Raw genomic sequence first — 144,179 nt, forward strand, 5'->3', positions numbered from 1 at the left:
CTGCCTCCTCTTCCATTTTAGGCCAGTAATAACCTTCCCTAATTAAGGTTCTTACTAGTGATCTTCCACCCGCGTGATTCCCGCAATGACCCTCGTGTATTTCTCTCATTACATACTCTGTTTGTGAAGGTCCAAGGCATCTTGCTAAGGGTCCACCAAACATGTTACGATATAGATTGCCTTATTTTAAGCAGTACCGAGCGACCTGCCTTCGAAGCGCATAAGCCTTTTTCTTGTCATCAGGGACGGTTCCATACTGCAAAAAAGCAACAATTTCGTTCCTCCAATCCTAGGTTAAGTTATTAAAATTTACCTCATTCGCATCAGGATCAAGAACTGAATGAAATAAATGTATCACTGAGGCATTTGCATCGTTTACCACGTCAGCTGCAGATGCGAGATTATCTAGGGCGTCTGCTTCAAGATTTTCGTCCCTGCATATTTGTCTAATCTTCCAATCTTGAAATTGTTTTACCAATTCCCGTACCTTTTCTAAATTCTGCCGCATCCTTGCTTCCCTGGCTGTATAAGTCCCCAGCATTTGATTAACTATGAGTTGTGAATCACTCTTGATTATAATCTGATTTATGCCAAGTTCCCGTTCCAGTTCTAAACCTGCAATCATAGCCTCATATTCTGCCTCATTGTTAGTTATGGAATGACATTTAATAGCTTGTCAAATGGTTTCACCCGTAGGTGGTACCAATACTATTCCCAAACCTGCTCATCTCACGTTAGATGAGCCATTATTGAATAAAGTCCAAGTTCCTGGGTTGGCTCTATTGAACACCTGTAATTCTTTTTCTGCTTCTAACTGTATTCCCTGACTAAAATCAGCCACGAAATCAGCTAATACTTGCGATTTTATAGCAGTTCTAGGTTGGTATGCAATTTCGTATTCACTTAACTCTATTGCCCACTTAGCTAACCTACCTAATAACCCATGCTTATATAGTATGTTACGTAAAAGGTAGGTAGTTACACAACGATAGGATGACATTGAAAGTAAGGTCTTAACTTCCTAGATGCCATGATTAACGCAAATGCAAGTTTTTCTAACTGAGGATACCTCGTTTCTGCATCTAACAAAGATTTACTTACGTAATAGATAGGTGATTGTTTACCTTTCTCTTCTCGGACCAGAACAACACTTACCGCCACCTACGAAACAGCAAGGTATAGGAGTAGCTTTTCCCCAGCCTTTGGTTTTGCCAACAGAGGCGGATTTGATAAGTACATTTTCAAATTTCTAAGTGCTTGTTGACATTCCTCATTCCATTCAAAATGATCCTGCTTTTTAAGAGCTGAGAAGAATTTAAAACACTTCTCTAATGATTTAGAGATGAATCTTCCCAAGGCCGCAATTCTCCCTGTTAATCTTTGAACTTCTTTCTTGTTTGAAAGTATGTTAGGGATTTCTTCAATGGCTTTAATCTGTGCAGGATTTACTTCAATTCCACGGTTAGAAACAAGAAAACCCAAAAACTTGCCTGATGCAACGCCAAATGCACATTTTTCGGGATTTAACTTCATATTATATTTACGCAGAATTGAAAATGTGTCAGACAAGTGTGATATGTGATTTTTTGAGTGCTGAGTTTTAACAAGCATATCATCTATATATACCTCCATTGTCTTTCCTAAATATTCCTGAAACATTTTGGTACCTAACCTCTGGTACGTTGCACCTGCATTCTTTAGACCAAAGGGCATTACTTTATAACAATAAGTCCCCCTGTCTGTTATGAATGAAGTTTTTTCTTCATATGCCGGATCCATTTTAATCTGATTATATACTGAATATGAATCTAAAAAACTTAACAATTCATGACCTGCAGTTGCATCAATCAATTGATCTATGTGTGGTAGGGGAAAAGAATCTTTAGGGCAGGCTTTGTTAAGATCTGTATAATCTACACAAACCCGCCCCTTACCATTTTTCTTTGGAACCACAACAGTATTAGCTAACCAGTTAGGAAACTTTACCTCTCGAATGGAACCAATTTTTAGCAATTTTTGGACTTCTTCTTGAATCACCTGATTCTTGAAAGTTCCCTGCTTTCTTTTCTTTTTCTTCACAGGAGGATATGACAGATCTTCATTTAGTTTATGAGTCATCACCTCCGAAGGTATTCCTGTCATGTCGGAGTGGGACAAAGCGAAGCAGTCCATGTTAGTTTTCAAAAATTCGATTAACTTACCTTTCATTCCTTGGCTAAGATTAGCCCCGACATAGACTTTTTTATCAGGCCACTGAGCAAACAATACGACAAGTTCTAATTCATCTATCGTTGTTTTGATATCTTCATTCTCTTCTGGTTCTTGAATGGTATTAGGCCTTGAGTCTACATCTGTTCGCACTTGTTCAGTTGAGGTCTGTGTTGTGGTATTCTCAACTTCCTTCTGTGATTGCTATTTGCCTTCACTTCTCGTGCTTGGATCTGCAACGGAGTTAATAGCCCTGAATGTATGTTGATCTCCGCGAATTTGACAAATTCCCCATGGCGATGGGAATTTGATAACTTGATGCAAGGTTGAAGGAACAACATCCATTTCATGGATCCATGGTCTCCCCAGAATCATGTTGTAAGCCATCTCCATGTCTACTACCTGGAACTTTGTATCTTTGACGACCCCACTTCAGCAAAAGTGGTGAGTGTTACTTCTTCTTTTGTGACGACACTAGAATTATCGAATCCAGATAGAGTATGCGCCTTTGGTATTACTCCATCTTCAGCTTGCATCTCACGTAGCACTCTTAGTAAAATAATGTTCACGGAACTACCTGAATCAATCAAAACTCGTTTCACATTAGTATCATGCACAATTAAAGATATTACCAGTGCATCGTTATGAGGGATTAATATGCCATCTGTATCTGCATCATTGAATGTAATATTGCCTTCTTCTAGAACATGCCACACCTGTTTCCCTTGGGTAATAGTTATTTTGGAAGTTTTGTTAGCCGCAGTATATGACACACCATTAATGTCTTCACCCCCACTTATAACGTTAACAGTTCTTTTGGGAGAAGGTGGCTTTGGAGGCTCCTAGCTGTTCTTCATGTAAGCTTGCTTGCCTTTCTCGCTGAACAACTCTGTAAGATATCCTTATTTTAATAAATAATCAACTTCACTTTGTAAAAATCTGCAATCTGCTGTTTTATGTCTGTGATCATTATGGAACTCGCACAATGGTCAGGGTTGCGCCTGTTTTGATTGGATCTCATTTCCTTTGGCCATCGAACCTTATCTCCCATGCTTTTCAAAACAGCTACGAGCTCGGAGGTGCTAACGTTGAAGTTGTAACCTCCGAATCTCGCTTTTAAATTTCTATCATCATCCCGTGACTCATAATTGTTTCGCTCGTTCCTAAATCTTGATGAAGAACCTGATTCTCTGTTTCTTGATCTGTGATCGTGCCTTTGATTATCCTGTTTTGACCGTGAGTCTTTCCCCGCAGGTCCCATATAAGGTCCGTACCTATTTTTACCGGATCTTTTTTCATTTTCTGCACGTCTTGAACATATACTTTCTTCTTTTTGAGATCAGGGAATAGTATCTTCCTCAATCCTCAACTTCGTGCTATACCTGTTATAAACACCGTTCCACGTTGTAGCTGGGAATTCTCGAAGGCTTTCCTTTAGTCTCCTCGTAGTTTCCGAGCTTTTTTCATTCAAATTGCTTGTGAAAGCTATAGCTGCCCAGTTATCAGGTACACGTGGCAATATCATTCTTTCGCATTGAAATCTGTCCATGAATTCTCTAAGCAATTCTGAATCTCCTTGCTTAATTTTGAAAATATCCTCCATTCTTTTTTCCACTTTTTGGGCTCTTGAGTGCGCTTTGATGAAAGAATATGCAAGCTCAGCAAAAGAATTTATAGAATTCTCAGGTAAAAAGGAATACCATGTTAGTGCTCCTTTGGTGAGTGTTTCACCAAATTTCTTGACTAATACCGACTCGATCTTCTGCTTAGTCAAATCATTGCCTTTTACGCCCGTTGTGAATGCAGTCACGTGGTCCCGTGGGTCTGTCGTTCCATCATACTTTGGAATATCAGGTATTTTGAACTTTTTTGGAATTGGAGTGGAGCAGGACTCGGCTTCCAAGGTTGTTGCGAATATCTGTCCACGTCTACCCCTTTGATTATGGGCGGCACCCCGGGTATCTACTCTATGAGTTCACTTTGCTCCTTGAGCTGTTTCTGCAAGGTTAGTACTAAATTTTGTAAATCAGAATTAATTACATTACCTGGTTCTCTCTCCTGCGATTTACTGTGGGTTCCACCGCTGCCTGAGTTAACAAGCCCGGAACGAGGGTTTTCTATAGTGTTATTATTTGGAGAAGGTGTGGGTGTTGCAACAGGTAACTGGTTAACAAGCGCTTCAACAGCTTTGTTGACCTGAGCAGTAATTAACTTCTGCAGAGCTTCATCAACAGCTTCAGCATTTTCAAATTGAGCATACTCGTTTATTTGAGATCCATCGGGAGTACCCTCACGAGATTGCCGTGTAGAGTCCTGCAGAGTAGGAACCTGAATGTTAATGTTCTGTGGGCCTCCCTGACTTTGTTGGTTCTCTTGGTTTCCTGGGGTGTTGTCATTGTTATTCGACATGATTGATGTAACAAGAAAGGTCAAGTGAAAAGAAAATAGATTATCAGATTCCCGGTAACAGAACCAATTTGTTTAACCAAAAAATAGAATTTTAGTCAAAGCTAGAATTTAGAAGAACGCGGGTTACTGATAATCAAAAGAATATGTAGAAGAGAATAATTTGGAGAAACCAGAATGTAATCAGGAGAAAAATAAGTGAATCAGAGTATATTTCAATTGTGTCTGTCCTTACAAGTGACTAGATACCTCCCTTTTATAGGGGTCTTGAAGGTATGCGTTTCCTTGAAATCATAATGAGGCTATTATGAATAATTAAAAACATTAAATGCTACGTTACACAATCATTATAATCAATACAAAATCTCTAACGTATCCGGTATTTAATTCTTATCGAATTCCGTATCTGCGCTCTTTATTATGGTCAGATCCATTCCTTTTGATAAATGATCTAAATAGGTACGGGTGCTGAATCCTTCAAATGTCCTCCCGTGCCTCTTCCTTTGCATTTGCTCGTTTCTATTTTTGTCCGTGACTCTTGACTAATTATAATTCTTTGACTATTTAACCAGTCCACGTGTCTCAACATATATAAATTCAATTTTTCCCAATACATTCACATCTTTTTTTTTCCATTGTAATTTAAGTTTTAAACTAGTGTGATGACAATAGTTTTAAAAATATTTCAGTGGTTCTTGCGAGATTTAACTGGTATGGTTGGAGGCGTCTTGTTCACATGTTACCAGGTTTCTTTCATCTTTTTTGGCTTAATTTTCCGGTATCGTATTGATCCTATTGTGTCAAACAATGCATGTCTTGATTCTTTATAAAGACCGAAGCTACAGAAGCACCTCAGTCCTTCGAGGATAAATGATTTCCCATCAGACTTACATTGATGCCAGTTTCTTTTTCCACTTGAAACTATATGCCAGACAAATGCTCCCTTTCATAAAGAAAAGGAAATGATGATCTCTTTCCTATAATAAAGTTACCATGTCAGCATTTATGGATCGAAATCGAACATTTTTTGGGACAGTGATATTTTTGACCTGCCTCCTACTACCAACCCCCTGTTATGATTTTTGAAATATAAGTTGTCACGACCCCGTTCGCTCTCCGTGAACCATCGTGACGGTACCTAGTCTTTACGACTATGTAAGCCTAAATTGCGGAAGATAACCAAAACTTGCAGAAGCAAACAATTTAAAAACAGAAATAAGGCAATAACAGTGTTTAAATGTGCCGCTCGGCATACACCATATATAAATCTCAAAACCAATATCCAAGTCCAAGACCCGGAAACCCACGAATCACAAGTTAAGAAAAAGAAATACTACATAGCTCTAACTCCGGAATTTTGTCTAAAAAGAACAGAAGTACAGAAAGGCTAAATACTAAAAGTAGGAATAGAAAGGGACTTCTCGATCTGCGGACGCGACAGATGTACCTCGAATCTCTAAGCAGTCGCCTCCCTCAAGGATGGTAGGCCTGAGTAGCGGTACCTAGATCTGCACATAAAAAACATGGGCAGAAGAGGCATGAGTACACCACAGCGGTAGTCAGTAAGTGTCATGCCTAACCTCGGTTGGGTAGTGACGAGGAAGGTCAGGGCCCTACTGAGATCAAATAGATAATAAGATGACAGGATAAGATAAGCAGTACAATTGAGAATCTACAGTCAGAATCTATACAGAATGATAAGAGTACAATAACGGAAATAGAGATAAAGGCAAACCACAAGGAAATACCATTCACAGCTAGGATGATAACCGGGGATCTCTTGGTATCCCGAGGATCTCTTGGTATCCTCAATATATGCTAGGGATCTCTTGGTATCCCGAGGATCTCTTGGCATCTCGAGGATCTCTTGGTATCCTCAATATATGCTAGGGATCTCTCCGTATCCTGAAGATCTCTTGATATCCTCAATTATATGTTAGGGATCTCTTAATATCCCGAGGATCTCTTGGTATCCTCAATATATATGCTAGGGATCTCTTGGTATCCTCAATATATGCTAGGGATCTCTCGGTATCCCGAGGATCTCTTGGTATCCTCAATATACGTGCCAGTGATCTCTTGGTATCCCGAGGATCTCTTGGTATCCTCAATATACGTGCCAGGGATCTCTTGGTATCCCGCACCTTAGTCCAGCTCATAAATACGTACAGGGGATATCCCGGGATGTCGTCCAGTAGTCCCAAAGTAAAACACACAACAACAACCAGATCATAAATACGTACAGGGGATCTCCCGGGATGCCGTCCCGTAGTCCTAAACTAAAACACACAGCAACAACCAGATCATATATACGTACAAGAGATCTCCCGGGATGCCGTTCCGTAGTCCCAAAGTAAAACACACAGCAGCAACCAGATCATAAATACGTACAGGGGATCTCCCGGGATGTCGTCCCATAGTCCCAAAGTAAACCACACAACAGCAACACAAGAATACCCAATTAAGCTAAATTTCGTACCAAGTAAACAGTTAATTCAAGCCTAGCATGCTCCACATAATGCAATTAAGGCAGTTTAAGCAAATAGGCAATTAGGTCAACTAAATATGCTTCTCTAAACTAGCAACAGGCTAAATTCACAAGTAGAATAAAACATGAAAAAGAACTCAATTGAAATACTTAAGGAAAAATCAGATTTTCAACAATTAGCTCAAGTACGCGCTCGTCACCTCACGTACAAGGCATTTTAATAATCAAATATATCATATCCCAAGGGGAAGGTCCCTCACACAAGGTTAGACAAGCCACTTACCTCGAACCAGCTCAAAATCAATCCGACACCACTTCTTTGCCACGAGTACTCGACTCCAAATAGCCCAAATCTATTCAATTCAATTGCATAATGTAAATAACACTTCAAGTAACTGATTCTACAATTAAAATCTAAGCTAATACGCAAAATTATGTAAAATGACATAAATGCCCCTCGGGCCCACATCTCGGAATCGGGTGAAATTTACATTTTCAGAAACCTCGTACTCTCACGAGTCTATACATAACAAGAACACTGAAATCGGAGTCCAAATGACCCCTCAAATCCTCATTTAAAGGCCTCTTAAACTCAAGCCCTAATTAACCATTTTCCCAAATTTCTCACCACTAATTAGGTCTTTAATCACATAAAAACAAGTTATGAAGTCAAGGATGTTACCTCCAAGCGATTCCCCTTTGTTTTCCTCAAAAATCTCTCTCAAAAGCTTCCCGGATGAAAATGGTGAAAGAATCCCTCATATTCGCAAAAGCAACTATTTATATGTTCTGCCCAACGATTTCCGCATTTGTGACCCTGGGAAACTACGTCGCATCTGCGACTCTCATTAAATGTCCAGAAATTGCATCTGCGATTACTTGTTCGCAGGTGCAACACCGCTTCTGCGATGACCCTTCCGCATCTGTGGAACCTGAAGGAAAGACTAAATTCCGCTTCTACGGTCCCTTAGTTGCATCTACGGTCCCCAAACCATCTATCAAACCTCGAATTAATCAAGGATTTGAGCCTAAGAACTCCAATTTTCCTCAAAATACGCTTTCGATCAAAAAGTCTATCAAACCTCGTCCGAATGACCTGAAATTTTGCAAACACATCTCAAATGACACAACGGAACTATTGCAACTCTCGGAATTCCATTCCGACCCTCGGATCAAAATCTCACTATCGAACAGGAAACTTCCAAAATTTAACTTTCGGCATTTCAAGACTAAATTATTTACGGACCTTCAAAATACAGTCTGAACATACTCCTAACCCCAAAATCAACCAACGAAGCTAACGGAACCATCAGATTTCCATTCTGAGGCCGTCTTCACTCTGTTACGACTACAGTTAACTTTCCAACACTTAAGCTCTCATTTGGGGATTAAGTGTCCCAAAACGCTTCGAAACTCAAAAGTGAACATCCCGACAAATCACATTAGCAGAAATAAACTTGGGAAAAGTAGTTAACAGGGGATCAGGGCGGTAATTCTTAAGACGACCGGCCGGATCGTCACATAAGTACTTGTTGGAAAGAGACTGTTGCTTTTGCTTTCTTTTTCAGGGTTCTAATTTAGTAATGCCAAAATGTGGCGTTTAGTGGCAGATCTCATGAATGATCTCGGTATGCCCTTTCACATGTATGTTGTGTGCATTATAGTCATTTTTATGCTTTGTATCGAAATTATATGAAAAAAGAACTTTCTTTCTCAATCTTTTGACTGGCAAGTGGCCGCAGTTTAAGATGTTCTCTGAATTGCACTTGGTTTTGGTGATCATAGAAAAAAAAGGCAGAATACATAGACAGACACTTAAACTATCAAAGAAAGTTCACTTGAACACCTCAACTAAGCCATTTTCCACCCAAACGCTTTTACTATACTTTTACTGCACCAGTTTAACACGTCTGACTGACATGGCAAATAATGTGAATATCACTGCATTTGAGTGCGTGAACAACAGAAGTATGCTGACAAAAAACCTATTAACGGTACAATAAACGGTAACATGCCTCCTCTCTCCAATAATATAATTAGACCCTCCTCCCTGTTACCAGCCCTAATTCTTCACCATTCCCTCAAAATCCAGCCCTATTTCTTCAACATTTTCTTGATTTTGTTTAAAATTTCTATTCTTCTCTCCAAATTGTGTTCGAATCTTGGCTTAATAAGCTCTCTATTATGTATCTCAAAGCAAGAATCGATTCATGTCGGTGTGGTCATGAATGTCAATTGAAAACTTCATGGACTCCATCAAATCCTGGAAGGGTGTTCTATGGATGCAAAATTGAAAAGGTAAGTGATAATTAACTACAATTAATTAATTTTTAGTCATGTTATTTTTGGGCTAATTTTAGTTTGAATGAATTTTTTTGAAGGACAAAGGTGGAAGTAATTATTTTAAGTGGGTTGACGACGAGTTTCCTAACCAAGCGAATAGGGTTATTTGGGATTTACTGAACAGGGTCAAAGATTTTGAAGAAGAAAGGGATCGAGCAAGAACAAGGAGGAAGAAATTGGCTTCTATTATAGTAACGATGCTGATTATTTGGATCTGCTGCTGTGTCATCAAGTATTGAAGTTGCTGTGATTTTGCTGGTGGTTGAAGTATTTTGTGGTCAATTTGTAGTGGTGGTAGATATATTTTGGGTGTATCTAGTGTTTTTGGATGTAATTGTGGCATGTGGCCTTACTTCAATGAAATGAAACAACTTCTGCAGTTTTATGCAATTTGTTATGCCTAGGTGAAAAATTTTCTGCAGTTTTTATGTATTGGTTCAACTTTTCAGCAGTTTGATGTTTCCAACTGAATGCATACAAAACTGAATGCATTTGTTTAAACTGAATGCAATTTTTCTGCAGTTTGATGTTACTAGCTAAAGTGTTTAAACATAGGCATTTAAATTGCATTAAACAGAATGCTACCAACGCATTTAAATTGCATTCCAGCTATAGTGTTTTCAACAATTCCAAACAACTAGCAAAATACATGATCTGACCCAAAAAAGATAAAATAATCAATCCAAGTTTGGATACTTAGCAAAATACATAAACTGAAATCCAAAATAGCATAATTCTAACACAACTATAACACAACTATGGCGCTGGAGGGACTGGACTTGCAACTGAAGAGGTAGTTACTGAAGTTCCAGTTTGGCTTCTCTTGTTTGCACTTAGTTGTTGTAGCTGAGAAGTAGTTATAGCATTTCTGCCTTTAAAACTTAAGGCCAGGAGGTTTAAATCCAAGATCGATATTGACTGCACTGGTATCCTTTACAACCTTGGTCCCATATGATACAACTCTTTCACCCGAACTACCTGGCTGAAATTGACATAAAAGGCACATAGATCAGTTTTAACAAATGGTAGTAATAACAAAATGAAGTTGTGAATAGATAGTCCTTACATTAATGATAGTCATTCCAATTGTAGGGTTGGTGTAACATCCAAAACCAACATTTCTTGACCTCTTATGTCCATCAGATGGTGTTGCAGATTCAGCACATCTTCCTCTTGTTCTTTTAACCCCAATAGTAAGTTTTCTAGGAGCAGTTGGGGGAGATGCATTTGGAAATGCACCCCTGCCAAAACTAGTGTTGTTTCCCCTTCCACTGCCACTGGTTGTGCTTGTATTAGCACCCTTTCCCCTTCCTCTGCCATTGGTTGTGATTGTATTAGCACTCTTTTCCCTACCTCTTCCACTTCCGCTATTAGTTTCCTTAGATTCTTGAGTTTCTTAACTTCCTTGGCTTTGTTGAGTTGCTTGAGTAGACTCTCCCATTCCACCCTAAAAATTCCAGAAAGTACATATATAAGTTGGCATTTAAGTGAATAAAAAGGGGGAAAATATTACAACATACCCTTGATTGGAATGTAGACTTGTTATGGCCTCCTTAATGACATTTTGAACATGTCATCTTAACTCCTTTCTTAGAGAGCTTGCCATACTTCTTTTATTAAGCTCATTCTTTGCCTTTCTTCTTTTCTTTTGGAGCCTGCCTGACATTGGTTTTGGTGCAGGAGGCTCAATTACCATGTAATTAGTGTCAGGCCACATCTTCATGTTGGGGATTGGTTCAAGAAAGTATTGGTATGCCTTGAGAAATGTCTCATTTCTATACCAGTGATCCACATAATTGTATGGTTCTTCATCTTGGTGATAGATTGCACATATTGCATGTGCACAAGGGATCCCTCTTAACTGCCAGGATCTACAAGTACATGTTCTTCTCCTCAAGTTCACTATGTATCTGTATTCATACTCATCAACCTCAAACCCATCAGTTCCAAACCACAAAACTTTGCATTTTCTAGACAACTCCTTATTTTCTTCTAGAATCACCCGTGTCATAAGAGATATGTCTGTAATCCAAGTCTCTGCAAGCTGTATCATATCAACATGTCTCCTAACTACTTTATGACTAATGTCCTCTAACATGATAATAATAGACTTGTGCCTAGGTTCTAATATCCAAGAATTAAAGGTCTCACACATATTATTTTCTACAATATCACATTTAGAGTGTTCACGGAAAAAAACTCTACACCAATACTCTTTGTTATACTTCAATAAGCTTTTACATATACCTTTCCAAGCTTTCCCAAAGCAGTCAGTTCTTCTTTCAACTTCACCTCAAAACTAGCCTTAGAACACCTCCAGAATTGCTTTCTCATCTCCTCACCTCTCCACGTTTTTGACCACTTAGACCATATATGCCTAGCACACATTCGATGCTCACAATTTGGTAGTAACTCTTGAATGCTTGGTACCAAACCCTACAAAACAACAATGAATCAAATAGAAAACAGATGGGACAGAATAAAGTAAGCTAAAACAGAATGTAGATAAAACAGAAATCAACAGAAATCAGAAAGCTAAAACAGAAATCAGAAAACTAATGAGAAGCTTTTGACTCATGAAGTCAGAAATCAGAAAGCTAAAACAGAAACAGAAATCAGAAGTAGAAAGATAAAACAGAATAAGATGAAGTAAAGTACCTTTTGCATATCAGACATAACTGTTAATCCAGCTCCATCTCCCAACTCCAAGTCAGCTATTAAGTTGTTTATAAACCAACTCCAAGATGCTTTTGACTCATTGTCTATCACAGCCCATGCAATGGGATATATTTGTTGGTTCCTATTTTTCCCAATAGCTACCAACACTTCACCCTTACATGCTCCTTTTAGAAAACACCCATCAAAACCAATGATCTTCTTGCATCCTTCCAACCAACCTTTCTTCAATGCATCAAAATATACATAGCAAGTACTACCAGGATTGGTTTGTTTAATAATATCAGCATAGTCATATAATCTAGCAAACTCCATCTTTCAATCCCCCATAAACTTCCTAAGCACTATCTGTTTTGCCCTGTAACAGATGGTTCTACCAACATATAAACCCAATTTGTCTCTAACCAATTCTTGTATTTCCCAGATCCTAATATAAGGCTGAGATGTGATCCTATCTATGAATTTGTCAACAATATACTTAGAATTACAAAGCTTATTTTTGTTTATTGGATTGTACTTGTGAATAGGATGATACTTCTTAACTATAAAATTCCCTGAATCCCTGTCAAGACTTGAAAATAACTCCCACTGGCAAATCTTTGATTTACATTTCACCCTCACCCTAGTTGCCTCATTAGGCCTGAGTTTCAGTTGTGCATGGTATTCAATAGCATAGTCAGTCACTGCCTTCCTAAATTGTTTGATATTCTCAAATATCATGCCAAGTTCAAAAATAACCACAACACAATCTGGATCATATCTTAACTTTGTACTCTTCCTTCTACTTGGCAAATCAACACCAATTTCAGCTTCCACATCTAGCTCATCATCAGAATCATCACTACCTATATCAGAACTATCAACATAGTCTTCATCCCCACCTAATTTACTAGCATATTTGTCTGCCTTGTTCTTGCCAATGTCTTCAAAGCCTCTATCTATTTTTCCTTCTCCTAGAGGTACTTCTACATGAACAATTAGTTTTTTCCTTCTTCTAGCATTTAGCTTGGTTCTCTTTTAAATTCCTAACAGCTATTAACTCTTCATCAGCATCACTATCATCTTCTTCTGGTACAATATCAAACTCTGAGTCACTACTACTGTCCAGATCTGAAATAGCACCATCAAAGTATGTAACATCATATTCCCTTACTTCAGTTTCAGTATTAACCTCTTCCCTTACTTTAGTTTCAGCAGCAACATCTTCCCCACTTCACTTTCATCAACAACATTTTTCCCCACTTTACTTTCAGCAACAACCTCTTCCCTTTCTTCTGTTTCAGCAGCAACCTCTTCCCTCACTTCACTTTTATCAACAACATTTTCCCTAATTTCAATTTTAGCAGCAACCTTTTGCCTCTCTTCTGTGTTTGTTTCCCCAGATGCACTATTCACTTCACTTAAACCTATTTCTGGACCACCAATAAGTCTAGTAGGAGGCACATCATCCACTACCTCAGGGTCTAGAACAATATGTTCAATATACAAATGTAACTCGTCTCCATTTTCAAGGTTAGACACAATATTCAATAATTGTGCATCACTATCCACATAGACAAAATTCTTAGTTTTCAGGTCTTGGTAACAGAAGCCACCACTATGGCATATCCCATTTTTTAGTGTAATATAATAGTTCTGGAATAGAAAAATGGTTTTTATCAATATCAGCTATTAACACCTCCTGTTCCCCCACATATTTCGAGTCATGGTCAAGGGTAAAATTACCACCATGGTGAAAATTAACAGCAATAAAGTCTGACATCACTATTTTAATATTCCCTAATTTCTTTAAAAAAAACCTAATTGTGGTCCCAAATCAGTCCCAACTCCCACAGAGGCCCACCACTAAAATGACTACAATACAAACACTAAAAAGACTTACCCTTTCAGCACTTCAATTTTGAAATCAAGCAGCACTTCAACAAGTCAGCACCAACAATATACTGATAATCGTTCTTCAAGCACATATTTGGACAAAATCAAACAAATCGAACAGATATTTACCTATGGCACTATTACCACTCAATATCGAACGAAAACGAAGCAAAATCAATGGACATGCATCGCTTTGGGCGGATTTTACTGGAATCGAATTTGGGACTTAGGACTTTTTTTGATCGTTTGTTGTTTTAGGAATGTGTAAAGAGGGTTATAATTAGGAATAGAGTAAATATGTTTGGTTTTAGCTGGTAAAATAATCTATGTGTCATTGTAAAAAACGTGTCAATTTTTAATTGGTTAGATTATCCATGTTGGAAGCGCGTAATCAAACTCGTCAAAAAATTTTATAAGCTCAGGTCGGACGTGTTAAACTGGTGCAGTAAAAGTATAGTAAAAGTGTTTCGGTGATAAATGGCTTAGTTGAGGTGTTCAAGCGAATTTTCTTTGATAGTTTAAGTGTCTGTCTATGTATTCTGCCTAAAAATTAGTGAAGTTATGGTAGAAAAGATAGTTTGATAGCGAAGATCACATCAAAGTTTATTGAACAGTTTAACGAATTTGAAAGTTAAAAGTTGTATAGAAATTCAATGGTTAAACATTTTGAGACATTCTGAAAAGGAAAGAGTATTATATAAATTGAGACAGAAGAGGTATAGTTATTGTTTGTAATTTAAATGATTTATTAAGTTTTAGAAATACATCAAAATATAATTTTATTATTATGAAAAACATTTTTCTAGAAGGTTAAATGACATTGATTTGTGCTTCTGTTGTCATTCCTGAAACGGATGCAATGACAATAAAATCATTTGTATTTCTTGCAGGAATGTTGATGGATCTTGTGTCTCCTTTATTTTCGTCGGCCTTTGTGTTTGTTGTCTGTTTAGGAAGGTTATCAAGGTCATTCAGTAAGTGAAATATTGCTCTTAGTGGCAATTTCATTCTCTTATCTTCTAAATAAAGTGTAAACTTCTTGTCTGGTTGTGTCTAGTATTCAACTTGTTTGTCTAATGTCTCTTGATTTTTAGGGTTGGGGCTGTTAGCGTGAATTGTCTGATATATCAGATCCTTCACCTTGCCAAAAGTACTAATATGCTTTATAATTTAATGTAAAGATGCTTTCCTTTACTATCTTGATCTGTCGTATCTTGATTTATTACATAGGTGAATCTTTGTTGTAGATATTTAAGATGGAACACAATTTTAAAGAAAGATACTATTATATCTGATCATTCTTACTGCAACTTTTTTAGTACTTTGTTCCAAGAGACACAAAATAGATATAAAGCTTATTTTGGCCTGAAAAATAGTCTCTCACTGCGTGTGGTCATCCAAAATATTTGGAGAGGTGCATCATCTCCTGTTTCACATCAGTATCTTTGTTAAAGTGCCTAAACCATTCAAATTTCACATAAGCATTTGTTCCAAAGGCAATAATTCTTCTCATTCTAGTCCTGTAAGATCAAGAACTTTGACATCTATAAATTTATTGAACTATTTCTTTCACCAAGCTAATGGAAATTAGCATCAGCTCTGATCAGTTTCATTTATCATAGTCATCATGAACGAACTTTTCATCTCCACGTGTGTTTCCAATTACTAAAGATTATAAAATCGTTTTCCTTGTCAGATAAGTAGATTAATTTTATTGACAAGAAGGAACAATCCCGTGTGCAAGAGTTCCATTCTGCTGAAGGATTGCATATAGGTGTTCGTAATACGCAGCGGAAGACAATAACAATCCTAGGCAGATCTTTTTATGTTTAAAATTTATTTACATGTCAATAGATCAGATCTAAGACGTACCTGGTGAAGAGAGTTTCGTTTCAAAATTTCTTCTTTAGTGCGAAGACTCTATGCGTATCCACACCGAGACTGATCCTTGCTATCAACTCTTTGATCAATGAAACCCGCGAACAAATTGAACGAAATATTGTGTTGAAATTTTTCACAAAAATCTCAACTCAATGTTAGAAGAACAAGAAACACTTTTCTTGTAATTGTATTTTCTCTCTTGGCTTGTGTTGCACTCTCACTTTCACAAAGTGGGTTTTCTTCTCAAGAATAAGTGATCCAGCAAATTTTCTCCATCACCCTTTATATAGTAGCATCACCTACAAACCCTTTTCTTATTTGGTTGAGGTAATGATTTACTTAGGGTAAAAGTTTATTCCAAAAATAAACTTTATGGAATTTTTCTAAAAAGAAATCGCAAAATATTCTTAGGAAGTTTGAATCTGCCGAATTTTTGCATGGACTTTCCATGAAGTCCAACGTGAAAGTTGGATTGTAATAATGACAAATCCAATTCAATATTGGATTTTCCTTATAAGTCATTAATTATTATTTTGCTAAAAACAAAGTTCAAATCCCATAACAAAAAGATTTCGTCTTGTAGACGTCTCTTATGGGATTTACAATCCAATTCTAAATTGGATACTTTATTAATATTTATATATCTCCTATATATAAATAAATATCAAGTATGACTACTTAATATATATCATATATATTCAACCAAGAAATAATTTAATTTTCTATTCTAAATAGAAAACTTCAATTTGTTCACAGTATTAATTATATCCTCTGTGCTAGCAAAGAATATAATAATATTTCATTTGGACTAACAGCTAAATGTAATTGAATTATTAAATTCCTTAATTTAATTATCAAATAATAAGTTAATTAATCCTTTAGCAAAGATCAGAACACTCGTTAGTGTGCGACCCCATAGGTTCAATACTAAGCTGGTAGTAAAATATACTAATCAAAGGTGGCGTCTAGAAACACTCCTTAACGACCGGATAATATGAAGTATACAATTTACTCTCAAGAACCAGTAGAAGAATAATGTAGTAATTCCTTCTATCCTTATAGCTCTGGATCACCCTAGGATATGGTTCAACTGTCAAATCCTAGTAGGCGACCAACTATGTGTTCATGTCAAATATAATCGACCATCGAATGACCTAAGAAACTCATTTCTTCTTTCATTCAATTGCCCTGGCCAAGGTCTTAATTTGGTCGTTTATAATTCATGACAACATGGAGATTAAACTCATTACCAAGAGTTGACAGATTCCATCTTGAACAATCATTAATTCTACAAGCATTTAATCATACCCAATATCCTTTCAACTATCGCCCTAGGGCCATAGGTGTCTAGTATCAAAGTACAATAAATAACTTGTCAATTACTATGACGATCTCAAGTCAAAGGAAACTTTTACATCATATTCTTCAAGAGAATATCCTATTGACAGTTTATGGTAATTCTAACCATTAGGAATTATCAAATGAGTCGGTTCAATGATCATATCTCTATATGCATCATCTATCTATGTAATTTAGTTAATGAGATCAACTAATATTTATCACATAAAGACGATTACATAAATATTGATCTTACCGGATTACTAATGTCCAAATTAATAATCCTACGATCAAGAACAAATTTAGATTAAATTATAAGAGACTTTGCTCTCATTATCATGATCTCTATCACGATGACAAATCCCAGAATTTAATCAAGGACCTTATCAAATTAATCAAACAATTAATAACAATGATAAAAGAATATCAAATGCCATATATATTTTATAAAAATATGTTCAAAACATCAAATATGATATTGGATCTAGGACATATCTACTATATCCCTAACAATCTCCCATTTGCACTAGAGCCAATCGCTCTTGTACTTCATTCCCAATTTCCATTTGTGCTTGTCAAACTCCTTTGCGTCAAGAGCTTTAGTGAATGGGCCTGCAGCATTTTCTTTTCCATCAACCTTTTGAATCTCGATGTATCCACGTTCAATGATCTCTCTTATCAAGTGATACCTTCGCAGAACGTGTTTAGACTTTTGGTATGATCTTGGTTCTTTTGCTTGAGCAATGGCTCCAGTATTGTCACACAACAGTGGAACCGCACCTTCTATTGAAGCAACCACACCAAGTTCAGTTAAGAACTTTTTCATCCATACAACTTCCTTAGCAGCTTCACTAGCTGCTATATATTCTGCTTCAGTCACTGAATCAGCTACTGTAGCTTGTTTGGAACTTTTCCAACTCACTGCACCACCATTTAAGGTGAATACATAACCAGAAATAGATTTGCTATCATCTCTATCTGAAGAGAAACTTGCATCAGTATAACTTTCAAGTTTCAACTCAGAATCTCCATAGATGAGGAATTGGTTTTTAGTCCTTCTTAAGTACTTAAGAATGGTCTTCACCACCTTCCAATGTTCCTCACCAGGATTTGTCTGATAGCGGCTAGTCACTCCAAGTGCATAAGCCACATCAGGACGTGTACATGTCATGGTATACATGATAGCTCCCACTACACTAGCGTATGGGATCTTACTCATACATTCTCTCTCTTCAGGTGTTTTAGGACAATCCTCCTACTGAGAGTAATTCCAGTGTCTATCGGTAGATAGCCTCTTTTGGAATTATCCATATTATACCTCTTTAATATGGTATCAATGTACAAAGACTGGGAAAGTCCAAGCAGCTTCCTAGATCTATCTCTATAGATCTTTATTCCTAATATATAAGTTGCTTCTCCCAAGTCTTTCATGGAGAACTGTTCAGATAGCCAAATCTTGGTACTTTGCAATGCCGGTATGTCATTCCCTATGAGCAATATATCATCAACATACAACACTAAGAATATAATTGTGCTCCCACTAACCTTTTTGTACACACAAGGTTCTTCTTCGCATCTAACAAAATTGAACTTTTCAATTGTCTTGTTAAAGCAAATATTCCAACTTCGAGAAGCTTGCTTTAGTCCATAAATGGATCTTTGTAGCTTGCAAATTTTATTATGATTAGACGAAGATGTGAAACCTTCAGGTTGTGTCATGTACACATCCTCTTCTAGCTCACCATTAAGGAAAGCTGTTTTCACATCCATTTTCCATATTTCATAATCATAGTATGTTGCTATAGCAAGCAAAATCCGAATAGATTTGAGCATTGCGACGGGAGAGAAAGTCTCGTCATAGTCAACTCCTACTTTCTGACGATATCCCTTGGCAACAAGACGGGCTTTGTAGGTCTCCACCTTTCCGTCTGCTCCAATCTTTTTCTTAAAAAACCCATTTACAACCTATAGGTTTTATATCCTTTGAAGGTTCAACTAAAGTCCATACTTTATTTTCCTTCATAGATTCCATTTCGGATTCCATGGCCTTTTGCCACTTCTCATAATCAGAACTTTGTATAGCCTCTTCATAGGTCTTAGGGTCATCATCATTATGATCAACCTCATTTGATACATCATCTTGTACCAATAAATTTAATCTAGTTGGTACATGACGTTCTCGTGTAGACCTTCTAAGAGGTACTTGTACAACCTCTTCACCTTGTGCTGGATTTGGTTGTTGTTCAATTTGGTTTGGAACTGGTTCATTAACCTGTTCTTGAACTTTAGTTAGTTCTTGAACTTCAACCGTTGAAGATGGCAACTTCTTTGGCAACTTCAAAACATCCAATAAAGGTTCTTCAACTTGGGTCTCATGATCTTTATATTGTGTTGATTCATTAGTTTCTTGATCTTCATCAAGTTCTATTTCTCCATTATAATTTCCTTCTAAAAGAAATTCCCTTTCCAAAGAGATTGCTCCTCTGGCCACAAACACTTTATGGTCAGAAGGGTGATAGAAATAATATCCCATTGTTTCCTTGGGATACCCAATGAACCTACACTTATCAGATTTTGAGTCAAGTTTATCAGACTGTAGTCTCTTAACATAAGCTGGACAACCCCAAACTTTAATATGTTTAAGGTTAGGCTTACATCTTTTCCATATCTCATATAGTGTTGCAGAGACTGACTTAGTGGAAACTTTATTAAGTAAGTATATTGCTGCTTCCAAAGCATATCCCCATAAATTTATTGGAAGATCAGTGAACCCCATCATAGATCTCACCATATCTAATAAGGTTCGGTTTCTCCTTTCAGACACACCATTGTGTTGTGGTGTTCCTGGAGGTGTCCACTATGAGAGAATCTCATTCTCTTTGAGATATCTGATAAAATATTCACTAAGATATTCTCCACCTCTATCAGACCTTAGTACTTTGATACTTTTACCAGTCTGCTTCTCAACTTCACTACGGAACCTTTTGAACTTTTCAAAAGATTCAGACTTGTGTTTCATAAGATACACAAATCCATATCTTAACATATCATCAGTGAAGGTGATGAAGTAAGAATATCCACCTCTAGCTTGAATTTTCATGGGCCCACAAACATATGTATGAATTAGTCCCAATAATTCAGAAGCTCTTTCTCCACTTCCAGTAAATGGAGATTTGGTCATTTTTCCTTTGAGACAAGATTCACAAGTTGGATATGATTCAAAATCATACTTGTCAAGGTACCCTTCCTTGTACAACTTGTTAATTCTTTTCTCTCCAATATGACCAAGCCTACAATGCCAAAGGTATGTTTGATTTACATGATCATCTCTTTTCCTCTTAAGACTTGAAACATGCATAATCGAATTAGCATTCACATTAGGTAAGACATAAACGTCATGTTGAAGATAGCCATTCACATATAAATTATCACTATAATAAATAGAGCAAATACCATTGCCTATATTTATGCGAAAATCACGTTTGTCTAACATAGAAGCTGAAATTATGTTCGAAACAAATTTAGGAACATAATAACAATCATCCAACATAATTACTTTGCCCGTAGACATTATTAAAGAAATTGATCCTACAGCTACGGCCGCAACTTTTGCACCATTTCCAACTTGTAGATTAACTTCTCCTTTTTTTAGCCTTCTAATTACCTTGAACCCTTGCAACATATTACAGATGTTATAACCACTGCCAGTATCTAATACCCACAGTGAAGAATTAGTAGTAGCTAAAGAAACCTTGAAAACATTTTTCATTAATATCTCACCTTGTTTCTTGTCCTTTAGTGTTGCAAGATACTTCTTGTAGTTTCTCTTCCAATGTCATTTCTTCTTACAGTGAAAACATTCATCATCATATACTGGCTGCAAGATCAAATCTTCAGAAATCTCTTTACCAAGTTTGTACCCCAACTTCTCATGTTCTTCAGTAAGAACGGTCATATGATTGACAAGGGGTCCAACTGGAGAGTTTTCAATGTTCAACTGTGTATCAATCATCTTCTTAAGATATTCAATGATTGCAGTTGGATCCATATTCTGATGTTTCCTCTGGAGTTCAGAACTCATAGAATCGAGAATGATGTGTTTAATAGCAAGGCATTCTTCTAAGTATTTCTGATAAACCTTGGTGCCTTGAACATCATTCTCTGGTGGGATTATCTTTGCAGGCTTATCGATCACATCAATAAGCTTTTCATGCATGAGAACAATTCTCAAATTTCTATACCAGTCATCAAAGTTTGGTCCTACCAATTTGTTGGTCTCAAGTATTTCACACAGTGATATAACAGACATACTGAGAAATCTAAAATATAGAAAAGAAAAGGCAATAATATAAGAACATATTTGCATATATCATAAAGACATGGACTTTTATCTAAATGATATTTCCACTAATTATTTTAAATTATTTACCCTCATTATAGTTTACGAAATCTTTCTTTCTATTAGTGGAGTAAAGGAATCCTTTAACAATATGTATGAGCCCCTTGGAAGTCAAGTCGTTTCTCACATATATTTTAAAGGTAGGTACTCTTACCAATTGTATCCCCATACAATTTCCTTAAATAGCTCTATGTCAAATAGTCCCTTGGTAGTCAGGTCGATCCTATTGGCATAGTTGAGTTCAACCATCATAATAGCAAAGAACTTATTAAATTTTATACTCCCCCGGGTGGTCCAGGCATCTAGTGTAAAATTGAATAATTCTTTCAATCCATACATCTAATGCAATAAATAATTTTAACATATTCTCGAACTATAAGTCTCCTGGTAGTCAGGCCGCTCCTTATAAACAAGAAATAAGTAAAATTATTTACCTTGATGGATAGCTTTATAATAAAATATCTTATGTTTTATTATTTAAGAACCCAAATTTTAGTAAAAGGGAATTGTTACTAAAACAACTTTTAATAACATGAAGATCAAATCTTTTACAACATGCGAATTTAGTTCAAGTTGTCTACATGCTTAGTCCTGGAATGATTTGCATCACATGTAATAAATAATTCAAAATTATGTAACGAATAAGCATGTGACATAAAAACGAAATTCAACATCTTCTAACATGTTTATCTTATATATAACATAAAAATAATTCATGCCAGAAAAGTAGTATTAATTAACATATCATAAACTAATAACAATTAAAAATAACAATAGAATCATGTAACCTATTATAGATTCCCGCCGTATTTAATACAAAATTTCAAATTCAAGTTTTGAACTAGCTCAATAGTTATATGAATACATATTTTATCCACAATAAAATAATATCAACTTTCAAACGATTTGACTATTGTACAATACACATGTATTATGATTTGAACTCTTTAAATATAATATTAAAATATTTCTTAAATAAATTTTAGACACAATAAATCACAGCTCTGATACCACTGAAGGATTGCGTATAGGTCTTCGTAACACGCAGCGGAAGACAATAACAATCCTAGGCAGATCTTTTTATGTTTAAAATTTATTTACATGTCAATAGATCAGATCTAAGACGTACATGGTGAAGAGAGTCTCGTTTCAAAATTTCTTCTTTAGTGCGAAGACTCTATGTGTATCCACACCGAGACTGATCCTTGCTATCAACTCTTTGATCAATGAAACCCGCGAACAAATTGAACGAAATATTGTGTTGAAATTTTTCACAAAAATCTCAACTCAATGTTAGAAGAACAAGAAACACTTTTCTTGTAATTGTATTTTCTCTCTTGGCTTGTGTTGCACTCTCACTTTAACAAAGTGGGTTTTCTTCTCAAGAATAAGTGATCCAGCAAATTTACTCCATCACCCTTTATATAGCATCACCTACAAACCATTTTCCTATTTGATTGAGGTAATGATTTACTTAGGGTAAAAGTTTATTCCAAAAATAAACTTCATGTAATTTTTCTAAAAAGAAATCGGAAAACATTCCTAGAAAGTTTGAATCTGCCGAATTTTTACATGTACTTTCCATGAAGTCCAACGTGAAAGTTGGATTGTAATAATGACAAATCCAATTCAATATTGGATTTTCCTTATAAGTCATTAATTATTATTTTGCTAAAAATAAAGTTCAAATCCCATAACAAAAAGATTTCGTCTTGTAGACGTCTCTTATGGGATTTACAATCCAATTCTAAATTGGATACTTTATTAATATTTATATATCTCCTATATATAAATAAATATCAAGTATGACTACTTAATATATATCATATATATATTCAACCAAGAAATAATTTAATTTTCTATTCTAAATAGAAAACTTCAATTTGTTCACAGTATTAATTATATCCTCTGTGCTAGCAAAGAATATAATAATATTTCATTTGGACTAATAGCTAAATGCATTTGAATAATTAAATTCCTTAATTTAATTATCAAATAATAAGTTAATTAATCCTTTAGCAAAGATCAGAACACTCGTTAGTGTGCGACCCCATAGGTTCAATACTAAGCCGGTAGTAAATTGACCACATCAATATACTAATCAAGGGTGGCGTCTAGCAACACTCCTTAACAACCGGATAATATGAAGTATACAATTTACTCTCAAGAACCAGTAGAAGAATAATGTAGTAATTCCTTCTGTCCTTATAGCTCTGGATCACCCTAGGATATGGTTCAACTGTCAAATCCTAATAGGCGACCAACTATGTGTTCATGTCAAATATAATCGACCATCGAATGACCTAAGAAACTCATTTCTTCTTTCATTCAATTGCCCTGGCCAAGGTCTTAATTTGGTCGTTTATAATTCATGAAAACATGGAGCTTAAACTCATTACCAAGAATTGACAGATTCCATCTTGAACAATCACTAATTCTACAAGCATTTAATCATACCCAATATCCTTTCAACTATCGCCCTAGGGCCATAGGTGTCTAGTATCAAAGTACAATAAATAACTTGTCAATTACTATGACGATCTCAGGTCAAAGGAAACTTTTACATCATATTCTTTAAGAGAATATCCTATTGACAGTTTATGGTAATTCTAACCATTAGGAATTATCAAATGAGTCAGTTCAATGATCATATCTCTATATGCATCATCTATCTATGTAATTTAGTTAATGAGATCAACTAATCTTTATCCCATAAAGACGATTACATAAATATTTATCTAACCGGATTACTAATGTCCAAATTAATAATCCTACGATCAAGAACAAATTTAGATTAAATTATAAGAGACTTTGCTCTCATTATCATGATCTCTATCACATTGACAAATCCCAAAATTTAATCAAGGACCTTATCAAATTACTCAAACAATTAATAACAATGATAAAAGAATATCAAATGCCATATATATTTTATAAAAATATGTTCAAAAACATCAAATATGATATTGGATCTAGGGCATATCTACTATATCCCAAACATCTGCAAACTCGATCCAATCATCTTTATAGGTTGGAGATTCCCTATGAGTGAAACACCAAAAAATTAGCAAGATAACCTACAGCAGCATCACATACTTTCCTTTCCTTCAAGAATTCTTCTATTTTTTTCCCTCCATGTAGTTCACAAATTGCCTGTGGACTCTCTTACCATCCCCTCTTGACTTCCAGCTTCCAAATAATGCTATAACATACCTGGGGTAACGCATCAGATGGAAAATAGATTAAGCATCAAAGTCTGCAGGTTAGTCACAACTTTGTGGTGATTGACAGATGGTCCATGTCCTTTCTCCATCTCTTACACATATTTTTGTTGGTCTTCAATGTTGCAGCAGAAGATTGTAAAATATTATGGAGTTAATCTTCTTAACTAATCTACCTGCTAAATACTTTCAAAGTGTAATTTACTTATTTTCTCCAATGTTATAATGTTCATTATTTTCTTCTTGGCTGCTTTAGTTGTTTGTCCTTCTGACTAGAATATTATGAAATTTCAATTGCAGTAGCTTTCTGGTCTGTAATTAATTCACCCATTTTAGATGTTGGGTAAATTTTGGCAAAGAGTTTTAAGCAGTCTGAAGCATATTTTTAACCTTTCTGGCTGACCTTGAAGCTTTTTCTTTTTATAGAAGATGATTTCTTCTTGTTAATGAGGCCAAACATGCTGAAGTGATAGGACTGACTTTCTAAATATCATCTTTATTTGTTTCGATTTAGCAGGTGTTACTAGTGGAGCCACTAGAACAGCTTTGACACAGCACTTTGCCTTTCAAAACAATGCAGCAAATATAACTGCAAAGGTATTGTGATAGCTATTACAGTGGCTAAAAAATTGCCAAAAATCCACTTACTCAGACTTGGTATCCGTTTTTCCTGTTCTGATAGGAAGGAAGCCAAGAAACTCTTGCTATAATGATTGGGATGGCTTTAGGAATGCTTCTTCCACACATCACAATTGGCCACCCATTTGCAATTTGGATATCCTTTTTGTCTCCTACTATGTTCCATATGTATGGTTAGTTATGCTTTGCTTTCAATTTCCTGTTTCCATGAATTTTATGGTGCAATGCCGAAGCTTTCTTAGTGCAAAATGTACTATCTTGTTGTATCTGGCAGCAAACTATATGGCTGTCCGTAGTCTTTCACTGAATACCCTGAACTTTGAAAGATGCTCCATTGTTTTATCACAATTGTTCAAGACGCCAAGGTGAGTTGAACAATTTAATATTTTCAGTCATAGAATGAATAACTGAATCCATATCCTAGAATATCATTAGAGTAGGAATATTTATGACACTGTGTTGCGATGCTAAAATGCGTTAAATTTTCTGTTGCTTTTATCTTTTGCGATTGAACTATTAATTTAGATCTTTTGTGTGTGCTGAATGTTTCACACGAGTTTTTGACTAGACATGCAGAAAATTATGTAAATCTTGAGCTATATGACGTAAGGTTGCTAATATGGAGGTTTCACACCTTGGTTCAAGTTCTCTCTCCAAAGCAGGTCTCCTCCATGGAGCATGTTCTACCTTCACAACTGACCTGATGGACCCCCAAATACAGTGACTCTCCATACAAGCGAGTACATTTAGGTGTCAGAGTTTCTTCATTTGGCAGCCTTGCTATGTGAGATTTTCACCTTTGTTATTACTAATTCGCACCCATATCTCTTGCTCGTGGTATTAGCAGAGAAGAATATTTGGGTAGTTAAGTAACGACTTGTCTTTTGATCGATAGGGTCAACTTCTTACAAATCTGCTGAATCAACTCACAAAAAAGGTTGATAGACATGTTAAACATTTTTCAAGATAAGTTATTTGACCTAAGAGTTTCACTTATATATACATTCTCTCTTGTCTTTTCAGTGAAGTATTTACTTCAACAAGAAAGGGAAATTATCAACATTGTTACTCATAAGGATTCAGCTGCAGCTGATATATTGCAATCATTCATCCATGAGCTTGTCATGGCAAAACTAGGTGATCAAGGTGGATCCATGTCTTTTGAGAGCCAATCCTGGATGGATAAACACTACGTAGTATTTGTTCTGAAGGTATTTTCCTACATGAAGAGCTTTCGGGGACGAAATTCATGATATATTCACTGCTTTTATAATTAGATCATAGTCAATTAATGTTGCTATTGAGTAGGTTGATCTTATCCATGCTTCTCTTTAATGTGAGATTACAGAATTTTAGCCAAATTATACAGCACCAGCTCCTCTGCTTTGGCCTATCACAGTTGCAGGCCAGTAGTCCTATTATTCTGCATATAGAATAGTTTTTGATGTTTATGTACTGACCAATCAACCTTGTAAAATTGTGTGCAACACAGCACTGCTTGAAATATCTCTATTTTTGGCACAAGATGAAGACTGCTCCTATAGGCACGAGGTATATGTGTATACTCGTACTTATCTGTATCTTGCTATTTCATGTGTGCTTGGTTAATTTTTTACATTCTAGTTTTAGATTTCATCTCGATGGGGTTACTACTATTAAAAGAAATCTGATGTATTTTTTATTGAATAACTAGATCTTGTTTCGTGACTCATACAAGTGTAAGGAGAATATGCTCCAGTATTGCTAATGACTGCTGACATTAATTGCTTTTAAAGTGTTCCCAAATGTGTTCTTCCAAAGCAATAAATGACTTTGAAATAGTCATTAGTTAGCTGGCATAATAAAATAGTCAGTCAAAATGGGCATAAGGCGTATATTATTTGGTTTTTTTTGTTTGGTAGGGTTAGGGAGGGTGAATTGAAGACCATGGACGCAGAGCAACAGAGAGAGTATGGCCACAAGATGGTGAATTTCATTGCTGATTATTACAAGAACAATGAGAACTACTGTTCTCAATCAAGTTCAGGTTTTCACAACCTATTAATTTCGTTTTGTATTTGTTCCGAAAGTATTTTGGTGGAGTTTGTGGAGACTTAGCTAGAAAAAAATTATTCCATTATATTCTAAATGATTTAGTGAAGCTCAATTTTTTAATGAATATATTTTTACTATCTTAGCTGGTTGGTGACCATATCATATATCATTCCACATGATAAAAAATTTATTTAGTTCCATGAGGATTTGAATTTGTAATGTTTGTCACTCTAGTGATTATTTATGAAATTTGTTTTATGTTGTAAGTTATTTGATATAATTATTTCTTTAATCCTACAAATAAAAAATATTCAAATAGAAAAAGAGTTTTCAACAACAAAAATATTGTGGCAGAAATGAACTGCCACTATTTATTTTAAAACACTAATATTATATTGTAGCGGTTATACACCCCACATAACTTTAAAAAAAAATATTTAGATCATATTTTGGGGTTTTATAAACCCCCACATAACTTTTTTTTAAAAAAATATTTAGATCTATTTTGGGGGTTTATAAACCCCCACATAACCTTTTTTTTTCCAAATATTTAGATCATATTTTGGGGGTTTGTAAACCCCCCACAATATTTGTTTTTTGAACCATGCGATCATATTGAGGGAGTTTATAAACCCTCGCAGTATTGTTTTATTGACACATTGAAATCATATTGCGGGGGTTTAAAACTGACACTAATTATCTTTCAAAACCCTCACAAATTAAAAATTCATTTTGTGGCATTTGTCATGGAGGTTTTAAAAATTCGCTGCAATAATGCTCGTGGCAAAAGTAACTGTGGCACTTCTAGAAACCGTCACAATTCTTTTAGTGGGGGTCAAAAACTGTCACAATTTGACCAAAAAACACCCTATAAAGTAGGTATTTTCTTGTAGTGTACATCACTGTGCCTGATAATTGGCTCTGTACCTACTGTGGGAACAACGAGCATTTAAAAGAAAATTGCCAAGTCAGGGTTCAGTCTCTTCAGAAAAACAAAGTTTTTGCTGAAAGAGGACCAGGTGCCACACATAAAAACCGCATGTTACCTGCATGGGCTAGAAGAGAACTTATTCATCCCTTTCCTTATTACAAGGGACCCAAACTTGTTTGGTTCCTAAATCTAACCCTTGATTTCCTTGTCCAGAAAACATTGAAAGGAAGCAGTCAACAATGGTTCATAGATAGTGGATGCTCAAAGCACATGACTGAGAATACCATAGACTTTCTTTCACTAAAAGCCCTACAAGGAGGGAGTGTATCCTTTGGAAATGGAAAAAAGGGGTACATTCTTGGAGTTGGAAAAAATGGAAAATCACTCATTCACTCAATTGAGAATGTGTACTATGTCAATGGTCTTATGTACAGTCTCTTGAGTGTTTCTCAAATATGTGATAAAGGAAACAAGGTGAAGTTCTTGTCAAAGATATGCACAGTTACAAATCTAGTAACTGGTGAAGTGGTACTTATGGCCAAAAGATACAAGAACATATACGTTGCTTATTTTAAGTCCTTACAAAGTGGTGATCTAAGCTGCTTGAAAGCAGTTGATGATGATGCTAAACTATGGCACAGAAGGCTGGGGCATGCAAGCTTCTCTCTACTGAATAAGCGGATTCAGAAGGACCTGGTTCGTGGTCTGCCCAAGTCAAAGTTCAAAGAGCAAAAAAGTCTGTGATGCCTGTGCTAGAGAAAAGCATGTGAAATCCTCATTCAAGCAAAAGAAGGATATCATCACCTTAAAACCACTTGATCTTCTTCATATGGATCTATGTGGCCCTATGAGAGTGCCAAGCAGGGGAGGAAAAAGATATATTTTTGTGATAGTGGATGACTATTCTAGATTCACTTGGACTCTGTTTCTTAGAACAAAAGATAAGACCTTTGAAATTTTTGTAGCTTTTGTGAAGAAAATTCAAGTGAAGAGGGAATCAAAAGTAGCATGCATTAAATCAGATCATGGAATAGAATTTGACAACGCTAAGTTTGACGAATTCTGCAATGAGAATGGCATCACCCACAACTTCTCATCCCCAAGAACTTCATAGTAAAATGGAGTTGTGGAAAGGAAGAATAGAACCTTGAAGAAATGGGAAGGACAATGCTGATGGATAGTGGGATTGCAAAGAACTTCTAGGCTGAAGCTATTAACACTACCTACTATTTGGTGAACAGGTGCATGGTCAGGTCTCTCTTGAACAAAACTCCTTATGAGTTGCTGAATGGAAGGAAACCCAAGCTGACTCACTTAAGAACATTTGGGTGTAAATACTATGTTCTCAACAATGGAAAGGATCAACTTGAAAAATTTGATGCCAAGACTGATAAAGGAATTTTTCTGGGGTACTCTTCTCAAAGTAAATCCTACAAGGTATACAACAAGTGGACTCAGTGTGTTGAGGAGAGTATACATGTAATCTTTGATGAGTCCTATCTCTCCTGTGAGAAAAACAAGAAGGATGATCAAGATGAAGAGCCTCTGCTGGTTCCAGGAGAGGTTATTGATATGGCAAATGGAAAGGCAGATATGATGAGTCAAGTAAAGGAGACAGGTGAAGACAATGCAATCTCTTCCCCATCAGCCGGAGAGGAACCAAGTACTACAATCACAACCACTGGAGCTGAAGAAAGAGTGGTTGATGCAGTTCAAAGTACTCCACAAGTAGCAAAAATAAGGATACAAGAGAACCAATCAAGCTTACCTGCTCCTCTACAAATGAAATTCAAGTGCCCAACTGGAAACACAAAAGCTCCAATCCTCTCGACAACATAATCACTCCTCTGGATTCAGGAGTCCAAACTAGATCAAAAGCCATAAATTCACTTTCCTTCTCAGCATTTCTCTCCCAAATAGAGCCCAAAAATATTAAGTAAGCATTAAAAGATACAGACCGGATCACAATCATGCAAGATGAGTTACATTAATTCGAAAGGAACAAAGTATGGCACTTGGTACCTAGACTCTCATATCAGACCATCATAGGGACCAGGCGGGTATTCAGAAATAAGCTTGATGAATATGGAAACATTACAAGGAACAAGGCAAAGCTAGTGGTTCAAGGCTACAATCAGGAGGAAGGAATTGATTATGATGAGACATTTGCTCCGGTTGCTCGTATGGAAGCTATCAGAATCATCATTGCCTTTGCATCACATATGAAATTCACTATGTTCCAAATGGACGTCAAAAGCGCATTTCTGAATGGTTTCCTCAAGGAAGAAGTCTATACAAAGCAACCTTCAGGTTTTGAATGTCATGAACACCCCGAACATGTGTTCAAATTGGACAAGGCAATGTATAGGTTGAAGCAGACTCCTCGAGCTTGGTATGAAAGGTTGTCAAATTTTCTCTTAGAAAATGCTTTTACAAGAGGAAAAATTGACAACACTTTGTTTCTGAAGAAACGAGGGAGGAACCTGCTCATTGTTCAGGTATATGTTGATGATATCATTTTTGGGGCAACAACTGATTCACTATGTGAGGAATTTGCAAAACTCATGGGAAGTGAGTTTGAGATGAGCATGATGGGTGAGTTGAATTTCTTCTTGGGTCTTCAAGTGAAGCAGTCCATAAAGGGAACATTCATTAGTCAGCAGAAGTATATCAAAGAGCTTCTGATGAGGTTTGACATGAAAGCATCAAATGTGATTGACACTCCCATTGCCACTGCTACTCGACTAGACATGGACGAATCTGGCTCTCTAGTAAATCAAACAATGCATAGAGGCATCATTGGATCTCTCCTCTATCTTACTGCAAGCAGACCAGATATTGTTTTCAGTGTGGGACTATGTGCAAGGTTTTAGTCAAATCCCAAGGAATCTCATCTGAAGGATGCCAAAAGAATCTCGAGATATCTTTAGGGAACATAGACCTTGTTCTATACTACCTTTCAGGTGATAATTTCAATCTTATTGGGTATGCTGATGCTGATTATGCAGGTTATCTTGTGGATAGAAAAAGCACATCTGGAATGGCTCACTTCTTGGGATCATTTCTTATCTCATGGGGCACAAGAAAGCAAAATTCAGTAGCTCGTTCAACAGTTGAAGCAGAATATGTTGGTGCAGCCTCCTACTATGCTCAACTTCTATGGATTAAACAACAGTTGGAAGACTTTGGAGTGTACACTAACTATGTACCTCCTCTTTGTGATAACACAAGTGCACTCAACATGGCCAAAAATCCAGTCCAGCATAAAAGAACCAAGCACATTGATGTGAGACATCATTTTCTCAGAGACAATGTGGAAAAGGGGCTTATCTGTATGAAGTTTTGCAGCATAGAAGACCAAATTGTAGATATCTTCACCAAAGCCCTGAGCAGAGAATACTTTGAGAGAAATAGACTGGCACTGGGGCTAATAAAGACTAATTGAGAACCTGATTCCTACTTTATGGCTATGAAAATCACATACAAGTAAAATTAGTAAAATATTTTTCGGCCAAGTCTAACTCACTTCTATACCGTTACAGGTCAACACACATGATAATTATAGAAGCTACTGAGGCAATGCATGAGCGGTAAAAGAAGGTTGAGCATTTTTAAAGACTGGTAAGGAACTTGGTTCTTGTGCTACAGGTGAGTAGTCTTTCGGTTTTCTCATACTTATCTTAAAAGAAAACAAAAATAATGCCATGTCATCAACCTTTTTCGGACTCTGTATGTCACGTCTTTTTGTTGCCTTTTTGTTCAAATCCTTTCACTTCCCTCTGAAACATTGCATCTTCCCACATATCTACCACCGTTTCAGAATCCATTTCTCTTTCCTTCATAATTGCTATTCACCTCATTATAACCCTCTCACTCCCAGAAACTTGAACGACCATCTCTGTCTTCCTCAGTCTCTCCAGAACCTTCAAGAAAAATTCTCTACCATGGCTAAGGATCACACAATCCATCCTACCACTGAAGAGAAAAACCTCGAATTTTCTCCTGTAGAAACAACACCAGTCATCCCTTCTTCCACCACTGTTCAAATAGAAAACCTTAAATCAGTTTCTCTTTCACCCTACATCTCTCTCTCTCTCTACTCCCTCTGACTCTACTCCTTCTCTAAGTGTTGAGAACTCAAACAACCCTAAGAATGAAAGTCTATCTCTCTTGTTGCCTGAGACACTCAAAGAACAGAGTAAAGATGACATTTCAGTTCCAGAGGAAACGAGTAAGTCTCCACCGACAGAAGGTTCTAAGGAAAACTCAGATCAGTCTACAGGTACTCCTATCTCTTCTGTTGTTGCTCCTATAGAACCTCAAGAGAGGGATGCCATAGAAAATATATTGGCTATTGTTGCTGAGGGAATTATTGGAAAAGAGAATTCTACTATGCTTGAGTCTTAGGGGGAAGAGACTCAGTTGTTGGTGGGAGAAGGAGCAATGGTGCTTTTTGAACAACCTGCACCAGAAGAGGCTACTGGGACCCCTCTTGATGGACCTGACCCCTCTCCTGAGGAAACATCCCAGGAATCATCTTCCCAGGTCAGTTTTGACCCTGCTCCTTCTCCTCACTTTATTGCTCAACCGTTGGAAGTAGTGGCTCCTATTATGAGGTCCAATGATGAAGAAGATGAGGATGATGTTGCTCTGAGTGTGTTCATTAAAGTAAGGAGGCCAGTAGCCACTCTTGAGCCCTCTCCTAAGCGACCTACCGCAAGGTTGCAGCAGAAAGAGGCTCTTGAGTCTGCGCTAAAGAAGAGTAAGAAAAGTAACAAAAAGAAGAAGAAAAGGCTAGTGAGGGATGGTAAAGTTGTTTGTGACAAGAATATCCCAGTTGTGGAAGTTGATGAGGAAGCCACAGAGAAACCAAGTTCCTTGATCAAGAGGTCTCAGAAAAGAAGCACTTTTCTGCGAGTGCTTCAAAAGAGGTTGTTGGAACACCTAGTGAAAAGTCAGTAAAGGATAGTGGCAAGTTAAAGGAAGTGGTGGTAGAAGATTCTGTGTCTGATAAGGAGGTGCAAGTGAAGTCTAGTGGGAAAGTTAAGTCCAGTAGAAAGTCTGTGAAAAGGAAATTGGCGGATGTGAAAGAACCCGATTCTGTGAAGAAGGCAAAGCGTGGAAGTATTTCTAGTAAAGAAAGGCTGAGCTACCAGAAAGTGTTGCGGGGTCGTACTTTTAACCCTGCAATATCTGAGATGGATGGGATGCGCCAAGTGCTTGAGATGGTTGAATTTCAATAGTGGGGACACCTATTCAAGGTATATGTGCCCAAGGTATATGAGGAAGAGGTTCAAAGTTTCTATGCAAGCCTTTTTACCGTTGAATCTGATCATATTTGCGCACTGGTGAATGGCGTAGACATTGTTATGGACTCTACTGTGTTAGGAGACATACTTAGAGTCCTTACTGAAGGTCTGTCTTCTGTTAGAGGTGCATGTGTCTCAAACTTTAGGCATGTCATAGTTAAGGAGAAAGCAGTGCAGCAGGGGGAACGAGTGCATAAGAAAGCTTTGCTTCCTGTTTATCAGCTGCTTTTTCAGTTCGTGAACAATGTCCTACTTCCTCACTCTGAGAGGAGGTCCATCACATCCAATGCTGATCTGTATCTGATGGAAGCACTAGATGAGTTTCAAACTGTTAATCTGCCAGCCATAATGATTGAGCATATGCAAAAGGTGGTAGCATTCAAAGATGAAAATCATGGCATCCCCTATGGATTTCTCCTCAAGTGTGTCTTCAAATTCTTTAAAGTGCCTTTGGGTCAGCCTAAGATGGGGACCCAAAAACAGACTATCTGTAAAACTACTCTTAAGGAATTTGAGTGTATTGACAAAATTGGAGGGGTATGAAGCACTTCAATGATTTCCCAGCTTATAAATGCTCAAAACAGCGCTACTGAAGAGATTAGAAAGTTGAAATCAAGGAATGCTATATTAGAGACTCAGCTCAGTGAGGCCCAAGAGGCAGGGAGCTCCAGTTCTTCAAATGCAGAGGTTGCTCGTCTGACTAAGGAGAATGCTGCTCTAATGCACAGGTTGAGAACCTGAAAGAGAAACTGCTCGCTGAGAAAATGTCTTCCAATGCTCGGATAGATCTTGTTCTCAACACACTTGCTGCCTCTTCCAAACCCTCTCCCTCTAGTGCCCCCTAGGCTTATCTCTCAGTGACCAGTATCCAGTTTATCTCTCTTGACAGTGTTTTGATGATGTTTTGGTGGTTTTCCTTTTTTTTATGGATGAAAATAACTAGTACTTCTCCCTTGTAAATAGTACAAATTTGCTTTTCCTCTAAAAGAAAATGCTTATATTTTTCGTTGTTTAATTAAAACTCTTCTTCTTTTGCTGTAAATGCTTCTGTGTTTCTGCTTCTCTTTTCTATCATGTTTGTGTGCACATCAGTGGCATGAGTTAACTAGGCTATACTTCTTTATGCTAATTGCTTGTTTGTGTGTTTTTAATGATGCCAAAAGGGGGAAGGTATAAAATTAAAGAAGTGACAAAGAAGCAGGGATTGATTAAGAGGGAAGCACAAAGGCAGGGGGAACTTGTGAGGTTCCTGTTACTTTATCTGGTTTTTGTTGCTCTGAATATGATTGTCAATTTTTAAGTTTGTCATCATCAAAAAATGGAAAATTGATAGGTTTATAGTACCTTAGCTTCATGTTTTGATGATCTAAAAACTTATTGTCAAAGAATCAGATAAGGAACCTGATACACTTGGTACACAACTCAATCAACGGACTCAAGCTAATGTGAGTTGCTATGACTTCAGAAGATAAAGAATCAACTCAGGGACCTGATCCCCTTGGGTTCCCCTGACAAGTGTACGATGTCAACTCTCTACAACTAGAAAGTGATTGACTTTACTGTACATGCAAATAGTGCAACACAGTGCATCAGTCACTTCTCATTAGGAAGGACCTTGTACCAACCAAGTGATTACATCATTCAAGTGATGTTATCCAAGTTGTATTAAAATTAAACATTATAACAAAACATCACTTGAACACTTGAGAATTCAATCCAAGCATCCTAAGCATTTGACAATCAAGCATTCAATTCTCAAGTGCATCAAGAACAAAGTACAACACCACTACGGACCAGTTCCTACAATAAGTATCGTGTATGTCCTTAGTTGAGTTATAACTTTATAATTGTTCTTCATCGTAATTCCTACTTTGCTTATCTAGAAGCTTTAATTAGGAACCCTTTGTAAATCATAAACCTTTAATGTTTGTGTCGTGACTAGAGTTAGTCATGAGTTGATGTCTTTGTAATAGGTGTATTGCAAAGTGCCTTGTAATAGGTGTATTATAATTTAATCAGAGATTAAGAGTTTAATTCCTATGTTACATAGGTTGTAATCTAAAATTACTCATAGTGAAGTTGAAATCCTACCAGTGTAGGTCGTGATTTTTTTATCCCCTTGAGCAGGAATTTTTCCACGTAAAAGTTCCCTGTTCCATTTACTTACTGTTGCATTAGCCTTATTTGTGGAAACTTATATAGGACCCGGTCTCTATATAGTTTGGTGGACTCATATATTCTATCAGTTATTATTCTGTCCTTGGTGCTCGACCTCGATCATTGTTGACAGCCCGATCACGAATCTCACTACTTCCTGGTCGACCTCGACCTATCCTTTCCTTAATGACGCTTTATGCTAAATTTCCTTACGGTGGATTTTGGCCTATACAACCGCACCGACGGCAATATACAGCGTCATAACGGCTCCTGTGTAAGGAGAAGATCGAGTATGTTTTGAGTAGAAGAACAATAGTGAAGATATAAGGGTGGTGAAATTAATTGGGTTAAAAGTGAAGAGTTCTTCAACTTAGAGAACCTGATTTTAATTTTTTACTTGGTGCACTAATGTTTTGATAATTACATTAGATGACTGATTACAGATTTGTGAGTCACTAATGCCCTCTGCATATGGTTTAGTTTCAAATAAGGACAATTAAGGGTGTGTTTGGCAGGAAGGAAAATATTTTCTATAGAAATTTTTTTCTGAAAAATGAGTGGTTTTATCACTTATTTTCTCTTGTTTGATTGGTGAGTAAAAAACTTTTTCCGGAAAATATTTTCTAGTGTTTGGTTAGAGAGTATAAAATATTTTTAGAAAAATAATTTTTTATGCTAGATACTCTCCTCAACCCATCTTCCCCAAAATCCTCATGTTTCTTGTACTCCTCCCCCTGCTTTCTCACTCTATTTTCTTCAATAATTTAATTATTCTTTTCAAAATTCATACAAACCTAAATAAACTAATGTGCTACTTTACTTTTCATAAAAATATAACGTTGAAATTTGAGCTCGATAGCTAAAAATATATATTTTACTTTGTCAAAAAAATATTCTTTCTACAATGTAAAAAAAAAATTACTCATTTTGTTGAATGAAAGAAAATACTTTTTCTACCTCATGAAAAGAAAATACTCAATTTGTCGAAATAAAAGTATTTTTTTTTTATATCATGTAAAGAAAGTACTTTTTTTAAATGAAATAAAATACTTTTTCTACATATTGAAAAGAATGTGCTTATTTTGTTGAACCAAAAATACTTTTTTTATTTCACGAAAAGAAAATACTTTGTTTGTTGAAATAAAAGAAACTGCTTTTTTTACATCATAAAAAGAAAGTACTCGTTTTGTTTAAATGAAAGAAAATATTTTTTCTATATCATGAAAAGAAAGTAATCATTTTGATTAGGGGTGGGCATAAAATCTGAAAAGTCGAATTTCAAACCAAACCGAACCGAATTAGTTTGGTATTTTAGTTTCGATATTTTCGGTATTTCGGTTTATTTCGGTACAGAAATTTTGGTATTTCGGTAATTTGGTTCGGTATACGGTATTTGGTTTTTGATTTTTCGGTATTTTGATATACCGAAATGCCTAAATAATTTAGTCCAAGCCAAACTTTATTTTTATTTTTTAGCCCCATAACCTTAAGCCCACACTCCAAAAGTCCAAAACCCCTAATTCCTTACCCTTAGGCTTTAGCAAGGTTCCACCAAGCAAATTAAGAACTTCCAGAAATTTTGAAGCAAAGATGAAAAGTGTACAGATAGTCAACCCGAAGAGCTACAAATTTGAATAGGCAGAAGCCTCATAACATAGCATGATAATTTATTTGAAAAAGCTACGACAACTTCTGAATTATAAACTGTAGTCCCACTGTAATCTACTTGGTTTTTGTATATGAGATCCAGTAGTAATGCTTTTGATAGACTCCTAGTGAAGGATAGTCATGTGTTAGCACAATGATCAATATGGATTACATTAGTTAGCGGAGCGGGGGAGATAGTGAAGATTTTTTTTTTGGATTAAAACTGAATTTTTATTTCATCAAAAAAACTGTTCTTACAAAACCAGGGTGATGCTGATCATCATCCTCAGATTCACTATTACAATAGTTAAGCTAATTACACTACCAAGCAATTAACAACAATTCTACGGGTACTTGTTCAATCTTTGCAAAATTGGTTGTCATTTGCCGTTTGAACTTCCTTGTATGTGCATGTGTAGGGCAATCTCTTTACATATCTCATCCACCACATATCTGCCTTTGTTGAATTTAAGGGAGTTCCTTTCATGTTAAATACAATACACTACCATAGAAAAAGCTACAGCGGTTATAACTGCCGTGCTATTTTTCCTTTTGCTGTGTCACTAATCTAGTCTACCTCTATTTTCCATCACCCAATTCTTCTTGTAATTCCCAGCCACTTGAGTATTCTGTCCCATACTGTGCTTGTACTTGAGCACTCAAAGAAAAGGTGACTAAATGTTTTCATACCCTTAGCACAAAAAGCACTTTCTTGTGACACTTGAATCCCATACTTGAGTAGTCTATCCACAGTGGCTAACTTTTGATGAAGTGCCAACCATAAATGAAACTTGAACCTTGGATGGACCTGTAGATGAATATGTATGCTCTTCCAGCCAACCTTGGGGAATTGAAGCAGTATCTGAATGCAGGCCTTCTGAATTTGGAAGTTGCCTTGCTTCACCATATTTGCCAATGTTGTAGTAAGGTCGGTCTGCATTGTGCTCACCTGCACCAAGTCTTTCTTTGCTTCTATGATCTTCGTGACCACCCAAGTTGTTGTCTTAGGTGTGTCCATTGTATCAATCCCCTTCTGTTTTATGTAGTAGCAATGGGTCCATTTGATCTATAATGCATCCTTCTTCATTGTCAGCGCCCATAATTATATCAGGATTGCAGCTTTATTCCACAGTCTCATGTTGATAATATTTATTCCCCAGCTACTCTAGGCTGTCAGATCTTGTCCCAAGCTATCAGTGCTTTCCTAGATATGGCAGTTGAGCCAGTCCAAATGAATGTTCTACATATAGTTTCAATCATCTTCGTAATCTTCTTAGGCAGTATAAATATTTGAACTCAGTAAGTCTGTATGCCAAAGAGTACAAACTTAATGAGCTACACCCTTCCAAAATAAGATAGCATCCTAGTTGACCAGTAGTTCACTCTCTCAATGATCTTTTCCACCAGTGGCAAACATTGGTGGATATTCAGCTTCTTTGCAGACAATGGGACTTCCAGGTACTTAAAAAGAATAGATCCCTCTATATATCCTGTGAGGTTGAGCAGTGATTCTTTAATGTCCTGGTGTACTCCAGCAATGTACATAGAGCTTTTCTCTGTATTTTCCTGAAGGCCAGATACAACAGAAAATCTTTGAAAGGCTTCTTGCATTTTGGTTACTGAGTGTATGCCTGCCCTGCAAAATATTAATAAGTCATCGGCAAAACAAATATGAGTCACTCCCAACTTTTTGCATCTTGGATGGTATTTGAACTCCTTTATGGCGGTTAGTTGGCTCATCTCTCTTTGTAAGTACTCCATTGCAATGACAAATAGGTAAGGAGACATAGGGTCTCCTTTCCTAATCCCTTTCTTGGCGTGGAAAGGTTTGGTAAGGACACCATTGAGCACCAAAGAATATGGCACTGTTGAAACACACTCCAATACCCAATGGATGAACTTCCGAGGGAATCCAAGATCAGTTAGCATACACCTAAGAAACTGCCAATCCAATGAATCATAAGCCTTTTTAATGTCAACCTTAAGCACACATCTGGGAGATAAACCTTTCCTATTATAACCTTTGAACAACTCATGGCTAAATAGGATGCTATCAATGATGCTCATTCCTTTAATGAATGCATATTGAGACTTTCCAATGATCATCTCTATTACTTTCTTTATTCTTATAGTCACGATATTGGAAAAAATCTTATACAATGTAGTGAAGCATGCTATAGGCTTGTAGTCTTTCACTTTAGTTGGAGCTGGGACCTTAGGATTCAGTGTAATGGCAGTACAATTCCATGCTGGCATCATTCTACCTGTGTAAAAGAAGTAAGACACAGCCTTATATATATCATGTTTCATAGTCTTCCATTGCTTGGTAAAAAACTCTATAGGATAACCATCCATTCTCAAGGCTTTATTCTTTGGCATATCCCTGATTGCTTCATCGATCTCATCACAAGTTATATCCCGTATTAGTTCATATTGATGCTGTAATGTGAGACAATTTCCTGTTCTAATGGTACTGGTATTAGGACATGGTATTAATCCATTTGCATTCCCCATTAGCTGTGTGAAGAAATCAGTAAACTACTTTTCCACAGCCTTTGGATCAGTGATCTTCATCCCCATGTTATTATATACAAATGTAATATTATTCTTGTTTGCCCTTATTTTTAGCTGTGCATAGAAGTATTTAGAGTTAGAGTCACCATAATCAATCCATATTACTCTAGATTTCTGCCTCAATATTCTTTCTTCTATTGTACTCCATTTCTCCAAATCACTCATAATCTGCTTCTCCTGCTCTATCAACAGCTGATTAAACGGATCAAGAACCATAGTTGCCTGAACACATTCCAACCTTTGCCTAATTTGAGTCAGTCTTTGTTCATAGCTTGCCATATCCTTGTTCAGTCCCTTAGTCTCATCTTTTAGTCTTTTTAGCTTCAGCCATATAGTAGTCATAAGATCCTGCTCATCTTGCTGTTGCCATACTCTATTCACCATAGGAGTGAAGTCTTTATGGTCCATTGTCACTATGTATAGCTTGAAAAGGCTTTGGGTGGATAGTTCTTCTCTTGCATAATTGAATAACAATTGGGGAGTGATCAGAAACTCCAGGCTCCAAAAACGCAGCTTCCAGATGTCCATAGCTTTGAGTCCAACTGAAATTTCCAAAAGCCCAATCAATTTTACTATGCACTCTATCATTAGCATTCTGCTTGTTGCACCAGGTAAAGAAGCACCCCTTTGTTCTTAGTGGAGTCAGCTGCATATTATCAATACATTTCTTGAAATCCTACACCTCATTAGTTATCACTGGCTGTCCTAACATGTCATCAGTGGTTAATACATTGTTGAAATCCCCACTGATAAGCCATGGTATTTGAATCTGACTACCTAGTATCTGCAATTCATGCCATAGACTTACCCTTTCCTGTACCTTATTCCTAACATATATTTCTGTCAACATAATCAGCAAATTCATTGCTTGATCTTCCACTGAGCAATGAATGAATTGTTCATGAATTTGGAGTACCTTAATTGTCAAGTGTGTCTTCCATAAAAACCAAATCCTTTCATTTATAGCTTTAGTGCAATTACAACAGTAGCCCCAATCTCTAGCTACCTTGTTCACTATACTTTTTGCGTTTCTTTCCTTTACTCCAGTTTCTAAACATACAAAGATATCTATTTTATTCTTTTGCAGAAAGAGTCTTAACTCCTTCTGTTTATAGGCTTATATAGTCCTCTTATATTTCAAGTGCACACAATCATAGCGGTTTAAGGATAGGTTCGGTACCAGTCCCATTTCATTGTGAAGTGCTCGGCCCACACTCTTTCAAAATCTTGAACCTATTTGTAGTGATAGCCTCATAAGTGTGAGACTACTGTATTGCTATAGGACTATACTGACCCCTACATTTTTCATTTTTATTGATCACTTTTGTCACTTGTGTAGAGGCATCTTCAGCTAGTGCTTTTTGTTTATCCTTTCCTGCCTCTATTTGTTGGTTCTCTTCTCCTTCCCCATCTAATTTCCTTTCATGCTCTTGTTGTTCGTTTTGCGTCCATTCATGCATTGTCTTCTTCTTTCTACCTCTATTACTTCTTTTTGGAGCATTGAACTCAATCTTTTCATTGTTCTACTGCTTAGTCCTCCAACATTCAAAATTGTCATGGGCAAAATGGATACATTCACTGCAAAATTTTGGGCTCCATTCATATAGAATTTCTTACTGTATAGTTCCTAATGGAGTAATAATCTCTATACTCTCAAACAATGGCTTAGTGATATCAACCTTCACTAAGACTTTTGCATAAGAAATTTTGTTAAGATCAGTCGTGAATCTGTCAGTATACATAGGAATTCCAATAGCACTTGCTACTTTACTAAGTGCATCTGCAGTCCAATATCCAACAGGTAAGTTAGGGAAGTGAATCCACAATGGAATTATTGTAATGCATTTAGGGTCAAAATGAAAATCTCTTTCCCAGTTCTGTAGAATAAAAGGCTTATTGTGATACGAGTATGGACCTGCTTGCATTACTAGGTCCCTTTCTTAAATTGTTGAGAATCTAAAAACATAGTAGCCATCACTGTGATACAGAATTTAAGGTTTTGAAATAAAATCCCAAACAAAGTCAATATAAGCCTCCATAGATTCCTCATATGGAGCATCACCTAGGACATAACCAATTAAGGTCGTCGCCCAGTGGTCATTCAATCCTCTCACATCTTCCTCAACAATTTGAATAACTATCTTACCATCTCGGTGACGTTGTTTCTGCTCGTTTCCTTCTGCTGCTATTTCTGCATGTTGTTCTAGATCTGGAGTTGGTTGCACTGAAGATCCAGCTTCTGAGAACTGTAATCTTCACAGAATTGTTGGCAATTAGCCTTTGCACTTTTGAATTTCCTTCTCCTTCACTAGATCTGTACTATTCCATTGCTTATCACTGTTACATTCATCTTCAGCATTTAGCTCACTTTCCTCTCGAATTGGTTGGAATCGAGATGGTAGGAAGCTACCAAATGTTAGTGGAGTGAAAGTTTGCATCCCCGAGGTCGCCGGACTTGTAGTTGCATTCACCGTTGATGGCTGTTTATGCCTTCTAGCCATCGATGGTGCAAGTTAGCCTACCTTAGCTTAACGTGTGCCGAGAGAGACATCAGGGTTCTCTCTAATTTCTAGTTTTTTTGCGATAGTGAAGATTTGGTATAAACCGAAACCCTACTGAACTAAAATAAGAAATACCAAACCGTACCAAAATATTTTGGTACAATATTTTGTATACACAATTAATAAACTGAATACCGAACCGAAATCTTAAATACCGAACCGAAGTACCGAATGCCCACTCCTAATTTGATAAAATGAGCGAAAATACTTTTTTTTACATCATAAAAAAGTATTCTTTTTGTTGAAATGAAAGATGTGGGTGTGGGTGTGGGTGTGGGTGTGGGTGTGGGTGTGGGTGTGGGTGTGGGATTCAGAGGTGGATTGGGAGTGGGTTGGTGGGGATGAAAATAGGGTGGAGAAGGTTGAAAAAGAGTTTTGGAAAATTGGTTTTCTTCTTTTGATAGGGAAAACATTTTCCTCCAATTGGAGGAAAATGAGTTCATGAGAAAAATATTTTTCAAAATATTTAAGCCAACCAAACATGGGAAAATTAGAAAATACTTTCCGGAAAATATTGTAATTCATACCGAACACACCCTAAAAGTGTCAAATAATAGAATTTAGCCCCTCTAAAAGGAACTAAACTAACACAATACAATTAGCTTTTAAGTAATCTAATTATGTAAAATACATTACATTTTCAAGTATAAAAAGTAAAACTGGGAATTTAGTTAACTAAAATTGTGACGGTATTAAATATTAGATAATATAAAGAGTTTTTAGTTTTTATTAAATAATAGTGTAAAAATATATACATTATTTAGACATTCAAAACCTAATGCAAGTAAATACATGTAATATGTGTGAGTGTGACTTATAACCTGAAAAATGAAGTAATTTTTTAATATATATACAATATAGTTGAATCCTTGCTCTGTCATTTCCTCATGTATAGGCAAACTCATTTTCATTCACCATTATCTTAATTTTTAGGGACTTGTTTGGTTATTAAAATTATCTTTGGATGGATTTATGATTGTATTTATCTCATATTTTGTTACAACCTGGAATCTCCACCCTTGGGACCATGATGGCGCCTAACATTTCACTTGCTAGGCAAGCCAACGTTAAATATAATAATTATTCATTTTTAATAATTTTCAAATTAAATGACAATGATGAAACTGAATAGTCTGAAAATAAGGTAGTAAACTAATAAGTGATGAAATCCAAATACAAAATCCAAGAATTAGTGTCACGAATACATGAGCGTCTAAAATACTACAGATAATGGTCTAAAATAAACACAAATGTCTGAATAAAAATAAACAGCTAAAGGAAGTAGAAGGGGACTTCAGGGTTGCGGACGCCGTGCAGCTATACCTCAATTCTCTTCTGAATAGCTGGATCCGAGCAGTATACTGAATGTCACTAGGACCAACTCCAGTATCTGCACATGAAGTGCAGAGTGTAGTATGAGTACAACCGACCCCATGTACTATATAAGTGTCGAACCTAAACTCGACGAAGTGATGACGAGGCTAAGGCAGGTCACTTATGTTAACCTGTACGCAATAATTGTAACGACCCGCCCGGTCGTTTCAAGAGTTACAGCCCCATTCCCCATTTTTCTGCTTCATTTGTGTTTTTTCAGCTGTATTATGTCTTATCGGGTCAGTTAGTGCGGGTCCGAAGTGGTTTTGGAGTAAATTGAGACACTTAGTCTTTTAGGAGGAAATTTAAGTTGGAAAAGTTGGCAGAATGTTGGCTTATGTGTAAACGATCTTGAATTTGAATTTTTATACTTCCTTTAGATTTTTAGGTGATTTTGGACTTGGCAACGTGTTCAGAATGTGATTTGGAGGCCCGTGGTAGAATTAGGCTTGAATTGGTGAAAGTTAGAATTTTGGCGATTTTGGTCGGTAGTAGAAATTTTGATATCGGGGTCGGTATAGAATTTAGAAAGTTGGAATAGGTTCTTGGTGTCATTTTTGACTTGTGTGCAAAATTTGAGGTCATTTGGACGTGGTTGAGTGGGTTTCGGCATCGTTTGTGGGGTTTGGAAGTTTAGAAGTTCTTAGGCTTTAATCCGATTGTAATTTGGTGTTTTGATGTTGTTTTGAGTGATTTGAAGGTTCGACTAAGTTTATATGATGTTATGGGATGCGTTAGTATGTTTGATTGAGGTCCCGAGAGCCTCGGGTGAGTTTTGGGTGGTTAACGGATCATTTTAGCCTTAGGATGTTAGCTGATCTGCTGGTATTTTGTTGTTGTTGGTTTCCTCTTACGCGTTCGCGAGGCAAGTCTCGTGTTCACGAAGAGCATATAGAGATCGAGGGTGAATTGTCCTTTGCCTTCCTGAAGTAAGGGATGTATTCACGAATGTTCAGGAGTAGAGTGCACCGCGAATGCAAGAGGAGTATCGCGTTCACGAAGAAGAAAAGAGGCAGCTAAGAATCCCATCAATTTGATCTACGCGTTCGCAAGGGGTGGTCGCGTTCGTGATTTTTTGAGCTGGCAAAGCTTTGCGTTCACGAAGAGTAAATTGAGGGGCAGTCGGAATGGTTTACGCGAACGCGAGGGGAAGGTCGCGTTCGCGATGAAGGCGTCACTGGGCAGTATAAAAAGGATTCAAAAACGAGGGTTCCGAGATTTTTTACACTTCTAACATTTTTGAGCTCGGTTTTGGAGATTTGAGAGGATTTTAAAGGTGATTCTTGAGGTAAGTTCTTAGTGATCACTTCTATTCAATAATTATGTTTCCCCACTGATTTTTCCACCTAGTTGGTGTGTTTTTGAGGTGTAATTTGGGGTTTGAGGCTTGGGAATTGGAGAGATAAGTTTGGGGATTTGAATGGCCATTTGGTGTCGGATTTTGATGAATTTGGTATGGTTAGAATTATGAGTCAATGGGCTTTCTAGTTTTATGACTTTTGTTGGATTCCGAGACGTGAGCCAGGGGGCCGGGTTTGAGCCAATTTTGGGTTTTGATTCTAATTTAATAGTTTTTCTTGTGGAATTGATTCCTTTAGCATATATTAATGGTAATGTACTGCTTGTGGCTAGATTCGGGGCATTTGGAGGCCGTTTTCAGAGGCAAGGGTATTACGGATTAGAATTTTGCTCGGATTAAGGTAAGTAATAGTTGTAAATCTGGTCTTGAGGGTATGAAACCCCGAACATTGTGTCTTGTGACTATTTTGGAGGTGACGCACATGCTAGGTGACGGGCGTGTGAGCGTGCACCGAGGGGATTGTGACTTGGTCCGTCCCGTAGAATTGTAAAGTTGAACAACATGCTGTTAGCTATATTCTCTCTATGTGTTATGAAAGATTGACTGCAAATCATATTAGAAACCATGTTTAGGCTATATGTTGGCGTTGTTGGGTCCCGTAGGGGCCACGTTACATGTTGAATTGCCTGTTAAATGCTATTTGCACTCAGTCACATTTTTTATTCGTATATCATATCTTAGTCTCTGTTATTCTATTCGATGCATCATGTTATTGTTGTCTGGGGTGATTTTTCATGATATCTGAGAGCCCAAGAGACTGGAGAGATTGATGACTGAGTGAGGCCAAGGGCCTGATTGTAAGGAAATTTATGGGATCGGGTTGCACGCCGCATCATGCTTTATTGATTTATGCTTGAGTGAGGCCGAGGGCCTGATTGATTTATGCCATAATTGGCTTGTTATAGTGCTTGGGCTGAAGGAGCCCCTCCAGAGTTTGCACACCCCCAGTGAGCACAGGTAGCTACTGAGTGTGAGTGCCAAGAGCCAAGTGTCGAGTGGCGAGTGATTGTAAGGAATGAATGACTAGGAGGAATGAATAATTGGAGGACTGAGAGATGATTGCCTGAGAGGCAGTATATGATTATATTATTGATGCACTCAGTTGCCTAATATCCATGTTTTGAAAACTGTTGAAAGATATTTTTATCTTGTTTTTCTTGAGCTTGCCTAAAATAAACTTATTTGACTTGAATTTCAGGAATTTAGGAAGCATGACTATTTTCCTTTCTGAAATTATTAAAAATGAATTAAAACTGTGTAGCTCGTCACTATCTTCAGTTCCTAATTTATTATTGTTACTTACTAAGTTGGTGTACTCACGTTACTCTCCGCACCTTGTGTGCAGATCCAGGAGTTGTTGGACTCGAAGGTGGTTGATAGTACTCGTAGCTGGTCATTGGAGATCGTGAGGTAGCTACCGGCGTTCGCAGCCCTGCTTTCTTCTTCCCTGTCTTTCCTTATTTTCTGTATTTTGGATTTCAGACTATGCTAGTCTTGTTATTCTCGGATCGTTTATGTTAGATGCTCATGACTAGTGACACCCCAATGTGGAGCTTTATTTCTGCACTTATGTTTTGGGGTTCACCAAGTTTTTATGACAAGGATTTTAGTTATTTTAAAAGTCTTGTTTTATTTCTGGTTATTGTTGAAAGAGTTTTGGTAATGTCGGCTGGCCTAGTATCATCGAAAGGCGCCATCACGACGGGTCGTGTTTTGGGTCGTGACAATAATAACAATAATAACATAAAAGATAGAAATGGAAGTAAAGCAGTTAATTCATAATAGCGAACTCAAATCCAACTAACATAGAGTCCAGAATAACCAGTCATATAAGCTCTTCTAGATTACCGAGGACAATCCCACAATCACAAACAAATGTAATTTTAATCAATCTGTTGTGGTGTGAGCCCCGATCCCAGAAGTGTAATAACATTATACGAACTTGCTCGCGCAATTAAATTACCAAAATAACATCTAAATCTACGAATCAATCCTCAAAACAAATGAACTTTCAAAGAGAAACTCAACAATACTAGAGTCACATTTAAGCATCCGCACCATGTCAAATCAATTCCGAATTGATCCAAATATTGCAGACATGTTTCAAGTAGCAATACGAAACTATTCTAACTTTTAACATCAAAATCCGACCCCGTTAGCTAAGAAGTCAACTTACGGTCAAACTTAGAAATTCTTCAACTTTCAAAAATGCTAGTTTTCGGGAAAATGAGTCAAAACAAGTTAGGGACTTCTGAATTCAATTTCGGACATACGCCCACGTCCCAAATCACGATACAGATCTACCGGGACTGTCAAAACACTAATCCGAGTCAATTTACATTTTCTTAAATTTTTCACATAAAAAATTCCCAAAAAAAGACTCAGACTATGCACGTAAATCGAGGAACTCTAAATAGAGCTATTCGAGGTCTCAGAACACAGAAATGAAGGCTAAAACTCAAAATTACCTATCAGGTCATCATATTCTCCACCTCTAAAACAAACATTCGTCCTCGAATGGACACAGAAAAGCACCTGGACTAGTGAAAAGGTGTGGGTATCTACTCCGCATGTCAGACTTGGACTCCTACGTGGCTGCCTCGATCGACGGACCTCTCCACTAAACTCTAACTGAAGGATAACTCTTAGACCTCAACTTTCGGACCTGCCAAGCTAGAATAGCCACTGGCTCCTCCTCATAAGTCAAATCCTTGTCCAACTGGACTAAGCTAAAATCTACCACATGGGATGGATCACCGTGATACTTCAGGAGCATGGAGACATGGAACACTGGATGAACTACTGATAATCTAGGTGGCAGGGCAAGCCTCTAGGCCATCTCACCTACTCTCTCAGGAATCTAAAAGGACCCGATATACCTAGGGCTCAACTTGTCATTATTTCTAAACCTCTTCACAACCTTCATGGGTGAAACCTGGAGCAATACCCTTATCTCCAACCATGAATGCAACATCATAAACCGTCCGATTGGATAACTCTTCTACATAGACCGAGATGTACGAAGTCGATCCTGAATCATCTTGACCTTTTCCATTGCATCCTGAACCAACCGGTACCCAAAACCCGAGCCTCTCCCGGCTCGAACCAACCAACTATGAACGACACTGCCTCCCAGTGCAATGCCTCATAGGGAGCCATTTGAGTACTCGACTGGTAGATGTTATTGTACGAAAACTCCACAAACGTCAAGAACTGATCCCAAGAACCCCCAAAATCCATGACGTAAGCGCGAAGCATCTCCTCCAATATCTAAATGGTGTGCTCGGATTGTCCGTGAGTCTAGGGGTAAAATGATGTGCTCAACTCAACCTGTGTGCCTAACTAATGATGTACGACCCTCCAGAAATGCAAGGTAAATTGCATACCTTGATCAGAAATGATGGACATCGACACACCGTGAAGATGTACGATCTAGCGGATATAGATCTCAGCCAACCGCTTTGATGAATAGGTAACTGCTACTGGAATGAAATGTGCCGACTTGGTCAACCTGTCCACAATGACCCATATCGTGTCGAACTTCTTCTGCGCTTGTGGGAGTCCAACAATAAAATCCATGGTAACACGCCTCCACTTCCACTGAGGAATCTCCAGCCTCCAAAGCAAACCACTAGGCCTCTAATGCTCGTACTTTACTTACTGACAATTCAAACACCGAGCTGTTGATACCCAATTTTTACCTATATATTTTTATAGACATATATACTTTCAAAATAGCATATATAGGCATATATGCATGCACAAGGTTTTTATAATTTTTTCTATAATTTTAAAGATTTTAAATTGATTTATTTCCTCCCCTTTTACTCTAATTGCAATATTAGCCATATTAATGTATAATTACATTTATATGCATAACATTGATCGTCTATATTTTGAAAATGTTAAATATCTATTTTAAATCATTTTAGTACAACAAATTATTTTTTAGAAATTATTTATTATTTATTATAAATTATATAGGGTTAAATTGGCTATTTAAAACTTAGCCAAATTGGATTTCAATTATAGCCTCAATTAAACCTAATACCCAACCCAATTTCAGGCCAAATCACCTGACCAAGACCTTATGCAATTACCCGACCCAAAACCCATCAGATCCTGGCCGTTGATCTTTTAGATCAACGACCCTCATTCATTCCTTCCTTTTTTTAACTCTAGACGACCCCTAACCCTAATCATTTTCCACATACCGCCGCCCTAAAATCCTCTCTACTCACAGTACACTCTTAACCTAACCCTAGCCCTTCAACCGCCGACCTCCCATCTCCGGTCATTTGCGGTGACCTCTAATCGTCTCCTACACCTCCAATGGCTTCTCTCATGACATGCTTGCCTTCTCTAAGGTCTTCAAGGGCCCAAAGCCATGTCGACTTGCATCTAGGGTTCATCACCTATCTTTTCTTGGCTACTCCAGTGTGATTTCAAGCAAAATCATGTTGTATTTGCAACGATCCTTGGGTTTTCTAAGCAGGTTCTTCATCCCTATATGGATTTCTTTTTATACCCTAATTTTTTTTCTACGCCTCCTAGATCTGTACAATGATTTGAGTTTGTTTCTTTAATATTTTACACTGTCCTTGAGATTCTTTACAAGAATCCTTGATTTTAAGTGTTTTTCACCTCCTTTAAAACTAGGGTTTTCGGAACTTCCTTTTAAAAACCTTGTTGAACTGATTCTTTGTGTTTAAACTTCTATTTCTTGTATATTTTGACTGATTCTATGATTTTACTACATCTTCAACTCGTCTATGTCGAAAGCCCTAATTCCAGGGTTCTTCGTTTGGTGTTTGTGACTGACCGATTCTCATTTGAGTTTCTGTGACTATCTAGCCTCGAATATGTTTCTACTGAGTTTCTTAGCCTAACTTACATCAATTCTATGTGCTTGTTTTCATCTTAACTGTTCAAGACTTGCCTCTTTCTATCAGTGTTGTTTAACCTTCATGTTTGCTAGAGTTGTATGTCGACCTTTTACTATGCATGTCTTACTTTATTTATATGGTAAACACTAACTCGTGACTTTCTCTTTGACTGATTCTAGATCCCCCGTTTCTTGGTTTGATTGGAAGACCTTCTTTTAAACCTTTGATTCATCCCCTTTCTATTTAATTTGATTGATTTGCTTACCTTGTCTGCATTGGTACTTGATTCTTACTGACTATCTCCTTAATTAGGGTTTTTCTGAACTTAGCCCTAATTGTTTACCCAACACTTACTATATTTGAAGTCTTTCCTTATTGGTCGTACATTGATTTATTTCTTTATTTGTCATTTAACTCCTTAATTAAAGGAGTACTTACATTGATTTGATTCTGATTAGTACTTGGTTCCATAATTATTGCTGAACTTTGATTCTTGCCTTATTTTCTGCTTATTTTCAAACTATAAGTACCCTGCTTTTATGTAACACAAGAGACGAACACATTGGTTCAAAAAAAACTCTCTCTCACACACTTAAAGCTTTCAACTATCTTTTGTGTTACTCACTACTGTTTTAAGTTAGCTGGCTGCAAGCCAAGGCTAACTATTGGGTGCTCTTTCACTTTGTGTTTACTATCTCTTTACTGGTATGTTCTAATTTTAATTCAAGTCCCCAAAACAATATGCTTCTCCTACTACTTTAATTTGTCATGTTTCTAATATGCTTGTATCTATGGTTTTGTTGTTTATCCTGCAACTAACATGTCTACTTCACTGTCTTCTCTACTGCATGCTTTTGAATGTATCCCCTTAGGATTAGCATGGTCATGAATCCCTTTCTAGTATACCCCAATGTGACTACGTTTCTCTGATTTCTGGCATGCACCCTCCTGTGTAAAATAGTTGGCTATACTAAGTCTGTTGATTTTGTGTTAACTCTAAAGTTCATGTTGTACCTTAAAATCCCTTGAACCCCATTTAAGGCTTCTCTGATTCTGTACCCATATGCATCTGTGCTTACTATATTTAACCCAAATCCCCTATTACCTCTAAGTGAATGTGTGTACCTGTCTGATTCCATGTATTGAAGTGCTGATGAACCTCTTATGGTTCTGTATTTGGTTTGTTGATTGATGATCACCTTACCCTTTTTAAAATTGTCTTATTTAACAACTCCCTATGTTGCTTTTATAAAACTATTTCAAACAAATCACTTTTAACACTGTTTTCCTACTAAAACCCCTTTCAAACTATGTAAAGCACTCTCACTCTACTCCTAAGTCCCTAGGTTCTGCCCCCTCCCGTGTGTGTACTGACTTGGGATCCTTTTGAGCTCCCTCTGAACTCTGGCACACTGAGGCTGGCCCTTCTACACTGCACTTACTCAATTTGGTTACATAGTTTGGGTGTGAGCACTGCCTGGGATCCTTGAGATCCTTAGGGAACTCTAACACAACTAGATAATGATATTGTCTATGAAATTGGCATTTGAGGCTATTGGAGGTTTGATAAATAACTTGGTCCTGCTTCAGGCTCCCTATAGTGTAACTTCTTCTTTTTCTTTTTATCTATCTATGTAATTCATTCATCTGGTTTGTAATAATTTGTAAACGAATATTGGGGTGATTAGTGAAAAAGGGCGGGTAGTTACATATTTGTAGGGTAATATGGGTAGAAACCATGCCTATAGGATTTTATGTTTGTTATGTTTTCCCTACCATATTAGAAACCATGCCTATAGGGTTTTATATTTGCTATGTTTGCCTTACTATGTTAGAAATCATGCCTATAGGTTTCAAATGGTTTCGATAATAGAAATCATGTCTATAGTTATCTTTTTTTAAAATCCACTTCACGAGTAGATACCATGCCTATAGAATGTAATCCAGTTCAACATCTGTTATAATGGGTATTTACATATGTTTTCATTAGATATCATGCTTATAAGTTTCTGACATCAGTTCTAAACAATTAGATACCATGCCCATAGGAATTAACAATCAGAAATTCTGCCTATAGAATAAAAAATCAATAAGTCAGTTCAATTCATGTTAGTCTACTTCGAAACTGGCCTAATCAACGGTTTGTTTTTCCTTAAATGAATTCTTCCAAATACTACCTTCACTATCACTAGACAGCATGCCTACAGGAACTCAAGAGTCTATTTTAAAACTGTTCACTGCTTTACTATATCAACGTAGTCATATTCTTAGGACATCACTATTCTGCGTATAGGCAAGCCTATAGGGTTCTTTTTTTTAAATTCTGCAACTCTGAAGCTATATTTATACCACTTGAAGTTGTTAAGATTTAGCAGGTTTAATCACTAGGCAAGTTAAATAGGATCCTTCATAAATTGGCTTAATTCAGTACTTTATAACCTCTGCTCACTTAGATATCATGTTCTAGGTTTTTTTTTCTTAAGTGTTTGAATGTTGTTTGAAGACGTGCACTTATGTGATATGCTTGAGGAGGTAACTGTGAGCGTTTAACTTGCTTTATATGCAGTCCCAAATTGTTCTTGCGTGTTGCCTAGAATTTTCTCCTTTTAAGCACCTTAGGGGTTGTCTAGAACTGCCCAGATTTAGAGGCCCTAAAATACCTCCAGGGCCACAAGGAAGGGACGGGTAGTTCACGCATAAGCATTGTCAAGGTTACTAGAACGCTTTAGACTATGACCAAGGAGAGGGACTTGGTTAGAATAGGATATGATGACTACGCGCTAATGTCACGTGTAGCCCCTCATTGAGGAGTGTTTACCAGACATTGTATGGGGTGATCCTGTAGGCTAACCAACCTAGGACCCCTCCTTTCCCAAAACCATTTTGCTTTACTTTCTTATATGTACACAGTCTTTGTCTTATACAACGCCCAACGTGCTTTACTTGCAATTATTTGTTTCAACTACTTATTTGTTAATTGACTGATTTATAAATATAAGTTCGGTCGGGACCAACAGTTGTGGACCAAGAGGGGTGCCTAACACCTTCCCCTCGAGGTTATTTCGAGCCCTTACCTTAAATCTCTATTAATGCAAACCAATCCAAGAGTTAATCGCTCTAGGTGCCCTAACGCACCATAATCCGTTAGGTGGCAACTCTTCAAATACCTAATTCCCAAAATGAAATGAGTTATTATCCCCATAAATGTCAAAACCTAGACCTTTATTCCCCGTAAAAAGGGAAGGGAGAAAAAGGGGGGGCGCGACAGCATGACGGCTCTACTGGAGATACCTTTTAGGCTCTTACCATAACAAACTTGTTTTCACGAATTAGTCCAAGCATGATTTATCGCATACCCTTCCCCTTGTTTTAATTTAACTATCCGTTTTCTTTTAAGAATTTATGATTCTTTATCCCTAAAACTGATTTGTCTCTTTGTTTTCTTTTTCCTGTAACTCTCTTTCAATTATTTAAATACTGCATTTATTTGTCCTACGTTCAAATACTTGACTACATGTTATTAATTGCTGCATAAATCATGTTCTACGTCATATTCCATTCGTGCGTATCAAATCCTATAGTATCGCTTTAATGAGTGGTTGCACTCTTCCTATTTACTACCCTTAAATTCGGAAAGGCTTATTTGCGGTAAAATCAGTCGATCAGCAGTGCATTCGACAGTTCTGTGCCTTCCCCCTCAAGTTGTCCGCTTGAGGGTACCAGTCTAAAACCCCATAGTATCCTTACTCTGGTTAAAATTGTGCATGCATCATGGTCAAACCTAGTCGGATCAATATGCTATCCACATAATGAACCTTTAAGATAAACCTTATCTAAAAGCCCATATGGTTTTCCATAATCCTAACGGACACAACCACGCTCCATGCATTAGTTTGGAGAACTAAATGTTGATATGCTAATTGTAAATGTATAAATAATTGAGTCTGGTGGGGGTAAGCCTAACCCTTTTGTTTTGTAGAAATGAGGCACGAGGTCCCCAAATTCTGTATGGTTAGCAACATCCCACCATTGCTGCTAGATTGGTGGGAGGACCTTTCCTCAAGTGATAAGAAACATGTGAGAAAGTACCTGGGTAACCTGCCTTCATTGCTAGATATTGAGCCAAACAAAAAATTGATCGAGGCTGCCACTTTATTCTGGGATAGTGAAAGGGATGTGTTTCGCTTCGGCGACATAGAAATAACACCACCTCTAGAAGAAATTAGAGGGCTTGCGGGATTGACTTGGGATAGTCCCGGGCTATTGGTACCAGAAAACTATACGGGAAGGGGATTCTTAAAGATGATGGGGATAAAGAATAATGTCGACCTAGTGTGCTTGAAGGAATCTTACATACCATTCAAGTACATGTATGAGAGATATGGCCATAGCAAGTCTTTCCGCACCTACTATGATGAGATCTTTCTCACTTCTCTAGGTCACATCCATTGCAGAGTATTCGTATTTATTGTATGTTTCTTAGGCCTGATAGTGTTCCCAATGAAAAAGGAAAGAATCCACACTAGATTGTCTATGGTTGCCAAAACTTTGATGGAAGGGATTAATGGACAGACATATACCATAGTCCCCATGATCATAGCCGACATCTACAGGGCTTTGGAGCGCTGTCAAGAGGGGTCAAGCATTTCAAGGGTTGTAATTTGTTGCTGCAGTTATGGTTGTTGGAGCATTTCCAAAATGGTCACTATCTCCAAGAATTTCCGCGAAGGGCTTGGAATGACCATATTTCCTTCCATCACCCCAAGCGGATGACTTACATTTCAGACAGGTTTTCTCAGTAGGAAACTACTAAAGAATGGGTAGGGTTCTTCGACAATCTGACTGAGGAACAAGTGCAATGGATGTTTGAATGGTTCCCAACAGACGAATTCATTATTAGATCCAGGGATACTCTACACTTGGTGTTCATCGGGTTGAGAGGGATATACCAAAATGCCCCTATCTAAGTTATGAGGCAAGCAGGCAGGAAATAGGTTTTACCAAGGGTTGTCAACATGAGTCATTTTAGGGAAGACTTTCAAGACGACGACGTCCCTTACAAGTGTCAAGATCAGCACATGTGGCACTGCAAAATTATTTTGGAAAAGAATACCATTGAACCAGACAGGTAGCATGCAGGGTGCGAGGCTCTCTACCAGGCATGGTTAGTGGACAATTTGAAAGGAATGGTGACACCATGGGCCGGTCGAGGGAATAGAATCATAGATGAAGAAGCTGAAGCTCAAGTCAAGTACAACAGGCTACGCAAGAGGGTCCATGACTCTAAGAATGAGCACTGGGAAATACATGAGAGGAATGTGAGGTTGATCGAGGAATGGAAAGAAATGGTAGTCACTTCCAACAGGAAACTGGAATATCTGGAGCAAGGAATAGTGGAGCTGGAAGGTAAAGTCATAAAGAGGATTGAAAATTGCCAGAACGCTGAAGGAGCTGAATGAGGACATCTGGCCAGAGCCTACTTGTTGTTGGGGCTACGCAAGCTGGGGGATCCCTATGATGGAGTTCGGAAGATCGAATCTGGGGAAGGTCCTTCTAGGACAAAATAGGATAGATTTATTTGTTTTTCGTAAAAATGTAATAAGGCCAAGTGCCAGTAGTGACTTATTTTTACTATCTTAGTGTCGTTTTGGGATTCGTCTATTTTTATATTATGAAATGAAGCATTTATTGGCATTTAAAGTTCTCCAAATTGTTGCTAGGCCTACCTCGGGCATAACGACATTCCCAAATTAAGACGCGAATTTACATTTCCGCAATATGTGTTTAAATACTGCAAACATTTCAGGATCCTCACTAACTTATTACCTTTTTGTTTTTCCTTATTTTTATTATTCCCATCCCCCTTAGGTTGGTTTACTCATACTGGCATCATCAGCGTATCATAATAGATCCAGAGGCCCTCCACCTCCTCTTCCTCCCAGCAATACAAAAGGCAAAGGAAAAACAAAAATGGACGACTTAAGTGGTATCCGAAAGGAGAATATTGAGAACGCAGAAATTTCATATGGTCGTAGTACTCCGGCCACAAATGATCTAGTCCTAAGACTAGAACAAAAGATACTAGAATTGCAAGGAGAACTTGAGCAGGTTCGCAACTTGGCAAACTTGTCACTCACCCTCAATGTCCCTAACATCCACCAACAAAACACAAAGAACCCAGCACCTCCTCAGAACACACAAAACCAAAATCCTCCTATGCCAAACCAATACGCAACTCCACCCCAAAATATTAATCCACTGCCAATAACAACACCGCCACAACATCACCATCAACCAATTCATTACCCACTAACCACCACTTACCATACTACCCAAAACACACCACAACCCATTCTCGATCCCCAAAACTCCACCAATGACCATCATTTTGCCCAAGTCTCTGGAACCCATCAAAACAACCCTATATATATGTGGAAACTATACCTCACTCTACCCAACCAATCTTATATACACCGGGATCCTTCGAGAAGGACTTGCTCATTAAAAATATGGCTAAAGAACTCAAGAAGTTAACAAGCCGAGTTCAAGGGGTTGAAGGCGATAGAGGAATAGAAGGTTTAAATTACAAAGACCTGTGCATACAACTAGATGTGGAATTGCATGAGGGGTACAAGCCTCCCAAGTTCGAAATGTTCGATGGCACAGGTGATCCCAAGGCTCATCTAAGGGCCTATTATGACAAGTTTGTCGGGATCGGGAAAGATGAAATGATCCGAATGAAGCTCTTTATGAGGAGTCTTACTGGGGATGCTTTGTCCTGGTATATCAGCCAAAACCCTAAGAAATGGTCCAATTGGGTAAGCATGGCATTAAATTTCATGGACCAGTTCAGGTTCAACACAAAAATGCACCAGATGTTTTCTACATTCAGAATCTTAAGAAGAAACCTACTGAGACTTTCCGTGAGTATGCTACTCGTTGGAGGTCAAAAGAAGCCAATGTCAGGCCATCTTTGGACGAAAAATAAATGAACAAATTCTTCGTCAGAGCATAGGATCCTCAATACTATGAAAGGTTTATGGTTATCAAAAATCACAAATTCTATGACATCATAAAACTTGGGGAAATAATCGAAAAAGGAATCAAGAGCGGGATGGTAACGAATTTTGAGGAACTGCAAGCCATGAATAAGGCACTACAATTAGGTGGCATATCAAAGAAGAAAGATGTTGGGGCAGTAATGGTAGGCCAGGGCCCAAGATCTCCATTTACCTATAAAACACCTCCACCCACATATCAAACACTTCCACCTACATATCAAACAACTCCACCCATATACCAAGCATCACCGCCTACATATCAACCTTCATCTCCCAGATATTCCCAACTAGCCATTGCCCATCACACCTATAACCCCCAACCATCCCTCTTCCAATCTCCACAAGATTGCCAAAATTATCCAACACCAAGACCCAACTTCGACCGCAAGCCACCCAGAAAATACACCGCTATTGTTGAGCCCATCGACCAGCTGTATGAAAGGTTGAATGTCGCAGGTTACATCTGTTACAACCCATATCCACATGTGTTAGTTCATGCCATATATTAGTTAACATAAATCCAAGAAGTAATTATCTTTGAGATGATAAGAAGTCAATCCTATTGGTCTTAAGTGATACAAGAGTGTATAAGGGTGATTAACAAGTATTAGAAGTTAAATGAATCAAGGATGTTGTAACTCGTATTTTCAGGTAAATCTAGCGGTTCTTAATACACTCAAGAGGTCATGTATTAAGGTATTTTAATCATATAATATCCGTATCATAGGTCTTGAAGTCAAACGAGTTATGAAACAAAAGTCGACAAAAGTTGTCGCAACATAGGTTCATAATTTTACTTAAACATTAGGTCAAATGTTTCTAATCTTTTATCCTAATTTACAAGGAATTACGGGGTGATATACCAACACAATTAAATATCTATGAGTCTAGTTTCCAATGCATTAAATCGTTCATCGATACGATCTTGGAGTAGAGAGATATTCGCATTTTCGCGCGACTGCGCCAAGCACCTCTCTATGGGGACCACTAAGGAGGTTTAAGATATTTGGACCTATATAGGATGCCTCCAACCCGTTTTAAGTCATTTCTTATCACTATTTTCAGACCTTAGAACCCTAGAAACATCCTCTCAAGGTTCTCTCAATATTCAAGACCCAAAAAAGGGCAAACAACACAAATCAAGTGTCGGGAATTCCGTGGCGCTAGTAAGTCTCTTGTTCTTCTTCTTGTTGCTCATTTTTGTGTCGTTCCAGCTCGTGTGGGAGGTTTTTTTAAAGGGTTTATGTTCTGTATATACTCCCTCATGTTCTTAATATCAATCCTAGGTGATTTCAAGCCTTCTAAAGTGATTCTAGTGCCGAAAAACACTAATTGATCGCTAGTTTCGCTTTTTTGTTGTTGTGGCAGCATTGGAGGGATATTTCAAGGAAATTTAAGGTCAAATTGAATTGTTTCTTTCTTTATAAAGCTAAGGAACCTCTTACTCTATATTTATTTAAGATTATCCAAGTTGCGGCTAAGCCATTGAAACTAGAACTTGTGAAATATATATCGAAAGGCTTGGTAGTAATGTTATTGTTTGGTGGACTGTTTTGTGTTGCTGTTGGGCTGCGTATTTTACTACTGTTTTGTGGAGTTTTGGAGGAGGAAGGGTGTGGAGAGACACCATATATATGTAGGTTTGTGGGCTTATAGTTATTCGTAACATTTCCGGGTCGTTTGACACGACTACGGTGGTCGTCGTATTGTATGGAGTGATTAGGCTGTGCGTGGACTATTTTGGGAGGCTCAATATGTTTATTATTGATGTTGTTTGGGCTGTTTGGTGATTGTTTTGAATGGTGTGAAGTCATATATATAGGGGAGGTGCTGTCCGTTTCATCGTAAAATAGGTTGTGGTCGATACATAATAGTTATGACGCTTAAATGATAACGATAGTATCGTTTCTCTTATTGTAGACTAAGGAGTTTTGACAATTGCATAGCTTGAGATTGGGGCAGTATATACAAGGTATGTGAGGCTATCCCTTTCCTTCTTTTGCACGACTCTGATTGTACATAATGTAATGAACGAGCTTCCAAGATACTCTACTCTTAGAAGCTAGCAGTACTTACATTGTTTTCCCTCTTATGGAACGATTGATGTTAATGTTGCTTCTCTTATTCTTATGTTATCAATGTTGTTGGTACTTCCTGATTCTTATAAGGTTCATAGTGAAGAGTTAGTCCTAATAACGTGTATAGAGGATACCGACCTTACGTCACTCCGAAAGGTTTAGAATGTGATTCCATGAGTCGAGCATGCATTATATATATGTATCTATTTTACTCTACCGAGCCACGCTATAGTTGGCCGGGTACGACACCTATTGTGCAACCACTGATCAGTTGGGTTTTACCGAGCTCCACGTGGCCGGGTACGATTCTACCGAGCCTATTATGGCCGGGTACGATATGATGATGATGATGCCCATAGAGGCGAATGCTTTAAAGGTTTATGTATTTATACATATGTATCATGCATTTCATGTAAGTAGCCCTCAGAGGTACTAAGATGTTACAGGTTGTATATTCTCTATCCTTGCTTACATTACTGATCGTATTTATGGTTCCTTGCCTTACATACTCAGTACTTTATTCGTACTGACGTCCTTTTATTTGTGGACGCTGCATGTCGTGCTGCAGGTCCTGATAGACAGGCAGGTGCAGCTCCCCCACCACAGTAGACTGTCCAGTTCAGCGGTGATTGGCGAGATCCCTTCTCCGGACTTGCCTTGGTCTTGGTATGCAATTTTTGTTATAGACATTATGGGTATGTCGGGGCCCTGTTCCGGCTATGTTGCAGCACTTATGTTCATTTAGAGGCTCATAGACAAGTGTCGACTCATGTATAGTTTGGTATGCCTTGTCGGCTGGTTTTTGTTGTATAGTCTTTCATGGTAGCGTGGTAGCTCATACCTTATATGTAGTTTCTTGATTGTCTGGTCATCCCCTGCTATGTATGTTCATGCCGTCATATTTTATTGTTGGTTGTCCATGATCCAGGTCTACCATTTATATTGATCTCGTCAGCCCTAAAAGATAATAATGAAGGTTAGATGAAATGTACGTTGGTGCTCGGCAAGTATGGTCAGGTGCTAGTCATGGCCCTCCAGTTTGGGTCATGATAAACTTGGTATCATAGCAAGTCTGTCCTAGGGGTTGTCTATGAGCCGTGTCTAGTAGAATCTTGATTATGGATGTGTAGCAAGCCACATTTATAATCAGGAGGCTACATGCCATATAGGGTTGTTACGTTCTTCCTGAATCTAGATCGTGCGTAGAGTAGAGTCGTAAGTGTTTGTCTCTAATATTCACCTTGGGGTGCGCCAGTCCTATTCGGGCGGAAGGAATATGGGTCGTTACGGATGTGTATCGACTATCGACAGTTGAATAAGTTTACTATAAAGAACAAGTATCCACTTCCAAGAATTGATGACCTGTTTGACCAACTCCAGGGTGCCAAGTATTTCTCCAAGATTGATTTACGTTCAGGGTATCATCAGGTGAGGGTTAAGGAGAAGGATATTCCAAAGACGGCCTTCCGGACAAGATATGGGCACTTTGAGTTCTTGGTGATGTCGTTCGGGCTAACAAATGCCCCAGCAGCTTTTATGGATCTCATGAATACTATATTCAGGCCCTATCTTGATGTGTTCGTGATTGTATTCATTGATGACATTCTAGTGTATTCTCGTTCGGAGGCGGAACATGCGGGCCACTTGCGGATAGTATTACAGACGCTTCAGGATCGTAAGTTATATGCTAAGCTCTCCAAATGTGAATTCTGGCTGAACTCAGTAGCATTCCTTGGCCATGTGATATCTGATGAGGGTATTAGTGTCGACACTCAGAAGATCGATGCAGTAAAGAATTGGCCGAGACCTACAACACCATCAGAAGTCCGCAACTTCCTAGGGCTAGCAGGATATTATAGGCGGTTTGTAGAAGGGTTTTCCTCTATATCATCACCATTGACTAAGTTAACACAGAAAGCTACCAAGTTCCAGTGGTCTGACACTTGTGAACGTAGTTTTCAGGAGCTGAAGAATCGATTGACATCCGCACCAGTGCTCACTCTTCCTGAAGGAACAGAAGGTTATGTGGTATATTGTGATGCCTCAGGTATAGGTTTGGGGTGCGTATTGATGCAGCGTGGGAAGGTGATTGCTTATGCATCAAGACAATTGAAGAAGCATGAAAAGAATTATCCAACCCATGATTTGGAATTGGCTGCAGTAATATATGCTTTGAAGATATGGCGGCACTACTTATACGGCGTCCATGTTGACATCTACACAGATCACAAGAGTTTACAATACATCTTCAAGCAGAAAGAGTTGAATTTGAGGCAGCGTAGGTGGCTTGAATTATTGAAAGACTACGACGTCGAGATATTGTATCATCCCGGTAAAGCCAATGTTGTGGCAGACGCTCTCAGCCGTAAATCAATGGGAAGCTTAGTACATATTGAGGCAGGTAGATGGGGGTTGACTAAAGAGCTTCATCAGCTAGCCAATATGAGAATCAGATTGTTAGACTCTGATGACGGAGGTGTTACTGTACAGAATACATCAGAATCATCTTTGGTAGCCGAGGTAAAAGCACGACAATATGAAGATCCTATCTTAGTACGATTAAGAGAAAGCATTCAACAGTGTAAAAGTATGGCTTTTGGGATCGGAAAAGATGGGGCACTGAGATACCAGAGCCGATTGTGTGTGCCTAATGTGGCAGGGTTGCGAGAGAAGATTATGAATGAGATTCATCAATCCCGATATTCCATCCATCCCGGCTCGACAAAGATGTATCATGATGTCAAGGAGCAGTATTGGTGGGATAACATGAAGAAGTCTATTGCAGAATTTGTAGCCCAGTGTCCCAATTGTCAACAAGTAAAGATAGAACATCAGAAACCCGGTGGATTGCTTCAGAATATAGAGATTCCGACCTGGAAATGGGAGGTGATTAATATGGACTTCATTATTGGATTACCTCGCTCTTATCATAAGTTTGACTCCATCTGGGTGATAGTTGATCGACTTACAAAATGTGCCCATTTTCTGCCAGTTAAGACAACTTACACAACTGAAGATTATGCGAAGTTGTATATCAAGGAGATTGTTAGGATTCATGGTATGCCGGTATCTATTATATCAGACCGAAGAGCTCAATTTACAGCTAACTTTTGGAGGTCTTTTTAGAAAGGTTTAGGCACACAAGTGAATCTCAGCACTGCATTTCATCCGCAGACTGACGGACAAGTTGAACGTACCATTCAAACATTGGAAGATATGCTACGAGAATATGTTCTAGATTTTAAGGGGAATTGGGATGACCATCTTCCACTCATAGAATTCGCCTACAATAATAGCGACCATTCCAATATTAAAATGGCCCCATACGAGGCACTATACGGGAGGAAATGCAGTCACCAGTTGGATGGTTCGAAGTCGGTGAAACAAAATTATATGGGCCAGATTTGATTCACCAAGCCATTGAGAAGGTGAAAGTGATACAGGAGCGATTGAGGACAGCACAAAGCAGGCAAAAATCTTATTCTGATGTCCGACGTCATGATCTAGAGTTTGAGGTTAGTGATTGGGTTTTCCTGAGGATCTCACCAATGAAGGGTATTATGCATTTTGGGAAGAAAGGTAAGCTGAGTCCAAGGTATATCGGGCCATATAAAATTCTTCGACGGATTGGACAGGTTGCTTATGAGTTAGAATTGCCATCCTAATTAGAATTTGTCCACCCGGTATTCCATGTATCTATGTTAAGGAAATGTATTGGAGACCCTTCTCGAGTTGTCCCTATCAAATATGTACAAGTTACAGAGGACCTATCATATGAAGAAGTGCCAGTGGCGATATTAGATCGACAAGTCCGCAAGCTGAGAACAAAAGATGTAGCTTCCGTCAAAGTATTGTGGAGGAACAAAAATATGGAAGAAATGACATGGGAAGCAGAAGAGGAGATGAAGTCTAAATACCCTTACCTATTCCAGAATGAAGATAACAAGGATGCTGGTGGAAGACAGGATACATTGGAAGGTGAAACGGCTCTATGAGGTAAGCAATAATTTGAGAATACTCCTCCTTAATACAAAATGGTGATATGTAGATAATGTAAATATGCATAATGCTTTGTGTAGCCTTGTAAAGCCATATGTTGGGCTTAATGCCTTGCAAGTTTTTCTAGTGAAAATTTTATAGGGGAAAATTGATCGGAAATTTCCATTGGAATCCACGATGATTTAAACTCCCCATGAACCCTTACATTCGAGGACGAATGTTCCTAAGGGGGAGGGTGTTACAACCCATATCCACATGTGTTAGTTCATGCCATATATTAGTTAACATAAATCCAAGAAGGAATTATCTTTGAGATGATAAGAAGTCAATCTTATTGGTCTTAAGTGATACAAGAGTGTATAAGGGTGATTAACAAGTATTAGAAGTTAAATGAATCAAGGATGTTGTAACTTGTATTTTCAGGTAAATCTAGTGCTTCTTAATACACTCAAGAGGTCATGTATTAAGGTATTTTAATCATATAATATCCATATCATAAGTCTTGAAGTCAAACGAGTTATGAAACAAAAGTCGACAAAAGTTATCACAACTTAGGTTCATAATTTTACTTAAACATTAGGTCAAATATTTCTAATCGTTTCTCCTAATTTACAAGGAATTACGGGGTTATCTACCAACTAAATTAAAGATATATGAGTCTAGTTTCCAACGCATTAAACCGTTCATCGATACGATCTCGGAGTAGAGAGATATTCGCGTTTTCGCGAGACTGCGCCAAGCACCTCTCTATGGGGCCCACTAAGTCGGTTTAAGATATTTGGACCTATATAGGATGACTACAACCCGTTTTAAGTCATTTCTTTTCACTATTTTCAGACCTTAGAACCCTAGGAACATCCTCTCAAGGTTCTCTCAAGATTCAAGACCCAAAAAAAGGGCAAACAACACAAATCAAGTGTCGGGAATTCCGTGGCGCTAGTAAGTCTCTTGTTCTTCTTGTTGTTGCTCATTTTTGTGTCGTTCCAGCTCATGTGGGAGGTTGTTTTAAAGGGTTTATGTTCTGTAAATACTCCCTCATGTTCTTAATATCAATCCTAGGTGATTTCAAGCCTTCTAAAGTGATTCTAGTGCCGAAAAACACTAATTGATCGCTAGTTTCGCTTTTTTGTTGTTGTGGCAGCATTGGAGGGATATTTCATGGAAATTTAAGGTCAAATTGGAGTTGTTCTTTCTGTATAAAGGTAAGGAACCTCTTACTCTATATGTATTTAAGATTATCCAAGTTGCGGCTAAGCCATTGAAGCTAGAACTTGTGAGATATATATCGAAAGGCTTGGTAGTAATGTTATTGTTTTGTGGACTGTTTTGCGTTGTTGTTGGGCTGCGTATTTTACTACTATCTTGTGGAGTTTTGGAGGAGGAAGGGTGTGGAGAAACACCATATATATGTAGGGTTATGGGCTGATAGTTATTCGTAACATTTCCAGGTTGTTTGACACGACTACGGTGGTCGTCGTATGTATGGAGTGATTAGGCTGTGTGTGGACTATTTTGGGAGGCTCAATATGTTTATTATTGATGTTGTTTGGGCTGTTTGGTGACTGTTTTGAATGGTGTGAGGTCATATATATAGGGGAGGTGCTGTCCGTTTCATCGTAAAATAGGTTGTGGTCGATACATAATAGTTATGACGCTTAAATGATAACGATAGTATCGTTTCTCTTATTGTAGACTAAGGAGTTTTGACAATTGCATAGCTTGAGATTGGGGCAGTATATACAAGGTATGTGAGGCTATCCCTTTCCTTCTTTTGCACGACTCCGATTGTACATAATGTAATGAACGAGCTTCCAAGATACTCTACTCTTAGAAGCTAGCAGTACTTACATTGTTTTCCCTCTTATGGAACGATTGATGTTAATGTTGCTTCTCTTATTCTTATGTTATCAATGTTGTTGGTACTTCCTGATTCTTATAAGGTTCATAGTGAAGAGTTAGTCCTAATAACGTGTACAGAGGATACCGACCTTACGTCACTCCGAAAGGTTTAGAATGTGATTCCATGAGTCGAGCATGCATTATATATATGTATCTATTTTACTCTACCGAGCCACGCTATAGTTGGCCGGGTACGGCACCTATTGTGCAACCACTGATCAGTTGGGTTTTACCGAGCTCCACGTGGCCGGGTACGATTCTACCGAGCCTATTATGGCCGGGTACGATATGATGATGATGATGCCCACAGAGGCGAATGCTTTAAAGGTTTATGTATTTATACATATGTATCATGCATTTCATGTAAGTAGCCCTCAGAGGTACTAAGATGTTACAGGTTGTATATTCTCTATCCTTGCTTACATTACTGATCGTATTTATGGTTCCTTGCCTTACATACTCAGTACTTTATTCGTACTGACGTCCTTTTATTTGTGGACGCTGCATGTCGTGCTGCAGGTCCTGATAGACAGGCAGGTGCAGCTCCCCCACCACAGTAGACTGTCCAGTTCAGCGGTGATTGGCGAGATCCCTTCTCCGGACTTGCCTTGGTCTTGGTATGCAATTTTTGTTATAGACATTATGGGTATGTCGGGGCCCACTGTTGAGTGCCGAACATTGAAGGATAAGATCCAGATGCTAATTGACAACAAGGTCATATACGCAAAGGAAGCTGCACCTAATATCCGCAACAATCCCCTCCTTGATCACAGAGGTGATGGTGTACATGTGATAGAGACAAATGAAGAATGGGACCCTGAGGGGTCTATCAGGCTTATTCGAGAAGGCGATGACTTTAAGGTTGCAGTCACACTTACTCCTATTGTGGTTAAGACTTAGGCACCAATCGAGGTTGAGGTAACTGCATCAGTTCCATTCGAGATGGAAGTGGCTCCGCCTGAAGCCACCCCCGCTCCATTTGAAGTAGAAATGGCCACACATTTCACTGTGATAGTATCAACCATACCCTTATTTAACTCAAAAGTAATACCCTGGGATTATGTTGCCGAGGCTCAGCAGAAAGGGAAGGTCAAGGTAGAGGAATCTAACGCCGCACAAGGGATGACTAGAACTAGAAGAGTCTATACACCTGAACACTTGGGAGGTTAAAGTAAGGATGCCACTACTAGGTAGCCTATCATTGAGACCGGGCCAGATGACCTGTGGAGGAAAGTACAGGCAAAGGAGTACTCTGTTGTTGACTATTTGAACAAAGTCCCTGCTCAGATATCTATCCTATTACTATTGTAGAATTCAAAGGCACACAAGAATGCCTTAATGAAAATGTTGAGCGAGGCTTATGTACCCAATTACATCACCAACGGAGAAATGGCCAACATGGTTGGGAAAGTACTAGAAAGTCATAAGATCATCTTCCACGAAGATGAGCTACCACCCGAGGGACTAAATCACAATCAAGCATTGCATATTACGGTGCAATTTGAAGATAAGTTCATTGCCAAGGTCTTGGTTGATGGAGGTTCAAGCCTAAATATTTGCCCATTAGACACTCTGAAAAGGTTGGACAAGGGTTTTCATGAGATACAGGTAGGAAACATGAATGTGAAGGCTTTTGATGGGTCCTAGAGGGCCACGATCGGTTAAATCAACCTTTGTTTGCAGATGGGGCCGACTTGGTTCGACGTTGACATTTAGGTGCTTGACATACCAGCCTCATATAATCTTCTATATGTCCAGCCATGGATCCATGCTGCTGGAGCCGTGCCTTCCACACTACATCAAGTCTTGAAGTTTGAATGGAACCGCCAGGAGGTAATCATTCACGGAGATAGAAGTAACCCCATCTACACTAGTCAAACCATCCAAGCCATTGGACATAGAAGAAGGCTAGGAGGGGAAACCTATCATCACATTTGTAAGCACGTGATTTTTGCCCTATATGAGAATTACTCCCAAAAAATTCAAAAATAAAATGATTTTCCTTGGTGTGCAATTTTGTGATATTTTTTGAATAATTATTTGTATTTGTCTGTGCATGTTTATTTGTTAAATTAATAAAAATACAAAAATATGTTGCATTTTGCATGTAGGATTTAATTCTACAATTGTTAGTAATTAAGTTTGTTTTACAAAAAAATAAAAATTACAAAAATAGGCATCGTTTGCATTTTTAGCATTTAATGTCCAAATATACAATTTTATGCTTAATTATTACTTAATTGTGCGTTAATTGTTATTGGGAGTTAATTTGCACTTTTATAACTTAATTTAGTTCTTAATAATAATTTAAGTATTTTTATAATTTAGTTTTAGAAAAATAAAAGAAGAAAAGAGAGCAAAAATATAAAGAAAGTCGGAATTGGGCCTCTTCTTCGATTTCAAGCCACAGGCCCAAAAAATGGCCCAACCTTCCCTATGACCCGGTCCATTCCAAACTGGGTCGACCAAGTCCAGTACCAACAACCCAACTCCCCCTCTTCATTTTCATTTTTTCATTTTTACAAAACTAAAAAGAAGAAAACCCTACACTACCCATCCGCCCCCCTCCTCTCTTTCCTTCTTCTTCCTCAAGCTTCAAGCAAGCAACCATGGAACTACCCTTTCCCCCTCTGCCTCACCTTCGCACACACGTACAGCCCCTCGTCGGACCACCCAAGTCGACCCCCCGTCCGCCATTAAAACCAAACGACCACCTTCAAGCTTCAACATCCATGGCTGCCCCCCCCTTGTTTCTTCGTCATCTTCTCCACCACGTCCAGTCATGGACGACCACAAACAGCCCCAAGCAGCCATGAACGAGCAGCCATGACGAGCAGCAATGACTCCCAGCAGCCACATCATGGTCGTCGCGTCCAAATGACCATCGTCGCGACTGCTTCTTCCAGGCTATCGCGGCTGTTTCTTCCAGTATTCGTCGACGCTGCTGTCGCTGCTGCTTCCTTGTTGTTGCTGCTCCATTCCTACTGCCTCTGCATCGAGCAAACGACCAGCTTCTACTGCTCCCCGCTGTTCATGCTCCTTCATCTTCTTCGTTCTTTGTCGTTGTTTTGAACCGATTAGTTGGTTTAAGTTTCAATTTTGTCCATATTTTTGTTTGATATTTTTCGGATCCAAAATCGTTAAATGATTCAATTCTTGTTTTGTTGTTCATCGTTGAAATAATTTTCTAGTTTGTTCATATGTTTTGTTGATTTAATTTTCAGATTCAAATGGAACTTTGAGTAATTAGTTTTTCAGTTTATTTCATGTGCTTTTATTTTGTATTTTTGAAGAAGAAATTATTAGTATAATTTTAATATTGTTAGATTTAGTTTAAATCATTTGAATTCGTCATGTTTATTTAATATGGATCTAATGCATGTTTATTCTTTGTTTGAAGTTCATCTAGTAATTTAATGTGAAGTTATGTTTTGGTTTTAATTTTTGGATCATGTATCTTTGTTATAATTTTGTTGGATTTGATTTAAAAAAATTAATTGATTATTTGAAGATTAGTGATTTGAATATGTTTATTTGTTTTGTTTAAGTTTAATTCGAAGTTTGAATAAAGCTTGTTTGTTATTGTTGTTGAATCTTTTCATTTATGTTCATACTTTGTTTGATTGATCTTGAATCCGAAATTAGTATAGTTTGATCTTCTTGTTTGTTGATTATCATTTTTGATTATTTCTTCAGTTTGCTTCATGATTTTGTTTAGTTTTAATATAGGAATTGTTGGTTGTAAAGTTGTTAGATTTTAAGTTCAAATGATTATTGAATTTAGAAATCTGAATATATTTGTTTGTTGTTGTTGTTGTTGAATCTGAAAGTAGGTTTGTTTGTTGTTAAAGATGTTGTTCAATCAAAATTGTAGTTGTTCTTTGTTGTTCATCATTTAGTTTGAATTTGCTGTTCGAATTTGTGTAGAAATTGGTCATATTGGCTATATTTTGGTTGAGTTTGATGAATTGATTTGGTTATAGCTGATGAGGGTAGTTTGGTAAATTACAGTACGTTCAGGGGTAAAATGGTAATTGTAATAAGATCGAAGGGGCAGTTTGGTAATTGAACATTTGAATAATTCTTTATTTTAAGCATGTGGGACAAAATGTAATGGGATGTGGATGATATAATTGTTTAATATAAATGGGGGACAAGACATAATGTAGTGGAGGGGAATATTGTATTTGTTTATGTTAGGCATGGGGGACAAGATGTAATTGGGTGGGGTTGATATATTTGTTTAAAGTAGTGGGAGATGAGTGGGAAGATAATGGGTTTGGTAGGAGAAAGTGTGGTTTTATTAATGGATTAGAGGGTTTAGGATGGGAAATAAATAAGAGGTCTTGAATCAGATTTTGGGGAGAATAAGAAAAAGAATGGACAGAGAAGAATAGAGAGAATAAGAGAGAGAAAAAAAAGAAGCTGAATATTTAAGAGAGAAAGAAAAATTCCGAAAAATATTGAAACTTTCAAAAATAAAAAAAAAAATAAAAAAAATCTTCTGCTTTCTTTCATTGTTTGAAATCACCATTAATTGTTGTTGTTTCATAAAAGCTTGAAGCTTTTGTTTTCGGATTACTACTCCACCAGTCTGTTCCTGGGTTGTTACTATTGCTGGACTGTTGTTGCTGTGCTGTATTGTTATTACTGCTGCTGATTCTCATCTTCATCTTCTTTTGTTTCCAATATCAGGTACACAACTGACACGCTGATTATTGTAAACTGAAACAGGAAGCATGAATACGGAAAATGAAGAGTTGAAATTCTAAATTTACTTTAATTATATTCTGAATTTTATTTGTATGTATAAATTATTTAGCTTGCAAAAATCAGAATCATGTAGCTATTTAATACATATAGTGGAACATCCAACGATAGCTTAACGAATGAACTATCTATATATTGCCTAAAAAATAAATAAAGGGTGTAGTAACTTCGTCAAGTCAAAAATCAAACGAATAGGCCATCTAGTAGGAACTTGGTAGGAATATTGTTTAGTTAAATAATATTGGTTAACATGTAAATGGTCTAGGATTAAAATTAGATTGCTAAGTTTTTTTTTAAATTTGACAAACTGAGAACATGCCTAGTATAATGTAACTAGGTAGTAACATGTGAATAAGACGGCTCAGGTCTAGTTTTATGTCATACACGTTGGGCCTGGGCCCGCAGTGGCAACGGACTGTCCTGTTTGCATCATTTTCAGATTTTATGAATCATATTCGAAATTCATCTATAACAACTCAAACATGTAAATAAATTAAGATATTTTCTCTTTTATTTTATAGAGACAAATTTAATAAGAGAAAAATGTAGGCATTTTAGGACTGTCCTTTTAAAAATAAAAAAAGATGAGCCTCGCCCAATAAAATGCACCAATTGCGGGGCCCTCAATAAATGTTTAATTGAGTATTTAGAATTTAGGATGGACTGTTTAGTGAATTCCACGGTCTTACCCAGAAATAATAATACGCTAATAGATTTAGGCCCGATTTTAATAATAATACATTCTTAAACACGGGTGCGCATTTATGCGACCCAAATCCAAATCCCAAAACATTGAATAAAAATACGTTCCGGATCGCGGGTGCATTTTATGTGACGCAATCCAAAGACATGTTTTTAAACGATGTTCACATTCTTTTAAAAATATAATAACAATTATGAAAGCGGTAAAAATATAAAATTTGCACATGAGCGCATAATTGTATAAAATCAGATAAACAAGCCGAATATGACAGTTGAGCGACCGTGCTAGAACCACGGAACTCGGGAATGCCTAACACCTTCTCCCGGGTTAACAGAATTCCTTATCCGGATTTCTGGTATGCAGACTGTAATATGGAGTCATTCTTTTCCTCGATTCGGGATTAAAATTGGTGACTTGGGACACCCTAAATCTCCCAAGTGGCGACTCTGAAATAAATAAATAAATCCCGTTTCGATTGTCCTTTAATTGGGAAAAAACTCCTTCACCCCTCGCGGGAGCGGAAAAAGGAGGTGTGACAGCTCTGGCGAGTCTGCTGGGGACTATGGACCCAGAATCTCTGGTTCAGGGTTCAAGAATTTGAGCTTAAAATAACTGTTATAGTTGGCTTTATTTATTATCTGATGTTTACATGTTTATGCTTAATGTGCTAAATGTTGCTTTTTACCGCTTTAATATTATCTGAATTGTGCATATAAAACTCCTACAAAACCCTCCTTCCTTCTGAGTCTTTTGAATTTATGGTGCACACGTGCGCGTGGCCCACCTTTCTGTTAGAAGTCATACCAAATAAGACGAAGTTGGGACAAGTAACTAGGCCGGGTAGACTTTCGTGCTCCCGGTACGTTGCCTCCACTTCGGCTCAAGCTGTCCACTTGGGTAAGCCAGGGCTAGAACAATATGCCTCAGGCTCTTCACTTAGAATAACTTAGCTTCATGCCGGATCCCTAGTAGGAACGTTTGTTTGCATCACATGCATTTGACTTTGGAGGCTCAACACAGGGGTTGCGTCTGTCTAGGACAGGTGTACCAAAAATGAAAATGACCATCCTGATGCATCTTACTTACTGCTACTTGCGCATTTATTTGAATCGGACTTGTGTGTTGACTGACTTTTGAATATCAGGAATAATATTTTGAAATTGAAAAAAAAATAGCGGTTAGGAAATTGATTGTTTATTTTTGAAAAAAAACCAACGCCCGAATACCATCAAAACTCTGCCGAAATTTTGAAAAAATGAAAAAAAAAATTGTCTTATTAGTTTGTTTTATTAAAAGCAAAAGAAAAATAGAAAAAAAAGTCGTTGTTCTGTCTTATTTTTCAAAAAATAAAATAAAAAGGGAAAAGAGTTTGTCTTCCCCTGAAAAATGACAATGAAAAAAGAGTCTTATTCTTAAAATAGCTTTTTTATTTTGTTTCTGAAAATGCCAAAATGAAAATGAAAGAGTCGTGCTTTGAAAGTGATTTTGTTATTTGCTGCTGAAAAAGAAAAAAAATCCTGTTTTAAAATAGTTCGGTTAATTTGCCCGAACTACGCGGGTTTGATTCTCACTGGATGTGAGATACGTAGGAAACCTCATCGGGTCCAACCCCCCCTTTTGCTAAAATAGCCAAAAACAAATAAATATAAATAAAAAAAAACGTGTCAAAATTTTAATTTTGTCATAAATAAGTCGGGTGGTGTCCAACCTCCCCTTTTGCTAAAAATAGCCAAAAAAAAAATATGTCAAATTTTAATTTTGTTATAAAGAAGTCGGGTGACGCTGTTTTATCAAGACATAGCCGAATGTTCCCGAAAGGGACGACGTAAGGCTGACTTTGCATAAACAGCCACCTTTGGGTCATTTTTAAGATTTGGTCCAGTTGACCCACACAGCCTTAAAAATCTTCGTCCCCGAGGTGCTGAAGGGCCGTGTTTGCAACACCAGGTTTTTATTGTAATTTGAAAAAAAAAACAAAGAGTCAGCGGTCAGGTGAATACCGTTTGGATTTTTGGTCAAAATAAGTCGAGCCAGCTTCGGCCGCGTCTTAAACCGTTCTTGCCGAAATAGCCTTAGAGTATCTTTCAGTTGTCGAAAGGCTATTTTCGTAAAAGAACGGACAAGTTTGTAAAGTGTCAAAATAATCCTCCCCGGCCTCAAAATTCATGTGAGATTTGGAAGGGGCCACATTTGCAAAAATAGCCGTTTGGTTGCATTTGTCAAACGGGGAAAGGAAGCTGGCCTTTTTATTTCGAGGTTATAAATCTTAATTAGAATATGTGGGTTGTTTGATTTTCGAGTTTGTAGGTCATCTTCAAACCTTTGAAACCCAGTTTGTTTTAAATTGAAAAAAAATGTTTAGTATTGTTTATATTTTATTGGTCTGAACTACGCAAGGTCTGATTCATGCGGGGTCATGATACATAGGCAATCTCCATAAGATTCGACCACAACAAAAAAAATAAAAAAAATGAAAAAAAAAATGAAAAAATGAAAAAAAATGAAAAAAAGATGTTAATAATGAGGACCGATTGAGTCCATTCTAACTTGTTTTACTTTGAATCACAAAGAAAGTTAAAGTGGTTGGATTGTGGTAAGCCAGATACACAAGATCTAGAAGCACACTTTGCGGGAATGAGGCCTGATGACAGAAGCACTCGAATCCTCTTGGGAACTTGTTGATTGAGGATTGATGATATTGAAATTGGTAATGGTCTGGGCAATACTGATGCAAAGCTCAGTGGCTAAGATACCAGTTTTGATAAAGTGGGAGGACACTCCGTTCCTTGGTTAGCAAGAGAGAAGCTTTTTGTGGCTTATTTTGTTGTCATTTCTGTTGTCCGGATTATTCTTAAGGTTGTAATCCGGATATTGTTTTGTGTCAAACCTTCTTATCTTTCCATTTCGTCATAGCAGTCTGTTTAAGTTTTGTCCAGTTTGTTTTAGGATTTTATTTTGATTTGTTTTGTTCGTCTTGTTATTCAAACCCTTCCACCGGTAGTCTAAAGCAAATCCGGTTCTTTATTATTTCCAGTCATCTTTTGTTTAGTCCTTTTATCATTTTTGTTCAGCGTCGATTCCAGTGACATGACATGCGCACACAGTTTGGGCCTAGTCTTTAAAGTTAATCATAAAACCCGGAAAGATGATCAGAACATTTAAAGGAAATAAGGACGGTTTGAGGTTATTCGGAGCTCGAGTCATGTGAAACTAGGGCAAGTAAAACATAAAGAAAACCATTAAAAGCAAGATTCACCTTTCATGATAATGAGAGTGAGAGTGTCGCCCAATGGTGCTTTAGAAATGACAAAGGAAAAATAAAATGTTTAACATAATTGTCAAGTCCAGCACCATCGGAAGAGACTATAAATCTATGTTCAATTGTGTTGTTTGCACTTGGCAGGTTTTGAAGACTGGAATGACGAAGGCATTTTGTTCTGCTACCTAAACACTTTATCCTTTGTTACCCCTTTTGAGCCTTATTTATTTTCTTTCATACCCCTCGTTCGGAATCAGTAGCAACGAAGAAAAAAAAAAGAGAAAGAAAGAAAACAACAAAACGAAAAAAGAGAAAAGAAAAGAAAAATGATAACAAATAAAAAAAAAGAAAGTCAAATGAAAAAAAGAGGAATTGGGAACTATGTTTGACCTGATTCCTCAAAGAGGATACGTAGGCGCTTCACGGCTCGGTCATAGGGTGCATAGTGTGCATAGTGTGCATGCAACAACAACAACAACAACGACCCAGTATAATCCCACAAGTGGGGTTTGGGGAGGGTAATATGTACGCAGACCTTACCTCTACCCCGAAGGGTAGATAGGCTGTTTCCAGGAGACCCTCGGCTTAAAAAAGCAATAGGAGATGATATATTAGTACCATAAAAATGCGTAATAAAAATAACAACATTATATAAGAGATATGAAATATGAAATACAGAATACGAAATACGAAATACGAAAAAGATGGCTGGTATAGTACAACTAGAAGGTAAAGTCCTGCATCAATAGATGACCAATGACATTCCTAGTCTAACTCCTAACTGGATAGTCTCACTCTATTGTGCTGTAGAAATATTCACACTCTCCTCTAACCTACAACCTTAAAGCTCGACCTCCATAATTCCCTATCAAGGGCCATGTCCTCAGTAATCCTAAGTCGCGCCATGTCCTGTCTGATCAGCTCTCCCCAATACTTTTTAGGTCTTCCTCTACCTCTCCGCGTGCCCACTACAGCCAGTCGCTTACACCTCATCACCGGTGCATTAGTGCTCCTCCTCTGAATGTGCCCGAACCATCTGAGTCTTACTTCCCGCATCTTGTCCTCCATGGGGGCCACACCCACCTTCTCTCGAATATCTTCATTCCTAATCTTATCCATCCTTGTATGCCCGCACATCCACCTCAACATCCTCATCTCTGCTACTTTCATCTTCTGGATGTGTGAGTTCTTTACCGGCCAACATTCAGTTCCATACAACATGGCAGGCCTAACCACTGCTCTATAAAACTTACCTTTTAGTAACGGTGGCACTTTCTTGTCACACAAGACTCCCGACGCTAACCTCCACTTCATCCACCCCACCCCTATACGGTGTGTGACATCCTCGTCAATCTCCCCGATCCCCTGAATAACCGATCCAAGGTACTTGAAACTACCTCTCTTGGGAATGACTTGAGAGTCAAGCCTCACTTCAACTCCCGCTTCCGTCGGCTCAACTCCAAATTTGCACTCGAGGTATTCCGTCTTCGTCCTACTCAACTTGAAACCTTTAGACTCAAGAGCATGTCTCCAAATCTCTAGCCTCTCGTTGACGCCGCCTCTTGTCTCGTCAATTAGAATAATGTCATCAGCAAATAGCATGCACCATGGAACCTCCCCTTGAATATGATGAGTCAGTGCATCCATCACCAGGGCAAATAGGAATGGGCTGAGCGCAGACCCTTGGTGCAACCCCGTAATAACTGGAAAGTGTTCAGAGTCGCCTCCTACTGTCCTAACCCGAGTCTTAGCTCCAGCATACATGTCTTTAATCACCCTAATATAGTCAACCGGGAGTCTTATCGGTGAACATAACACTCTGTTCCACAGCAGAGAGGACTCTAATCCCCAGCAGAAAGAGTCATACCGGCAACACTCCAAATCCCCAGCTGGAAAGTGACACAAATGAGAGAGTCTTATCGGTGAAAATCTTTACGGACACCATAAGGCGATGCAAGCTGGGAAAAAAAACCAAAATGAGAGAGGCTTGATAGTGAAAACCCTTCGGGCACTACAAGTCGAATAAGATTGAGAATCAGATGGGGAATTGCCAATTGAAGGTCTTAAAAGACGATTGACGGCGGAGGATAGGCCACATGTGCATGTCATGACCATTAGAGTCGATATCTGCGTTTGATAGGTTTTTATTTATAGTTTCTTTTGTTAAAGAGTCATATTTTTCCTTTGTCTTTTATTCTGTTCCTTTTTATCTTTCTCCTTTCATAGAAAAATTCCCCAGTAGAGTCTGTTTGGTCAAAACCAGTGGGAAATGACTTCAAAATAGGCTATCAGCTTTCCAATTATGCAAGATGAGATCTAGCTAGTACATCCAAGTAGTATAGTCAGCAAGGAACAAACGCAAGGCCAGTGTCAAGAAAGATATCCCCAGCAAAAGGGAATTGACAAAAGGATTGGCGAGTGTCAAGAGGGATACCCTTGCCGAAATCAAAGGTTATAAACCTCAAGGCCAAGGCCTGTGGACAAATTAAGGAGAGCAATGAGCATGATTTGGGAAATTCATGCGAGACTAAAAGGTCGGGAAAATGACAGTTTTCGAACTATGCCACGAAAGAAGAGGGATATCCCCGTCAGAAAGGGATCATTCCCAGCAAATAATATCATCCCCAACAAATTGTGGAACGCAGAGCAAGGAAGGAGAAAGGGAAAGCCATCCCCAGTAGGAGTATCACAACCAACCACCGCATTTTAAACTAACAAATTTTGTTTAATTTGAAACAGGTAAAGGAAATGGCATTGATGACAGAAATGCATGCCATAAGGGAGACTGTCAAACTGGGGCAGAAAATTTTCCTTTCATTTAGAAAATTTTCTGGAAGTCAGGTACCCATTCGAGGAAGAATAAAGATAACACCAGCCTCAAGGGAAGTGGTCTTTGAACCAGTTTTACCCCCAGCATAACAAGTTTAATAAAAGGAGTTATATCCCCAGCAGACAGAACCAAAGAGATGAAACTGGTGTTTAGAAAAATCAAAAGCCATTATCATCCCCAGCAGCTTCCAGAAGAATGAAGCATCGATTTGAAGGGATAAAATTCCCCAGCAGCGTTATCCTCAACAACGTTATCCCAAGAAGATAACAATTTTATCCCCAGCAGTGTTGAGAGAAAATAAAAATAAAAATAAAAAAATAATAATTTTGAAGGAGGGGAAGAAAGGAGACTCCCCTAGTGGTATTATCCTCAGCAATCATGCGTCCACCTGAAGAACAAGGAAGAGGAATGGAAGTATTAGCAATCAGGCGTCCACCTGGAGAACAAGGAAGAGCGATGGAAGTATTAGCAATCAGGCGTCCACCTGGAAAACAAGGAAGAGCAATGGAAGTATTAGCAATCAGGCATCCACCAGGAGAACAAGGAAGAGCGATGGTTGAATTAGCAATCAGGCGTCCACCTGGAGAACAAGGAAGAGCAATGGAAGTATTAGCAATCAGACGTCCACCTGGAGAACAAGGAAGAGTAATGGAAGTATTAGCAATCAGGCATCCACCTGGAGAACAAGGAAGAGCAATGGAAGTATTAGCAATCAGGCGTCCACCTGGAGAACAAGGAAGAGTAATGGAAGTATTAGCAATCAGGCGTCCACCTGGAGAACAAGGAAGAGCAATGGAAGTATCAACAATCAGGCGTCCACCTGGAGAACAAGGAACAACAGTTGAAATATCAGCAATCACGCGTCCACCTGGAGAACAAGGAAGAACAGTTGAAGTATCAGCAATCAGGCGTCCACCTGGAGAACAAGGAAGAACAGTTGAAGTATCAACAATCAGGCGTCCACCTGGAGAACAAGGAAGAACAGTTGAAGTATCAACAATCAGGCATCCACCTGGAGAACAAGGAAGAGCAATAGAAGTATTAGCAATCAGGCGTCCACCTGGAGAACAAGGAAGAGCAATGGAAGTATTAGCAATCAGGCGTCCACCTGGAGAACAAGGAAGAGCAATGGAAGTATTAGCAATCAGGCGTCCACCTGGAGAACAAGGAAGAGCAATGGAAGTATTAGCAATCAGGCGTCCACCTGGAGAACAAGGAAGAGCAATGGAAGTATTAGCAATCAGGCGTCCACCTGGAGAACAAGGAAGAGCAATGGAAGTATTAGCAATCAGGCGTCCACCTGGAGAACAAGGAAGAGCAATGGAAGTATTAGCAATCAGGCGTCCACCTGGAGAACAAGGAAGAGCAATGGAAGTATTAGCAATCAGGCGTCCACCTGGAGAACAAGGAAGAGCAATGGAAGTATTAGCAATCAGGCGTCCACCTGGAGAACAAGGAAGAGCAATGGAAGTATTAGCAATCAGGCGTCCACCTGGAGAACAAGGAAGAGCAATGGAAGTATTAGCAATCAGGCGTCCACCTGGAGAACAAGGAAGAGCAATGGAAGTATTAGCAATCAGGCGTCCACCTGGAGAACAAGGAAGAGCAATGGAAGTATTAGCAATCAGGCGTCCACCTGGAGAACAAGGAAGAGCAATGGAAGTATTAGCAATCAGGCGTCCACCTGGAGAACAAGGAAGAGCAATGGAAGTATTAGCAATCAGGCGTCCACCTGGAGAACAAGGAAGAGCAATGGAAGTATTAGCAATCAGGCGTCCACCTGGAGAACAAGGAAGAGCAATGGAAGTATTAGCAATCAGGCGTCCACCTGGAGAACAAGGAAGAGCAATGGAAGTATTAGCAATCAGGCGTCCACCTGGAGAACAAGGAAGAGCAATGGAAGTATTAGCAATCAGGCGTCCACCTGGAGAACAAGGAATACATTTCAGTCTTTTCATTTCAAGTATTGAAGTTGGGAGCCCGCCCATAGAACAAAGGAATACATTTCAGTCTTTTCATTTCAAGTATTGAAGTTGGGAGCCCGCCCATAGAACAGAGGAATACATTTCAGTCTTTTCATTTCAAGTGTTGAAGTTGGGAGCCCGCCCATAGAACAGAGGAATACATGTCAGTCTTTTCATTTCAAGTGTTAAAGTTGGGAGCCTGCCCATAGAACAGAGGAATACATAATCAGTCTTTTCATTTCAAGTGTTGAAATTGGGAGCCCGCCCATATAACAGAGGAATACATTTCAGTATTACTTTCAAGTATTGAAGTTGGGAGCCCGCCCATACAACAGAGGAATATATTTCAAGATCAAGTCAGAAGACAGTAAAACAGAGGGTTACAATAGGAATCCCCAGCAGAAAACAATAAAAATCCCCAGCACCGGGAAGCAGAAGGTTGCAACAAGAGGTCCCAGCACAAATTCAAGCGCCTGAGTCAAAAGGAAGAAAGGACGCGTCTTGAAAGAAGCGGCTGGAGAACGTTAAATCATACCTAGCATAACAAATCTGATAAAGAAAGCCGTATCCCCAGAGGAACCGCCGAAAAGCTTAATAAAAAAAGCCATGTCCCCATCGGACCGAACAAAATGATGAAAACTGGTATTCAGAAAAGCAAAGGGCCAGAAGCCTCGGAAAAAAAGCATCGGAAGAAAAGCACCAGAAGAAACGCAAGTAGACAAGAAAGCAAGGCAACAAGAACAAATTGCAGTCTAGCCTAGCTTCTTGTTTTCTTTTAAGCACGATGTAACAAGGAGATCGGTGTGAGCACGTGATTTTTGCCTTACGAAAACTACTCCAAAATAAATCAAAAAAATAAAATAAATTTCTTTTACTGTGTAATTTTTGAATTTGCGTGGTGTTAAATACTTGTGTTATGTCCGTAAGTGTTTACTTTGTCATAATAAAATGAAAAAATAAAATAAAATACATATTGCATGCATATAGGATTTAATTATGCATTTAAAAGATAATTTAAATAAAATCACAAAAAATATGCAATAGTTCTATTTTAAATATTCCACTGTGTGATTGATGTCTTGTCTATGTGTTAAATAATTGTTATAGAGTAATTAATATATTTTTGTGAAGTTAAAATTGTTTTATAATTAAAATTAGAAATCTAATTAGAAAAAAATGAAAAAAAATAATACATATACACAAAATCGGACCTGGATTAAAATCCAGGCCCAAATCGAATTAATTCCCCCCTCACAGCCCAATCCAAACCAACCTGTCCGGTCCAACTCAGGAGTAAATCCAAACGACGACGTTTGGTCACACTCCATCAAGGACCGTTGGATTAAATCAATCCAACGGCTGATATCCCCTACCCTTACCCGTAACCCGTAACCCGACCCTTTGACCCAATCCAGGCCTACCCTGAACTTAGACCAAACGACGACGTTTGGTTAAGTGGATTGATCTCAACCGTGCATCTTAATTGATCCAACAGATGAGATCAATCCACCCCACCCCTATATAAAGACCAAACCCCTACCCCGGCCCCTAACCAAACACCCCCCTCTCACTGTTCATCATCGTTCCCAAACTCACCACTAACCCTAGCCGCCCTAGGATCCCACCGCCTGAAACCCGGCGGCATCAACGCCGCCGGTCACCAAAATAACACCCTAGAATCCCCTGAACATCCTCTACACAGATCTAACATTGGTTTCCTTCGAATCAGGCCCCAACTCTTCGAATCTTAAATCGAAGGTTGGCCTGAAAACCTTATCTTCTCCGATGACCTCCAAAATAACACCACAGTTTCTCCTAAATTCCCTCACCAAGGATCTGTTAGTTGCATGGTTCGAATCATACTGGAACTACTCGAATCTTCATTTGAAGATTCGAGTACAACCTGACCTTATCCCAACCTACTTCAAACTCACACCAGTTACCCCCCTGACCTCCCTCGTGCCTAGAACATCTTTGGTTTCCCTCGAATCTAACCAGAAATGAGTAAATCCCAAATCGAACTTTCAAGAACCCTAAAAATACCAGACTTTTGGATTCTGTCCAGATTGAATAAAGATTGAGGTTTAATCGACCTTAGTCGAAGTATTTTCAGTGGAAAATACTTCGACTAAGGTCTGTTTGATTTCAAACAAAGTCCAAATCCAAGTCGAGTTGAGTTCAGTTGAATTTAAAGGTTCAGAGGTAATTTCTGTTTCTTATGTGCATTCTATGTGTATTCTATGTTCGTTTCATTAGTTTGTTTAATTTTTCATAATTTTCTAGTCAAATTTTGTTATACTGTCCCCTACCCGTCAACTTGATTCTAAATGTGAATTGTTTCTGTTGATTGTGATTATGTACAATGTGTGTAATCGACTCGATTAAGTTCGTCGATTAGTTGTATTATGAATCTTGCTTTTGGAAATGTTGACTGAGATAGCCTGTTTTGAATAGATTATTTTGTTATAACCAGTTAATTAGTTATTGTTAAGCAGTTAGTTCTTGTTTAATAAACCAGTAAATTCAAATGAATGCTGTATATGTGTTGATTTCTGAGCATTGAGTTTCAGGGCATTGTCAGTATATTGACAATGCTCCTGTATTTGTTTATTTTTTGGTTCAGTTTTGAATCTCAGTCGAAATGATCCTGCATATTCTGTGTAATGTTAGTGGGTATTATTCAGGTTCAGTATTCAATTGAGAATCATCTATCTTAATTCAACTCTTGTGCATAAATGTGATGTACTGTCTTTAATACTAGGACTGGTTATAACTGTTAAAGCAGACTTTAAAATCTGTTTTGCAACATATTCTGATTTTAGTTTAAGGGCTGTAATTACAGAAGGATTTCAGGTTTATTTTAGAATGAAACAGTAGGGTAATGTGATAGTGTGCTTTCAATAATATGATAGTGGCTATAATTTAAGTAATAATGGGGAACAAGGGATAATGGGGCTGCTGAAAAACAGGATAAATAGCACTTAGTTTTAAATTATTCAAAAGTAGTTTTAATGGAAAAACTTTCTGATTTTTAAAGGAGAAAAGGGTCCATCCAACACTAAACTGTATAGGACCAGAACTGTATAAATACAGGAAGCTGGACAGACTGAAAGGATCAGTTTTTCAGAGAGGGAGTCCTTCAGAAGAAAAATAGGACGAAGAAAAAAATAGGAAGAAGAAAAATAGGAAGAGAAAAATCTGATTTGAAAGGAAGAAGAAATCAGATTTTAACAAGGAGACTTTGGGCAGATTTTTTAGAATGAAGAAATCTGATTTAGGAGAAAAAAGAGAAAATCTGAAAAAACAAAAGATTTTAAGAAAGATAAAGAAAGGAAATCAGATTAGAAGAGGGAATTGAGAGAGAAAAATTTGATTTAAGATCAGTTTTCAGAAAAGAGGAGTTTTTTTTCCAGAGAAGAGTTTGAAAGAGAAATAATAATCAGATTTTAAGAGAGTTCAAGAAAGAGAAAAACAGAAAGAAAGAAAGAGATAGAAATAGAATCAGAAATAGAAATTTGAAAAGAAAAACAAACAAAAAGGAACACTCACACAGTGAAGCTGAAACAGATACCAGAAAAGAAAAGAAAAATCTGAAACCTTGTTGTTCTTTTTGGAATCTGTCCGGGTCTGGGTATTGATACTATTTGGTTTTAAAAAATCTAAAATTCTTTAAGAAGCGTTACTCTTGTGAATCTGAATTTCTCGGGTCTTATTATTACTAAAATCTGTGGGAATACTGATATTCTGCCAATATTTTGTTACTGCTGCTGTTGCTGAAATTTACTCCTTCTACCTTCATTTTCAGGTACATGCCTTTTAAATTTTATGTTGGAAAGAGATTCAACATAACTAATCAATGAAGTTTGAATTGCAATTCTGTTTTCCATTTGTCCAAGTTCATCATTTTAAATTTCATTTTTGTTTCATGATAGTTAATTAGTAGGGAATTCAATTTGATAACTATGAGTTAATTGTCTTACTTTGAAATTCGTATAAAGCTTTGTAATAATGTTAGCCCTTCATCTCATTAGTTTAGTCATGTTTGAACTGTCAAGGTAGGAAACATGACATAAAGATTGGCCATTAACTAGGCCTTGTGACGTTGTTAGTTGAATAAGGAATAGCGTGAAAATGTCAAAACCATATTGCTAGTTTATTCTGATAATCTGATTTAGTTGTGGAAGGAATGATATAAGTTGTACGTTCTTATGTGGCATTATAACAGGTATCTATAGAACCATTAAGTGGATGGCAAGTTGAGTTGTTATGGCTCATTATGATGTTAAAGTGCTATGAATGTTTTAGACATACAAACTATGTTACATGTAAGGCAATATTATTAATTGATTTATAATTCCCTTTCTTATCAATTTGATGCCTATTTACCATCTTAAATAAATAGTTAGGCCTATTGGATTAAAAACAAGTATGTGAGAATGAGATGATATGTATAAGAACAAATTGCAACAATTTATGTCAATGGTAATTAGAAATAGAATTTGCACTAAGTAAATAATGAAAATTCTTGGAAAATATTTCCTCCCCTTATGAATCATTCATTTTCAGTTTCATATGCAATTTATTCTTTGGCATATATATATGTCATATTTGTTTAAAAAAAAATAGTATTAATCATATTTTTATTCTGTTCTCTGAATTTGAATAGTTGGAATGAATATAATTTATACTCGGAAATTATAATCGACGGGCAACCTTTAATAGATTGTGAATTCTTTTCAAAGAATTTATAGGCCTCTAAAATGGGAGTTTCTCATGATTTTCACATATAAAATGTGTAGATATAATAAACAATTTGTGGAAAATCCCTAATACCATTACAAGTATTTTGCGCAATTAGGGATGCGTTCGCGTACCCTGATTATATTTTTAAAAGCAAATTCTGATTATGCGTACGCGCAATTTCGAGCGAATATTCAAGAAAAGGATTTTTCCAAAAGCGTTAAATCAATTTCATAAAAACCCGAGATGTACGGTTCACTATTTAAGAAAAACAAATTTTCTTGATTCAACACAATTTCGAAAAAATGATTGTTTAATAAATATATTATCAAAAGTTATCGTGTACACGTACGCGTGACACAATTCCGCAATTTTAAATTTATAACACGAATATACGTACGCGTAATTCGATTCAAAGAAGGGTCCTTAATCACAATAAGTAAAAGCGGTAGAAAAATCACGTAACAAAATGTATTTAATAAAATCAAGATAATTAAGCCAATAATAAAAACAGTTAAGCGACCGTGCTAGAACCACGGAATTCGGAAATGCCTAACACCTTCTTCCGGATAACAGAATTCCTTACTCAAGATTTCTGGTTCGCAGAATAATAAACAGAGTCATATTCTCCTCGATTCAGGGATTAAAATTGGTGACTTGGGACGCCTTAATATTCCCAGGTGGCGACTCTGAAATAATTAAATAAATCCCGTTTCGACTGTCCTTCAATTGGAGAAAACTCCCCCACGCGCCCACGCGGGCGCGGTAAAAAGGAGGTGCGACAGCTCTGGCGACTCTGCTGGGGAAAACTTCCTATTGTAACCCAGAACCATTGGTTCAGGGTTTAAAGAATTTGAGCTTAAAATATCTGTGTTAATTGGCTTTATTTACTATATGATTTTCAACTGTTTATATGCTAATATGCTAAATGTTGTTTTTTACCGCTTTAATATTATTTGAATTGTGAATATATACAACTGCTACGAAACCCCCTTCTTTCTGAGTCTTCTGAATTTATGGTGTACACGTGCGCGTGACCCACCTTTCTGTTAAAGTCATACCAAATAAGACGGAGTTGGGACAAGTAACTAGGCCGGGCAGACTTTCGTGCTCCCGGTACGTTGCCCCCGCTTCGGCTCAAACTGTCCGTTTGGGTAAGCCAGGTTTAGAACAATCAACCTAAGGTTTTACACTTAGAATAACTCAGCCATGTACCGGATCCCTAGTAGGAACGTCTATTTGCATCATACACATTTGGCCTTGGAGACTCAACACAGGGGTTGGGTCTGTCTAGGACAGGTGAACCCGAAATAAAAAGACCATCATGATGCATCCTACTTGCTATTTGTGCATTCATTAGCCTCGAACATGCTTGTTGACCAGCTTAAATGAAATCATGGTGAGAAGAGAGGAATAAAATGGGTTGTTTTTTTTTTTTTTTTTTAAAAAAAAAAATTTCAAAAAAAAGAAAAATAGTTTTAAATCTTGAAATAAAGGTATTTAATAAATAAAAAAAAATTCGAAAATGATTTTTTTTTAGTATAAATTTTCAAAATGAATTTTGACTTTATTAAAATTAAATTTCAGATACAAAATGAGCACCACACAAAGCCCCTCGTCCACGAGTACAGAAGAATTTCTATTTCAACTTCAAATGTGGTGGTATGATTTAGGCGAAGACGGTCAAAAATGGGTCGTCAAGCATTTGGGAAATCTCACGGACATTATGAAAGTCAAACCCCGTGATGATCTGATTGCGGCACTAGTAACTTTTTGGGACCCTGTTCACAATGTCTTTCGTTTCTCTGACTTCGAGCTTACTCCTACATTAGAGGAGATAGCTGGATATGCTGGTTTTGACGGAAGTTTAAGAAATCAAAGCTTGATATTCACAAAGGCTCCTTCGGTACATCGATTCTTCGGTCTTCTGAACATCAGCAGTCAAATCAGGAAAAACAATGTCATCAATGGATGTTGTTCCTTCAACTTTTTGTATTCAAGGTTCGGAAAGTCAGATGGGTTCGAAATTCATGAGAAAGGCCTTACCAATAAGCAAAACAAAGACACTTGGCAGATTCACCGTCGCTTTGCTTTCATGGTGGCTTTTCTAGGAGTCATGGTCTTTCCAAACAAAGAGCGAACAATTGATATTCGCACCGCAAAAATTGTGCAAATCCTCACCACCAAAGAAAATCACACCTTTGTCCCCATCATTCTATCAGACATTTATCGAGCTTTGACTTTATGTAAATCAGGAGCAAAGGTCTTCGAAGGATGCAAAATTTTGTTGCAAATGTGGGTGATGGAGCATCTCCAACAACAGCCCAAGATCATACAGTATGGGTCAAACAATGATAATTGCATCGAGAGCTATGAGGAAAGAACAAAAAATTATCAGGCTCCAGAAGGGATAGAAGCATGGGTATCTCATCTAAAGGCTTTAACGGCAAATCAAATTGAATGGACTCTGGGATGGCTCCCGATGAGGGAAGTAATACACATGTCAGCCTCAAATAGTTATCTACTACTATTGGGATTGAGAAGCATTCAGCCGTATGCACCACTGAGAGTCCTAAGGCAATTAGGGAGATATCAAATAGTTCCTGATGATGAAGATTTGAGTGTGCAAGTAATCGAATTACACCCAGAAGCCACTATTCCCGAGGCTCTACTTCAGCAGATGTGGAATGGGTGCCGATACTTGAAAAGTGATACTCAAGTCCCAGACGCTACAAAGGGTGAGATAAATCCTGGATATGCAAGGTGGTTTGAAAAACGGTCTCGCGTGGATGATGTACCAGAGCCTGAGCTAAGAAGGCCAACAAAAAGACCCCATGTTCAAAACTTCAATGATAAAATCCAAGAACGGTTGATCTGGGGAGAAAAGGAAAAAGGGTACAAAGCAACTATCCATGCCCTAAAAGAAAATCTAAGAAGCCTCAGTTTGGAGAAAGATTTGCAAGCACAAGAAGCCGAAGGCGAGAAAAAGAGTCTAGCTTGTGAGAATGAAAATCTTCATGCTCGATTCCAAAAAATGAAAAGAGTTTCTGAAACGCCAAAGAGGAGCTGGAAGGATCAAAAAACCATCGCCAATCTCTTTGAAAGAATGCAAGATTATGATTCCATTCTTGCGGAAAACGAAAGGGCATTGAGCAAAGCAAAAGAAAGGATCCAACAATTAAACGAAGAAGCCAGATCTAACAAGGAACGCCAAGATAGGCAATCCGAAAAAGACAAGGCACAATTCAAGAAGGAAAAAGACTATTGGATGCGATCAGAAGACCAGCTTCGTGCACAACTAGAAGAGGCAAGAAGATGCAACAGAGAACATCAACAAGCAGACCTCGACAGGGAAAGATCGCAAGCAAGATTAGAGCAGGCCAGACTCCGAGCTCTGTTAGAATCAGCTCTAGATCGTGAAAACCGTGTCAGAGATATAGCCACCACTCGTCAGCAGCAATTGCAAGACCAAGACCAACGTCTCCAAGGTTTCAGGGCACAAATCCACGACTTGGCAGTCTTCACATCTCAAAGTTATGTAAACTGCCAAGGAATGGATTATGAAAGATTTACAGAGCATGCGCCCACTTTTGCTCGTCATCTAGCAATGGAGTTGGAAAGGATGTATCGTACGCTGGGAGGCCATCCAGGTCAAGCCCCACATTGAGCAGATAATCCAATATTTGACAACAAAAATGGAAAGTGGGGCATGTTGTGAGATGTTAAGAATTGTATCTTTTATTTTGATTTAAGTGTGTGTGTTTCAAGCCATTTTCTTAAAGTTTTCAAATGTAATTCCATCTCTGTGTAATGAATAAAAGTGATTGCCTTTAGTCCAAACTACGCAAGGTCTGATTCATGTAAGGCATGATACGTAGGCAATCTCTAAGATTCGACCACCACAATAAAAGATATATATAATAAATAAAAGTGAATAACAATAAAAATTTCAAGAAAGCTGGGACGACACAAGCAGCCGAGCAAATGCATAATAGAAAGGGATTATTTGTCTAGGAGCATTGCATCTCAACGTGTGATTATATATGTGTTAAACTCTCAAAACTAACAAGTTTGTTCATTTTCAGAATTCAAGCAGTTAGTTTCTCTAAAGAGTATACTGGCATATTATCACTATCACACAAGATCAAAAGGACCAATACCCGAAAGTATGTCTATCCCAGATGTTGACACAGGTATGGAGATAGAGGAGATGGATGTCGGGAAAATGAAAGAAGAGATGTTTAAGCTCAAGCAGCAAATGGCTGAGATGTACCAAGCTTGGTCTACAGGACAGTTACCCCCATCTTACCCAAATAACCCTGCTCCATCAATGACTCAAACTCAGGATAATATCACCACTGAATTATCCCCAAACTTCCCCATTTACCAGCACTACCGAGGCACCACCTCTCAGACACCGCAGTCTCCACCTCCGAAACCCGTTCCATATTTTCCTCCACCTATGACTCCTGTTTTCGTAGCACCTCCCCTTGCTACATTCCACAAATCTCCTAGTGAGCCTACATTCCAGGCCCAAGACAACCAATATTGCCCCCCGGAACCCACCCTCAAAGCTTCTGAAATTCATTCAGCTACTCCTCGTTTTGATCTCCCAACCGAAATTGACAAGCCAACTAAAAATGTTGAACAAGAAGAGATGTTCAGGAAGGTCAAGAGTCTAGAACAATCGTTCAGAGACATGCGAGGATTAGGCGGGCAAGTCAGTGTAGCATACAAAGATTTATGCTTATTCCCCAATGTACAATTGCCAGTTGGCTTCAAGATGCCCAAATTTGACCTATACAGCGGGCACGGCAACCCAGTAGCCCACTTAAGGGGTTTCTGTAGCAAGATGCGAGGAGCTGGGGGAAATGATGAATTATTGATGGCTTACTTCAGTCAAAGTTTAAGCGGATCAGCTTTGGAGTGGTATACACTCCAGGACCATGGGAGATGGTACACCTGGGATGACTTGGCACAGGCATTCGCATACCATTTCCAATACAATCTGGAAATCATCCCAGATCGATTATCTTTGACAAAATTTGAGAAGAAACATAATGAAAGTTTCAGAGAGTATGGTTTTCGGTGGAGAGAACAGGCAGCAAGAGTGGATCCTCCTATGAAGGAGAGCGAAATGGTAGACTACTTCCTCCAAGCCTTGGAACCGACTTACTATGCCCATTTGGTTTCAGCGGTTGGGAAATCATTCAACGAAGTAGTGAAGATGGGAGGTATGGTGGAAGAAGGCCTCAAGACAAATAAAATCATGAGCTATTCAGCAATTAAGGCAACTACTCAAGCTATTCAAGGTGGGGTAGGAGGAATCGGAAGAAAGAAGAGGGAGGAAGCAGCAGTAGTTGATTCAGGAATTTGGCCGGGACCCAGAGGTTCACCGCTTTACTATAATCAAAAACGACCTCGCCGATCAGCTTACCACCATGATTCATCTCAACACTACTATCACCCTTCAGAGCCTCATTTTTCCATTAACCATGCTCAAGCATACAATCAGCCACTTGTTCACACCAATTGGCGTGCTCCTGTCACACCAAATACTTACCCACGAGCCTATCCAGGACCAGGTTTCAGGCCTAGGCCAGCATTCAGGGGAGAAAGGGAACAGAAAAAGAAAACTTACACTCCGTTGGGAGAGTCTTACACTAGTCTGTTCCACAGGCTGAGACAGTTAGACATGTTGAAACCAATACAATCCAAACTACCCAATCCTCCTCCAAAGAATCTGGATTACACCATTAGCTGTGAATATTGCTCCGGTGCACCAGGCCATGATACGGAGAAATGTTGGCATTTGAAAAATGCAATACAAGAGCTGATTGATACTAATAAAATCGAGGTTCAAACCCCCGAAGCTCCAAATATCAATAGAAATCCAATGCCAGCCCATCAAGAGGCTAATATGATAGAAATCATACAAGCTGATGGGGAGACAAAGAAGCCGTCACAAACTGTCATGATGATCAAGTCTCATGAAACCAAGCCAGATAAGCAGTTGATAGAGGAGAAGCCGGTGTCTAAGCAGAACAAAAATGGTGATGAACCATCTATGATAGTCGATGAGGGATCATCGAGCAAAGTTGCTGCAAAACAAGAAAGGCCGAAAGTGATAGTACCAGGGGTTGCTAACAAACCCATTGTATTCGTGGAAGGAGCCCGTACAGATCGGGTTATTATTGCACCTGTAATCCAGCTGCCGATCATCAACAACAAAGCCATCCCATGGAACTATGAACGGTTGACTGTAATGTACAAGGGAAAAGAAATCAAGGAAGAAGTGTGTGAGGTGCAAGGCTTGACTCGTTCGGGAAGATGTTTTACTCCCGAAGAGTTAAGAAAAACTAAAAATAATCCAACGCCAACAAAGAGAGCTGTGACGGAAGAAGAGGCGGAAGATTTTTTAAGAAAAATGAAACTCCATGATTATTCTGTTGTGGATCAATTAAAGAAGACCCCCGCTCAAATTTCATTATTGTCATTACTGATCCATTCAGAGGAGCACCGTCTGGCTTTGATGAAAATCCTGAATGAGGCTCATGTTCCTGAAAAGATCTCTGTAAATCATTTGGGAAAAATAGCCAACAGAATCTTTGAGACAAACAGAATTACATTTGCTGATGACGAATTACCTGTGGAAGGTATTGAGCACAACAGAGCTCTTTACCTCACCGTGAAATGTGAAAACTCCGTAGTAACCCGGGTATTGGTTGACAATGGGTCAAGTGCAAATATCTGCCCTCTCTCCACTTTAAGCAAATTAAAAATTAAAGAGGAGAGGATCCAGAAAAATAGTATTTGCGTACGGGGATTTGACGGTGGAAGCAGAGATTCATTTGGCGACATAGTGTTGGAACTAACAATAGGGCCAGTTGAATTCATAATGGAATTCCAAGTGTTGGACATAACTGTTTCTTACAACTTGTTGTTGGGTCGACCATGGATCCATGCTGCTAAAGCAGTCCCATCAACACTACATCAGGCTGTCAAGTTTGAATGGGATCATCAAGAAGTAGTCGTGTATGGAGAAGAAAGTTTAAATGCTCAAAGCAGTACCATTGTACCGGTTGAGGGAACAGAAAAGGACCAGGGACCATGGGTATACCTTCCAAATCCAAAGATATCCTCTGCATCAGTCATGGTAGCTTATGAAATGTTAAAGAATGGCTTTATACCCGGCAAAGGTCTGGGTTTATCTTTGCAAGGAATTATACAACCAGTATCTCTCCCCGAGAACTGGGGAACATTCGGTTTGGGGTTCATACCCACTGCCAATGACGTGATAAGGGCTAGGAAGCTGAAACACCAAGCATGGGTTCTTCCAAAACCAGTCCCACATCTGTCAAAGTCTTTTGTCAAGACCGGTGCTAAAAATCGCCCGATAACAACAATTCCTAAATCCCGGGTCAATCCTGAGGAGGAATTAATTGAAAGGTTCGAGAAATTGTTTAGTGATGTGAATATGTTGGAAAGCGGAGAAGGGTGTAGCAACGCAGAAGTTCAATTCGTTGGGCCAGAAACAAAGCTCAATAATTGGAAAGCCACTCCTCTCCCAATTCGAAAGGAGTCTTGGTAGTTTATTTTGATTTTCTTTCAGTTTGTTTGGGTTACTTCAGGGTTGTAATCCCAAAGCTTATCTTACAGTTTGTTTGAAGTGTGCAAAACCTTGTTATCTTTCATCATCCAATAAAAAGCAGTTTCCCTTTTATTATCATTCCTAATAGTTTTTTTTCTTTCTTTCCTGTACAGTTCTTTTTACGCTGGCTCTAGTGATATGGCATGCATGAGGAATCCTCGGCCCAGTCTTAAAAATCAATCTGGTTCCAAAATATTAATTCAAGAAATATATTGTGATTATGAATCAGAATATGATGAAGATGAGGTTTTTTAAGAGATTAGTAAAGAGTTAATTCACTTCGAGGAAAAAATCAAACCTAACTTGAGTGATACCGAGGACATCAATATAGGGGACACGAGTAATATCCGAGAAACTAAAATAAGTGTCCATCTCGAACCAAAGATCCGAGAGGAGTTAATTAAAGCACTCATAGAATTCAAAGATGTTTTTGCCTGGTCGTATGACGACATGCCGGGACTGAGCACTGATTTAGTGGTTCACAAATTGCCCACCGATCCAACGGTGCCTCCTGTCAAGCAGAGGCTGAGAAAATTCAAGCCTGACATGAGTGTGAGAATTAAGGAAGAAATCACCAAACAATTGGAAGCAAAGGTCATTCGAGTCACTCGATATCCTGTTTGGTTGGCTAATATCGTTCCTGTACCAAAGAAAGACGGCAAAATTAGAGTATGCGTCGACTATCGCAATCTCAACAAAGCAAGTCCAAAGGATAATTTCCCATTACCTAATATCCATATTTTGATCGACAATTGTGCCAAGCATGATATAGGGTCTTTCGTGGATTGTTATGCCGGGTATCATCAAATTCTAATGGATGAAGAAGATGCAGAAAAGACGGCATTCATCACACCATGGGGAACTTATTGCTACCGGGTAATGCCATTCGGTTTAAAGAATGCCGGAGCAACCTATATGAGAGCAATGACCACAGTGTTTCATGATATGATACACAAGGAGATTGAGGTATACGTGGACGATGTGATCATAAAATCAAAGCATCAGGCCAACCACGTTGGGGATTTGAGGAAGTTCTTCTTAAGACTTCGCAGGTACAACCTCAAGCTTAACCCTGCCAAGTGCGCATTTGGAGTTCCATCTGGAAAGTTGCTGGGATTCATAGTCAGTCGACGAGGCATCGAGCTAGACCCATCAAAGATCAAAGCCATCCAAGAACTGCCACCTCCAAGAAACAAAACTGAAGTAATGAGTTTGTTGGGAAGGTTAAATTACATCAGCAGGTTTATTGCTCAGCTCACAACAACCTGTGAGCCAATTTTCAAATTGTTAAAAAAGGATGATGCGGTCAAATGGACCGATGAGTGTCAAGAAGCGTTCAATAAAATAAAAGGGTACTTGTCAAACCCACCCGTGTTGGTCCCACCAGAGCCAGGAAGACCTTTGATTCTTTACTTGACGGTTTTGGAAAATTCATTTGGTTGTGTATTGGGGCAACATGACCTCACTGGCAGAAAAGAACAGGCCATCTACTACCTTAGCAAGAAGTTCACAGCTTATGAGGTTAAGTATACTCATTTGGAAAAGACATGTTGCGCCCTAACATGGGTAGCTCAAAAATTGAAACACTATTTGTCATCCTACACTACTTACCTCATTTCTCGGTTGGATCCATTGAAATACATTTTTCAAAAGCCTATGCCAATGGGAAGACTTGCAAAGTGGCAGATATTGCTCACAGAATTCGACATCATCTATGTGACTCGAACTACAATGAAGGCTCAAGCACTGGCCGATCATTTAGCCGAAAACCCGGTCGATGAGGAATATAAGCCGTTGAAAACTTATTTTCCTGACGAAGAAACAATGCATATCGACGAGGTGGAGCGAATTGAAAAGCCTGGCTGGAAACTTTTCTTCGATGGAGCCGCTAACATGAAAGGAGTCGGAATAGGAGCTGTAATCATTTCTGAAACAGGGCATCACTATCCTGTTACGGCTCAATTGCGATTTCATTGCACCAATAATATGGCTGAATATGAAGCTTGTATTTTGGGGTTAAGGCTAGCCGCAGACATGGGTATCCGAGAAATCTTAGTCATGGGAGATTCAGATCTTTTGGTACATCAAATTCAAGGAGAATGGGAAACCCGAGACTTGAAGCTCATACCATACCGACAATGTCTACATGATCTTTGTCAGCGGTTTCAATCAGTGGAATTCCAACATATTCCAAGAATCCATAATGAGGTTGCCGATGCATTGGCTACCCTGGCATCAATGTTGCACCATCCGGACAAAGCTTATGTAGATCCAATACATATTCAAGTCCACGATCAGCACGCTTATTGCAATATGGTTGAAGAAGAATTTGATGGTGAACCATGGTTCCACGACATCAAGGAGTATATCAGGATGGGGATATATCCCGCACAAGCCACAGGAGATCAAAAGAGGACCATTAGGCGATTGGCAAATGGATTCTTCTTAAGCGGAGGAGTTTTGTATAAAAGAACACCAGATCTTGGATTATTAAGATGCATAGATGCCAGACAAGCTACAGCTGTCATGTCTGAAGTACATTCAGGAGTTTGCGGACCCCACATGAGTGGATATGTGTTGGCAAAGAAAATCCTCCGAGCTGGTTACTATTGGCTTACCATGGAGCGAGATTGTATCAGTTTTGTGCGCAAGTGTCATCAATGCCAAATACACGGAGATTTGATTCATTCTCCACCATCCGAGTTGCACACAATGTCGGCACCATGGCCCTTCGTTGCCTGGGGCATGGATGTGATTGGACCAATTGAGCCGGCAGCATCCAATGGGCACAGGTTCATTCTGGTAGCTATTGATTATTTTACCAAATGGGTTGAGGCCAAGACATTCAAATCAGTGACCAAGAAAGTTGTGGTCGATTTTGTCCACTCAAATATCATATGTCGATTCGGAATCCCGAAGGTGATCATCACAGATAACGGTGCTAATCTTAACAGCAATTTAATGAAGGAAGTATGTCAACAGTTTAAGATTACACATCGTAATTCTACCCCATATCGGCCCAAGGCGAATGGAGCAGTAGAAGCAGCCAACAAAAACATAAAGAAGATACTTCGGAAAATGATAGAAGGCTCAAAACAATGGCATGAAAAATTACCATTTGCATTATTGGGATACCGCACTACTGTTCGCACTTCAGTAGGAGCAACTCCTTATTTGTTGGTATATGGCACTGAAGCAGTAATTCCTGCAGAAGTTGAGATTCCTTCCCTTCGGATCATCGCCGAAGCAAAGATTGATGATGATGAATGGGTCAAAACCCGTCTGGAACAGTTAAACTTGATTGATGAAAAACGATTGGCCGCAGTATGTCATGGTCAATTATATCAAAGAAGAATAGAAAGAGCATACAACAAAAAGGTGCGTCCCCGGAAGTTTGAAGTAGGTCAGCATGTGCTGAAACGTATTCTTCCACATCAGGTCGAGGCAAAAGGCAAATTTGCCCCGAATTGGCAAGGACCATTCATTGTGACCAGAGTATTATCAAATGGTGCACTATGTTTAAAAGATATTGAAGGCAAATGCATAGATATGGCGATCAATTCTGACGCGGTAAAGAGATATTATGCATAAAATTTTTGAATGTTTGTATTTAGCATTATTTCGAAGATTGGAATGACAAAGGCAATTTATTCTGCTATCCAAACACTATACCCTTTGTTTCCCCCCTTTGAGCCATACTTGTTTCTTTCCTACCCCCTCTTGGAAGCAATAAAAAAAATATATATATATATATAAATTTATATATAAAAAATCACTATTATTTGGTGAACTACGTTTGACCTGATTCCTCAAAGAAGGATACGTAGGCGCCTCACGGTTCGGTCATAGGGTGCACAATATACATAATGTGCACAAAAAGTTATGTCAAGCGACCCCAATCAGAAACTGGGGCAGAAATTGTATTGGAAGTAAGAAAAAGATTCCAAGAGTTGTAATTTTAAACCCATACCAGAACTGTTTAGCTTTTAATACCTTTTCCATTTCTAACCCCATACCAGAAAGACCTTTCGACCAATCTTAGAAAAATGCTGAGTCAAGCAAATGAAGATGGTTCATAACACTCTGATACAAACAAGAAAAGAAAGTAAAAATGAGAGAGTCTTATAGGTGAAAACCCACACGGGCACCATAAGGCGACGGAAGTTGAGAGAAAAGTAAAATGAGAGAGTTTTATTGGTGAAAACCTTCATAGGCACCCTAAGGCGAAAAGGAAGTGAGAAATGAACAAATGAGGAAGGTTTATCGGTGAAAACTCTTTGAGATATTGCAAGTCCAATAGGTCTGTGAAATGAAAAATGAAGTTGGATTACGGAAATTTTGGGGAAAACAAAAATGAGACAATTGAAAGGAGATTGATTAAAAGACTGGGTTGATTAATCCGAAATGCATACCCTGATCATTGGTGCCGGTAACTCCAATCAGATAAGTTTTTATTCTTTCTCCAACAGTCATCCAAACTTGGATTTTTCTTTTCATTCTATAATTGTCGAAATCAGCGTTATTTCGTCACTAATAATCTTACTTTCTAAAAAGCTTTGAGATAAGTTTTTATTCCAAACAAATAAGAAGGAATGTCAAGGTATACTACCAAGATTCAAGGTTACAAAATACAGCCACGAAAGGTGGGAGATAAAAATATGGGTGTAAGAAAGGTGAAATCAAAAGTGGATCAGCAAAGTCAGAAGGGACATATGATTACAGTTAAAAGGTTTTGAAGGAAAACATACAGAGGGGAATCCTATAGTCAAGAATCAATTACAAGGACAAAACAGTCTTTTCAACCATTCCAAGGCAATAAAGAGAGACGAAGAGAAGCATCACCATCGGCAAGAATACCCCAGTCAACCACCCTGCTTTAAACTAACGAAGTTTTCTTTGAAAACATGGGCAAATACAATATTTGTGTCAGGAAATACCTGGTAAAGAATTAAAGAAGTCAGGCGTCCACCTGGAGAATGAGGATGAAGAATTGAAGAAATGAGGCGTCCACCTGGAGAACGAGGATGAAGAATTAAAGAAGTCAGGTGTCCACCTGGAGAATGAGGATAAAAATTAAAGAAGTCAGGCGTCCACCTGGAGAATGAGGATGAGAAAAGAAGAAGTCAGGCATCCACCTGGAGAATGAGGATGGAGAATTAAAGAAGTCAGGCGTCCACCTGGAGAATAAGGATGAAGAATTAAAGAAGTCAGGTGTCCACCTGGAGAATGAGGATGAGAAAAGAAGAAGTCAGGCGTCCACCTGGAGAATGAGGATGAGAAAAGAAGAAGTCAGGCGTCCACCTGGAGAATAAGGATAAGAATTAAAGAAGTCAGGCGTCCACCTGGAGAATGAGGATGAGAAAAGAAGAAGTCAGGCGTCCACCTGGAGAATGAGGATGAGAAAATAAGAAGTCAGGCGTCCACCTGGAGAATAAGGATGAGAATTAAAGAAGTCAGGCGTCCACCTGGAGAATGAGGATGAGAAAAAAAGAGGTCAGGCGTCCACCTGGAGAATGAGGATGAAGGAAAGAAGAAATCAGGCGTCCACCTGGAGAATGAGGATGAAGGAGAGAAGAAGTCAGGCGTCCACCTGGAGAATGAGGATGAGAAAAGAAGAAGTCAGGCGTCCACCTGGAGAATGAGGATGAAGAAAAGAAGAAGTCAGGCGTCCACCTAGAGAATGAGGATGAGAATTAAAGAAGTCAGGCGTCCACCTGGAGAATGAGGACAAAGGGAAAAATAAGTCAGGCGTCCACCTGGAGAATGAGGATGAGAATTAAAGAAGTCAGGCATCCACCTGGATAATGAGGATGAGAAAAGAAGAAGTCAGGCGTCCACCTGGAGAATGAGGATGAAGAAAAGAAGAAGTCAGGCGTCCATCTGGATATGAGGATGAGAATTAAAGAAGTCAGGCGTCCACCTGGATAATGAGGATGAGAAAAGAAGAAGTCAGGCGTCCACCTGGAGAATGAGGATGAAAGGAAAAATAAGTCAGGCGTCCACCTGGAGAATGAGGATGAGAATTAAAGAAGTCAGGCGTCCACCTGGATAATGAGGATGAGAAAAGAAGAAGTCAGGGGTCCACCTGGAGAACGAGGATGAAGAATTAAAGAAGTCAGGCGTCCACCTGGAGAATGAGGATAAAAATTAAAGAAGTCAGGCGTCCACCTGGAGAATGAGGATAAGAAAAGAAGAAGTCAGGCGTCCACCTGGAGAATGAGGATGGAGAATTAAAGAAGTCAGGCGTCCACCTGGAGAATGAGGATGAAGAATTAAAGAAGTTAGGCGTCTACCTGGAGAATGAGGATGAGAAAAGAAGAAGTCAGGAGTCCACCTGGAGAATGAGGATGAGAAATGAAGAAGTCAGGCGTCCACCTGGAGAATAAGGATGAGAATTAAAGAAGTCAGGCGTCCACCTGGAGAATGAGGATGAGAAAAAAGAAGTCAGGCGTCCACCTGGAGAATGAGGATGAAGGAAAGAAGAAATCAGGCATCCACCTGGAGAATGAGGATGAAGGAGAGAAGAAGTCAGGCGTCTACCTAGAGAATGAGGATGAGAAAAGAAGAAGTCAGGCGTCCACCTGGAGAATGAGGATGAAGAAAAGAAGAAGTCAGGTGTCCACCTGGAGAATGAGGATGAGAATTAAAAAAGTCAGGCGTCCACCTAGAGAATGAGGACAAAGGGAAAAATAAGTCAGGCGTCCACCTGGAGAATGAGGATGAGAATTAAAGAAGTCAGGCGTCCACCTGGATAATGAGGATGAGAAAAGAAGAAGTCAGGCGTCCACCTGGAGAATGAGGATGAAGAAAAGAAGAAGTCAGGCGTCCACCTGGATAATGAGGATGAGAATTAAAGAAGTCAGGCGTCCACCTGGATAATGAGGATGAGAAAAGAAGAAGTCAGGCGTCCACCTGGAGAATGAGGATGAAGAAAAGAAGAAGTCAGGCGTCCACCTGGATAATGAGGATGAGAATTAAAGAAGTCAGGCGTCCACCTGGAGAACGAGGATGAAGAAGTTAAAAAGAAGTCAGGCGTCCACCTGGAGAATGAGGATGAAGAAAGAAAAGAAACAGTCAAGGCACCCACCTGGAGAACGAGGGAATGCAATTGAAGTGTTGAAATCAAAAGCCCGATCATATGATAAAGGAGCACACTTAGAATCAATAAAGCAGAGGAGTCCAACAAAATCCCCAGCAAGAAACAACAAGAGTCCCAAAAGAAAATACGGGACACAATGAAAAGGAATACGGAATAAGCCAAATGCCCAAGAGTCACCAAGATATCAAGACAACAAGAAACGCAAGGGCATGACCTAGATAAGATTTTTATTTTTTATAATTCCTGTACCATAGTCTAGTTTAGCTTTTTGTATTACCTTTGAAGTAAGGTGTAATAAGGAGGTCAGCAAGTAGTAAAAACAGCACGAAGCAGCAGTAACATCACAGTCCCACGGTAGTCCCAGCTACCCAAAACTTCCCGAACTACATTGACCTGATTCCTTTATAGCCAAGGATATGTAGGAAACCTTTGAAGCAGAGGTTCGGTCAAATCTTTCAAAAAATGCTTCCCACGGAGTATTTGAACGGGCAAAAATCGCTCGTATCCGCTCACTTTATCTTTGCACGAAAACTCTTCGAGTTTCCGCACAAAGAGGGGCAGCTGTGAGCACGTGATTTTTGCCTTACGAAAACTACTCCAAAATAAATCAAAAAAATAAAATAAATTTCTTTTACTGTGTAATTTTTGAATTTGCGTGGTGTTAAATACTTGTGTTATGTCCGTAAGTGTTTACTTTGTCATAATAAAATGAAAAAATAAAATAAAATACATATTGCATGCATATAGGATTTAATTATGCATTTAAAAGATAATTTAAATAAAATCACAAAAAATATGCAATAGTTCTATTTTAAATATTCCACTGTGTGATTGATGTCTTGTCTATGTGTTAAATAATTGTTATAGAGTAATTAATATATTTTTGTGAAGTTAAAATTGTTTTATAATTAAAATTAGAAATCTAATTAGAAAAAAATGAAAATAAATAATACATATACACAAAATCGGACCTGGATTAAAATCCAGGCCCAAATCGAATTAATTCCCCCCTCACAGCCCAATCCAAACCAACCTGTCCGGTCCAACTCAGGAGTAAATCCAAACGACGACGTTTGGTCACACTCCATCAAGGACCGTTGGATTAAATCAATCCAACGGCTGATATCCCCTACCCTTACCTGTAACCCGTAACCCGACCCTTTGACCCAATCCAGGCCGACCCTGAACTTAGACCAAACGACGACATTTGGTTAAGTGGATTGATCTCAACCGTGCATCTTAATTGATCCAACGGATGAGATCAATCCACCCCACCCCTATATAAAGACCAAACCCCTACCCCGGCCCCTAACCAAACACCCCCCCTCTCACTGTTCATCATCGTTCCCAAACTCACCACTAACCCTAGCCGCCCTAGGATCCCCCCGCCTGAAACCCGGCGGCATCAACGCCGCCGGTCACCAAAATAACACCCTAGAATCCCCTGAACATCCTCTACACAGATCTAACATTGGTTTCCTTCGAATCAGGCCCCAACTCTTCGAATCTTAAATCGAAGGTTGGCCTGAAAACCTTATCTTCTCCGATGACCTCCAAAATAACACCACAGTTTCTCCTAAATTCCCTCACCAAGGATCTGTTAGTTGCATGGTTCGAATCATACTGGAACTACTCGAATCTTCATTTGAAGATTCGAGTACAACCTGACCTTATCCCAACCTACTTCAAACTCACACCAGTTACCCCCCTGACCTCCCTCGTGCCTAGAACATCTTTGGTTTCCCTCGAATCTAACCAGAAATGAGTAAATCCCAAATCGAACTTTCAAGAACCCTAAAAATACCAGACTTTTGGATTCTGTCCAGATTGAATAAAGATTGAGGTTTAATCGACCTTAGTCGAAGTATTTTTAGTGGAAAATACTTCGACTAAGGTCTGTTTGATTTCAAACAAAGTCCAAATCCAAGTCGAGTTGAGTTCAGTTGAATTTAAAGGTTCAGAGGTAATTTCTGTTTCTTATGTGCATTCTATGTGTATTCTATGTTCGTTTCATTAGTTTGTTTAATTTTTCATAATTTTCTAGTCAAATTTTGTTATACTGTCCCCTACCCGTCAACTTGATTCTAAATGTGAATTGTTTCTGTTGATTGTGATTATGTACAATGTGTGTAATCGACTCGATTAAGTTCGTCGATTAGTTGTATTATGAATCTTGCTTTTGGAAATGTTGACTGAGATAGCCTGTTTTGAATAGATTATTTTGTTATAACCAGTTAATTAGTTATTGTTAAGCAGTTAGTTCTTGTTTAATAAACCAGTAAATTCAAATGAATGTTGTATATGTGTTGATTTCTGAGCATTGAGTTTCAGGGCATTGTCAGTATATTGACAATGCTCCTGTATTTGTTTATTTTTTGGTTCAGTTTTGAATCTCAGTCGAAATGATCCTGCATATTCTGTGTAATGTTAGTGGGTATTATTCAGGTTCAGTATTCAATTGAGAATCATCTATCTTAATTCAACTCTTGTGCATAAATGTGATGTACTGTCTTTAATACTAGGACTGGTTATAACTGTTAAAGCAGACTTTAAAATCTGTTTTGCAACATATTCTGATTTTAGTTTAAGGGCTGTAATTACAGAAGGATTTCAGGTTTATTTTAGAATGAAACAGTAGGGTAATGTGATAGTGTGCTTTCAATAATATGATAGTGGCTATAATTTAAGTAATAATGGGGAACAAGGGATAATGGGGCTGCTGAAAAACAGGATAAATAGCACTTAGTTTTAAATTATTCAAAAGTAGTTTTAATGGAAAAACTTTCTGATTTTTAAAGGAGAAAAGGGTCCATCCAACACTAAACTGTATAGGACCAGCCCTGTATAAATACAGGGAGCTGGACAGACTGAAAGGATCAGTTTTTCAGAGAGGGAGTCCTTCAGAAGAAAAATAGGAAGAAGAAAAAAATAGGAAGAAGAAAAATAGGAAGAGAAAAATCTGATTTGAAAGGAAGAAGAAATCAGATTTTAACAAGGAGACTTTGGGCAGATTTTTTAGATTGAAGAAATCTGATTTAAGAGAAAAAAGAGAAAATCTGAAAAAACAGAAGATTTTAAGAAAGAAAAAGAAAGGAAATCAGATTAGGAGAGGGAATTGAGAGAGAAAAATTTGATTTAAGATCAGTTTTCAGAAAAGAGGAGTTTTTTTTTCCAGAGAAGAGTTTGAAAGAGAAATAAAAATCAGATTTTAAGAGAGTTCAGGAAAGAGAAAAACAGAAAGAAAGAAAGAGATAGAAATAGAATCAGAAATAGAAATTTGAAAAGAAAAACAAACAAAAAGGAAGCGTTACTCTTGTGAATCTGGATTTCTCGGGTCTTATTATTACTCAAATCTGTGGGAATACTGATATTCTGCCAGTATTTTGTTACTGCTGCTGTTGCTGAAATTTACTCCTTCTACCTTCATTTTCAGGTACATGCCTTTTAAATTTTATGTTGGAAAGAGATTCAACATGACTAATCAATGAAGTTTGAATTGCAATTCTGTTTTCCATTTGTCCAAGTTCATCAGTTTAAATTTCATTTTTGTTTCATGATAGTTAATTAGTAGGGAATTCAATTTGATAACTATGAGTTAATTGTCTTACTTTGAAATTCGTATAAAGCTTTGTAATAATGTTAGCCCTTCATCTCATTAGTTTAGTCATGTTTGAACTGTCAAGGTAGGAAACATGACATAAAGATTGGCCATTAACTAGGCCTTGTGACGTTGTTAGTTGAATAAGGAATAGCGTGAAAATGTCAAAACCATATTGCTAGTTTATTCTGATAATCTGATTTAGTTGTGGAAGGAATGATATAAGTTGTACGTTCTTATGTGGCATTATAACAGGTATCTATAGAACCATTAAGTGGATGGCAAGTTGAGTTGTTATGGCTCATTATGATGTTAAAGTGCTATGAATGTTTTAGACATACAAACTATGTTACATGTAAGGCAATATTATTAATTGATTTATAATTCCCTTTCTTATCAATTTGATGCCTATTTACCATCTTAAATAAATAATTAGGCCTATTGGATTAAAAACAAGTATGTGAGAATGAGATGATATGTATAAGAACAAATTGCAACAATTTATGTCAATGGTAATTAGAAATAGAATTTGCACTAAGTAAATAATGAAAATTCTTGGAAAATATTTCCTCCCCTTATGAATCATTCATTTTCAGTTTCATATGCAATTTATTCTTTGGCATATATATATGTCATATTTGTTTAAAAAAAAATAGTATTAATCATATTTTTATTCTGTTCTCTGAATTTGAATAGTTGGAATGAATATAATTTATACTCGGAAATTATAATCGACGGGCAACCTTTAATAGATTGTGAATTCTTTTCAAAGAATTTATAGGCCTCTAAAATGGGAGTTTCTCATGATTTTCACATATAAAATGTGTAGATATAATAAACAATTTGTGGAAAATCCCTAATACTATTACAAGTATTTTGCGCAATTAGGGATGCGTTCGCGTACCCTGATTATATTTTTAAAAGCAAATTCGGATTATGCGTACGCGCAATTTCGAGCGAATATTCAAGAAAAGGATTTTTCCAAAAGCGTTAAATCAATTTCATAAAAACCCGAGATGTACGGTTCACTATTTAAGAAAAACAAATTTTCTTGATTCAACACAATTTCGAAAAAATGATTGTTTAATAAATATATTATCAAAAGTTATCGTGTACACGTACGCGTGACACAATTCCGCAATTTTAAATTTATAACACGAATATACGTACGCGTAAGTCGATTCAAAGAAGGGTCCTTAATCACAATAAGTAAAAGCGGTAGAAAAATCACGTAACAAAATGTATTTAATAAAATCAAGATAATTAAGCCAATAATAAAAACAGTTAAGCGACCGTGCTAGAACCATGGAATTCGAAAATGCCTAACACCTTCTTCCGGATTAACAGAATTCCTTACTCAGGATTTCTGGTTCGCAGAAAAATAAACAGAGTCATATTCTCCTCGATTCAGGGATTAAAATTGGTGACTTGGGACGCCTTAAAATTCCCAGGTGGCGACTCTGAAATAATTAAATAAATCCCATTTCGACTGTCCTTCAATTGGAGAAAACTCCCCCACGCGCCCACGCGGGCGCGGTAAAAAGGAGGTGCGACAATCGGTAAGCAGTGGTAATAGCATGCAACAACAGTAACATTGCAGTCCGACGGTAGTCCCAGCTACCAAAACTTCCCGAACTACATTGACCTGATTCCTGTTTAGCCCAGGATATGTAGGAAACCTTTGAAGCAAAGGTTCGGTTAAATCTTTTTCAAAAAAATGCTTCACACGGAGTACTCGGATGGGCAAAAATCGCTCGCTTTATCTTTGCATAAAAACCCTTCGTGTCTTCGGGCAAAGAGGGGCAGCTGTAAGCACGTTATTTTTGCCCTATATGAGAATTACTCCCAAAAAATTCAAAAATAAAATGATTTTCCTTGGTGTGCAATTTTGTGATATTTTTTGAATAATTATTTGTATTTGTCTGTGCATGTTTATTTGTTAAATTAATAAAAATACAAAAATATGTCGCATTTTGCATGTAGGATTTAATTCTACAATTGTTAGTAATTAAGTTTGTTTTACAAAAAAATAAAAATTACAAAAATAGGCATCGTTTGCATTTTTAGCATTTAATGTCCAAATATACAATTTTATGCTTAATTATTACTTAATTGTGCGTTAATTGTTATTGGGAGTTAATTTGCGCTTTTATAACTTAATTTAGTTCTCAATAATAATTTAAGTATTTTTATAATTTAGTTTTAGAAAAATAAAAGAAGAAAAGAGAGCAAAAATATAAAGAAAGTCGGAATTGGGCCTCTTCTTCGATTTCAAGCCACAGGCCCAAAAAATGGCCCAACCTTCCCTATGACCTGGTCCATTCCAAACCGGGTCGACCCAGTCCAGTACCAACAACCCAACTCCCCCTCTTCATTTTCATTTTTTCATTTTTACAAAACAAAAAAAAAACAAAACAAAAAAGAAGAAAACCCTACACTACTCATCCGCCCCCCTCCTCTCTTTCCTTCTTCTTCCTCAAGCTTCAAGAAAGCAACCATGGCAGCTACCCTTTCCCCCTCTGCCTCACCTTCGCACACACGCACAGTCCCTCGTCGGACCACCCAAGTCGACCCCCCGTCCGCCATTAAAACCAAACGACCACCTTCAAGCTTCAACATCCATGGCTGCCCCCCCCCCCCTTGTTTCTTCGTCATCTTCTCCACCACGTCCAGTCATGGACGACCACAAACAGCCCCAAGCAGCCATGAACGAGCAGCCATGTCGTCGCGTCCAAATGACCATTGTCGCGACTGCTTCTTCCAGGCTATCGCGGCTGTTTCTTCCAGTATTCGTCGACGCTGCTATCGCTGCTGCTTCCTCGTCGTTGCTGCTCCATTCCTACTGCCTCTGCGTCGAGCAAACGACCAGCTGCTACTGCTCCCCGTCATTCATGCTCCTTCATCTTCTTCGTTCTTCGTCGTTGTTTTGAACCGGTTAGTTGGTTTAAGTTTCAATTTTGTCCATATTTTTGTTTGATATTTTTCGGATCCAAAATCGTTAAATGATTCAATTCTTGTTTTGTTTGTTCATCGTTGAAATAATTTTCTAGTTTGTTCATATGTTTTGTTGATTTAATTTTCAGATTCAAATGGAACTTTGAGTAATTAGTTTTTCAGTTTATTTCATGTGCTTTTATTTTGTATTTTTGAAGAAGAACTTATTAGTTTAATTTTAATATTGTTAGATTTAGTTTAAATCATTTGAATCCGTCATGTTTATTTAATATGGATCTAATGCATGTTTATTCTTTGTTTGAAGTTCATCCAGTAATTTAATGTGAAGTTATGTTTTTGTTTTAATTTTTGGATCATGTATCTTTGTTATAATTTTGTTGGATTTGATTTAAAAAGATTAATTGATTATTTGAAGATTAGTGATTTGAATATGTTTATTTGTTTTGTTTAAGTTTAATTCAAAGTTGAATAAAGCTTGTTTGTTATTGTTGTTGAATCTTTTCATTTATGTTCATACTTTGTTTGATTGATCTTGAATCCGAAATTAGTATAGTTTGATCTTCTTGTTTGTTGATTATCATTTTTGATTATTTCTTCAGTTTGCTTCATGATTTTGTTTAGTTTTAATATAGGAATTGTTGGTTGTAAAGTTGTTAGATTTTAAGTTCAAATGATTATTGAATTTAGAAATCTGAATATATTTGTTTGTTGTTGTTGTGGTTGTTGAATCTGAAAGTAGGTTTGTTTGTTGTTAAAGATGTTGTTCAATCAAAATTGTAGTTGTTCTTTGTTGTTCATCATTTAGTTTGAATTTGTTGTTCGAATTTGTGTAGAAATTGGTCATATTGGCTATATTTTGGTTGAGTTTGATGAATTGATTTGGTTATAGCTGATGAGGGTAGTTTGGTAAATTGCAGTACGTTCAGGGTAAAATAGTAATTGCAATAAGATCGAAGGGGTAGTTTGGTAATTGAACATTTGAATAATTCTTTATTTTAAGCATGGGGGACAAAATGTAATGGGATGTGGATGATATAATTGTTTAATATAAATGGGGGACAAGACATAATGTAGTGGAGGGGAATATTGTATTTGTTTATGTTAGGCATGGGGGGCAAGATGTAATGGGGTGGGGTTGATATATTTGTTTAAAGTAGTGGGGAATGAGTGGGAAGATAATGAGTTTGGTAGGAGAAAGTGTGGTTTTATTAATGGATTAAAGGGTTTGGGATGGGAAATAAATAAGAGGTCTTGAATCAGATTTTGGGGAGAATAAGAAAAAGAACGGACAGAGAAGAATAGAGAGAATAAGAGAGAGAAAAAAAGAAGCTGAATATTTAAGAGAGAAAGAAAAATTTCGAAAAATATTTAAACTTTCAAAAATAAAATAAAAAACTAAAAAAAATCTTCTGCTTTCTTTCATTGTTTGAAATCAGCATTAATTGTTGTTGTTTCATAAAAGCTTGAAGCTTTTGTTTTGGGATTACTACTCCACCGGTCTGTTCCTGGGTTGTTACTATTGCTGGACTGTTGTTGCTGTGCTGTATTGTTATTACTGATGTTGATTCTCATCTTCATCTTCTTTTGTTTCCAATATCAGGTACACAACTGACACGCTGATTATTGTAAACTGAAACAGGAAGCATGAATACGAAAATGAAGAGTTGAAATTCTAAATTTACTTTAATTATATTCTGAATTTTATTTGTATGTATAAATTATTTACCTTGCAAAAATCAGAATCATGTAGCTATTTAATACATATAGTAGAATATCCAACGATAGCTTAATGGATGAACTATCTATATATTGCCTAAAAAATAAATAAAGGGTGTAGTAACTTCGTCAAGTCAAAAATCAAACGAATAGGCCATCTAGTAGGAACTTGGTAGGAATATTGTTTAGTTAAATAATATTGGTTAATTTCAGCATGTAAATGGTCTAGGATTAAAATTAGATTGCTAAGTTTTTTTTTTAATTTGACAAACTGAGAACATGCCTAGTATAATGTAACTAGGTAGTAACATGTGAATAAGACGGCCCAGGTCTAGTTTTATGTCATACACGTTGGGCCTGGGCCCGCAGTGGCAACGGACTGTCCTGTTTGCATCATTTTCAGATTTTATGAATCATATTCGAAATCCATCTATAACAACTCAAGCATGTAAATAAATTAAGATATTTTCTCTTTTATTTTGTAGAGACAAATTTAATAAGAGAAAAATGTAGGCATTTTAGGACTGTCCTTTTAAAAATAAAAAGAGATGAGCCTCGCCCAATAAAATGCACCAATTGCGGGGCCCTCAATAAATGTTTAATTGAGTATTTAGAATTCGGGATGGACTGTTTAGTGAATTCCACGGTCTTACCCAGAAATAATAATACGCTAATCGCTTTAGGCCCGATTTTAATAATAATACATTCTTAAACACGGGTGCGCATTTATGCGACCCAAATCCAAATCCCAAAACATTGAATAAAAATACGTTCCGGATCGCGGGTGCATTTTATGTGACGCAATCCAAAGACATGTTTTTAACAATGTTCAAATTCTTTTAAAAATAATAATAACAATTATGAAAGCGGTAAAAAGATAAAATTTGCACATGAGCGCATAATTGTATAAAATCAGATAAACAAGCCGAATATGACAGTTGAGCGACCGTGCTAGAACCACGGAACTCGGGAATGCCTAACACCTTTTCCCGGGTTAACAGAATTCCTTATCCGGATTTCTGGTACGCAGACTGTAATATGGAGTCATGCTTTTCCTTGATTCGGGATTAAAATTGGTGACTTGGGACACCCTAAATCTCCCAAGTGGTGACTCTGAAATAAATAAATAAATCCCGTTTCGATTGTCCTTTAATTGGAAAAAAACTCCTTCACCCCTCGCGAGGGCGGAAAAAGGAGGTATGACAACATTGAACGGGTCAATGCCGCCGAGAAAGATAAATGGTGGCGTAACAAAATAGAAAGCATACTAGCATGGTCTGGATATGAACCCGAAAAAGGCTTGGGAAAGAGCCTCCAAGGTATCACCAAACCAATACAGCTAAAAAATCATGGTACCACCTTTGGGATCGGATACCAGTTACATGGCAAGAGTATAATGATTGGTCGCCTCCATGGCGTGGACTGTATTACCCTCTTGAGCAGGTTGACACAATATGGGGGACTGCAGAAGAAGAAACACTAGCTAGGTTGAAGAATTTGTTCTTGGAGGATGAGGACATGGACTGTGGTGCCATAATTGAGGAGTAGGAGGAAGAAGGACTCACTATTCAGACTATGGAGAAGGGAACTATTCTCAAAAACTGGATCGCTACACCATCTCGAGCCCGCTGAGTCCCTGGGTAGCTTGGCAGAATTTACTTCTATAAGCCATTCTAGGCATTTAAGATTTCCCGTAATTTTGTTTTAAGTTTTACTTGTTTCAAAACAAATGCTCGATTCATCGAGCCGTACTTTGTCTGGAAAAATTTTCAAGTTTTAATCAAATGTATTTGCTCTTTATTATTCACTACTATCTTTACATTTTTCCTTTCTGCAGCATTATTATTACTTTTCGTGATGAACTAATGACTGTGATATGTAATGAGGCAATGGAACGTGAGAATAGTGATTCAGAGGAAGAAGATGAGATACCCAAGGAAATTGTCAGGGAGGTCAAAAATTTTGAGATTAAGCCTAAGTCCAATCTGGACGAGATCGAAGCAGTAAATTTGGGAGACTCCGAGACCGTCAAAGAGACCCGCATCAGTATTCACTTGTCGCCAATAGAGAAGGAAGAGTACATTCGCTTCCTAAGAGAGTATGAGGATATTTTCGCATGGTCATATAATGACATGACCGGTTTAAGCACGTCCATAGTGGCTCACAAGTTGCCCACTATTCCCATGTGTCCGCCAGTCAAGCAGAAACTCCGAAAGTTCAAACCAGACATGAGCCTGAAAATGAAGGAGGAAGTTACCAAGCAAATCAAAGCCAAAGTTCTCAAGGTAGTTGAGTACCCAACCTGGTTAGCTAACATTGTGCCTGATCCGAAGAAGGATGGGAAGGTCAGAGTATGTGTTGACTATCGGGATTTAAATAGAGCAAGTCCCAAGGACGACTTCCCATTGCCAAATATACGCATCCTGATCGATAATTGTGCCAAGCATGAACTCCAATCCTTTTGTAGATTGCTTCGCAGGTTATCACCAGATTTGGATTGTCACGACCCGGATTTCTCACCCTCGGGAGTCGTGATGGCGCCTACTAATGAGAGCTAGGCAAGCCAATCCTTAGCTGCTTACATCGTTAACAATTACTTCTTTTAACAATTATCGGAGATAGCATGAAAGCAACGAAATTAAAAAAATATGAGGAAGACTTAAATTTAAAGAAAAATGAACAATAATGCGAGAATCAACATATGCCTCTACCCAAGAACTGGTGTCACATTACTCACGAACTTCTAAGAGTGCTACATACAACTGTTTGAAAGAAAATATAAACTGTTTGTCTCGAATATATGAGATAACAGACGGAAATAAAAGATAGAGGAGACGTCGGGCCTGCGAACGCCTGCAAGGCTACCTCAGTGTCTCACTGGACTGAAGGTAGGCTCCCGCGCTACTGCTGCTATCCAAAACCTGGATCTGTGCAAAAGAACACAGAGCGCAGTATCAGCACAACCATCCTCATGTGCTGGTAAGTGTCTGGCCTAACCCCGGCGAGGTAGTGACGATGCTAGGACCAGACTCTAGATAAACCTGTACAGTTATATAATATATGGTGGAAAAGTAAACAAGTAATAAGTTGTTAAAGCTGGGGAAGGGGAACATGCTTCGGGGATAGCAGTTAAAAGAAATAACAAGGAGTAATAAGGAAGCTAGCACTATAACTTCTATCACAAATGAAGAAAATAAAGGCAACTTTCACTTTCAGTTTCCTCTTGTTGCAAGCGTGCAACCCGATCCCATTTCTCATATCTCGTGGTAGGCGTACCATCCACTTCCATTTCATTCTATCTCGTGGTAGGCGTACCACCCGCTCCAATTTAATTATATTTTGTGGTAGGCGTACCACCCACTCCCATTTCATCAATCTTGTGGTAGGCATACCACCCGTTCCCATTTCATAATATCTTATGGTAGGCATACCACCCGCTCCCATTTCATCAATCTTGTGGTAGGCGTACCACCCACTCCCATGTCATAATGTCTTGTGGTAGGCGTACCACCCGCTCCCAATTCATTTCTTCACACAATCACAAGAAATCCCGCCAAGGGAACATAAGTAATATAATAACCTCCCGGCAAGGGAACAAGGATATCGAAATAGTCATCCCGGTAAGGGAGAATCAGCTATAACCAATCTCACTTTGCTAGTACTCAGTTCAATTAATGGAAATACTTAATCATAGAGGATAATTAATTAAAGTATACAAGGTGTCATTCAAAACACAACAACTTCCAAGTTAAGACCCACGGTCATGCTTGACACCAACGTATAGATACTCGTCACCATGCTTATACGTCGTACTCAACAAGAAGCAAGTAGCAAATATGACTTAACTCCTAATCCATCAAGCTAGTGTTAAACCAAATACTTACCTCGATGCTTTGAACACCACTCAAGTCTCAATTATAGCTTTACCTCTTGATTCCACCACCAATCCGCTCGAATCTAGTCATAAGTTACTTAATCACATTAATAAATGCTAAAGGAATCAACCCCAATGCATGAAAATGAGTTTTCCAAAGTTTTACCCAAAAGTCAAAATTCACCCCCGGGCCCACGTGGTCGTAACCCGAAGTTCGGACCAAAACCCGATTACCCATTCCCCCACAAATTCAAATATATGGTTTGTTTTGAAATCGGACCTCAAATTGAGGTCCTAATCCCTAATTTTAGAAAAACCTAGGTTCTACCCACATCACCCAATTTCCCCATGAAAATCTTTGATTTGAAGTTGAAATCATGTTAAAAGATGTTAAGAAGTGAAGAAAATAAGTTAGAAATCACTTACCAATCGTTTTGGAGAAGAAAAGCTGTTTGGAAAATCGCCTCTTATGTTTTGGGGTTTTGAAAATTGTAAAATAACTGAAATTCACGTGTATTTATACCCCTCTGAAGTACCCACCGCGGACCGCGCAAGAAGGACCGCGGCCGCGCAGGCTCCCTGAAGACCTGCGGATCATTGCCCCGTGCGGACCGCACCAAGCCGACCGCGGCCGCACAACACCCATCGCGGACCGCTCAATGCGACCGCGGCCACGCTGTCCCTTCTGTGGCTGCACGTGATTGCTCGCGGACCACGCAAGAGGGTTCAGAGACCTGTCAAAATTCCTGAACCTGCAACATCTGATCTTCTAATGCCTAAGGCATCCCGGAACCTACTAGAAACTCACCCGAGCCCTCGAAATTCTAAACCAAGCATGCACACTACCTCAAAAACACCCAACGAACATATTCGTGTGATCACATCACCAATATAACATCATGAACATCAAATTGAGCCTCAAGGTCCATGAAATTTCTCAGATTTCCTTTTAAACATCAATTTTCCCAATTTGGGTCCGGATCACGTCAAACGACGTCCGTTTTTTACCAAACTTTACAAGAGTGATTCAAAACATATATAAGACTCGTACCGGACGCCGGAACCAAAATACGGGCTGATACCATTGTTTTCTAATCAGATTTCATTTCTATTTTCTTTAAACATTTTCAGAGAACAATTTCACTTAAAAATTCATAACTCGGGCTGGGGACCTCAGAATTCGATTCCGGGCATACGCCCAAGTCCCACATTTTCCTACGTACCCTCCGGGATCGTCAAATCACAGGTCCGGGTCCATTTACCTAAAATGTTGACCGAAGTCAAATTTATTTATTTCGGGGTCAAAACTTAGCAATTTTCACAAGATTTCACATTTAAGCTTTCCGGCTACGCGCCCGGATTGCGCACACAAATCGAGGCAACTCTAAATGAGGTTTTCAGGGCCTCGGAGACACAGATTTCAATTAGAAATAGGTTATGAACCTTTTGGGTCGTCATATTCTCCACCTCTAAAACAATCGTTCGTCCTCGAACGGACAGAAGAAGGAAGTACCTGAGTCGGGGAAAAGATGAGGATACCGGTCTCGCATATCGGACTCGGACTCCCAGGTCGATGCCTCAGGGGGCTGACCTCTCCACCGAACACGAACCGAAGGAAAACTCATCGACATCAGTTGGCGAACCTGTCGGTGTAGAATAGCCACCGGCTCCTCCTCATACGACAAATCCTTGTCCAACTAGACAGTGCTGAAATCTAACACATGGGATGGATCGCCATGATATTTCCGAAGCATGGACACATGAAACAATGGATGCACGGCTGATAAGCTAGGCGGAAATGCAAGTCTATAAACCACATCTCCCACTCGATCAAGGATCTCAAATGGACCAATGAACCTAGGGCTAAGCTTGCCCTTCTTCCCAAATCTCATCACGCCCTTCATAGGCGACACTCGGATCAACACCCGCTCACCAACCATAAAAGCCACGTCTCAAACCTTACGATCTGCATAGCTCTTTTGCCTGGACTGAGCTATACGAAGCCTATCCTGAATGATCCTGACCTTGTCTAAGACCTCCTGAACCAAATCTGTACCCAACAACCGAGCCTCTCCCGGCTCAAACCATCCAACCGGAGATCGACACCGCCTACCATATAAAGCCTCATAAGGAGCTATCTGGATACTCGACTGGTAGCTGTTGTTATAGGCAAACTCTGCTAAAGGTAAGAACTAATCCCACGAACCTTCAAAGTCAATAACACAAGCTCAGAGCATATCCTCCAATATCTGAATATTTCGCTCGGACTGTCCATCCGTCTGAGGATGAAATGTTGTGCTCAACTCAACCTAGGTGCCTAACCCTCGCTGAACTGCTCTCCAGAAACGCGAGATGAACTGCGTACCTCGGTCCGAAATGATAGATATCAGCACACCATGAAGACGAACAATCTCCCGGATATAGATCTCAACTAACCTTTCGGACGAATAGGAGACTGCCACAGGAATGAAATGCTCTGACTTGGTCAGCCTATCAACAATGACCTAAACTGCATCGAACTTCTTCCGGGTCAATGGAAGTCCAGTAACGACGTCCATAGTGATTCTCTCCCACTTCCACTTGATTCTCTCCCACTTCCACTCGGGAAGATCAATCCTCTGAAATAAACCACCAGGCCTCTGATGCTCATACTTAACCTGCTGACAATTCAAACACCGAACCACATAGGCAACGATATCCTTCTTCATTCTACGCCACCAATAATGCTGCCGCAAATCCTGATACATCTTCGCGACGCTTGGATGGATAGAGTATCGGGAACTATGGGCATCCTCTAAAATCAACTCTCGAAGCCCATCCACATTAGACACACAAACTCGACCCTACAATCTCAGAACTCCATCATCACCTAAGGTAACATGCTTGGCACCCCCACACTGCACCGTGTCTCTAAGGACCCACAAATGGGGATCATCAAACTGCCGATCACGGATACGCTCCAATAACAAAGAATGAGCGACCGTGCAAGCTAATACTCGACTAGGCTCAGAAATATCTGTAAGCACGTGATTTTTGCCCAATATGAGCATTACTCCCAAAAAAAAATATTTTTTGGTGTGCAATTTTGTGATATTTTGTGATATTTTGAATAATTATTTGTATTTGTCTGTGCATGTTTATTTGCTAAATTAATAAAAATACAAAAAATATGTCGCATTTTGCATGTAGGATTTAATTCTACAATTGTTAGTAATTAAATTTGTTTTACAAAAAATAAAAATTACAAAAATAGGCATCGTTTGCATTTTCAGCATTTAATGTCCAAATATACAATTTTATGCTTAATTATTACTTAATTGTGCGTTAATTGTTATTGGGAGTTAATTGCGCTTTTATAACTTAATTTAGTTCTTAATAATAATTTAAGTATTTTTTATAATTTAGATTTAGAAAAATAAAAGAAGAAAAGAGAGCAAAAATATAAAGAAAGTCGGAATTGGGCCTCTTCTTCGATTTCAAGCCACAGGCCCAAAAAATGGTCCAATCTTCCCAAACGACCCAGTTCATTTCGAACTGGGTCAACCCAGTCCATAACCCAACACCCTTATTATCTTGCATTTAAAAAATAAAACAAAAACAAAAAGAAAAACAAAATCAAAAAACCCTAACCCAAACACTAAACTACCCGCCCCCCTATCATTCTTCTTCTTCTTCTTTTCTTCATCTTCCCAAAAGCTCCAAGATCCATCAATGGCTGCCCTTAACCAGCTGCTTCCGCCTTCTTCTTCCTCGACCAAACGACACAAGTCCATCGATCTCCAACGACCTACCATAACACCGTCGCTACCATAGCTTCATCTCTTTCGTCAAGCTCAAAGCTTGCTCGACTATGGCTGCCTCCCCATCGCCATAGCTGCCCTCCCATGGTGGAAACCCCACTGCAACGACCCCTCCTTCCAGCTCCTCTATGTTGCCCGCAGCTGCCCCATGATCGATCTTTCTGCTTCACGATGCTTCTTCTTCCCGCAGACGACGCCATGGCAGCTGTCACTGCTGCTGCGTTCCAGCTGCTTCTCCTTCTCGCTGCGGCCTGCATCTGCTTCTCGCCGCGTCCAGCTCCCCGGCGCTGCTGTTTCACTGCAGCTTCTCCGTCGTGATAACGTCGCTGCTACTGCTTCAAAGTTCTTCTTCAATGCAAGCTTCGTCTTCTTCGTTTCTTCGTCGTTGTTTTGAATCGGTTAGTTGGTTTATGTTTCAAATTTCGTCCATATCTTGTTCGTTGTTTTCGGATCCAAAATCGTTAAATATTTGATTCTTGTTTTGTTCGTTGTTCATCGTTGAAATAATTTTCTAGTTTGTTCATATGTTTTGTTGATTTAATTTTCAGATTCAAATGAAACTTTGATTAATTAATTTTTCAGTTTGTTTCATGTTTGTTTCATTGTTCTTATTTATGGTTTAGGTAAAAGTTGTTAGTTTAATGTTGGTGAGATACAAATTGAAGTTTAATTAATTGTTTCTTCAATTTGTTTCATGTGTTTTATGTATTTTTAGAAATTATTAATATTGTTAAGTTCAAGTTCATAATTGTTTCTTCGTCGATCTTGTTATTTGTCTAAAAGAATTTAGTTGTGTTAGGGAAATATGTTGGTTTAGTCATTTAATCCGTCATGTTTGTTGTTTAAAAAAAATAGATTCATTCATGTTCATACTTTGTTTGGTTGATCTTGAATCCGAAATTTGTATAGTTTGATTTCTTGTTTATCATTTATGATTATTTCTTGAATTTGTCTCATAATCTTGTCTAAGTTTAATATAGGAATTGTTGGTTGTAATGTTGTTAGAGTTAATTTTAAGTTCAATATGATTGAATTTAGAAATCTAAATATACTTGTTTGTTGTTGTTGTTGAATCCGAAAATAGGATTGTTTGTTGCTAAAATATTGTTCAATCAAATTTTAGTTGTTCTTTGTTGTTCAATTTGTGTTCATGTGATTTGTTGTTGAAATGTTGAAGAAATCATGTTCATGTGATTTGTTGTTGAAATATTGAAGAAATCATGTTCATGTGATTTGTTGTTTAAACATTGTTAGAAATTGATCATATTGTCTATATTTTGGTTAAGTTTGATTAATTGATTGTTATAGCTGATGGGGTAGTTTGGTAATTTGTAGTACATTCGGGGGTAAAATAGTAATTTGCAATAAGGTCGGAGGGGTAGTTGAGGAATTGTACATTTTGTAATTTTTTATATGAAGCATGGGAGACAAAATGTAATGGGGTGGGTTATGATATAGTTGTTTAATATAAAGGGGGGACAAGACAAAATTTAGTGGGGAGGAATCTTGTATTTGTTTAGTGAAGCATGGGGGACAAAATATAATGGGGTGGTGTGATATATTTATTTAATGTAATGGGGATGAGTGGGAAGATAATGGGTTTGGTAGAGAAAATGGGTTGATTTTAATTGATTAAAAGATTTATGGGTTGAGATTATATATAGGAAGTCTTGAACACAAACACACAGAGATAGAGAGAATACAGACAGATAAGAAAAACGAATCTGAGAAGAACAAAAAGAAAATAAGAGAGAGAAAAAAAGGCTGAACATTTAAGAGAGAAAATTCCGAAAAATATTTTAACTTTCAAAATAAAAAAAAACTAAAAAATAAATCTTCTGCTTTCTTTCATTGTTTGAAATCAGAATTAATTGTTGTTTCATCAAAACTTGAAGCTTTTGTTTTTTTTGGGATTACTGCTTCACTGGTTTGCAAACTCTGTTCCTGGGTTGTTACTGCTGCTGGACTGTTGTTGCTGTGCTGTATTGTTATTACTGCTGCTGATTCTCATCTTCTTTTGTTTCCAATACCAAGTACACGACTGTAATACTAGCTATTGCAAAGCTAATAATGTGGAAGCATGAATACATATGAAGAATGAAATTTTGAAGTTTTAATATCATTTTTATTTCCTTTTATCGATTGTATTTAAACTATTTCATGTATTACTGAATAATAATAAAAATAGAAGAAAATAACTTAAAAATGGCTTTATTAAATCAGTTTGGCAAAATTGATTAAATTCCTTATTCATAAGGGTTTTAGGTATCGCCAACGTTAAGTTAATCGGAATCATGTAGCTAAATTCAGTTAAAACATGGATTAATTTTGCGAATCAAGTATTAGGACATGATTTGAATTAAAACAAGGTTAGTTAAGGTTAAATTATTTAATTTTTAGAAATACGGTTTAGTAATCAAGATTATTTCTAATTTTCAGTATTTGTAAATAATTAATTTCAATAGCTCAAGTCATCTAACAATATGATTTTTAATCCGACTATGGGATAATTAGTTTTTTTTTTTAAAAAAAAATATATAAATTATTTGACAATTCCATGCTGTATTTATAATTATAATTTTAGTAATATTACTTTACGTTAATATTTATTTTAAACTAGTATTTAATATGTTATTTTTAAGTATGTAGAGATTGATTTTATATTAGTAATAATAAAAAGTAGTCATTAAAAGATATTCATAAAATGAGGGAGGATTTTGCTAAAAATAAATAAATATAAACAATACAAAATTTGCAGGGTCCTCCAATCTTATTTTTTTTTTTAAAAAAAAATATCTAGATTCCGGGATGGACCATTTAGTAAATTTCACAGTCCTACCTAATAGTACCATAATGCGTAGTATTTTGGCGCATATTTAATAAAGTTATTTTCTTAAATACGGGTGTGCATTTATGTAACCCAAATCCCGATCTTGACGAAGTCAAAATGCGTCAACAAATCACGTGAACACTGGTTGTGACGTGGTTTAAGATGCGTTTTCACGACGTTGCAATTCTTATATAAAAATAATAATAAGAATAATGATAAAAGCGGTTTAATGCTAAATTTGCATATAAGTTCTTAATTGTTTAAAAATTAGGTAAATAAGCCAAATATAACAGTTGAGCGACCATGCTAGAACCACGGAATTCGGGAATGCCTAACACCTTCTCCCGGGTTAACAGAATTCCTTATCCGGATTTCTGGTTCGCAGACTGTAATACAGAGTCATTCTTTTCCTCGATTCGGGATTAAAATTGGTGACTTGGGACACCCTAAATCTCCCAAGTGGCGACTCTGAAATAAATAAATAAATCCCGTTTCGATTGTCCTTTAATTGGAAAAAACTCCCTTGTACCCTCTCGGGGGCGGAAAAAGGAGGTGCGACAGCTCTGGCGACTCTGCTGGGGAAAAAACCCAGAACCACTGGTTCAGGGTTCAAGAATTCGATCTTAAAATAACTGTTATAGTTGGCTTTATTTATTATCTGATTTTTACATGATATATGCTTAATGTGCTAAATGATGCTTTTACCGCTTTAATATTATCTGAATTGTGTATATAAAACTGCTACGAAACCCTTCTTCTTTCTGAGTCTTCTGAATTTATGGTGTACACGTGCGCGTGGCCCACCTTTCTGTTAGAAGTCATACCAAATAAAACGAAGTTGGGACAAGTAACTAGGCCGGGTAGACTTTCGTGCTCCCAGTACGTTGCCCCCACTTCGGCTCAAGCTGTCCACTTGGGTAAGCCAGGGCTAGAACAATATGCCTCAGGTTTTTCACTTAGAATAACTTAGCTTCATGTCGGATCCCTAGTAGGAACGTTTGTTTGCATCACGTGCATTTGACTTTGGAGGCTCAACACAGGGGTTGGGTCTGTCTAGGACAGGTGTACCAAAAATGAAAATGGCCATCCTGGTGCATCTTACTTGCTCCTACTTGCGCATTTATTTGATACAGACTTGTATGTTGACTGACTTTTGAATATCAGGAATAATATTTTGAAATTGAAAAAAAAATAGCAGTTAGGGAATAGGAAGAAAGAAGAATAAAGGAAAGCGCAAGTGCATTACATCTCTGATAGAACGGTTTAACTGCTTAGGTGCATTGCATCTCTAATATATGATTATCTGTCAAATGCCCTGACACTAACGTGATGGCTTCCCTTTGCTGTGTTCATATATAGAAAAGTGGTTGGTTGTGGTAACTCCTCCCTGCAAAGCAAATGACACAGAACCTCAGAACAGGGTGGGTCGGTACTGATGACCGACAACAATTGGTCGAACAGAACAACGGGTTGGTAGAAGAAGTGAAAATGCTGAGACAACATGTGGCAGACATGTATCAGGCATGGATAACTGGGAAAGCACCACCCCCACCACCGCCAAGCTTTTCAAACTCTGGCATTACCCATCCCCCATACTCTCCATCCCAACCCACTTATGACAGCTTTCCTAGCTACCCGAGTAGCTCCATCACTCGTCCACGCTACTCCCCTCCCCAATGCTACTTCTCTCCACGAGATTCCCAAAGACGGGCTTCACTTTCCAAATACCCAGCTCCACAGAAGGCCTATCCACCCTCACAAGCCTACCGGAAGCCCCCTGGATCAGGTTTCCGGCCCAATCAAGCATTTAGGAACGAAAGGTTGCTGAAACGAGGAAAGGCTCTCACCCCTATCGGAGTATCTTATGCAAGTCTGTTTGAAAGGCTAAAGCATGCTGGCTTGATTGAGCCGCTCCCCGCATATACTCCAGATCCACATGCAAGAAATTTTGATCCGGCAGCGATGCGCGTACCACTCCAATGTCATAGGGCACAACATTGAGAGCTATCGTAATTTGAAAAAGGAAGTAGAGAAAATGATCCAAGAAGGGCGGATTGTGATCAATAACAGTGACATGGAGCACTCGAACCCTATCGAGAACTTGTTGACGGAGGTTGATGATGTTGAAGCTGATAATGGTCTTGGCAATACTAATGCAAAGCTTAGTGGCTAAGATGCCAATTTTGATAAAGTGGGAGGACGCTCCATTCCTTGGTTAGCAAGAGAGAACCTGTTGGTGGTTTATTTTGTTATCGTTTCTATTGTCCGGATTATTCTCAGGGTTGTAATCCGAATATTGTCTAGTGTCAAACCTTCTTATCTTTCCGGTTTGTCATATCAGTTTGTTTAAGTTTTGTCAAGGTTGTGTTAGGATTTTATTCTGGTTGTTTTGTTTGTTTTATTATTCAAACCATTTCGCCGGTAGTCTAATACAAAAGCCGGTCTTTTATTGTTTCCAGTCATCTTTTTGTTTAGTCCTTTTATCATTTTTGTTCAGCGCCGATTCTCGTGACATGACATGCGCACACAGTTTGGGCCTAATCTTAAAAGTTAATCATAAAACCCTCGGAAGATAATCAAAGAATTTAAAGGAAATAAGAACGGTTTGAGATTACTTGAAGCCCGAGTCATGTGGAACTGGGGCAAGTAAAACATAAAGAAAACCGTTAAATGCAAGATTCGTCAAATTGGCATGAGGGTCGTTCATGAGAATGAGAGTGTCGCCCAGCAGTGCTTTAGAAATGACAATTGAAAATGCAAGTGTTTAACATAATTGTCAAGTCCAACACCATCGGAAGAGACTATAAATCTATGTTCAATTGTGTTGTTTGCACTTTGGCATGTTTTAAAGACTGGAATGACGAAGGCATTTTGTTCTGCTACCTAAACACTTTATCCTTCGTTACCCCTTTTGAGCCTTATTTGTTTTTCTTTCGTACCCCTCGTTCGGAATCAATAGCAACGACTAGGAAATACGAGCCTGGAAGGTAAATAAAAAAAAAAGAAAAATGATAACAAAAAAACAAAGGAAAGTCAAACGAAAACAGAGGAATTGGGAACTACGTTTGACCTGATTCCTCAAAGAGGATACGTAGGCGCTTCACGGCTCGATCATAGGGTGCATAGTGTGCATAATGTGCATGGTATGCATGGTGTAATAAATTAAAAAAAAATTAAATAATCCCCAAGCAAGAAACTGGGGCAAGGGTTGCGCTCGTGGTAAGCAAAATTGGTTCCGAAGGTTGTAATTTTAAAACCCCAAATTTATTTTGTTTTTGAGCCTTTAATACCTTTTATTTCTAGCCTATCCAAAACCCACATTACGGTCCAAAGAAAGACCTTCTGATCAGTCTACAAAAGATGCCAAGTCAGACAAATGAGAGTCTTACCGGTGAACATAATATTCTGTTCCACAGCAGAAAGGACTCTAATCTCCAGCAGAGAGAGTCATACCAGCAACACTCCAAATCCCCAGCTGGAAAGTGATACAAATGAGAGAGTCTTATCGGTGAAAATCTTCACGGACACCATAAGGCGATGAAAGCTGAGAGAAAAACCCAAAATGAGAGAGGCTTGATAGTGAAAACCCTTCGGGCACTACAAGTCGAATAAGATTGGGAATCAGATGGGGGATAGTCAAGGGAAGACCTTGAAAGACGATTGATGACGAAGGATAGGCCACATATGCATGTCATGACCATTAGAGTCAGTGTTTTCATTTGATAGGTTTTTATTTATAGTTTCTTTTGTTAAAGAGTCATTTTTTCCTTTGTCTTTTATTCTGTTCCCTTTTATCTTTTCCTTTCATAGAAATTTCCCCAGTAGAGTCTGTTTGGTCAAGACCAGTGGGAAATGACTTCAAAGTAGACCATCAGCTTTCCAAGATAAGATCTGACTAGTACATCCAAGCAAGCGCGAGGCCAATGTCAAGAAAGATATCCCCAACAAAAGGGTCAACGAGTGTCAAGAGGGATACCCTTGCCGAAATCAAAGGTTATAAACCTCAAGGCCAAGGCCTATGGACAAATTAAGGAGAGTAATGAGCATGATTTGGGAAATTCATGCGAGACTAAAAGGTCGGGGAAAGGCCAATTTCCGAGCTGTGCCACAAAGGAAGAGGGATATCCCCAGCAGAAAGGGATTATCCCCAGCAAATAATATCATCCCCAACAAGTTGTGGAACGCAGAGCAAGGAAGGAAAAAGGGAAAACCATCCCAGTAGGAGTATCACAACCAACCACCACGTTTTAAACTAACAAATTTTGTTTGATTTGAAACAGGTAAAGGGAATGGCATTGATGACAGAAATGCATGCCATAAGGGAGACTGTTAAACTGGGGCAGAAAATTTTCCTTTCATTTGGAAAATTTTCTGGAAGTCAGGTACCTATTCGAGGAAGAATAAAGATAACACCGGTCTCAAGGGAAGTGGTGTTTGAACCAGTTTTGCCCCAACGTAATAAGTTTCAATGGAGGAAGTATTCCCCAGCAGACAGAATAAAGGGATGACACTTGTGCTCAAAAAATCAAAGAGCCATTATCATCCCCAGCAGCTTCCAGAAGAATGAAGCATCAATTTGTAGGGATAAAATTCCCCAGCAGCGTTATCCTCAACAACGTTATCCCAAGAAGATAACACTTTTATCTCAGCAGTGTTGAGAGAAAATTTCACCAAAAAAAAGAGAGAAAAAAAAAGAAAAAAAAAAAGAAAAAGGGGGAAGTAGTTTGTAGAGGAATGAAACATCCTACTCAAAAGGAAGTAATTTTGGAAGGAGTAAGATAACATATTTACTCAGCAGAGTTATCCATAGAAGTGTTATCCCCAGTGGATCATCGAGATGTAGAAGCATCCTCGACAGAGTTTCGGGCAACCCAGAGTGGGTAAGGAAGAAAAGGAAAAGTCATCCCCATCAAAATAATCCCCAGCAGTTTCGAGGGAAGACAACACATGTAAGTAAATAATTCAGGAAGAAGGAAATGGTTCACGCATAGGAGACGCACTTCCTAAGTGAAGATTTCATTAATAGGAGACGCACTTCCTAGTTTGAAATCATTAAAGATTCACCCATAGGAGATGCATTTCCTCCTAAGTTTGTTTAGTTTCACCCATAGGAGATGCATTTCCTCCTAAGTATGTTTTTACCCATAGGAGAGACATTTCCTCCTAAGTTTAGTTTCACCCATAGGAGAGGCATTTCCTCCTAAGTTTAGTTTTTACCCATAGGAGAGGCATTTCCTCCTAAGTTTAGTTTCACCCATAGGAGAGGCATTTCCTCCTAAGTTTAGTTTCACCCATAGGAGATGCATTTCCTCCTAAGTTTGTTTTTACCCATAGGAGAGGTATTTCCTCCTAAGTTTAGTTTCACCCATAGGAGAGGCATTTCCTCATAAGTTTAGTTTTTACCCATAGGAGAGGCATTTCCTCCTAAGTTTAGTTTTTACCCATATGAGAGGCATTTCCTCCTAAGTTTAGTTTCACCCATAGGAGATGCATTTCCTCCTAAGTTTGTTTTAGTTTCACCCATAGGAGATGCATTTCCTCCTAAGTTTAGTTTTACCCATAGGAGATGCATTTCCTCCTAAGTTTGTTTTAGTTTCACCCATAGGAGATGCATTTCCTCCTAAGTTTGTTTTTACCCATAGGAGAGGCATTTCCTCCTAAGTTTAGTTTCACCCATAGGAGAGGCATTTCCTCCTAAGTTTAGTTTTTACCCATAGGAGAGGCATTTCCTCCTAAGTTTAGTTTCACCCATAGGAGATGCATTTCCTCCTAAGTTTACTTTTACCCATAGGAGACGCATTTCCTCCTAAGTTTAGTTTTACCCATAGGAGATGCATTTCCTCCTAAGTTTGTTTTAGTTTCACCCATAGGAGATGCATTTCCTCCTAAGTTTGTTTTTACCCATAGGAGAGGCATTTCCTCCTAAGTTTAGTTTCACCCATAGGAGAGGCATTTCCTCCTAAGTTTAGTTTCACCCATAGGAGATGCATTTCCTCCTAAGTTTGTTTTTACCCATAGGAGAGGCATTTCCTCCAAAGTTGTTGTTGAAATCAGGAGTCCGCCTGGAGAATAGAGACATTCAATTTTAAATTTAGCAATCAGGAGTCCGCCTGGAGAACAGAGACATACTTTTCAAGTTTGACATCAGGAGTTCGCCTGGAGAATAGAGACATTCAAGTTTAAATTTTAAAAAGTCAGGAGTCCTCCTGGAGAATAGAGACGTTCAATTTCAAATTTAGCAATCAGGAGCCCACCTGGAGAATAAGGAAATACAATTCAAATTTTAAGTAGTCAGGAGCCCCCTTGAAGAATAGAATGGCGATTTATTGGTTGAAGTCAGGAGCCCACCTGAAGAACAGAATGGCGATTTATTGGTTGAAGTCAGGAGCCCCCTGAAGAACAGAATGGCGATTTATTGGTTGAAGTCAGGAGCCCCCCTGAAGAACAGAATGGCGATGTATTGGTTGAAGTTAGGAGCCCCCTGAAGAATAGAATGACGATTTATTGGTTGAAGTCAGGAGCCCCCCTGAAGAATAGAATGGCGATTTATTGGTTGAAGTCAGGAGCCCCCTGAAGAACAGAATGGCGATTTATTGGTTGAAATCAGGAGCCCGCCTGAAGAAAGGAAAGGCGTTTTTTAAAAAAAGGGTTGTTTAAATCTTGCCATCCAAAGAAAGGAATGGCATTTTTTGAAAAGTTGTTGAAGTCAGGAGCCCCCTGAAGAACAGAATGGCGATTTATTGGTTGAAGTCAGGAGCCCCCTGAAGAATAGAATGGCGATTTATTGGTTGAAGTCAGGAGCCCCCTGAAGAACAGAATGGCGATTTATTGGTTGAAATCAGGAGCCCGCCTGAAGAAAGGAAAGGCGTTTTATTTTTAAAAGTTGTTAAAATCTTGCCAACCTAAAGAAAGGAATGGCATTTTTAAAAGTTGTTGTTGAAGTCAGGAGCCCCCCTGAAGAACAGAATGACGATTTATTGATTGAAGTCAGGAGCCCCCCTGAAGAATAGAATGACGATTTGTTGGTTGAAGTCAGGAGCCCCCTGAAGAACAGAATGACGATTTATTGGTTGAAATCAGGAGCCCCCCTGAAGAACAGAATGGCGATTTATTGGTTGAAGTCAGGAGCCCCCCCCCTGAAGAACAGAATGGCGATTGATTGGTTGAAGTCAGGAGCCCGCCTGAAGAGAGGAATGACGTTTATTTTTAAAGTTGTTGTTGAAGTTGGGAGCCCGCCCATAGAACAGAGGCATACATTTCAGTCTTTACATTTCAAGCATTGAAGTTGGGAGCCCGCCCAGATAACAGAGGCATACATTTCAGTCTTTACATTTCAAGCATTGAAGTTGGGAGCCCGCCCAGATAACAGAGGCATACATTTCAGTCTTTATATTTCAAGCGTTGAAGTTGGGAGCCCGCCCAGATAACAGAGGCATACATTTCAGTCTTTAATTTTCAAGTATTGAAATTGGGAGCCCGCCTATACAACAGAGGCATACATTTCAAGATCAAGTCAGAGGACAATAAAACAGAGGGTTACAACAGGAATCCCCAGCAGGAAACAATAAAAATCCACAGCACAGGGAAGCAGAAGGTTGCAACAAGAGGTCCCAGCACAAACTCAGGTGCATGTGTCAAAGGGAAGAAAAGCATCGGAAGAAAAACACTGGAAGAAATGCAAGCAGACAAGAAAGCAAGGCAACAAGAACAAATTGCAGTCTAGCCTAGCTTCTTGTTTTCTTTTAAGCACGGTGTAACAAGGAGATCGGTAAGCAGTGGTAATAGCATGCAACAACAGTAACATTGCAGTCCTACGGTAGTCCCAGCTACCAAAAACTTCCCGAACTACATTGACCTGATTCCTGTTTAGCCCAGGATATGTAGGAAACCTTTGAAGCAAAGGTTCTGTCAAATCTTTTTCAAAAAAATGCTTCACACGGAGTACTCGGATGGGCAAAAATCGCTCGCTTTATCTTTGCACGAAAACCCTTCGTGTCTTCGGGCAAAGAGGGGCAGCTGTAAGCACGTGATTTTTGCCCAATATGAGCATTACTCCCAAAAAAAATAATTTTCTTTGGTGTGCAATTTTGTGATATTTTGTGATATTTTGAATAATTATTTGTATTTGTCTGTGCATGTTTATTTGATAAATTAATAAAAATACAAAAATATGTCGCATTTTGCATGTAGGATTTAATTCTACAATTGTTAGTAATTAAATTTGTTTTACAAAAAATAAAAATTACAAAAATAGGCATCGTTTGCATTTTCAGCATTTAATGTCCAAATATACAATTTTATGCTTAATTATTACTTTATTGTGCGTTAATTATTATTGGGAGTTAATTTGCGCTTTTATAACTTAATTTTGTTCTTAATAATAATTTAAGTATTTTTTATAATTTATATTTAGAAAAATAAAAGAAGAAAAGAGAGCAAAAATATAAAGAAAGTCGGAATTGGGCCTCTTCTTCGATTTCAAGCCACAGGCCCAAAATATGGCCCAATCTTCCCAAACGACCCAGTCCATTTCGAACTGGGTCGACCTAGTCCATAACCCAACACCCTTATTATCTTGCATTTAAAAAATAAAACAAAAACAAAAAGAAAAACAAAATCAAAAAACCCTAACCTAAACACTAAACTACCCGCCCCCCCTATCATTCTTCTTCTTCTATTCTTCATCTTCCCAAAAGCTCCAAGCTCCATCAATGGTTGCCCTCAACCAGCTGCTTCCGCCTTCTTCTTCCTCGACCAAACGACACAAGTCCCTCGATCTCCAACGACCCACCATAACACCGTCGCTACCATAGCTTCATCTCTTTCGTCAAGCTCAAAGCTTGCTCGACTATGGCTGCCTCCCCATCGCCATAGCTGCCCTCCCATGGTGGAAACCCCACTGCAAACGACCCCTCCTTCCAGCTCCTCCATGCTGCCCGCAGCTACCCCATGATCGATCTTTCTGCTTCACGATGCTTCTTCTTCCCGCAGACGACGCCATGGCAGCTGTCACTGCTGCTGCGTTACAGCTGCTTCTCCTTCTCGCTGCGGCCTGCTTCTGCTTCTCGCCGCGTCCAGCTCCCCGGCGCTGCTGTTTCACTGCAGCTTCTCTGTCGTGATAACGCCGATGCTACTGCTTCAAAGTTCTTCTTCAATGCAAGCTTCGTCTTCTTCGTTTCTTCGTCGTTGTTTTGAATAGGTTAGTTGGTTTATGTTTCAAATTTCGTCCATATCTTGTTCGTTGTTTTCGGATCCAAAATCGTTAAATATTTGATTCTTGTTTTGTTCGTTGTTCATCGTTGAAATAATTTTCTAGTTTGTTCATATGTTTTGTTGATTTAATTTTCAGATTCAAATGAAACTTTGATTAATTAATTTTTCAGTTTGTTTCATGTTTGTTTCATTGTTCTTATTTATGGTTTAGGTAAAAGTTGTTAGTTTAATGTTGGTGAGATACAAATTGAAGTTTAATTAATTATTTCTTCAATTTGTTTCATGTGTTTTATGTATTTTTATAAATTGTTAATATTGTTAAGTTCAAGTTCATAATTGTTTCTTCGTCGATCTTGTTATTTGTCTAAAAGAATTTAGTTGTGTTAGGGAAATATGTTGGTTTAGTCATTTAATCCGTCATGTTTGTTGTTTTAAAAAAATAGATTCATTCATGTTCATACTTTGTTTGGTTGATCTTGAATCCGAAATTTGTATAGTTTGATTTCTTGTTTATCATTTATGATTATTTCTTGAATTTGTCTCATAATCTTGTCTAAGTTTAATATAGGAATTGTTGGTTGTAATGTTGTTAGAGTTAATTTTAAGTTCAATATGATTGAATTTAGAAATCTAAATATACTTGTTTGTTGTTGTTGTTGAATCCGAAAATAGGATTGTTTGTTGCTAAAATATTGTTCAATCAAATTTTAGTTGTTCTTTGTTGTTCAATTTGTGTTCATGTGATTTGTTGTTGAAATGTTGAAGAAATCATGTTCATGTGATTTGTTGTTGAAATATTGAAGAAATCATGTTCATGTGATTTATTGTTTAAACATTGTTAGAAATTGATCATATTGTCTATATTTTGGTTAAGTTTGATTAATTGATTGTTATAGCTGATGGGGTAGTTTGGTAATTTGTAGTACGTTCGGGGGTAAAATAGTAATTTGCAATAAGGTCGGAGGGGTAGCTTAAGAATTGTACATTTTGTAATTTTTTATATGAAGCGTGGGGGACAAAATGTAATGGGGTGGGTTATGATATAGTTGTTTAATATAAAGGGGGGACAAGACAAAATTTAGTGGGGAGGAATCTTGTATTTGTTTAGTGAAGCATGGGGGACAAAATATAATGGGGTGGTGTGATATATTTATTTAATGTAATGGGGATGAGTGGGAAGATAATGAGTTTGGTAGAGAAAATGGGTTGATTTTAATTGATTAAAAGATTTATGGGTTGGGATTATATATAGGAAGTCTTGAACACAAATACACAGAGATAGAGAGAATACAGACAGATAAGAAAAACGAATCTGAGAAGAACAAAAAGAAAATAAGAGAGAGAAAAAAAGGTTGAACATTTAAGAGAGAGAAAATTCCGAAAAATATTTAAACTTTCAAAACAAAAAAAAAATAAAAAAATCTTCTGCTTTCTTTCATTGTTTGAAATCAGAATTAATTGTTGTTTCATCAAAGCTTGAAGCTTTTGTTTTTTTTTGGGATTACTGCTCCACTGGTTTGCAAACTCTGTTCCTGGGTTGTTACTGCTGCTGGACTGTTGTTGCTGTGTTGTATTGTTATTACTGCTGCTGATTCTCATCTTCTTTTGTTTCCAATACCAGGTACACGACTGCAATACTAGCTATTGCAAAGCTAATAATATGGAAGCATGAATGCATATGAAGAATGAAATTTTGAAGTTTTAATATCATTTTTATTTCCTTTTATCGATTGTATTTAAACTATTTTATGTATTACTGAATAATAATAAAAATAGAAGAAAATAACTTAAAAATGGCTTTATTAAATCAGTTTGGCAAAATTGATTAAATTCCTTATTCATAAGGGTTTTAGGTATCGCCAACGTTAAGTTAATCGGAATCATGTAGCTAAATTCAGTTAAAACATGGATTAATTTTGCGAATCAAGTATTAGGACATGATTTGAATTAAAACAAGGTTAGTTAAGGTTAAATTATTTAATTTTTAGAAATACGGTTTAGTAATCAAGATTATTTCTAATTTTCAGTATTTGTAAATAATTAATTTCAATAGCTCAAGTCATCTAACAATATGATTTTTAATCCGACTATGGGATAATTAGTTTTTTTTTAAAAAAATATATATAAATTATTTAACAATTCCATGCTGTATTTATAATTATAATTTTAGTAATATTACTTTACGTTAATATTTATTTTAAACTAGTATTTAATATGTTATTTTTAAGTATGTAGAGATTGATTTTATATTAGTAATAATAAAAAGTAGTCATTAAAAGATATTCATAAAATGAGGGAGGATTTTGCTAAAAATAAATAAATATAAACAATACAAAATTTGCAGGGTCCTCCAATCTTATTTATTTTTTTTTTTTAAAAATATCTAGATTCCGGGATGGACCATTTAGTAAATTTCACAGTCCTACCTAATAGTACCATAATGCGTTGTATTTGGCGCATATTTAATAAGTTATTTTCTTAAATACGGGTGTGCATTTATGTAACACAAATCCCGATCTTGACAAAGTCAAAATGCGTCAACAAATCACGTGAACACTGGTTGTGACGTGGTTCGAGATGCGTTTTCACGACGTTGCAATTCTTATATAAAAATAATAATAAGAATAATGATAAAAGCGGTTTAATGCTAAATTTGCATATAAGTTCTTAATTGTTTAAAAATTAGGTACATAAGCCAAATATAACAGTTGAGCGACCGTGCTAGAACCACGGAATTCGAGAATTCCTAACACCTTCTCCCGGGTTAACAGAATTCCTTATCCGGATTTCTGGTTCGCAGACTGTAGTACAGAGTCATTCTTTTCCTCGATTCGGGATTAAAATTAGTGACTTGGTACACCCTAAAGATCCCAAGTGGCGACTCTAAAATAAATGAATAAATCCCGTTTCGATTGTCCTTTAATTGGAAAAAACTCCCTTGTACCCTCGCGGGGGCGGAAAAAGGAGGTGCGACAATATCCAACCTCACAAATCGATTGGCCAAAGCCTGAACATCCAGAGCAAGCGGCCTCTCACCGACTGGAATATAAGCAAGACTGTCCATACTGGCTGACTTTCTACTCAAAGCATCGGCCACCACGTTAGCCTTTCCCGGGTGATATAGGATAGTGATGTCATAATCTTTCAACAACTCCAACCACCTCCTCTACCTCAAATTCAACTCCTTTTGCTTGAACAAATACTGAAGACTCTTATGATCCGTGAACACTTCACATTCCACGCCATACAGGTAATGCCTCCAAATCTTCAATTCGTGAACAATGGCTGCCAACTCCAAATCATGCACCAGATAGTTCTTCTCATGGACCTTCAACTGCCTCGAAGCATAGGCAATGACCTTGTCATCCTGCATCAACACTACACCAAGTCCAATGCGAGATGCATCATAATAAACGGTGTAAGGCCCTGAACCTGTGGGCAAAACTAACACCGGCGTCGTAGTCAGGGCTGTCTTGAGCCTCTGAAAGCTCACCTCACACTCATCCGAACATCTGAAATGGGCACCTTTTTGGGTCAACCTGGTCATCGGGGCTGCAACAGATGAGAACCCTTCCACAAACCGACGATAGTAGCCTGCCAATCCCAAGAAACTCCGAATCTCTGTAGCTGATGATGGTCTAGGCCAGTTCTTGATTGCCTCAATCTTCTTTGGATAACCTGAACACCCTCTGCTGATACAACGTGACCTAGGAATGCCACTGAACTCAACTAGAACTCACACTTCGAGAACTTAGCGTATAACTAACTATCCTTCAGAGTCTGAAGAACCACTCTGAGGTGTTGCTCGTTCTCCTCCTGGCTGCGGGAGTATATCAGGATATCATCAATAAAGACTATCACGAACAAGTTCAAATAAGGCCTAAACACTCGGTTCATCAACTCCATAAATGTTGTTGGGGCATTGGTCAACCCGAATGACATAACCAAGAACTCATAATGCCCGCACCGAGTGCGGAAAACTATTTTAGGGACATTGGATGCCCTAATTATCAACTGGTGGTAGCCAGATCTCAAGTCAATCTTTAAAAATACCTTGGAACTCTGAAGCTGATCGAACAAATCATCAGTCCTCGCCAGTGGATACTTATTCTTAATTGTAACCTTGTTCAATTGTCGGCAATCAATGCACATTCTCCTCGAACCATCCTTTTTCTTTACAAACAAAACCAGTGCACCCCAAGGCGAAACGCTGGGTCTAATGAAACCCTTCTCAAGCAAATCCTACAATTGTTCCTTTAACTCTTTCAACTCCGGCGGGGCCATACGATATGGCGGAATAGAAATGGGTTGAGTGCCCGGAGCCAGATCAATGCAGAAATCAATGTTCCGGTCAGGTGGCATCCCCAGCAGGTCTGAAGGGAAAACCTCAGGAAACTCACGAACCATGGGCACAGAATCAATATAGGGAACCTCAACACTAGAGTCACGAACACAAGCCAAATATGTCAAACACCCCTTCTCGACCATACGCCGAGCCTTCACATACGAAATAACACTTCGGGTAGAATGACCAGGAGTCCCTCTCCACTCTAAACGGGGCAAACCCGGTAAGGCTAAGGTCACGGTCTTGGCATGGCAATCCAAGATAGCATGGTACGGGGATAACCAATCCATTCCCAATATAACATCGAAGTCGACCATGTCTAAAAGCAACAAATCAACACGGGTATCAAGACCCCCAAACACTACAATACAAGAACGATGAACTCGGTCGACCACAATAGAATCACCCACCGGTGTAGACACATAAACAGGAATACTCAATGAATCACTAGGCATGACCAGGTACATGGCAAAATAAGATGACACGTACGAATACGTAGACCTTGGATCAAATAGCAATGATGTATCTCTATCACAAACCAGTATAGTACCTGTAATGACTGCATCTGAAGACTCAGCCTCGGGCCTGGCTGGAAGTGCATAACATCGAGGCTGGGCCCCACCACCCTGAACTACCTCTCTAGGATGACCTGCTTCTGTTTGGCCTCCACTTCTGGCGACTTGAGCTCCACCTCTAGGACCTCTACCTCCACTTTTAACACCTCTGCCCCCGCCTCTAGCTGACTGGGCAGGCTGTGGGACATCTAGTGCTTGTACCATAGCATGAGAACCCTGATGCAGAGAACTGCTCGAAGCTCGAGGGCAATACCTAGCAATGTGCCTTTTGTCGCCATAAGTAAAACAAGCCCTCGGTTACTGGGGCTGACGACCCTAGAAACTCTGAAGCGGCAGTGCACTGATAGGTGTTGATGGTGCACTGTAAGGCTGCTGATCAGAATAGTGCATCTGAGAACCACGACCACTTGAAGTACCATGGGAAACCTGAAGAGCTGACTGAAAGGGCCTAGGAGGATGGCCTCTACCATATGAATCTCTACCTCTAGACGAGGTACCACTGAATCTACCTGAATAATGGGGCCGCTTATCCGACCTATGACCACCTCCCTATGATAGAACCATCTCAACTGTGCTGGCCGTATTGGCCGCCTCCTAAAATGTAATCTCACTCCCGGCCTCATTGGCCATCTGAAGACAAATTGGCTGAATAAGACCATCAATAAACCTCCTCACCCTCTCTCTTAGTAGGAAGTATGACAAGAGTATGGCGAGCTAGATCGATGAACCTGGTCTCATACTGAGTGACCGTCATGGAACCCTGCTGAACGCGCTCAAACTGCCTCCGATAGGCTTCTCTCTGCATTACGGGGAGAAACTTCTCCAGAAACAACACTAAAAACTTCTCCCATGTCAAAGATGATGATCCGGTTGGTCTCGCTAAGCAATAATCCCTCCACCAAGTCTTGGCAGATCCAGATAAGCGAAATGCAGCAAAATCGACCCCATTAGTCTCAACAATGCCCATGTTCCTGAGAACCTCATGACAGCTTTATAGGAAATCCTGGGGATCCTCAGAAGGAGCTCCACTGAAAGTAGTAGTGAAGAGCTTGGTGAATCTGTCCAGTTTCCACAAAGCATCGGCGGACATAGCTGCTCCATTGCCGGTCTGAGCCACTACACGCCGCTGAACTGTCACCGCTGGCTGAACCGCTAGAACCTAAATCTGGGGAGCTACCTGCTCCAGAGTGCGTGTAGCAGGAGTCTGAGCCCCTCCTCCAGCCTGAGAAGTGGCTGGTGCTACAAGAAGCAAACCTGTTGGGGTGACACTCTCCATAAGGCCCACCAATCGAACTAGAGAATCTTGAAGAACTGGGGTAGCGATAAACCCCTCTAGGACCTAAGCTGGGCCCACCGGAACTGTTGGGACTGGAACCTCTTCCTCAAAATCAACCTGAGGCTCCGCCACTGGTGCCGCTGCTCGGGGCTGAGCTCTGCCCCTACCTCGGCCTCGTCCTTTGCCCCTAGTGGGAGCTGCTGTAGGGGGATCGGGCTGCTGAGCAGTAGATAAGGAAGCGCGTGTTCTCGCCATCTGCAAAGAACAGAGTAGAAGTTCAATTAGCATTTGAGGAAAAAATCCGCACAACAAGAAAGAACAAAAGTGTTTTCCTAACTCGGTAGCCTCTGGGGGATAAATACAGACGTCTCCATACTGATCCCTCAGACTCTACTGAGCTTGTCCGTAGTTGTGAGACCTATGTAACCTAGGGCTCTTATGCCAACTTGTCACGACCCGGATTTCCCACCCTCGGGAGTTGTGATGGTGCCTACTAATGAGAGCTAGGCAAGTCAATCCTTAACTGCTTACATCATTAACAATTACTTCTTTTAACAATTATCGGCGATAGCATGAAAGCAACGGAATTAAACAAATATGCGGAAGACTTAAATTTAAAGAAAACTGAATAATAATGCGATAATCAACATATGCCTCTACCCAAGAACTGGTGTCACATTACTCACGAACTTCTAAGAGTGCTAAATATAACCGTTTGAAAGAAAATATAAATTGTTTGTCTCGAATATATGAGATAACAGATGGAAATAAAAGATAGAGGAGACGTCGGGCCTGCGAACGCCTGCAAGGCTACCTCAGTATCTCAATGGACTGAAGGCTGGCTCCCGCGCTACTGCTGCTATCCAAAACCTGGATCTGTGCAAAAGAGCACTGAGCGTAATATCAACACAACCGGCCCCATGTGCTGGTAGGTGTGTGGCCTAACCCCGACGAGGTAGTGACGAGGCTAGGACCAGACTCCAGATAAACCTGTACAGTTATATAATATATGGCGAAAAAGTAAACAAGTAATAAGCAGTTAAAGCTGGGGAAGGGGAACCTGCTTTGGGGATAGCAGTTAAAAGAAATAACAGGGAGTAATAAGGAAGCTAGCACTATAACTTCTATCACAAATGAAGAAAATAAAGGCAACTTTCACTTTCAGTTTCCTCTTATTGCAGGCGTGCAACTCGATCCCATTTCTCATATCTCATGGTAGGCGTATACCCTCTCCCATTTCATTCTATCTCGTGGTAGGCGTACCACCCGCTCCTATTTCATTATATCTTGTGGTCGGCGTACCACCCGCTCCCATTTTATAATATCTTATGGTAGGCGTACCACCCTCTCCCATTTCATCAATCTTGTGGTAGGCGTACCACCCGCTCCCATTTCATTCTATCTCATGGTAGGCATACCACCCGCTCCCATTTCAATATATCTTGTGGTAGGCGTACCACCCGCTCCCATTTCATAATATCTTGTGGTAGGTGTACCACCCGCTCCCATTTCATCAATCTTGTGGTAGGCATACCACCCGCTCCTATTTCATAATATCTTGTGGTAGGCGTACCACCCGCTCCCATTTTATCAATCTTGTGGTAGGCGTACCACCCGCTCCCATTTCAGTTCTTCACACAATCACAAGAAATCCCGGCAAGGGAACATAAGTAATATAATAACTTCCCGACAAGGGAACAAGGATATCGAAATAGTCATCCCGCCAAGGAGAATCAGCTATAACCAATCTCACTTTGCTAGTATTCAGTTCAATTAATGGAAATACTTAATCATAGAGAATCATTAACTAAAGTATACAAGGTGTCATTCAAAACATAACAACTTTCAAGTTAAGACCCACAGTCATGCTTGACACCAACGTATAGATACCCGTCACCATGCCTATACGTCATACTCAACAAGAAGCAAGTAGAAAATATGACTCAACTCCTAATCCCTCAAGTTAGGGTTAAACCAAACACTTACCTCGATGCCTTGAACACCACTCAAGTCTCAATTATAGCTTTACCTCTTGATTCCACCACCAATCCGCTCGAATCTAGTCATAAGTTACTTAATCACATTAATAAATGCTAAATGAATCAACCCCAATGCATGAAAATATTTGATTTGAAGTTGAAATCATGTTAAAAGATGTTAAGAAGTGAAGAAAATAAGTTAGAAATCACTTACCAATCGTTTCGGAGAAGAAAGGTTGTTTGGAAAAGTGCCTCTTATGTTTTGGGTTTTGAAAAGTGTAAAATAACTGAAATTCACGTGTATTTATACCCCTCTGAAATTCCCACCGCGGACCGCGGCCGCAGGCTCCCTGAAGACCTGCGGATCATTGCCCCGTGAGGACCGCACCAAGCCAATCGCGGACCGCTCAAGGCGACCACGGTCGCGCTGGCCCCTCCGCGGCCGCACGTGATTGCTCGCGGACCGCGCAAGAGAATTCAAAAACCTGTCAAAATTCCTGAACCTGCAACATCTTATCTTCTAAAGCCTAAGGCATTCCGGAACCAACTAGAAACTCACCCGAGCCCTCGAAACTCTAAACCAAGCATGCACACTACCTCAAAAACATCCTACAAACATATTCGTGTGATCATATCACCAATATAACATCATGAACATCGAATTGAGCCTCAAGATCCATGAAATTTCACAAATTTCCTTTTAAACATCAATTTTCCCAATTTGGGTCCGGATCACGTCAAACGACATCTGTTTTTGACCAAACTTTACAGGAGTGATTCAATACATATATAAGACTCGTACCGAGCCCCAGAACCAAAATACGGGTCCGATACCATTGCTTTCTAATCAGATTTCATTTCCATTTTCAGAGAACAATTTCACTTAAAAATTCATAACTCGGGCTGGGGACCTCGGAATTTGATTCCGGGCATACGCCCGAGTCCCATATTTTCCTACGGACCCTCCTGGATCATCAAATCACGGGTCCGGGTCCATTTACCTAAAATATTGACCAAAGTCAAATTTATTCATTTCGGGGTCAAACTTAGCAATTTTCACAAGATTTCACATTTAAGCTTTCCGGCTACGCGCCCGGACTGCGCATACAAATCGAGGCGACTCTAAATGAGGTTTTCAAAGCCTCGGAGACACATATTTCAATTAGAAACAGGTGATGACCCTTTTGGGTCGTCACATGGATGGATGACGAAGATGCAGAGAAGATAGCTTTTATTACACCTTGGGGTGTATACTGTTACAAGATGATGCCGTTCGGTCTGAAGAATGATGGGGCCACTTACATGAGAGTCATGACAACCATCTTCCATGATATGATACACAAAGAAATAGAGGTGTATGTGGACGATGTCATTATCAAATCCAAGAGGGTCGTAGATCATATAGCAGACCTTAGAAAGTTCTTTGACAGGCTAAGGAGGTACAATTTGAAACTGAACCCCGTGAAGTGTGCATTCGGGGTTCCCGTAGGAAAATTATTGGGATTCATCGTCAATCGCCGGGGGATCGAACTAGATCCGTCCAAAGTTAAGGCTATTCAGGAGTTACCACCGTCTAAGAGCAAAAAGGACGTGATGAGTTTCCTAGGATGTCTCAACTATATCAGTCGTTTATAGCACAGTCCACAGTCATATGTGAACCCATCTTCAAGATGTTGAGGAAACATGCTGAAATGAGCTGGACAGAAGATTGTCAGAAAGCTTTTGACAAGATCAAAGAATACCTGTCCACATGATGTGCCGGAGAATTTCGGCATATTTAATACAAATTGCTCAGATTTTAGCTTGTTTTAAATGCAATAATCTTTTATACTTATGTAATTTTAGTGTTTTTGCAGTGCATGAGGTTTAAGGACCTAAGAGCATGGAAATAAAATCAAAAAGCCACAAAAAGACAAGAAAAGAGCAAAATGCATCGCAAATGTAGAAATGTGGACCGCAAATCTAACATGCAGGCCGCATAATGCTCAACGGAATCGCAAACCCCAACAGTTTTTTTGCCAAAGTCTAGTGCAAGAAATGCGGTCAAATATGTGATCGCATAACAAGTTTGCGGACCGCATAATGGACCACAAACTTGTGGTGAAAAGTGCTGAAGGTGGAAAATGCGATGAGAAATGTGATCGCATATCTACAATGCGGACCATAGAACGTGAATGCGATGAGGCCTGGGAACTAGGGTTTGAAGATGCGATGGCCATGACGAGAATGCGGACCGCATGTCTGTTATGCGACAGATTTGCGGTCACATAATTGACCGGAAAGGGTATTTTTGTCTAATTTTTGTCCCGAGTTTTGACCCACTATAAATAGATTTATTGGAGTTTTGTGGGGGCAGCTGGTCTGATTTTTGAGCTACATTCCAAGGCTTTATTACTCCTCTATTTTGGAAGCTTTTGAAGGAAAATATTGCACTTTGTAAGCTTTATGGAATTAAATATTCTCATCCTTTTGTATTTTTTTATGTGTAGCTAACTTTAAATACTAAGGTTGTGGACCCTAAATGGGTGCTATGTTAATGGGTGTTTAACATTGAATATATGTATAATCGTTGGTTGATATATATTTATTTCTCATTTTTCATTTATTGTTGGTGGTTGCAAACATTAACAAGTGCCATTAAATTCTTTCTTTACTGGGAAAAGTGAGTTAGGATTTGGTAGAAGTAAATATCAAAGACTCAAGGTTTTAAACCTTGTTTAATAGAATCGCTTAGGAATAAGTGGGTTCTATTAGACATATATTGATTGTTCTTAATTGCAACTCTTTTATATTTGGAAAAATCATAAAGATAAAATATTACCCAACTATTGGAAAATATTGGGTAGTCATTTAGAAATCATTTGCATATCTAAAGAACCTTCCATTAGAAATATATCATATTAACACTGATAGCATTACACTTCATTGAAGGGGACACAACCTTGGTTTACTTAATCAAATTATTTACATTCTCAACATTACAATTAGTTACCTCTTTAAACCAAAATCATATCATAATTTTGTTACAATTAATCAAATAGAATTACGACTTAAGTCAAGTAACACACTACTCGAGTAACCTTTTCATGCCTATTCCCTGTAGGATTCGACCCCAATCTTATTGGGTTATTATATGTGACACCGACTGCCTTACACTATTTAATTAAAGTGTAATTTGAGCGTATCAAATTTTGGCGTCGTTGCCGGGGAATACGGTTTTGAAATTCTAATTGGTGTGTGATTTACTTTACGTCTTATTCTATTCCATCACACTATGCTGGTTTTGCTTGGTATTGATAGGAAAATATGACCGAATATGAAGAAGAAATGGAGGTGGAAATGGAAGAAAATCCTTTTGCGGACATAGATGAGTACATCGAGGATACAAATGTTATTCTACCTCCGATTTTTGGTGCTGCAACTTTCAAGGTGGAACATGGTTTAATCCTTATGCTCAAAGCGGAGGAATTTTTTAGGAATTCCACTAATGATGATCCGACACAATATCTTAGAAACTTCTTGGGTGTGTGTGCAATGCACAAGCAGAACAACATCTTTGATGATGCCCTAAGGTTGAGGGTGTTCAAGTACTCACTAGCTAGGGACGCAAGGAAGTGGCTTCAAAATATGCCACCAAACTCCATTCATTCTTGGTTCGAACTTGTCTGAGCATTCTTAGCTAAATGGTTCCTACAAAGTAAGAAGTCTGAGCGTCGGGATAAAATCTTCTTTTTCAAGCAAGTACCGGGAGAGCATCTACATGAGGCGTGGGATCGATTCAAGTTATATTTGGTGAGGTCTCCCAACCATGGTTTTCCGGATTCTATCTTGTTGGAAAAATTCTACATGGGTTTGGATCCTATGAACCAATTTATAGCCAATAATGCAGCTGATGGATCTTTCATGGACAAATCATTCGCAAGAGTCATACAAATACTTGACAAAATGGCAAGCGTAACCAAGCATGGCACTCAGAGGACACCACAGGTGGAATTGCATATGGTTCTCCTTCCTTGACCACTATGATCAAGGAAAATCAAGTGATTGCAGGGCTTGCTACAAATGTCAATGTGTTGACAAAGATGTTCATCGAAAGCCAAACGAAGAAGGTAAATGTGGTGGAGGATGTGCAATCTATATCAACTGAAGACTTTGAGGAGGCACACTATGTCAACAACTCTCAATGAGGTTATCAAAGGCAACAATACCAAGATCAAGGACAACAAAATCAATGGAGGTCTCACCCACAAGGGCAAGGCAACCAACAGTGGCGAAATGACCAAGGTGGCTCAAATCAAGGAAATTGGAATAAAAACAACAACTTCTCAAATCAGAGTTCAAACCCGTATGTTCCTCTAAAGGGTCAATATTCAAATCAAGGTTCCTCAAGTGATTCCAAGTTGGAAAGCATGCTTGAACGGGTATTGCAAAATCAAGAGAAGTCTGACACTTCTATGAGGAATATGACCGAGCTTTTGGCTCTCATACTGCATCCATTCAAAAATTAGAGATGCAAATGAGAGACCTCTTTAGGGAGCAAAATCTGAAGCAAAAAGGGACACTACTAAAAAAACAGGTTTTAGCGACGGACAAAATCTGTAGCTAAACAGAAAAATTCGTCGCTAATCTCATTTAGCGATGGATTAGCGACGGATTATCAAAAGATTCTGCTAGCTACGAGCATTTTACCGACATATTAGCAACGGCGTTCGTTGTTAATTCTAGCTTTTTTGTAGTGGGACACTTCCAAGTGACATAATTGCTAACCCAAAGGGTAGTGGAGGTGGTCCAACTTCTCATGTCATAGCTATTACTACTCGGAGTGGGAAGGCACTACAAGGAGAGAGTGAATAAGTGGTTGAAGTTGAAGAGACCGAACAAGAGGTTGAGGTTGAATAGCCAAGTGTTGTTGAAGTTGAAAAGGTTCCGAAAGAATTGAAATTGCAAGAAGAAAACCGGGAAGAGATAAAGGAAAAGGTAAAAGAGACACCAAAAACTCTACCACCTATTCCCAGACCTCCTCCTCCATTCCCTTAAAGACTTGCCAAGATGGTTGATGATAGCAAACTCGAAAAGTTCTATGACATTCTCAAGCAATTATCAGTGAATATTCCATTTGTGTAAGCATTTCAAGAGATGTCGGGTTTTGCTAAATATTTGAAAAACTTGACTACCAAGAAGAAAACCACCAAAAATGAAGTGGTGAATGTAACTCACCGGATTAGTTCCATCATTGCAACATCCATTGTTCAAAAGAAAGAAGACCTGGGAGCTTTCACCATTCCTTGTACTATTGGGGCACATGATTTTGCAAGAGCCCTTTGTGATAACTGGGCTAGCACCAACCTAATGCTTCTTGCCATTTACAAGCAAGCAGGGTTAGGTATGCTAAGGCCCACAAGTATGAGAATGTAAATGGCCGATCGTTCCATAAAGAGACCGGTGGGAATTGTTGATGATGTGCTTGTAAAAGTAGGAAAGTTTCATTTACCCGCCAACTTCGTAATACTTGATTGTGTGGTTGACAAAGAGATCCCTATCATTTTGGAGAGACCATTCCTAGCCACCGGAAGAGCACTAATGGATTCTGAACAGAATGAGATCAAATTTCGGGTGAATGATGAAGAGGTCACATTCCAAGCAAGTAAGGGTATGAAACTACCACATGAATATGAAAGCATCTCGGTGATTTATGTTGTTGATCAGGTGGAAGATGTGGTTGAAATGAAGATGGAAGAACAATGCCTTGGTGAGGCGTTGGCGGCTATTTTGGTGAACTTTGATGGTGAAGATATGGAAGGCTATATGGAATCAGTCAATGCATTGGAGGGGCTTGGGTCCTACACATATGCTCTGGTGAAGCTCTCTCTGGATTTGGAGAATAGAGCCACTCCTCCCGCAAAACCTTCTATTATTGAGCCACCGCAACTAGAGCTCAAACCACTTCTACCATACTTGAGGTATAAATTTCTTGGCTCAAAAGATACTTTACCGGTAATTATTTCTTCTTTGTTAAATGATGTGCAGGTAGAACAATTGTTGGAAATCTTGAAGGAGCATAGGCAAGCTATTAGATAGACAATTGCGGACATCCGAGGGATTCCGTCGGAATTTGTGAACACAAGATCCAATTGGAGAATGAGACTAAACCAAGTGTGGAGCACCAATGACGGTTGAACCCGTCCATGCAAGAGGTGGTAAAGAAAGAAATCATCAAGTGGTTGGATGTCGTGGTAATCTACCCCATTGCCGATAGTTCTTGGGTGAGCCCGGTGTAATATGTGCCAAAAAAGAGAGGCATGACCGTGATTGAAAATGATAAAAATGAGCTCATCCCAACAAGAATGGTAACCGGATGGAGGGTCTATATGGATTATCGGAAGCTCAACAGTGCCACGTGCAAAGACCATTTCCCTATGCCTTTTATTGATCAAATGCTTGATCGGCTAGCAGGAAGGTCATTCTATTGCTTTCTTGATGGATATTCCGGCTACAACCAAATCAACATAGCATTGGAGGATCAAGAGAAGAGAATATTCACTTGCCCTTATGGAACTTTTGCCTTTAGCTGGATGCCATTTGGTTTGTGCAATGCTCCGGCTACTTTTTAAAGATGCATGATGTCCATTTTCTCCGACATGGTGGAGGATTTTCTAGAGGTTTTCATGGATGACTTTTCAGGTGGTAGGTGACTCTTTTGAGCATTGTCTCAACAATTTTAGATAAGTGATTAAGAGATGTGAGGAGACCAACCTTGTGCTCAACTGGGAGAAATGCTATTTCATGGTGGATGAAGGCATTGTATTGGGGCATAAAATTTGAAAACATGGCATAGAGATTGACCAGGCAAAGATCGAGATCATTTCCAAACTTCCTCCACCTACTTCCATTAAAGGTGTATGAAGTTTCTTGGGGCATTCCGGGTTCTATAGGCGGTTCATCAAGGATTTTTCCAAGATTGCAAATCCTATGTGCAAAATCCTTGAGAAAGATGCAAAATTTGTGTTTGAAGAGAAATGCCTCAAAGCCTTTGAGAAATTGAAGCAAAATCTCACCACGACACCTATTATTGTCACACCCGATTAGTCTCTTCCTTTAGAGCTCATGTGTGACACCAAAGGTGTAGCTATTGGAGCAATGCTTGGACAACGTCATAACAAGGTTCTTCACCCGGTCTATTATGCAAGCAAGACACTCAATAGAGCGCAAATGAATTACACGATGACTGAGCAAGAACTTCTTTCCATTGTCTATGCCTTTGAGAAATTCTGAGCTTATTTGTTGGGATCCAAGGTGATAGTATACACAGATCATGTTGCTCTTCACTATCTCATGAAAAAGAAGGATGCAAAGCCTAGGTTAATTCAGTGGGTCTTGTTGTTGCAAGAATTTGACTTCGAGGTCAAGGATCACAAGGGAATGCAAAATCAAGTAGCGGATCATTTATCAAGGCTTGAACAGGTAGGGAGACCAAAGGGAGATCTTGAAATCAATGATGCATTCCCGGATGAGCACATATTGGCACTATCTAGAACTTTTGCCCCTTGGTATGCTGATATTGCTAACTACTTGGTTAGTGACCTTATTCCGGATGGATTGGAATCCTATCAAAAGAAGAAGTTTTTGAGAGATTGTAGGCAATACTATTGGGAAGAACCATTCTTGTTCTGTGTTTGTGCTGACGACATCATCAGAAGGTGTGTTCCAGAAGAAGAGATTATGCTGATTCTAAAGGCATGCCACGACTCACCGGTTAGGGGTCACCATGGGGGAATCGAACGGTGGCTAAGGTGCTTGAATGTGGTTATTATTGGCCATCGATTTATCATGATGCCAACCAAATGGCCAAGGCTTTTGACCAATGCCAAAGGCAAGGATCAATCTCCAAGAGGCATGAAATGCCAATGCACTTTGTGATGGAGATAGAAATCTTTGACGTGTGGGGAATTGATTTTATGGATCCCTTTGTAAGCTCTTGTGGGATGAAATATATCTTGGTGGCTGTGGACTATGTGTCCAAATGGGTTGAAGCAATTGCCTTACCAAACAACGAGGCAAAAAGTGTGACCGCATTCTTAAAGAAAAATATATTCACTCGGTTTGGCACTCCTAGAGCCATTCTTAGTGATGGTGGGTCTCATTTCTATAACAAGGCTTTCATGGGACTACTAGAGAAATATGGCGTCAAGCATAAGGTGGCCGCACCTTATCATCCCCAATCAAGTAGCCAAGTTGAAGTTTCCAACCGGGAGATAAAGAGCATTTTAGCAAAGACCGTCAATGCAAACAGGATCGATTGGTCAAGGAAGCTAGATGACGCATTGTGGGCATACCGCATGGCATACAAAACTCCTATTGGCACTTCCCCTTATCGGTTAGTCTTTAGCAAGGCTTGTCATATACCCGTAGAACTGGAGCACCAAGCCGTGTGGGCTTTAAAAAGGTTGAACTTAGATTGGGCTAAAGCTACAAATTTGAGGCTAACACAACTCAATGAAATTGAGTAATTCCATTTCCATGCATATGAAAGTGGAGCTGTGTATAAAAAAAGGATGAAGTTCGTCCACGACAAAAAGATCTTGAAACGGGAGTTCAAGTTGGGTGACTTGGTTTTGCTCTTTAACTCAAGGCTCAAATTGTTTCCAGGTAGCTCAAATCGAAAAGGTTCAGTCCGTTCAAGGTGGTCAATATCTCTCCTTTTGGAGTTGAGGAACTAGAATCGGAGGACGGGCTCTGAACCTTCAAAGTAAATGGCCAGCGAGTCAAGCATTACTTGGGCACAGATGGAAAAAAACATTTGGTGGAGAAGTTGGCTCTCAAAGATGGTTTGTGCCCGACCAATGAGTGAATCCAAAGAAACGCCAACTTCGTCGTGCCGCGACGTTAAATAAAGCGCTTCATGGGAGGCAACCCATGTGTGGTAACACCCTTTTTATTGTTTACATTTTTAATTCTTGTTAGATAGATTTAATTGAGCAATTTAACGTGTGTGTTAGAGTGCAGGGGCTTCAAAAGATCATAACACTGGGTAAGATTGCATGAGAAAGGGAAGAAAAATCACCTTGGGAAGTTTGCTACACATATGCGGTCGCATTTTAACTATGCGGACCGCATTGTGGTTGCAAACCCAGACAGTGTGTTTGGCAAAAGTTAGTGGTGAGAATGCAGCAAGGAGGTGCACTTTGCGGTCCGTATTTCCATTATGCGATCGCATAGTGCATCGCATACTGGCCCTAAATTAATTTAAATTGACTCCACTGCATAACACTTATGCAGTTGCATAATGTGTTATGCGGTGACTTACCCATCGCATTTTTTCCCAGGTAAGTCCCTCGCATCTCTTCAGCATTTCAAATACGTTCAAAACAAAAGAAATTTTTTTATTATCTTATCATAAACAAAACAAAACAAAAAAAGGGGGAAAATAAGAGAAGGCAAAAAGGATAGTGAATAAATAACGTAAGGCAACACCGGTGAAATCATCTCCCAAGTGTGCTCATTAATCCGTCACTGGTATGTATTTCCTTTCCCGATTTCATCCTTGTAAATGTTAGTTTCAAATTTTGCTTTTGTTTCCTATTTTCTTTTCCCTTTTTGTAGATGGATATCTGTTCATAATGTGGGAGGGGGGGTTCTTGGTTAGGTAGTATGTTCAGGG

This window comes from Nicotiana sylvestris, chromosome 10 (genome assembly GCF_000393655.2).
Source record: "Nicotiana sylvestris chromosome 10, ASM39365v2, whole genome shotgun sequence".
In the NCBI taxonomy this organism is placed as follows: domain Eukaryota; kingdom Viridiplantae; phylum Streptophyta; class Magnoliopsida; order Solanales; family Solanaceae; genus Nicotiana; species Nicotiana sylvestris.